General features: G+C 38.6%; 4 protein-coding genes across 9 annotated transcripts; 1 reads left to right on the top strand and 3 right to left on the bottom strand.

The window, feature by feature from the left end:
• Positions 1 to 15296: 15296 nt before the first annotated feature.
• On the bottom strand, positions 15297 to 59396 carry LOC118817061. The gene is made up of 18 exons (XM_036583731.1): positions 59279 to 59396; positions 56000 to 56410; positions 49674 to 50084; positions 47807 to 48137; positions 26450 to 26559; positions 25848 to 26105; positions 25218 to 25472; positions 24800 to 25039; positions 23476 to 23733; positions 22379 to 22669; positions 21982 to 22251; positions 21793 to 21867; positions 20512 to 20751; positions 19478 to 19735; positions 18381 to 18671; positions 17986 to 18255; positions 17797 to 17871; positions 15297 to 16735 (listed from the first exon to the last, which is right to left on the bottom strand). Exons 2-18 carry the CDS (start codon positions 56350 to 56352, stop codon positions 16669 to 16671), a joined length of 4053 nt encoding a protein of 1350 aa, XP_036439624.1. The 5' UTR covers positions 56353 to 56410; positions 59279 to 59396; the 3' UTR covers positions 15297 to 16668.
• Positions 59389 to 83728, bottom strand: LOC118817060. The gene is made up of 10 exons (XM_036583730.1): positions 83624 to 83728; positions 74632 to 75012; positions 72779 to 74435; positions 72395 to 72664; positions 69721 to 70128; positions 68321 to 68731; positions 65200 to 65610; positions 63800 to 64210; positions 60679 to 61089; positions 59389 to 59690 (listed from the first exon to the last, which is right to left on the bottom strand). Exons 2-10 carry the CDS (start codon positions 74960 to 74962, stop codon positions 59423 to 59425), a joined length of 4578 nt encoding a protein of 1525 aa, XP_036439623.1. The 5' UTR covers positions 74963 to 75012; positions 83624 to 83728; the 3' UTR covers positions 59389 to 59422.
• Positions 83729 to 87288: 3560 nt separating this feature from the next.
• Positions 87289 to 103444, bottom strand: primpol (primase and polymerase (DNA-directed)). Of its 6 annotated transcripts, none has more exons than XM_036583452.1 (15): positions 103274 to 103444; positions 101588 to 101655; positions 100826 to 101043; positions 100585 to 100679; positions 99933 to 100071; positions 98849 to 98996; positions 97465 to 97516; positions 96977 to 97125; positions 96262 to 96424; positions 95191 to 95285; positions 94312 to 94398; positions 93578 to 93686; positions 93319 to 93401; positions 93157 to 93203; positions 87289 to 88649 (listed from the first exon to the last, which is right to left on the bottom strand). In XM_036583452.1, exons 2-15 carry the CDS (start codon positions 101643 to 101645, stop codon positions 88386 to 88388), a joined length of 1707 nt encoding a protein of 568 aa, XP_036439345.1. In that variant the 5' UTR covers positions 101646 to 101655; positions 103274 to 103444; the 3' UTR covers positions 87289 to 88385. The 6 variants fall into 6 exon arrangements, with proteins under 6 accessions (XP_036439345.1, XP_036439344.1, XP_036439342.1 ...); XM_036583451.1 differs by having other exon boundaries at positions 101588 to 101652; XM_036583449.1 differs by having other exon boundaries at positions 103323 to 103444.
• Positions 103445 to 103647: 203 nt separating this feature from the next.
• On the top strand, positions 103648 to 132764 carry ncapd3 (non-SMC condensin II complex, subunit D3). Its single transcript, XM_036583447.1, has 35 exons — positions 103648 to 103804; positions 105009 to 105157; positions 105307 to 105469; positions 106510 to 106685; positions 106868 to 107038; positions 107624 to 107685; positions 107780 to 107867; positions 108664 to 108797; positions 109042 to 109114; positions 109437 to 109562; positions 110949 to 111210; positions 112331 to 112369; positions 112558 to 112719; positions 114473 to 114546; positions 114689 to 114823; positions 115862 to 116082; positions 117620 to 117811; positions 117933 to 118030; positions 119081 to 119190; positions 120613 to 120720; positions 121188 to 121296; positions 121540 to 121641; positions 123096 to 123334; positions 124638 to 124717; positions 124983 to 125120; positions 125764 to 125897; positions 126046 to 126233; positions 126661 to 126771; positions 127379 to 127546; positions 128357 to 128475; positions 129186 to 129253; positions 129607 to 129654; positions 130375 to 130437; positions 131181 to 131238; positions 132578 to 132764. The coding sequence occupies exons 1-35, from the start codon at positions 103753 to 103755 to the stop codon at positions 132651 to 132653; spliced, it is 4296 nt and encodes a 1431-aa protein (XP_036439340.1). The 5' UTR covers positions 103648 to 103752; the 3' UTR covers positions 132654 to 132764.
• The last annotated feature ends 1498 nt before the right edge of the window (positions 132765 to 134262 follow it).

Raw genomic sequence — 134262 nt, 5'->3', positions numbered from 1 at the left:
TGAGACTGATTTTATGTTCTTTTATTTGGCAAACATTAAACCTCAACTCAGATGTTATGATTGTGCTTCCATGTTCGCTTCAGTGTTCAGAACTGCTGTCAAAATGACAGGAGAAAAAAAGTGTGTAACGGCTTTATGGAAATAACGCTCAGCCTAAATCTCCAACAAATTCACTTTAATTACAACAAACTAAGTCAAGACAAGTAAGAGCAGCCATAATCTCCAAACTCTAGAGGAAAAGATTATCAACATTAAAGCCTCACCAAGGCCAAAAACAGGGAATAAGAATAAGTTTTTTGCAAAATTGGTGTTTGAATAAAAAATAAGCATTGACTTCTGCATTTGTGTGAGGCTCTAGTAGTAGTAAAGTGCATTTGTATACAAATGATAATGCTAAAAATAAGTCTGACATTTTTGTGAGTTGTGCTTTCAGAACTCGCTTAAAGGAGATACGTACAACATTTTACACGTCAATATAGCAGCAAACAACTATTTTATATGTAAAGACATAGTGGCGTAATGGCGTGATGAGCAGCGAATGAAGTCACACCCCCTCTGTGTGTGCTGTAATTTGAGCTTCTCTGTTTTTTGTTTTTTTCGTAGCTGGTCTGGTTGCACATGCATTTTAGTCTTGCCCTGTGAAAACGTTGGCCATCCCGACGCAGTGACCGCCCACACTGCATTGTGTGTGCACCACTTAAGATTGAACAGGAAAATTCAAACAAGAAGCTGAGGTGCCTGAAAGTAGTCTAGCTGTTGTACCTTTTAAGGTAGAACGGGAAAATCCGAACAAGAAACTGACTTAAGCTTCATTGAGAGTTGAAATGCATGAAAAGGGATGAGGAGGTTGCTCCTGCTTAACTGGGGGGTAACATTAACTTATTTTTGCTGTTTCACAGAATCAATAGGTCAGTATTGTTTTGTCCTGTTTACTAATGTTTGTGATAGCAACTGGTTACCTTCACAGCAGAAATTGTAGCAACTGTTTGCTAACCCGCAACCAAGCTAACGTTAGTTACATTACTTTCTGTGTTGTTGTTTGCTCTAATGGTAAATCATGGTCTCCACAACGTTTGCGAATGGTTTTAAGGATCTAAAAAAGATCTAAAAAAGCGTTGTTTGCCTCAGCAATGCATGTCAATGAATTTGGGAGGCGAAGCTTCTGATGGAGCACTGAAAGGAGGGGTGTTTTGTTTTGCTTTGTTTTGTATCAACAGTCGTTCTCCAGGTTTGTGTACTGCGCCTTTAAAGCCTGAATTTGGCCCAAACGTAACCCTACTTAAAAATGTCAATAGGTGTGATGAGAATGCAAGAACATCCAGTAAGACAAGCTTACAAATGTTGGAAAAGGTGCTTCTCCTGCATGCTGCTGTTGCACTAACAAATCCCATGGGTAATTATGCTGGTGTTTTGTTTCCTGTTTAGTCATCTGATGAGATGAAGGTTAGGTGGTGGTTGCGAGATGATCTGTTTTCAAGAGGCTCATTTGAAAGAAACATAGTCAATCAAGTCGAGATGCTATTTTTAATGTTAGCCCTGTTCATGATGCTGAAATTTGGTACCATAGTGTATACTGTACTAGAATATATATTGCTCTGAGCATGTTACTTTCTCTAATCTTTTTGTTCATTTTCTCAACATTATTTTTTTAGACTGACATTGTTTTTGGCTCTAGATCCACCCGTTTTCCTCATTACTGTCTGTACATGCATGTGCATACAGTATTCCAGTTTCTGTTGGTGCATCTCTGTGTGTGTGTGTGTGTGTGTGTGTGTGTGTTAATAACATTGCATCAGCACTGCTTCAAGACTCAAAGGAGGCAGATTCAGTGGCTTGACTGACAGATTCATATCCCCAGACATATTTAAGTTTTACTGCTGAAAAAAAGAACAGAACCATCAGCTTCAGGCAAACAGAAATGAAAAAATTAGAACAGCTGCAGAGAAGCAGAATACATCAGAGTGAGTGGTGTACAGTGTGTTTTGCACTAGCTGCTGGGTCTTCTTTAAAGATCATAGGTACAGAGCCAAACAGACTTGGGCTGCATTCAGTCTGCAGGTAAATGACTATGTTCACATTACCAGGCTGAAGTGGCACAGATCAGATTTTTTGCCTTAATGTGAAACATAAATGAATTTTTCAGATCTCTGTGGACACACAAATCTGATCATTTCAAAACTGATCTTAACCACTTTCATATGTGGTCCTTGATCAGATGCATAACTGATTCTTGGCTATGCAACCATAATGAGAATAGATTGGAATTCATGTGTCTTTTTTTAGTCCATCATTCAGCGTTAGCATTCAGTGCCAGTAAAAGCTGCAAAAGCAAAGCATCTGACTCTTTTTCACCTTCATCATGCTCTAATAACGAACAGCTGAGTAGTGTTTAGAGCAAGTTACCATGCATTAAAGAGGTCCAAATCAGAATTAGAAGTGTCAGATTCCATGTAATTTTACACAAAAAAAAACAAATTTGGGCCCTTTTACCTGCCGTGTGATTGTAGCTTTGTAGGCCCTGTTCATACCTGGTATTAACATCCGTTTTGAGTGAACTGATCATAAGTGATGATCAGTTGGCATTTCCTCATGTCCTCAGTGTGTCTCCAGTCGCCACATGTGATCGGATTTTGTGACTAGAGGAAGGGAACCACGCCCCTTTCCCACGTCCTTGTTCATGTATCTGTATAGGCTGTTACCTATGTTTAGGTCACATGGATTGCTAATGCAACATACAGAAGAAGAGATGAAGGAAGTAACCTAATCTCTGCATTGATGAGGCCGTTGATTAGGTGGTCCTTCATTGCTGTTGGGACACATCAAGACGCTAAAGCGTTCACACTACAAATATTAGGTGGTTATATCGGTCCCTGAAAACCTCCAAAGGGTGGTTTGAATGATCGGATCACAGTGTGTCTCTAAGTATTGTGTATTGCATATTGGACCCTATTCACACCTCAGTTTACAGCTATCTCCTTAATATTGGATCTACATGTGAACGCCAGGTTTGAAAGGAGCTTAAGTGTCATCATTCTTACAAAGCTCTCAGAAGTTCTCACACACTGCACAGAATGTTAGATGTGCACACACACTTCCACACATTGTGTCTGTACAGTCTGTATAGGTTGCTGTTATTTTGCACTATACGATAACCTCTAAAATCAGCCATACTTCATCTATGAAACCAATGTAGAGTTTCAGCTGCATTGTATAGCCTATACACAAATAAAAGTAAAACACCAGTTCATTTATATATACAAGTAGAAAACACAAAACCAATTAAAAGAGACTCTTTATGTCAGGCCTGTGAAGTATATATAAAGATGTGTACAGCTTGTAGAAAAGTGAAAGGTACTGTTTTTTTTTTTCTTTAAACAGATCAGGACACTGTTTTGTAGTGTTGAAAACAGTACATGTACACAGTTCTTGTATAATACATCTACACTTACTCTGTGGTTAAATGTTGTGATTTTATAAGAGTATAAAAGTAGAAACATAATATTATGAGACTTAACACAGCAGGTGTAAAAATGATTCCGTTGGCGGTGGCGAGTCAGAAATGAACTTTTAATGTACACATCGCTGTTTTTTTATTTAAAGCTACAGTTTACAGTGTTTTTGAGAGCCAGAGTTGTTTCAGTCCATGGCACATTGCCTAGTCCAGCAAGTTTTGGAGCATCACTTTGAACGGTCTCTGGACATTCCATCTCCAACATGCTGGACACTACTTAATGCCCCAGTCGGGTTTTTGTTTTCTGTTTTTGTTGTTTTTTTATGATGTATGCAGAATAAACAGGGTGACACAATTTCTTTTGAATCTAAAATCATCATTATGGGTTATAAGCTTCATCTCATCTCAGTCATATTCGTCCAGGATAAGAGTTTATACAGTTAACTGTGTATATAATTCAAGTATTATTCAATTTATACAGATAAGTTCCACTCATCGGCCCATATTTATTAAAGTAAGAACAATGATCTAAGATCTAGTTTTATCAGTTCATCAGTGAGTATTATATACAAGCTGTGTGCTCCAGATCAGCATTCTTACTCTTTATTAAGTGTAATAAATATGGGCCACTGTGTGGAGAGTTGTATGGGGTAGGGGGGATTTCATGAAGGTGCCTGTCTTCTTTTGTATTATTATTATTATTATTATTATTATTATTATTGTCCTCTTAAATGTTTAATTTCTTTACATTCCATAAATCTGTGTGCTGATGAGCTGTAAATACAATTTTGTATTAAAATATAAAAGATACCCTAGTTTTGTCACACGCCAGTTGTTTATTTGTCTGTCTGTGTGCATGTGTGTCTTTGTCGGTTCATTCATTTAAAAATAAGTACTATAATAACAAATTTAGTTTTATTTGTTTGCACTTAAATTCAGAATGGCTTTTTTCTGTTTAAAATAGGGGGAAAAAAAAGTCTTTGTCCATCTCGGGGAAAACAAAAAACTTAGTTTGCTTGATGACATGCTATTGATATAATAATTGACCCTTAGCAAAATTGTGATAAGTCCTGCCTTCTGTAGTTACTGCTGTGTGTCCATCAAACATTCAGCTCAGGCTACCTGGTAGAATCCATAGCGCTTGTGCTTACAGACTAAAATGTTTGGTAGCACAAAGTGTAGAAGCACTCAGGAGTACATACACCCATACATATACATACAGTTATTCAAAAAATGAACTAGCTTTAATGTTTAGTGCAGCCATGTGGGTTGAAAACTGGCAAAATATTAATATAGGCCAAAAAAGGCTTCTGGAAACCATGTTCACATTAATTAAGCTAGGGGAATCTTTTAGCCACATGAAAGTGTCAGATTTTCACGTCTAATAAGAAGGAGTTTTGGGCTACAGAAGCTGCCCCATCAGATCAGTTAAAGGATGCAGATAAGAAAGGTGATCTTTAGCGTTGTTCTGTAATATTATTTATCATTAAACATGACTTTAAGATGACTGTTAGCAAACACACAAACCTAGATAAAGGTTGCCTTCTAAAACAGATTATTTCAGCTTCAAGAATGAAATACAAAACAACACCCCTATCCAGCTGATCAGGATAGCATGTGTCTGAATTCAGTTTACACCACTAACAACTGTTGACCATCTGTTAGCCTAATAACTCTAATTCACCGCCAGCTCTGTCTCACAGCAGGGTTTTGTTCTGAGGAGGGTTTTTTTTTGCTTAATGGAGTAAGTAGTGCTTAGAGTTGTGATTGGCTAAGAGGCATGTCGATCATTACTTTGCAGAGTCAATTACAGTCAGTTACTGTACAAAATTCAGTGTGATTGAATCAAACATGGCAACCAGGGAAGGGGAATTGAAGTGTGGCTGCTACTTCACACTGGCAAAGCTGTGTTCAAACTCTTGTTTTCCTATCAGCTGGAGATGTTTTGGTCTTTCCTTAGGTCTCTAAGAGGGTTGATGCAAATGAAGGCATTTTACTCTAAACTGCTTGGCAACAGCCGTGTGACAGGATAAATCAGAGCAAAACATGGCTGTTTCACAACGTTTAGGCTGAAAGTCCAATAATACAGAAAAACACCCACAAAATCTTACATTAAAACACAACAAAATAGCAGAACAGTAACTGATAAACTGATACTGCCACAAAAAAATGAAATTCTAAGGACAAATTTAATGGTGTCATGCTGAAGTGAAAATAAAAGTGAAAAATACTAACAGTCATATTTTGCAGAGGAGATGAATGTGAGTGCATGGATGCAGCAGCTCATTGCAGTGGTCAGTGAGCTGGAAGTCCAGTTCTGACAGTTTATAATGTTCCAGAAGCAGCACCAGTGACCTTCAGGCCTGCAGGTCATTTTGGGTAGACTGAGGACCACTGCACACCCTCAGAGGGAGCCCTGTCTCACAGTCCTGCAGAATGAGCTCTGTGTATATGAGCTCTCTAGATGGTTAAACAGACTCTGCAGTGCTCAGAGTCTCAGTGTGTGTGCGTGTGTGCGTGTGTGTGTGTGTGTGTCTGTAAGGTTGGAATGGCAGGAAAAGTCTAGAACTACTGCTGCCCCCTGTTGAAGTTCAGAGATACTGCAGCAGCAGAGCAGCCTCAGCAACAACAGCCTAATCATGAACAGCATAAAGCTGGAGCTTAGTGTATAGAGCAGGGGTCTCAAACTACCAGCCAAGGGGCCACAAGTTGAGAGGCTTCTTTCTTGTGCACAGATTGCTATCATTCTGTGCAAGATGACCAAAGACGAGGCTAAGAGAATTCAGAACAGGTTAGTGTTGGTAGAGAAGCTAACAGAGTGTGACTGAATTTGAGTGCCACATTTTGAAATGCTGGACCCACCAGTGACTCCCTGCACCCACCTGGTGGTTTACTTGTGGCAAATGCCAGGTGCTGCCGACTGAGGTAGGTAAAATGAGGTGCTCCTCATTTTTGTATGTTTCTCATTATTCAGTATGCAATTTCCTATCTATTCCAGTAAACAAACCTGAGGTATTATTGTATTAATGTTGTCTATGCATGAAATTGTGCTAAATTATTTTATTTTTAATCCAGTTTATGTAGCTTATTGACATAATTTGCAGCAAATATATGAAACCCTGTTAACCTAGCTGCTCCAGTGCTAGGTTTTTTTTGGACAACAAACATTTTGGCTGATCAACTGCATTTGGGGTGGAAGTGGAAAATCATGTAAATTTGGCTCGTCGCCAACCTGTTCCATTAACGCGAGAAGATAAAAGCTGCATGTTTTAGTGCCTCCTGACACCATCCCAGATCTAACTGCCATTCTCTCTGTCCTCAAGCCCCATCATTTTTCCTTTAGTCATAGAACCACAAGCTGCAACTATAAACTATCAAAACGACAATATGACTGTCTTTAAATTAAGAAAATGTATTGATAAAATCAGTCTGTGTGCAGATGATGTAATACTGTCTTTGTTTTACAGAACTGAGCGTGCTCACTTAAAAAGGTCTCTAATTTCATGAAGCCCCTTTTTAAAAATATATCTGATTACTCTATAAATTGGAATAACTCCATTATCCTGCTGATATACAGAGTTAAATAGTCGCATTTCTACAGGAAATTCTTCTTCTACAGAAAATATAACATAATTATGTATCATTTTTCCCTCCAGACTATCAGAGCTATTTAAGGCAAAGGGTGGTGATGCTCTTTGATTTTAATATATTATCAGGTGTTTCCATTATTTTCTTCCTCTACATTTTATACCTCAAAGTGTAAACTGTACCATACCTACATTTAACATGGCTTTACAGCGAAACATCTTTTTAGATTAAAAAGTGCTGCTTTTAAATACACCAGTAACTACATTATATGAATTAATCAATGTCATTTGACAGATAAACAGCAATGTGGGCTTAAGCATAAGCTTAATTAATCTCAGTCTAATTATTTTTTTTGGTTGATTTTCTGTCAAAATAAGTGAACATATCCTCTGCAGGGAGCTGAAATATCACATTTTTCTGCACATTTTAGAGCAAATCCATACGTAAATCTGATATTTATAAGGCATTTATAAAGATTTCAAATATATGGCATATAACAACATAAATGGGGTTTCCTTTATATCCAACTTATGATTGTTATTTGTCACATATGGACATTTACGTGACATACACACCAACTTATTCGAAACTGTGTAGCATGTATATTTAAAAAAATAAATAAATAAATAAATAAATAATATATATATATGTATTTTAAAATATACACCTGAGCCTTTATGATATATGCGCATATATGCCTACATATCAGACTTCCATGTGGGCAACGATTTATCTGCTAACATATTGGAAAAAACACACAGTATAAAAGGTGCCATAACTTTTGCACAGGGCTCAGCTGCAGTGCAGTGTGCAGTGGTGTGTTCTCTGTGGAGGATGTGTAATTATCTTCACTGAAAAATCAACAAACCGTGGTTTGTCCAGGCAGCCCAAACTTGTGTCTTCAGCTGTAACACAGTAACTAAATCAACCAACTGGCCCTCTGGTGGACAAAGCATGGAACTGCATTAAATCTGCTCAGACTCTTCATAAAAAACATGCTGTCTGGGTTTTGAAGGAAAACTTCCATAAACAACGCCAGTATTGCTTTAATAATGGAAGATAAAAAGATTTAGTAAACAAGTGGTAGATAAAGATAAATATATGATAAAAAGGCCATTAAACTATTGAGCATTAAAAGATAGTAGGTCATTTGATGAGTGAATAATTAGAAAGTGAAAGTTAAATGAAAAGACTTTAATAAAAATCATCAGATAAATGATGAATCATCGTTTTAAAGTGTTTTATTAATTGACAAAAGAGTTAAAAACATAACTTAAATGATAAAATATGAATTAATAAGCACCCGTTAAAGAATATCAGTTTGAAAGCATCAGTTCAGTTAAATAATAAAACATCTGTTAAAATGTTTCAGTTAAGTAGTAAAAGGTCTGTTTAAAAGTATCAGTTTAATGATAAAACATTTGTATAAAAGCATTAATGATACACCATTTAAGGCGCCGGTTTAATGGTCAAACGCTGTAAGTAGGAATCGTTCAGATTAATCGTTAATGTGGTGAAATGACCAGCAGATGGCGCAGATGAACCGCACAACATTAGACTGAACTTAAAACTCTAATTAAAGAGTTCAAACGCTAGAAATCGTGATTAGAGTCTGTGATGTGAGTTTATATCATCATGACTGTGGAGTTTCTCCTTATATCACTATTATTCAGCTGATTTACTCGCTCACTGGCTGAAGGTGTCTCTGCACACCGTGACCTTCGGGAGCAAAACCAAAGCCGGTTTATGAGGAGCCTGGCCTCTTCCTATTCCCCCGTTATATCAGAAACAGGACTGCTAATCAGCAGAGGGCGCCCGCGAGTGAGTCCTCAATGAATGGGAGTGAATGGAGCTCAACGGCTAAAAACGAACAGTTAAAATAGTTTCTAATCACAGAACCAGAGCGTTTCTTTAGTTTTAGAAAGGAGAAGGACGTATTTCACTAAAAAAAAAGAAATCTCACCTGTATGTTTCCCTTTTTCTACAGCAAACGGGTTTGGGGCAGCAGGAGGCGGGCTTTACTGCTAGAGCGTGATGATTGATTGGCGAGCGGAGCAGTTCATTGGCTGTTCGCGCTCACTGGCTTTTCGCGCTCACTGACGTCATGGACGTACATGAGGCGCCGTTTTAAACTCCTATAACTCGAGTTTAAAAGCTCTTAAAAATATAAGAGCGGTGTTAACATGTTTTATGCTGTTCAGTGTTCAGGAAATGATCGCATTCTTTTACATTAAAAATGTTTAAGCATTTATAAACTATGATCATATAAACCCATTCATGTTGGACTCACTCGGGAGCGCCCTCTAGCGTCTGAGAAACCCTGTAGACACTGCAGAGCGGAAATTCTCCTCTCTACAGGTTCTCTGGCGAAACGCTCCCAGACGCCCGCGCTAACACGGAAACATATTCACACGTTAACGCAGCAGATTATCTACGGGAGGCCTTTGGGCTCAGAACAGCTCTGTGTTAACGCTTGTAACATAATTTCGTGGTAACACGTAAATATTCGGTGTGTTAAAACGTACAATATCTCCGTGTTAACGCGTATAACATAATTCCGTGTTAACATGTGAACATTAGTAGTGTTAACATGTGAACATTAGTGTTAACATGTGGACATTAGTAGTGTTAACATGTGAACATTAGTATTGTTAACGTGAACATTAGTGTTAACATGTGGACATTAGTAGTGTTAACATGTAAACATCAGTAGTGTTAACATGTGAACATTAGTGTTAACATGTGAACATTAGTAGTGTTAACATGTGAACATTAGTAGTGTTAACATGTAAACATTAGTAGTGTTAACATGTGAACATTAGTGTTAACATGTGAACATTAGTAGTGTTAACATGTGAACATTAGTGTTAACATGTGAACATTAGTAGTGTTAACATGTGGACATTAGTAGTGTTAACATGTAAACATTAGTAGTGTTAACATGTGAACATTAGTGTTAACATGTGAACATTAGTAGTGTTAACATGTGAACATTAGTGTTAACATGTAAACATTAGTAGTGTTAACATGTGGACATTAGTGTTAACATGTGAACATTAGTAGTGTTAACATGTGAACATTAGTGTTAACATGTGAACATTAGTAGTGTTAACATGTGGACATTAGTGTTAACATGTGAACATTAGTAGTGTTAACATGTGAACATTAGTAGTGTTAACATGTAAACATTAGTAGTGTTAACATGTGAACATTAGTGTTAACATGTGAACATTAGTAGTGTTAACATGTGAACATTAGTAATGTTAACATGTGAACATTAGTAGTGTTAACACGTGGACATTAGTAGTGTTAACATGTGAACATTAGTGTTAACATGTGAACATTAGTAGTGTTAACGTGTAAACATTAGTAGTGTTAACATGTGGACATTAGTAGTGTTAACATGTGAACATTAGTGTTAACATGTGAACATTAGTAGTGTTAACATGTGAACATTAGTACTGTTAACATGTGAACATTAGTAGTGTTAACGTGTAAACATTAGTAGTGTTAACGTGTGGACATTAGTAGTGTTAACGTGGAAATTAGTAGTGTTAACGTGTAAACATTAGTAGTGTTAACATGTGGACATTAGTAGTGTTAACATGGACATTAGTAGTGTTAACGTGTAAACATTAGTAGTGTTAACATGTGAACATTAGTAGTGTTAACATGTGGACATTAGTAGTGTTAACATGTGAACATTAGTAGTGTTAACATGTAAACATTAGTAGTGTTAACATGTAAACATCAGTAGTGTTAACATGTAAACATTAGTAATGTTAACATGTGAACATTAGTAGTTTTAACATGTAAACATCAGTAATGTTAATATGTGAACATTAGTAGTGTTAACACGTGGACATCAGTAGTGTTAACATGTAAACATCAGTAATGTTAACGTGAACATTAGTAGTGTTAACATGTGGACATTAGTAGTGTTAACATGTGAACATTAGTAATGTTAATATGTGAACATTAGTAGTGTTAACACGTGGACATCAGTAGTGTTAACATGTAAACATCAGTAATGTTAACATGTGAACATCAGTAGTGTTAACATGTGAACATTAGTAGTGTTAACATGTGAACATTAGTAGTGTTAACATGTAAACATCAGTAGTGTTAACATGTGAACATTAGTAGTGTTAACATGTAAACATCAGTAATGTTAACATGTGAACATCAGTAGTGTTAACATGTGGACATTAGTAGTGTTAACATGTGAACATTAGTAGTGTTAACATGTAAACATCAGTAGTGTTAACATGTGAACATTAGTGTTAACATGTGGACATTAGTAGTGTTAACATGTAAACATCAGTAGTGTTAACATGTGGACATCAGTAGTGTTAACATGTGAACATTAGTAGTGTTAACACCTGGACATTAGTAGTGTTAACACGTGGACATTAGTAATGTTAACGTGAACATTAGTAGTGTTAACATGCACAATATCTGCGTGTTAACGCGTTAAAACGTGTTAAGACGCTAATTTATTAGTATTTGGATTTTAGCTGAAACCTTTGTGAATCATGATGCTTGACCGCCACCTACTGGTGTGGCGTTATTGCTTAAACAACACACAGAACCAACAGATCAAATAATCTAAAAAATCCAGTTTTAATTTAATTTATGTAAAATATATTCTGAACAATAAATACACTGCCTTGTTAAGCAGTGTAAAGTGTGAGTAAGTCCTGTGCAGTTCCTAAAAGTATGACGGCAGTTCAAAAGAAAGTTAAGATTACTGGCTCCTCCTTAAAGGGGCTGTTACTCTTTCGTCATTTCCCCCTGTCTGATGAGTTCGAGTCAGCGCAGCTCAGCTCACTGTATCAGGAATAATCCAGATGAAGCGAAGGGGCTTCGTACACATGGGCTTTAAGTGTCGTTATTGTTGTAATGTGTGCAGTAATTCCTATTATGAATATGCATGTGTGTCTGGATTTGAGGCCTCCCATTGGCAGAGACCTTAAAAACGTGTTAACCTGTTTTTGTGTCGTTATCGTGACTAAATTGCTGCTGGTGGACCACCGTCTCTTCTTTAAGGCTGTGCTGCCACCTGCTGGTAAAAAATGGCGTGGCGCTCAAGAAACAGCTAAGAGCAAAAGTTCCGACTGTTTAAATGATTTTTGATCAGGTTTTAAAGAAAATCAGGTGGGAAGTTCAACAGTTAAACATCCATTGAACTGTTGAGCAGATGGGAGCTGGCGAAATCATGGAAACATCAAATGAAAACAGGGTCTGGCGTTGCCATTATTTTGCCCACTCCTCGAACATTTAAATGTTGTTTGAAAAAATCAATGTTTTTCGATTAAGAAATGCTTAACTGATATGTTTGTGTAATATGTCGGTGAGCCGTGTTATACTGTTAATGAGATCCTATTTAAGAGACAAAAGATTGCTTTGATCTCTTAAACAGTAAACGCTTCTGTGGTCTAAAGCCTGATTGGTCACTCAATGGAATCACCAACTCATGACTATCTATTAGGTAAAACAGTGGCTTCCTGTTGTTATGACCTCTTCATGTAGGCCTGTGCATTTTAGCTGTGTTAGAACATCTTCAGTTATAGATACTTAATCCTTTGCTTCCTGAGGGCATTTAGCCACATACACTACTATACCACCACCAGGTTACTGTCACTGCTGTGCTGAGAGTGGTCCACCATCCAAATAATATCTGGTCAGCTGTGGTTCTATGATGGACTGTTTTCACTGAGCAGAGCAGGGGTGTTCTCTCCTGGTCCTGGAGGGCCACAGTCCAGCACAAACACAACTCGTCTGTTTATTGCAAGGTTTTAATTAGATGTCAACTCAGTACAGTGTGACCGTCTCAAAAACCTTCACATAAATTCATTTGTATTGAATTTTGCTCGCTAAGTGATTACAGGAAGTTACTGGAATTATATTTTCACATGAAAGTGGACTATAAGCAAACATTTGCCTGCTTAGGTGCGAAACACAGGGGTTCCTGAGATGTCCAGGATTCCCTAATTAACCTCTTGGACCCCCTGAATGTCTCAAACTCAAAATTCTGGGGGTCCCTGAAAATGAACTTATGATGTTATGCTGTCCTTTAGGGTAAGCTAGAAGGTCAAATACAGATTCAGGTAAAGGTCATAGTTTAGCTGCTTCACCCACAATCAGCACTGGTCTGCCACAGGGTGGCAGACTGGTTCACTCAGTAGGTCATTATAGCCTAACAACTATATCTTTGCCCACAATACATCTTTTCAATGTACCAGAGCATGTTTGTAAATCTGAAAGCCCATTTCAGAACCAGAGCACTGCAGCTGTTACAAGTGCAAAATATCACTTAAAAAGGAGAATTTGTATTTAAGGAAATAGAGAACACAGTCTGGGGGAAATATTGCTGATCTTATTTCTCTTGTGCTAAAACAACTCAAAAACATGTCAAATAGATCAAATAATTCCATGTAAGATTATCTGACCTCATTATTGTTTAAGCAATTTTATGACGGTTCACAACCGACCAGCGTTCCTGTTGAACAAGTCTTTGCAAATAAATGATTAAATCAGACGTGCTTGATCTGAAGCAGGACAGTCACCATTCACTTATACTTTTACTCACTGGTCACTTAATAAGCTTCACTTACCTAATAGAACCTGTGTATAAATACAGCGAACCATTTTCAGCAAAATAGTAACTCTGACGTTGGTTGTTGGTTTGATGTTACTCGGACTGTCCTGTAGCGCACCAGAACAGTACATGTTTCTTTTAGTTCAGTCGGATTGTGAGGATTTCCTGTGCCTTGATAAATAACAGCAAACAGGAAAATGCTGTGTAAAATGTAAACAAGAATAAAATGCAATGATGTGCAAATCATTTAAATCTTATAATTAATTGAAAATAGTACAAAGACAACATATCAGATGTTGAAACTGAGAAACACATTTGCCCATTTTCAATTTGATGCCAGCAACAGGTTTCAAAAAAAGCCGGGACGAGGGCAACAAAAGACTGGTAAAGTTGTGTAATGCTAAAAAAACACCTGGTGGAACATCTCAACTAATTAGGTTAATGGGCAACAGGTCAGTAACATGACTGGACTGCATGCTGATATACCTACTAGGCTACTTCAGTTTGCAGTATATGGCTCTGAATCATGATGCAAGTTGTACATTATGATGTTCAGGACCTTTGCTTGAGGAAATTTTCTCTAACTGGACCTTATTGAATAGTAATTAAATACCCCTTTTCTATACAGTTCACCTGTCTAGAGTTCACCAGCTTTCTAGCTGACATTCAGCTGACTAAGTGCTGGATAACAATTTCACACATTCATAAACCTTATAACTATGTTTCAACAGTTTTCAGATCAGTTCAACTTTAAAATGGCATCACAGCTGAGATGTGTTTAGTCTCACAAATCCAACTTCAACTGCATTTGACCTGCAAACTGAAACATGATTAGATCTGGGTGGTCAATCAAATTTCATGTGTAGCTTCAGCCACCACAGGGCATCCCGGAATCTGCCCACTGAAAAGGTGCCTCTTTATTGCTGGCTATTAGGGCAATATAATCGCACGAGTATCACATACAGTACTTGTGATGTGTACAGTAAAGAATGAAGAGCTCCTCGGTTTCCTCTTTGTAACATCTCTCATCTAACTTCTGAAAGGAGAGGTTTACTTCTAATCAGCTACTAAACATCTGACAATGAATACATGAAGGTCAATGCACAGTTCCTACTTCATCACTCAGTCAAATAAAAAAGGCACAAGTTCTATTAAATGTCTGAAATATTCTCAAGATAAAATCACAGGAACTTAAATTAGAAAAAACACACTGTCTTTAACTGAAGAACAGAATGAGGAATAAATCTGATGTACGGGATGAGGGAGAATCTTTCCACTGAGACTGAGGCAGAGAGTAGACTGGTGGATACTCAGTGGTCAGAACACTGTCTATAGTGCAAGAGTTCATGGGTTTGATCCCACATTTTGGCCAGTTTCAATACTGTAACACTGAACATACATACATCATCTAAACCACTAATCCTTCTGGGTCGCGGTGGGGTGCTGGAGCCTATCCCAGCTGTCATTGGGCGGAAGGCAGGATACACCCTGGACAGGTCGCCAGTCCATGGCAGGGCAGACAGACAGACATACACATTCACACACACTCACACCTAGGGGCAATTCAGCATGTCCAACCAGCCTGACTGCATGTCTTTGGACTGTGGGAGGAAACCGGAGTACCCGGAGGAAACCCACGCAGACACGGGGAGAACATACAAACTCCACACAGAAATGACCCTGGTTGCCCGGCCGGGCCATTCTTGCTGTGAGGCGACAGCACTACCCACTGCGCCACCGTGCCGCCCTGTAACACTGAACATTTAATCCCAAATTACTCCAGCAAAGCTGTCACTGCAGCTGCATAATGTAAATCATACTGTAAAAAAAACAATGAAAGACAAAGCATAAATGACAGTTCCTTGGCGTACCATCAGTGCCTACAACAATAAGAACGGTCATCAAAATATATATGTGACATACATAAAAACAGAAATGAACAATCAAACTAATTTCGAAAAAAAAAAAATTTCCAACAAAGCATCAAAATCTGTGCAGCCAAAATTATTACATACATATTATTAGAACAGGTCAGCATGTCTGTTATAATCTGGATAGACATTAGACAGAAAATTCTGATTTTAAAATCATCTAATCTGCTACCTACCACACCATTTGAACACAACCCACTTCATTCATATTGAAGTGACTGAAGCAGACTGATTTAACTTTGCTGAACTTATCTTTAAAATCACGTACCTGCATACTTGATTCAGTTCTTATAAAATATATGCCATCAGGAATAATCAAACCTTTAACATGAGTTATTCAAGAGAAATCCGCAGCTCAGCACCTTAGTTTGAGTTGCATTAGAATCCGTAAATTAAATATTCATTTAGGATTTAGGCCTATGGAAACGATTAAGGTACATGGAAAGCATTCCTGAAGACAGTAGATGATTTGTTGCTGTCCTCCATCTCTATCTTTGTGCTACTTGATCTCTGTGCAGCATCTGACAGGGTAGACAGTGTAGTTAAGTCATCCATTCAGATCCTGACTGACTGCTGAATATAAACAGTGAATGTCCTGTACATAAGACACATGGTGTCCTACAAGACTCTGTTCTCCTATTTTTCACACACTGTCACTAATCCCACAATATGAGTGAATTCACAGAAAATTATGATCCACCACGGCTGCTTTGATCACAAGCCGCATAATTCAGTACCTGGTATAAAGATATTACTGGAGGGGAGAAGATCTGTTCATACAAAGCCCCTGAGCCATGGAAAAGCCTTCCTCTCAGTGTTTGGAACTCAGGACACGATCTCAGTCTTTAAGCCTAGGCTGTAAACCTGCTGTTTGCAGAAGTGCTTCTTTACCTGAAGAGAAAAACTATTTAAGAGGTTTCAGTCTAGACTGAAACATTTTGAATGAACTGAGTTCTGAACACCACCAGAAGTCAGGAAAAAGTAAAGATATTTAGCAGTAAATTAATAAGATGTGCATTAAGAACCCGGAGTCAGAATCTGGACCTGAGTGAACAAACAGCAGATTAATAAAGAGTCTCTCATTATGACCATCAGCTTCACCAGATCTCAAAGCGTCGGTCTGACATAAAGAGCTTCTTCTGTGTAATTCTGTTGTTGAAGAGCCTGTGGAGACAAAACACACTCATCATTACACAGAAATGTAAGTAGACAGTATTTGAGGAAAAGAGTTTCATTTTTACCTCTTCAGTGGCCTGAATAACTACAGTGTAACCCCCACTGATTACAGCAAACATACAAGAAAGAAAAGTTATTTAAAGAGCAAAGTTAGTATTTGCAGTAAGTGTTCAATAAACACAATAATGTTACTGTGTTTGTTTCTCTGTCCCAGACATACTGAATATGATAATGTAATGAAAATAATAATATTTATCTATCATTTCAAAACTTAAAATATTTATTTATATAGCACTTTTTATGCTGACAGCAGCTCAACATGCTTTACAGGCAGGTGATGAAGCTTACTATTTCAAAATTAAATAAGAAAAAGACACAGATCAAATTAAAAAGATAAATACCAAGAGATGTAGAGTTTTAATTAAATGCTAAGTTAATTGAGTTTATAAGTTTAGAAGCGTAATAACTGAAAGATGAATCTCCATGCTTTCTGAATTTTATTTATTTGCAGAAGTTCAGTATCTGCAGATCTAACATCACATGCTGGAACATAAACAGACAGACACTGTGTGATGTAAGCGGTGCTTTAAGGTCATTTAGAGCCTTAAAACTAGTAGCAGAACTTTAAAATCTATCCTGAAAGATACAGGCAGTCAGTGCAGTTCTTTAAAACAGGAGTGATGTGATCTCTGGTTTTTGTTTTTGTTAGGATTTATGTTGCTGCATTTTATATGAGTTGTATGCAGCTGTATTATTTTCTTAGGGAGCTCAGTAAGAAGAGCATTGACCCCATCACCCCGAGATCGTGACTTTGGTCGTGATCCCTGGTGATGCTGCAGCCATCCGTGGCTGGGAGTCCAAGAGAGCACAATTGGCCTTGCTCTTTCTGTGGGTGGATAGTATGGCCCCCTCCTCTCCCCCTATTACTCAATGCGATGCGATGCTAGCCAGCGCAGGTGTCTGTTAGCTGACACAACAGAACTGGAATTGGATTTGTATCCAACATACAACGTTTTGAACTTTTCAGGCTCTCACACACACAGACCCACCTTATAGTCTTCACATTGCTGTTTAAAGAGAGAATGTTCATGGCTCCCCAGTCAGTGATGTCATTATTGTGTAAACTGGAAAAAAAATAAACAATAATTAGAACCAGATATTTGTATTATGGCCTAAATATCTTATATAGCTACAACATGTCACATTTAACGGTGCTCTCATTGCTCCTAATAACTCACTCCAGGATGTGGGTTTTGTGCAGGTGTGGAAGCAGCAGTTCCAGGCAATGGTCAGTGAGCTGGCAGTGGCTGAGGTCCAGTTCTGAAAGTCCTTCAGAATGTTCCAGAACCAGCGCCAGTGACCTACAGGACTGTAAGTCCAGCTTTGTCTGACTGAGGTCCACTTCCTCACCCAGAGCCTGAGAGAGAGCCACAGCACGCCTCACACAGTCCAGCTCAGTCCCCACACAGACAAGAGACAGAAACTGAAGCAGCAGAGCTTTACTGCAGCTGAGAGAGAGAGAGAGAGAGAGAGAGAGATCAAGACAAATGCTGTCATAAACGTGTGGTTTGGTTTCTAGATTAAAAGCATTGTATAAAAGCCTATAGTTTGGTCTTGGTCTTCTAGTCCTTACTTTAGTCTGACTGAGTGTAAAATGGTGAAGAGCTGCTCCACTCCAGCCTCCTCCATCTCACAGTCCTGCAGAATGAGCTCTGTGTTCGTCTGAGCTCCCTGGATGGTCATGGAGACGACTCTGCAGTCCTCAGTGCTCAGAGTCAGTGTGTTTGTGGGTGCTGTAAGGTCCAGAGTGGAGCTGCAGGAGAAGTCCAGTCTGTGCTGCAGAGCAGAGAGCAGAACTGCTGCTGTTTCCCCCTCAGAAACACTGCAGCAGTGGAGCAGCTTCAGCAACAACAGCCTGTCAACACTGAGAACATACACAACAACACAAATGTGCTTTACTGTATTTTGACACTCAAGACAAACAGTCAAAAAAGCAACAAAGGCATGTTTTCAGAGGGTTGAGATTTTTGAAAAGTTTAAAATGCTTTCACTTTTTTTCAGAAACCGTGTTCCTCTTAAAGGCTGAACTGTAGTAAAGCTCTAGAACATGTGTCCAAAAACCAACTCACTTTACACTGAAGCTCTGTATCAGTGCTTGGTTTATTTTCTAAAAACACACATGATCAATGACGTCTTCGTTCCGCACACAAGCACATGACTGCTTTGGAAGCAAGCCTATGCATACCAAACATTTATGTCTTATTTTAGATTTCATATAGAAGTGCACACCTTGACTATGAAAGAATATGTGGAAGACCAGCGCAAAGTTATAGATGAATAGGGTTATGCATGAGTTTGTCAGGAAATTTGCTGTACACCAGCTGTAAAGTATCTTGAGCCTCTAAAGGTGATTATGTATATGGCAATTATCTATCATGTAACACACCCAGCATCATGTTCAAGTTACTAATTACTTTTATTACTTTAGGAACAAATTACATGCTTTTTATTTGGTAGAAGAAAAACTTTTACCTTCAAACATCCCCCAGGACTGAGTACATTCATAGCTGCTGTTCATGCTTTTAACCACCAGGTGTCAGTAATGTGCACTGTTTTTAAACACTTCAAGTAATGAACACTTTTCTGATGCAGTTTAAAGAAAAGCTTCACTGATTCAGGAAAGTTGTTTCTGCCATCACTACTAAACTGACTCATCCTGTAATGAGGCACCTGAGATTGGAGACATGGTTGAGTAGAGGCACAATGCTTTCTAGCTCCTCCTCTGGTATGGAGGTCCACAGCAGGCTGAGAGAGACTGCAGTGCAGTGCTGCAGTGTGAAGCGAAGGGCAGCACAGTGGACAGAGTCCAGCTCTCTGCTGTTCAGGTTGATGAGGTTCTCTGCTGAACTCAACAGGCTGGACACACAGTGGGCAGAGCCAGATTCATAGATCTCTCTGATGATGGACAGTACAAAGCTGGAGCTCAGGCTGTGAAGAAAGCACACAAACATGTATAAAAATCCTAGACATGGGTATTTAAACCATTTGACAATGCAATTAAAACATTAATTGCAGCCAGTATAAGGAGTGATAACAGATGATGGAGATTATGGAGTTAATTTTGTGCCAAAAGTTTCAAATAAAATAATGTTACACACAATCAAAATGTTAAGAATCAAAATGCCCAACATGTTGCAAATACAAATAATGAGAGTTAAATCAAATCAAAAGATTAATACTCATTTCTATATAAATGTATTTACCATTTGCCTGTCTTTGCTGATTTTGTTTTAATTTGATATACATTTTTTTTCTAGAATTTCTCTTGTTTTTGACTCTTTACATTTCCATGGGGGGAGGGTCTTAGAAGAGGCACTCTCACCTGCACTCTCTAAAGGTCAACTGATTTGGAGTGACAGGTCTTTTAAACATGTAGCCACTCAGCATGAATCACCCCCAACATGGCAGAACACGCATTTGTAACCCCCAGAACAGAACGGCCAACCATGACAAGTTCTTCCCTTTGTAGTGGTTAAACATGACCATTACCAGCTATCTTGTGGCATCTTTACATATGCACAGAAAACCATGACTCAAACCATGACTCTGAGTCCCCTTCAGACGCTGAAACAGTCCAAATATGAAAACGACTGAGACTTGTAATCTGCATTTATGTAAGTACATAACTACCAGAGTCCAATTCTATATGTGATTAATCTTAATAAATTCTGTGTCGCTCTACATGTTGCTGGGTTTTCTCTCACCGTCTGAGCTGAACTCTGTCCAGTACAGACAGAAGTTCTCTGATGTTCTGCTGTTCAATGTTGCTCTTCCTAAAGTCCACACTGACAGTGTGAAACTGCAGGAAATAGTGAATCATTTCCCAGTTCAGAGAGCAGGAAGTCAGATCTCCACCCACTTTCTGCAGAAAACAGTGAGTAAACTCCTCCTCCTGAGTCTCATACACCACAACAACCAGCTGCTGGAGAGTCTCTTTAGACAGCCTACACACACACACACACACACACACACACACATATACACACACACACACACACACACACACACACACACATACACACACACACACATACACACACACACACACAGTACATACAAGAAAGAAAAGTTATTTAAAGAGCAAAGTTAGTATTTGCAGTAAGTGTTCAATAAACACAATAATGTTACTGTGTTTGTTTCTCTGTCCCAGACATACTGAATATGATAATGTAATGAAAATAATAATATTTATCTATCATTTCAAAACTTAAAATATTTATTTATATAGCACTTTTTATGCTGACAGCAGCTCAACATGCTTTACAGGCAGGTGATGAAGCTTACTATTTCAAAATTAAATAAGAAAAAGACACAGATCAAATTAAAAAGATAAATACCAAGAGATGTAGAGTTTTAATTAAATGCTAAGTTAATTGAGTTTATAAGTTTAGAAGCGTAATAACTGAAAGATGAATCTCCATGCTTTCTGAATTTTATTTATTTGCAGAAGTTCAGTATCTGCAGATCTAACATCACATGCTGGAACATAAACAGACAGACACTGTGTGATGTAAGCGGTGCTTTAAGGTCATTTAGAGCCTTAAAACTAGTAGCAGAACTTTAAAATCTATCCTGAAAGATACAGGCAGTCAGTGCAGTTCTTTAAAACAGGAGTGATGTGATCTCTGGTTTTTGTTTTTGTTAGGATTTATGTTGCTGCATTTTATATGAGTTGTATGCAGCTGTATTATTTTCTTAGGGAGCTCAGTAAGAAGAGCATTGACCCCATCACCCCGAGATCGTGACTTTGGTCGTGATCCCTGGTGATGCTGCAGCCATCCGTGGCTGGGAGTCCAAGAGAGCACAATTGGCCTTGCTCTTTCTGTGGGTGGATAGTATGGCCCCCTCCTCTCCCCCTATTACTCAATGCGATGCGATGCTAGCCAGCGCAGGTGTCTGTTAGCTGACACAACAGAACTGGAATTGGATTTGTATCCAACATACAACGTTTTGAACTTTTCAGGCTCTCACACACACAGACCCACCTTATAGTCTTCACATTGCTGTTTAAAGAGAGAATGTTCATGGCTCCCCAGTCAGTGATGTCATTATTGTGTAAACTGGAAAAAAAATAAACAATAATTAGAACCAGATATTTGTATTATGGCCTAAATATCTTATATAGCTACAACATGTCACATATAACGGTGCTCTCATTGCTCCTAATAACTCACTCCAGGATGTGGGTTTTGTGCAGGTGTGGAAGCAGCAGTTCCAGGCAATGGTCAGTGAGCTGGCAGTGGCTGAGGTCCAGTTCTGAAAGTCCTTCAGAATGTTCCAGAACCAGCGCCAGTGACCTACAGGACTGTAAGTCCAGCTTTGTCTGACTGAGGTCCACTTCCTCACCCAGAGCCTGAGAGAGAGCCACAGCATGCCTCACACAGTCCAGCTCAGTCCCCACACGGACAAGAGACAGAAACTGAAGCAGCAGAGCTTTACTGCAGCTGAGAGAGAGAGAGAGAGAGAGAGAGAGAGATCAAGACAAATGCTGTCATAAATGTGTGGTTTGGTTTCTAGATAAAAAGCATTGTATAAAAGCCTATAGTTTGGTCTTGGTCTTCTAGTCCTTACTTTAGTCTGACTGAGTGTAAAATGGTGAAGAGCTGCTCCACTCCAGCCTCCTCCATCTCACAGTCCTGCAGAATGAGCTCTGTGTTCGTCTGAGCTCCCTGGATGGCCATGGAGACGACTCTGCAGTCCTCAGTGCTCAGAGTCAGTGTGTTTGTGGGTGCTGTAAGGTCCAGAGTGGAGCTGCAGGAGAAGTCCAGTCTGTGCTGCAGAGCAGAGAGCAGAACTGCTGCTGTTTCCCCCTCAGAAACACTGCAGCAGTGGAGCAGCTTCAGCAACAACAGCCTGTCAACACTGAGAACATACACAACAACACAAATGTGCTTTACTGTATTTTGACACTCAAGACAAACAGTCAAAAAAGCAACAAAGGCATGTTTTCAGAGGGTTGAGATTTTTGAAAAGTTTAAAATGCTTTCACTTTTTTTCAGAAACCGTGTTCCTCTTAAAGGCTGAACTGTAGTAAAGCTCTAGAACGTGTGTCCAAAAACCAACTCACTTTACACTGAAGCTCTGTATCAGTGCTTGGTTTATTTTCTAAAAACACACATGATCAATGACGTCTTCGTTCCGCACACAAGCACATGACTGCTTTGGAAGCAAGCCTATGCATACCAAACATTTATGTCTTATTTTAGATTTCATATAGAAGTGCACACCTTGACTATGAAAGAATATGTGGAAGACCAGCGCAAAGTTATAGATGAATAGGGTTATGCATGAGTTTGTCAGGAAATTTGCTGTACACCAGCTGTAAAGTATCTTGAGCCTCTAAAGGTGATTATGTATATGACAATTATCTATCATGTAACACACCCAGCATCATGTTCAAGTTACTAATTACTTTTATTACTTTAGGAACAAATTACATGCTTTTTATTTGGTAGAAGAAAAACTTTTACCTTCAAACATCCCCCAGGACTGAGTACATTCATAGCTGCTGTTCATGCTTTTAACCACCAGGTGTCAGTAATGTGCACTGTTTTTAAACACTTCAAGTAATGAACACTTTTCTGATGCAGTTTAAAGAAAAGCTTCACTGATTCAGGAAAGTTGTTTCTGCCATCACTACTAAACTGACTCATCCTGTAATGAGGCACCTGAGATTGGAGACATGGTTGAGTAGAGGCACAATGCTTTCTAGCTCCTCCTCTGGTATGGAGGTCCACAGCAGGCTGAGAGAGACTGCAGTGCAGTGCTGCAGTGTGAAGCGAAGGGCAGCACAGTGGACAGAGTCCAGCTCTCTGCTGTTCAGGTTGATGAGGTTCTCTGCTGAACTCAACAGGCTGGACACACAGTGGGCAGAGCCAGATTCATAGATCTCTCTGATGATGGACAGTACAAAGCTGGAGCTCAGGCTGTGAAGAAAGCACACAAACATGTATAAAAATCCTAGACATGGGTATTTAAACCATTTGACAATGCAATTAAAACATTAATTGCAGCCAGTATAAGGAGTGATAACAGATGATGGAGATTATGGAGTTAATTTTGTGCCAAAAGTTTCAAATAAAATAATGTTACACACAATCAAAATGTTAAGAATCAAAATGCCCAACATGTTGCAAATACAAATAATGAGAGTTAAATCAAATCAAAAGATTAATACTCATTTCTATATAAATGTATTTACCATTTGCCTGTCTTTGCTGATTTTGTTTTAATTTGATATACATTTTTTTTCTAGAATTTCTCTTGTTTTTGACTCTTTACATTTCCATGGGGGGAGGGTCTTAGAAGAGGCACTCTCACCTGCACTCTCTAAAGGTCAACTGATTTGGAGTGACAGGTCTTTTAAACATGTAGCCACTCAGCATGAATCACCCCCAACATGGCAGAACACGCATTTGTAACCCCCAGAACAGAACGGCCAACCATGACAAGTTCTTCCCTTTGCAGTGGTTAAACATGACCATTACCATCTTGTGGCAGCAGTAACTCATAGCTGGGAGTAATCAGAGGTATTTTACTCTTTTTTTACTATGTTTAGCCAGGGGACGCTATCATTATATCCTTCGAATTATTTCCCAGTTCAGAGAGCAAATTAAAAATATAGGAAGCAAAAAAGCAAAAAATATATCAGCAAAATCAGCAAACAGAAAAGACTTTTAATCATTAAGCAAAACATAAGTGGACCGTCTTGTTTTCACAATGTACACTCAGGAAGTGATCTGAGTCTGGGTTCTGTTTTGGGGCTGATTGGAGGGGTCTGAGTTCACTTGGCATCTTTACATATGCACAGAAAACCATGACTCAAACCATGACTCTGAGTCCCCTTCAGACGCTGAAACAGTCCAAATATGAAAACGACTGAGACTTGTAATCTGCATTTATGTAAGTATATAACTACCAGAGTCCAATTCTATATGTGATTAATCTTAATAAATTCTGTGTCGCTCTACATGTTGCTGGGTTTTCTCTCACCGTCTGAGCTGAACTCTGTCCAGTACAGACAGAAGTTCTCTGATGTTCTGCTGTTCAATGTTGCTCTTCCTAAAGTCCACACTGACAGTGTGAAACTGCAGGAAATAGTGAATCATTTCCCAGTTCAGAGAGCAGGAAGTCAGATCTCCACCCACTTTCTGCAGAAAACAGTGAGTTAACTCCTCCTCCTGAGTCTCATACACCACAACAACCAGCTGCTGGAGAGTCTCTTTAGACAGCCTACACACACACACACACACACACACACACACACACACACACACACACACACACACAAACACACACATACACACACACACACACAGTATTTAACCGTTTAATGAACTTTAATACATTTATTAACATTATTAAAATATTAATTTAAAAAACAAATGCTTCACTAGATGTCCACACAGACCTGATGGTCAGAGAGCCCTGGTGACACAGTATTACAGTGAGAGACTGAACCTCCATTGTGTGTTCAGTCAGGTTCACACACTGGACATTCCAGAGTCTCAGGAGAGAAGCCAAGCTGCTCAGGACCCTGGACAGCTCCCCCTCTGACCGCTGTGTTCTGTTCAGCATGAGTGAAAGCTCCTCTACGGTCACTGGAGCAGGAGCTCTCACTGCTCTCAGCGCTCGTACCATTTTCACCATCATAGCACCATCCAGCCTGAAACAGCACAGTGTAGAATAACACAAAACAAAACACTAGACAATTAACATCTGGATTTCATCTTAAACAGATGAGACAATGATGCCATAATAAACAGAAAACCATGAACCATTACTCAAAAATGTCTACTAAGAAAAAATGCATGTCAAAACATGAGTCCGCAGTGTTTCAGTCCACTTTAAATCACAAGATAAACATTAACTACCCTTATTCTGACCACACGTTTAATAAAGCAGCCTACTATAACTTAGAAGACATACTCAAGTGTATGTGGGAGTTATTTATAAACTATGGCACCAGAATTTGAAATGAAGCCTGAAGTCCAGATACAGTTTTCCATGAATCAAAAAGAGTTCAGTCTTCTGTTCATACCTGAGAGTGTGTAGGTGTGAGATGTGTCTGAAGAGAAGTCTGGATCCTCTCAGAGAGATGGATTGTGGGTTTAGAGTGAGGTTGAGGCTGGAGGATGAGAGGCCCAGCACTCTGCCCACAGACCTGCAGCTGGAGGTGGATAACTTTCCACCCAGAGAGACGGTGAAGTCCAGAGCCTGGAGCAGAAGAGCCACCTGCTCTGCCTCCTGTCTGGAACCCATCACTTTACACAGAGACTGGACACACAGCTCAGCCCCTCTGAAACAGTGAAAACAGAAATGTAATGAAAAAATAAATTCAGAAATTGAGCTGGAAACCTTAAAGTCTAGGACTGCTGTTTTTACAGAGGTGTCAGTGAGCTTGTCTTCATTTATGGATCATGAACTATAAAGTGCACATTTGGGAGGAAAACCTGCAGAAGTCTGCAAACAAATTTCTCAAATGATAAGAATCTGTTTTAAATAAACACTTAGTTGTTTGACATTTTGTTTCCTTTTGTTTAGAACACATCAGTGGCAAATTCACTGCTTTACTGAAAATATAAACACACCAACCAAACACACAGTCTCACATTGTGATACACAATAAACATGAACACTCACCTCAGCTGGGAGATGTAGGGCAGACACTGAAGGAAACTCCTCACTCCACTCTCTTCATCTGACCAGCCTGTCAGCTCTACTGGTTTCTTCTCTGTTTGGAGTTTCAGCACTTCTAGGAAGAGGGAGCTCTTTCTCTCTGAGAGATACTGATTAATTTTATACAGCTGTAGCAAAGATCAATCAGACATGATCATCACTGTAAACCTTTTTATGTAAATTATTTATCAGATTGTTGATTATCCATTAATACAGCAGCAGTGTTCCTGTTATCCACTACACTGTCCATTTAAGCGAGTTCTAAAGCTGAGAAATCAAATCACTAGTGACTACATGAGTGTCAGTGTGTGTGAAACCTAAAAGTCAGACACTAAATCATTGATACTTATTATCCTCTGTAACTGCAATATCAGAATGATACATTTTCTCTTTCATTTCAAAAAAAGATATCAGTCAGTAAAATGTTTCACACTCCTAAAAATTCTTCACGATTTTCATGTCATGTAACTGACTTAGTACTGACTCAGGACTTCACTTGGACATGAGATTGAGTCTTGGATTTTATCGTGAAAGATCTGACTGAATTTTACATGCTCCAATATGTGTAAACATGTGCACATTTTCAGTCATTCATATCTATTAGCTGTTCAAAAAGAGACCTTTAAAAGTACTGGATTAATAAAGGGTCAGGAACAGACAGAAAATGATTCAGAAAGACTAGACAGAAACCAGCAGCAGTGAAGTCTCTCCTGTAGCTGTATCACTCTTCTACTGCTGTAACACTAACATTCAGAAGAATCTCAGTAGCTCAGCTTCTTATGGTTTCATGGTTAGTCACTGAGTCAGAGGACACCCAGGCCGCCATTGTAAAGAAATGTTCTTAGTAGCCTGCCTGGTTAAATTAAAGGTTACAAACGTCCCATCACTGACTTTTTAAAAAATCCGGATTAAAATCCATTTCTGTCTATGCATTATTTTTCCTTTATGTTCCTTAAATCAATTGTTTTCTATCTATTTGAGTAGTGTCCTCTTCCTTTTCAACTCACTACAGCAACTACAGCAGCCTTCTTCCACATCCTCTGTGTGGACGGGGAAGACTGACTCAGTCCTCTTAGTCCATCCACTGCACTTCATTTCTTTTATAAACACATGCTACCTCTGCCACTCCTCTGTATGTTCAGGAGTCACTAACATTATCACACACAACAGTGTTTCTGACAGGTTTGGAAATTAGCACCCGCCACTGACCAAATACGGGTGATTTTGTGTAGTGGCAGTGAATTTACTCAACCTACCAGCCACAGGGACGGGTAAATAAAAACAGCAAACACAAACAAATAATGCAATCGTAACAGAGCAATTTGTCACGTTCCACAGTGCAGAGTGAATCACGAGTTTGCCTGGCCTCTTTTCCACTGCAGGGTCAAAAGGGTTCTGAACATGGAGGGTAACCTTTCCAGTGGTGTTTACAAACGGATACGGTTCAGCATGGAACGCTTGAAAAGCCAGGCTCAGCCCATTTTTTCGGCATGGCTAGCTAAACGTACTCGGAGCCACAGAACCATTTGGTGGGAAGATGTAACTATGCAGCTATTCACTGATTGGTTGTACGTTTATGATATTGTGTCACAGCATCCTGCTGCGCTATTTCAAACCCGAAAACAATCAAATAAGTTCAGTTTGCTCACACGGACACCAAATAAATGAAAGCAGTGCACGATTTTAAACCCACCATTCAACGACCGTCAAAGCTTTAATCTGACACCAATTTTTAAATGTTAAACGGTGCTGCAAACCAGGAGAGAGTAGCAGGTGTTAGCACATAATAGATCATCATTTTAACCCCTGTCTTCATCCATTAGAATTAAGCCTGCTGTTTGTGTTACTCCTCCTTTTAGAGTGAGATATGTAAATGATCTACATTCTGATTGGCTGCCCTGTTTTGTGCCTCATTCACAAAGAAGTCTGGAATCAAACTCTCCTTATAACGTCAGTGTAAATGGGTTGGGGCAGAATAAAGGCAGAATGAAGAGGATAAATGTGTTGGTTTCGTGACATCATTAAAACAGTTACTTTAATGAGCTGTTTCTGCAGCTTAACTTCCATATACAGACTGTATGGAGTGGGACGTAAAAGACCCACTTGAAACTATGAGTTTACATTAAAATAAAGAAAAAACAGAAAAAATGAAAAGAAAACAACTGATAAATACTCTCATCTCAAATATAAATAATGTCACATATCGATGATGCTTTGTGTCACTACTACAAAAACAAGTGTCCACAGATAAAATTAAGTTCTATAACAACGTAACAGAATATTAGTCTATAATAGTCTGTGTTTTGGCTGGTTTTAGGGATACAAATGAAATATTAAATAGATGAAACAGTCTGACACCAATAACTGATCACTTCACCTTTACAACCTTTACATTTTTAATTATTGATCAGATTATTGATTATATCCTATTAATACAGCAGTGGTGTTCCTGTTTAGAACTGAACTCTGCTCTCCTGCGTGCAGGACAGTGTTGTTATCCACCACACTGTTCATTTACATGAAGAGAAATAAAACCACTGATTTCTAATACAAATACACCAGTTGCACACATTTTATATTCTCCATTTTAAGAAGAGTCAAGACAAACATGACATTTTACATAAATGATGGTGATTTCACTATTAATTATTAGAACAACAACCTCGGCAAGGCTATGCATTTCAATTCTGAGCTGGCAGACAACAAAATAGTCCTATGAGAATGAGAGAAAATCCTTGAAACAGATTTTATTTACAAACTCCTTTACTGGGAAAAGCTGGGACATTTTGTAAAATGCACTAAAACATGAATCTGTGATTTGTTATTTCTTTTGAACCTGTATTTAACTTTATCACTGCCAAACATAATAGTATTTTATAAATGTAAACAAAATTAGAGTTTTTTCCCTTTAAAAGACAGAAGAACGTTGGGACAGAGGCATATTTACCACTGTGTTACATTTCTAATTCAATTCATGAAACATGGAGTTTTTATTCACATATATGCAAAAATAAGTTACTGAACATTCTCAGGGAACATATTTAGATATGGCAAATAAACAGTATTTGTGCATTAAAAATGTGCAGAAGTGTTTTCTCTGTAGAGGATGTGTAACTTATTTTCACTTAGAAAAACAATAAAACATGACCACTTTGACCGGGGGTGCAAAAACTTTTGAACATGACTGTATATTTCACAGCATAACTTCAACAGTGATGATCTTTAACAGACATTACAGAAAGACTTCACACTCACCTCAGCTGGGAGATGTAGGGCAGACACTGAAGGAAACTCCTCACTTCACTCTCTTCATCTGACCAGCCTGTCAGCTCTACTGGTTTCTTCACTGTTTGGAGTTTCAGCACTTCTAGGAAGAGGGAGCTCTTTCTCTCTGAGAGGTCTATGATCCACTCTGCAGGAGCTGACTGGTAAACTGGCTGTAATGCTGGAAGAAAACTCCTGCCTGTTTTAGTCTCATAGTCCTTCACATGTGAGAACAGATCCAGCAGAAAATCACTCTGATCAGAGTCGTCAGTATCTCCATAAGGAAAAGAGCTGTAAGTGCACACTGATGATAACAGCTCCAGTGTCTTCTCTCCTGTCTGTCTCTCACTCTCTGCTGCTTTAATCAACAAACGCAGAAACATATGGATGTCGTTGCTCATGTCAGACCGATAAGAAATTCTACAAGAAAAAGAGTAAATGGTACTTAGTGTAGAAAACATCAATCATAAAACACGACTTTAGAAACACCTTTTATACCAAACCACTCAGATATTAAAGAGCTCATATCCTCATTTTTATTGTATTGTATTTTTCTCACTGATGTTCATTTAGAACATTTGTGGGATTTTATGTACCAAAAACAGCTGTAATTCATTTTTGTATCATCATTTAAACCTCTCTTCATCCATTAGAATTAAGCCTGCTGTTTGTGTTACTCCTCCTTTTAGAGTGAGATATGTAAATGATCTACATTCTGATTGGCTGCCCTGTTTTGTGCCTCATTCAAAAAGAAGTCTGGAATCAAACTCTCCTTATAACGTCAGTGTAAATGGGTTGGGGCAGAATAAAGGCAGAATGAAGAGGATAAATGTGTTGGTTTCGTGACATCATTAAAACAGTTACTTTAATGAGCTGTTTCTGCAGCTTAATTTCCATATACAGACTGTATGGAGTGGGACGTGAAAGACAGCTTTTGAAACAAAGTTTACATTTAAAAAAAGAAAAAACAGTAAAAATAGAAAACAACTGATAAATACTCCCATCTCAAATATAAATAATGCCACATATCAATGATGCTTTGTGTCACTACTACAAAAACAAGTGTCCACAGATAAAATTAAGTTCTATAACAATGTAACAGAATATTAGTCTATAATAGTCTGTGTTTTGGCTGGTTTTAGGGATACAAATGAAATATTAAATAGATGAAACAGTCTGACACCAATAACTGATCACTTCACCTTTACAACCTTTACATTTTTAATTATTTATCAGATTATTGATTATATCCTATTAATACAGCAGTGGTGTTCCTGTTTAGAACTGAACTCTGCTCTCCTGCGTGCAGGACAGTGTTGTTATCCACCACACTGTTCATTTACGTGAAGAGAAATAAAACCACTGATTTCTAATACAAATACACCAGTTGCACACATTTTATATTCTCCATTTTAAGAAGAGTCAAGACAAACATGACATTTTACATAAATGATGGTGATTTCACTATTAATTATTAGAACAACAACCTTGGCAAGGCTATGCATTTCAATTCTGAGCTGGCAGACAACAAAATAGTCCTATTAGAATGAGAGAAAATCCTTGAAACAGATTTTATTTACAAACTCCTTTACTGGGAAAAGCTGGGACATTTTGTAAAATGCACTAAAACATGAATCTGTGATTTGTTATTTCTTTTGAACCTGTATTTAACTTTATCACTGCCAAACATAATAGTATTTTATAAATGTAAACAAAATTAGAGTTTTTTCCCTTTAAAAGACAGAAGAACGTTGGGACAGAGGCATATTTACCACTGTGTTACATTTCTAATTCAATTCATGAAACATGGAGTTTTTATTCACATATATGCAAAAATAAGTTACTGAACATTCTCAGGGAACATATTTAGATATGGCAAATAAACAGTATTTGTGCATTAAAAATGTGCAGAAGTGTTTTCTCTGTAGAGGATGTGTAACTTATTTTCACTTAGAAAAACAATAAAACATGACCACTTTGACCGGGGGTGCAAAAACTTTTGAACATGACTGTATATTTCACAGCATAACTTCAACAGTGATGATCTTTGACAGACATTACAGAAAGACTTCACACTCACCTCAGCTGGGAGATGTAGGGCAGACACTGAAGGAAACTCCTCACTTCACTCTCTTCATCTGACCAGCCTGTCAGCTCTACTGGTTTCTTCACTGTTTGGAGTTTCAGCACTTCTAGGAAGAGGGAGCTCTTTCTCTCTGAGAGGTTTATGATCCACTCTTCAGGAGCTGACTGGTAAACTGGCTGTAATGCTGGAAGAAAACTCCTGCCTGTTTTAGTCTCATAGTCCTTCACATGTGAGAACAGATCCAGCAGGAAATCACTCTGTTTAGATCTCTGAGGAAAATAGCTGTGAGTATCTCCATAAGGAAAGGAGCTGTAAGTGCACACTGATGAAAACAGCTCCAGTGTCTTCTCTCCTGTCTGTCTCTCACTCTCTGCTGCTTTAATCAACACATGCAGAAATATCTGGACATTTTGGTTTCCAGGCCAAACACTGCACCTACGTGAAAAAGATTAAAAGGATGTTTAGTTTAGAGTGACAATGACATCTTTTATAAAACAGCACTTGTCCATCAGATACTAACATATAAGCAGCAAAAACCCTCAAGTCAAATATGAATTTCTAACAATGTCACATATCAATGATATTTTGTATCACTACAATAAAAACAATCATCCAAAGACACAATTAGGTTCTACAACAACATAACAGAACATTAGACTGTTATAGTTTTAGGGTAAAAATTAAATAGATGAAAAAGTCAGATAAAAAAACAACAATTACATGTCTTATTGTGGCTGATACTGATACCAATAACTGATCATTTCACTTTTTATGTCTTAAAAGAAGTTCACACTGTACTGCATATAAGAAGTACAGTGAGAGTAAGACAGGTTAAAACTCTTCAGAGAGATTACTGATTAATTTTATACAGCTGTAGCAAAGATCAATCAGACATGATCATCACTGTAAACCTTTTTATGTAAATTATTTATCAGATTGTTGATTATCCATTAATACAGCAGCAGTGTTCCTGTTATCCACTACACTGTCCATTTAAGCGAGTTCTAAAGCTGAGAAATCAAATCACTAGTGACTACATGAGTGTCAGTGTGTGTGAAACCTAAAAGTCAGACACTAAATCATTGATACTTATTATCCTCTGTAACTGCAATATCAGAATGATACATTTTCTCTTTCATTTCAAAAAAAGATATCAGTCAGTAAAATGTTTCACACTCCTAAAAATTCTTCACGATTTTCATGTCATGTAACTTGACTTAGTACTGACTCAGGACTTCACTTGGACATGAGATTGAGTCTTGGATTTTATCGTGAAAGATCTGACTGAATTTTACATGCTCCAATATGTGTAAACATGTGCACATTTTCAGTCATTCATATCTATTAGCTGTTCAAAAAGAGACCTTTAAAAGTACTGGATTAATAAAAGGGTCAGGAACAGACAGAAAATGATTCAGAAAGACTAGACAGAAACCAGCAGCAGTGAAAGTCTCTCCTGTAGCTGTATCACTCTTCTACTGCTGTAACACTAACATTCAGAAGAATCTCAGTAGCTCAGCTTCTTATGGTTTCATGGTTAGTCACTGAGTCAGAGGACACCCAGGCCGCCATTGTAAAGAAATGTTCTTAGTAGCCTGCCTGGTTAAATTAAAGGTTACAAACGTCCCATCACTGACTTTTTAAAAAATCCGGATTAAAATCCATTTCTGTCTATGCATTATTTTTCCTTTATGTTCCTTAAATCAATTGTTTTCTATCTATTTGAGTAGTGTCCTCTTCCTTTTCAACTCACTACAGCAACTACAGCAGCCTTCTTCCACAATCCTCTGTGTGGACGGGGAAGACTGACTCAGTCCTCTTAGTCCATCCACTGCACTTCATTTCTTTTATAAACACATGCTACCTCTGCCACTCCTCTGTATGTTCAGGAGTCACTAACATTATCACACACAACAGTGTTTCTGACAGGTTTGGAAATTAGCACCCGCCACTGACCAAATACGGGTGATTTTGTGTAGTGGCAGTGAATTTACTCAACCTACCAGCCACAGGGACGGGTAAATAAAAACAGCAAACACAAACAAATAATGCAATCGTAACAGAGCAATTTGTCACGTTCCACAGTGCAGAGTGAATCACGAGTTTGCCTGGCCTCTTTTCCACTGCAGGGTCAAAAGGGTTCTGAACATGGAGGGTAACCTTTCCAGTGGTGTTTACAAACGGATACGGTTCAGCATGGAACGCTTGAAAAGCCAGGCTCAGCCCATTTTTTCGGCATGGCTAGCTAAACGTACTCGGAGCCACAGAACCATTTGGTGGGAAGATGTAACTATGCAGCTATTCACTGATTGGTTGTACGTTTATGATATTGTGTCACAGCATCCTGCTGCGCTATTTCAAACCCGAAAACAATCAAATAAGTTCAGTTTGCTCACACGGACACCAAATAAATGAAAGCAGTGCACGATTTTAAACCCACCATTCAACGACCGTCAAAGCTTTAATCTGACACCAATTTTTAAATGTTAAACGGTGCTGCAAACCAGGAGAGAGTAGCAGGTGTTAGCACATAATAGATCATCATTTTAACCCCTGTCTTCATCCATTAGAATTAAGCCTGCTGTTTTTGTTGCTCCTCCTTTTAGAGTGAGATATGTAAATGATCTACATTCTGATTGGCTGCCCTGTTTTGTGCCTCATTCAAAAAGAAGTCTGCAATGAAACACGCCTTATAACGTCAGTGTAAATGGGTTGGGGCAGAATAAAGGCAGAATGAAGAGGATAAATTTGTTGGTTTCGTGACATCATTAAAACAGTTACTTTAATGAGCTGTTTCTGCGGCTTAACTTCCATATACAGACTGTATGGAGTGGGACGTGAAAGACAGCTTTTGAAACAAAGTTTACATTTAAAAAAAGAAAAAACAGTAAAAAAAGAAAACAACTGATAAATACTCCCATCTCAAATATAAATAATGCCACATATCAATGATGCTTTGTGTCACTACTACAAAAACAAGCAACAGACAGAATTAAGTTCTATAACAACGTAACAGAATATTAGTCTATAATCGTGTGTTTTGGCTGGTTTTAGGGGTACAAATGAAATATTAAATAGATAAAAAAGTCTGACACCAATAACTGATCACTTCACCTTTACAACCTTTACATTTTTAATTATCAGATTATGGATTATATCCTATTAATACAGCAGTGGTGTTCCTGTTTAGAACTGAACTCTGCTCTCCTGTGTGCAGGACAGTGTTGTTATCCACCACACTGTTCATTTACGTGAAGAGAAATAAAACCACTGATTTCTAATACAAATACACCAGTTGCACACATTTTATATTCTCCATTTTAAGAAGAGCCTCGACAAACATGACATTTTACATAAATGATGGTGATTTCAGGATTAATTATTATAACAACAACCTTTGCAAGGCTATGCATTTCAATTCTGCACTGACAGACAACAAAACAGTCCTATGAGAATGAGAGAAAATCCTTGAAACAGATTTTATTTACAAACTCCTTTTCTGGGAAAAGCTGGGACATTTTGTAAAATGCACTAAAACATGAATCTGTGATTTGTTAATTCTCTTGAACCTGTATTTAACTTTATCACTGCCAAACTTAATAGTATTTTATAAATGTAAACAAAATTAGAGTTTGTTTCTTGTAACAGACAGAAAAACGTTGGGACAGAGGCATATTTACCACTGTGTTTCATCACCTGTCTTGTAATTAGACTACGCGTCTATGAAGCCACACTGCTGTAGCACTTGCAGAATGAGGCCTGGCATTGTCTTGCTGAAATGAACACGAGCTTCTCAGGAAAAATGTCGTCCTGATGGCAGCACGTCTCTCTAAAATCCCAATATATGCCTCTGCGTCAAAGGTACCTTCACGCATATTCAAGTCACCCATGCCACGGGTACTGATGCCCCCCATTACCACGACAGATACTGGCATTTGTGTGTTTTTACTGAAAGAAGTCTGGACTGTCCCTTGGAACATCTGAGATGAGCTCAGACCCAGAGAACTCAGTGGCGTTTTTGCACAGAATTGATGTACGGCTATCTCCTTGTGTAACAGAGTTACAAGTTGTATTTCTTGACATAGTGGCAGACTGTGTGAAGGTTCAGGAGAATTAACAAATCACAGATTCATGTTTTAGTGCATTTTACAAAATGTCCCAGCTTTTCCCAGAAAAGGAGTTTGTAAATTTATCTCTTTATTTCAATAATCCAGCTGTCCAGGAATGCTTAACAGACTAAACAATTAAACTCACTTTGTTAATACTTTATCTTGACCTACATCTGTCTCAGAAAGCATTAATATTAGCATCGCTGCCTCTTATTGAAATGTAGTGACTTCTGGCTGCCTCAGTGTTTTTGTCCCTGGCAGTGTGTAATGTTAAGCTGTATGAAGTGCAGGATACTTAAGAAGATACAGGACAGTCTAACTCTGCTACAAGCTGAAAGTACAGTGAGAATATTCTCAGGTCTAATGTACAAACTGTAGAATGTGGACTGAAAATAAACATGGTGTTACATCACCAGACAACAGTGTTACATCATCCATTTGAAAAATATGGTCAACTCATAATTATAATAAATTCCTAATACTGTAATTCTGTATTACAAACGACCAAACCGGAAATACAATAGTAACACTTTGATAATCTACTGAATGTATTCAGACACTTCACTGCTGCTACATCACTGATATGTTGTTAATTTGTTACTGAGAGTCTTTTGAGTGTTTATTTCATCTAAGATATAAATAAATAAACACCATACCCATATAATAAATTCCCAGTAATGTAATATGGTATTACAAATGATTAACCTGAGAATGTAATACATTCCCAATAATGTATTATGGTATTACATTACTGGTAAAAGCGTTATTAAAATAATGGTTAAGATATTATATTACATTATTAGGCACTTTATTACATTATATGGTTTTATTACGTTTTATTACATAGTCAAGAACCAATTTTTGTTACATATCTGGGATTATTACATTATTGGGTAATTATTACAATATCAAGTGCTACACGCATCAACCAAACACAGTGTCACTCTGTGATTAGAGGTGGCAGAATTACACAAGATCCTTATTTAAGCAAAAGTAAAAGGACTGAGGCACACTGAAAAGCTGAAATATGGTTTAGATTTTTTACTCAGGAAAAACAGTACATGCTCCTAGATATACTTATAGTAAAAAAAGTAAAAGTACTCATTTAAAAAGCATTTCTAATTCAATTTTTGAAACATGGAGTTTTTAATCACATATATGCAAAAATAAGTTACTGAACATTCTTAGGGAACATATTTAGATCTGACATTTCATGCAAATTTTAGCATTACATATATTTACTGAGGTTAACATACTGTAGTAAAATATAAAATATAAAATCTGCCATAACTTTTGCACAGGCCATGTGTTATGTTTTTTTAATATTTTAAATTCAGCAAATAAACAGTAATTGTGCATTAAAATGTGTAGAAGCCTGTTCTCTGTAGAGGATGTGTAACTTATTTTCACTTAGAAAAACAATAAAACATGACCACTTTGACTGGGGGTGCGAAAACTTTTGAACATGACTGTATATTTCACAGCATAACATCAACAGTGACACTCTTTAACAGACATTACCGAAAGACTTCACACTCACCTCAGCTGGGAGATGTAGGGCAGACACTGAAGGAAACTCCTCACTTCACTCTCTTCATCTGACCAGCCTGTCAGCTCTACTGGTTTCTTCACTGTTTGGAGTTTCAGTACTTCTAGGAAGAGGGAGCTCTTTCTCTCTGAGAGGTTTATGACCCACTCTGCAGGAGCTGACTGGTAAACTGGCTGTAATGCTGGAAGAAAACTCCTGCCTGTTTTAGTCTCATAGTTCTTCACATGAGAGAACAGATCCAGGAGAAAATCACTCTGTTTAGATCTCTGAGGAAAAGAGCTGTGAGTATCTCCATAAGGAAAAGAGCTGTAAGTGCACACTGATGAAAACAGCTCCAGTGTCTTCTCTCCTGTCTGTCTCTCACACTCTGCTGCTTTAATCAACACATGCAGAAACATCCAGACATTTTGGTTTCCAGGCCAAACACTGCACCTACGTGAAAAAGATTAAAAGGATGTTTAGTTTAAAAAAAAAAAAAACAGAGTGACAATGACATCTTTTATAAAACAGCACTTGTCCATCAGATACTAACATATAAGCAGCAAAAACCCTCAAGTCAAATATGAATTTCTAACAATGTCACATATCAATGATATTTTGTATCACTACAATAAAAACAATCATCCAAAGACACAATTAGGTTCTACAACAACATAACAGAACATTAGACTGTTATAGTTTTAGGGTAAAAATTAAATAGATGAAAAAGTCAGATAAAAAAACAACAATTACATGTCTTATTGTGGCTGATACTGATACCAATAACTGATCATTTCACTTTTTATGTCTTAAAAAAGTTCACACTGTACTGCATATAAGAAGTACAGTGAGAGTAAGACAGGTTAAAACTCTTCAGAGAGATTACTGATTAATTTTATACAGCTGTAGCAAAGATCAATCAGACATGATCATCACTGTAAACCTTTTTATGTAAATTATTTATCAGATTGTTGATTATCCATTAATACAGCAGCGGTGTTCCAGTTATCCACTACACTGTCCATTTAAGCGAGTTCTAAAGCTGAGAAATCAAATCACTAGTGACTACATGAGTGTCAGTGTGTGTGAAACCTAAAAGTCAGACACTAAATCATTGATACTTATTATCCTCTGTAATTGCAATATCAGAATGATACATTTTCTCTTTCATTTCAAAAAAAGATATCAGTCAGTAAAATGTTTCACACGATATGGCCAAAAATGTTATCACGATAAACAAAATTCATATCGTTCGATATCGATACATATCACAATAAATGTCAAATCATGATTTCTTTCACGTTTGAAGGCTGATTTTGCTCCTGGGTGGTTAACTGTGGTTTTAAACTCACTTAATCACTTATGGTCCGATCATGACAAACACTCGGCAAACAGTGGAACATTTCACTAATCTGTCATGGGAGAGTGGGAGAGAGTTTCTGAGCTGTTTTTATCAGCTGGAAAAGCACAGCTGCAATTTTTGTAATAGTCATAATTTAAGAAAGAAAACAGATTATTTTTAGCTGTCTGGTGACGAGCGCTCGGCTACCCCGTTACAAATGCTAAACAAGTGGCCAACAACAGCGCTAAACTCTTTAGTTTCTCAACAACGTCAACTCGGTTCGGTAGGTCACTGCGGTCACTCCTACCACATCCATGTCAGAGCAGATCGCAGTATTCAGACACCAGCTAGACGGCTGGGTTTCTCTATGCTACCGTAGTAGTTTAAGGGTGAACCGCAGTATATCTGACGTTCGCTGTGTAAAAGCATTATCTGCAGTGTGAATCTCTCACACCAGACAAACGGAGTCCTCCTTTTAGGCATGTTTAAACTGAAAGCGGTGATTTTGTGTCGTTTGATCTACCGTATCATCAATTCACCGTGTTGTGCCAGAGCGCTGCTTCAAGTTAGCCAGCAGCTAAAAACAGCTAGCCTGGAAAGACAGCGCTCTCCCGCTCTCCAATGCCTCACAGCTTCCTCAGTTTACTTTCGAACATGAACCCACTTCTTTCTTTCACTTTCGTTGCTCGAGAATGCACTAATACTAAAATATGACGGTTTGGCGCTGTAACACGGCACTGCAGACGTGATTTAACACCGCTAAAGCTGTTACGATGTTAGTAAAGAGGTGAGTTCACTGTAGGACAGTACAGTTACACCACTGACCTCGTCACTCGGTCACAGGAGAGCAGGTCACCGACAACATCCACTCAAACAGGGACTGTATAACTCCGCGTTTCAGCCATTGCTAAAGTATATTTGGCGACCCTTTTTTACTCGTGGCCCCCTCCCTCTCTAATCAAGTCAAAAAACTCGGAAGTGCGCCCTCTCCTGGCGACAGCAGAGTAGTGTCGCTTTCCTTGCAGTAGAAAATACCACCAGGGCTTTCGCTAAAATGTGGAAGTGTGAGAATGGTGTATTATATCGAACATTTATCAAACCTGTCTTATCGCTCTATCGAGGAAAAGTTATATCGCGATGCTTATCGTTATCGTTTTATCGCCCAGCCCTACCTCTGCTGCTACTCTGTATGTTCAGGAGTCAGTAACATTATGCTTGGCCTGTTTTCTGAATTGTTCTGAACATGGAGGGTACACAGACACCAAATAAATGAAAGCAGTTAATGGTTTTAAACCCACCATTCAATAACCGTCAAAGCTTTAATCTGACACCAATGTCTAAACGTTAAACAGCGCTGCTAACCAGGACAGAGTAGCTGGTGAATGTTAGCTTAGCTAACACACTGCCAGCTCTGCTTACCACATAATAGGTTCGATTCTGACTAACAAAAGCTTTATTAACACAAATTTAGATGATAATGACTCGGCTCTGAGAAAGCGAAGTCAAGTGGCTGAAGTCAGAGGGACAGGAACCCGAAATTAACCTGGTTCTCTGGTGTCTGGACCTGGAGCCTCCTAGTTAAGCTAATGCTACCTGGGTCTTCTCTCCTAGCTAACTTAATTTATTTAAAAAGATCTAAAAAACCCAGTGCAGGTTTTAATTCAACTAACCAGAGCTCTGCTATCACAAGTATTGATGATAAAAACTTATAACAGTGAGGGCAGAGTCGACTGATTGGCGGTGGAGTGACAGAAAGCTGAAATCTGTCCTGCTCTGTAGTGTTTTGTTCTGTAGTTTTGTGGTGGGTGGTGTTAAATATTATTTTACTTCTTTTTTTTTTTTAATGATTCATTTTTTATTATTTCCCATTTAAAGAACAACACCCCCATTCCAGCCCCGACACACACACACATGGGAGTTACAAGAGGTGGGGAAAAAAAGAAGAAAAAAAAAACAACAAAAAAACACAAACAAAACATAGGACACGGGAGAATTACATCATTCACAACTTAAACGCAGCATATAGTTAAGCAAGCACAAGGGTCCTGACTTTAGAAATTCCGTGAATCCATGTATTAAGAGTTCCAGGGCCAGCATTGCCAATTCTTGCAGATGACAGTTCCAGATATAGAATGTCCAGTAAGGTATGGAGCCAATGATGTATAGACAAGTTATGGGGGGGTAGCCAATGCTGGACAATGACTTTTTTCGCTGCCGTCAAGCCAGCTAGCCATATCTTCTGGGAACTTTCCATAATGGGGAACTTAGTGTTGTCATTCAGTAAATGAAGTTCATTTTACTCTATTTTATTTTATTTTTTATTGTAACTTCTCTTAAATCTTTTCCTTGTTTTTCCCCTTGCCCTTTTGTATTAATCTCATTTGCATTTGCATGTCTCTCTTGGGTGATGTGTGGGGGCTGTGGAGAGCAGTCCTTTGTAATTTAACGACCTCCAATGGTTAGCCTATCTCACATCTGGTTATCTATAGCTCCTCAATCTAGCAATGCCATTTGCTGATGGTGATATCTCTGAGACATCCTGGTTCCTAGGGTGGGCCTCAACACCTCTATTTTAATTACAATTGTAGAGGCAGTTGTCCATTCCGTGGGGTGTTCCGGGGTTCGTTGAGACAAAGTGACAACTGAGGGTGCATTTCGTGACTATAAGTTTATCAGTGTGTAAGCATTGGACTTGTTTGGTTGAGAAGAGGCGCGTTCATTAAACTTCATTTTCCTCAAGTCTCCACTCCTGTTTGCTTCAAAAAACCAACGCTTGCCAGCAGAAGTCAACAGTGGTGTATGTGTAGCTATTAACCTGTTATTAGCCATTTGTGTGTGTAGTTCTCTTCAGTTTTTCCTGGTTCTGATTTAGTGGTACAACAGATGGAAAAAGAAACTGTGACCAGTCCGGACCAGCACAGAACGACCCAGTACAGCCCTGATAACCACTTGGCTCAAGATTGGAAAAGAGGCCCTTGTTTCACTCAGACACTGTAACAAATAGTCACAGGCAGTTACGGAGGCAACTTGAGCCAGAGACATTATACATGAGGAGACACTCACTGGTTGAAATTAGAGCTGGGCCAAATTGCAAAACAGTAAAATCTTGATTATTTTCAAATTTATTAACAATTCTCGATTTCGATTTTTTTTTTTTTGGTTCTTGCATAATGCCATTGGAAAAAGACAATTTCTTTTTTGCACTTTAATTTAAAAGACTGCAAAAGTGCAAAAAATAATAACAGCACCACCTACAATTATTAAATTGTGCAAATAGTTGTTACTTTTAAATATCCTTTCAAGGGACTCAAACTGTGCAAGCACAACAAAATTTGTAACAAAATTTTTTTTTTTTTAATTAGTGATATTCTTTGAAGAATAGCAAGCAGCTTCCTTAAAGCTCACAAGCAATTCTCACTTTAAATAATGTGCAAGCATGACCTCCTTACATTAAGAAAAGTACAAACCACAAAGTTCTTTACAGGTTTCTTGAAAGGAACACAAGCCTATCTACTGTTTAAGGCTTGAGAGACGCCATTTGAAAGGTAAAGGCTTCAGCAGATTTCTTGCAGAGACAAAGTTTGCCTGGATTCAGCGGACAATGTGCCATAATTGCGGAGAAAATGAACAACCACAGACATCGCACGGAGGCTTCTTTCGCTGTGTCGCGCACATGGCAGCTGGGCGAACTCCCCAGAAGAAGACGCTATGCGATAGAGCCTCTGATTGGTCAGTAAAAAAAAGAGGCCTGCCATGAAACAAAGATGGATGACTTTGAGGAACTTCGGTTTTGGCGGACACACTAATATTTCACTGTGAAACGCATATTTGTTAAATAAACAATGAATATCTCCTAAATGTAAGATACTACATCTGTTATTCATCTGTTATACATTTTACATGAATTTGTTCAACATCTGACTTTTCAAATCCGTACCACATCCTGTCTATTAAAACAAGAACCCACCGCAGGGACCAAATTATCTCTGAAAATTGAGGGAGATCTTCAGGCTATTTCGCACTCTGATTCAGCCCTGTTGTTGGGCCCTGGGTTACCATCCTCTCTCCCCGCCTTTATTTACTTTCTTCCAGATTTGCTGGTCAGAGGTATCTGGTAACTGCCTCTCTTTTACTGTTGACTTATGAGGATGCCAGGGGTGTGTGGGAGCGATTCAACATGGCCCCGCTTCCCCCCGCACGCCTCATACATTAGTAATGTTCTCCACCGAGGAAAAAGGCCTGTCGCAACTCTCTCTCTCTCTCCCTCCCCAAAAAACCTCTGAGCCAGGTAGGTTGCACCAAGGCCTTCGCACATGGCCCCTTTTAGTCTTTCACAGCACCTTTAAGTTTGCCCGGCCTGGCCACGACTGGTGGGAGGATAGTGAAGACCAGTGCGTTGACACATCAATGACATATACACAAATCTATATCGCTCCATACATATATCATGGGCAGAAAGGTGAATGTAGAAGATAAAACTAAATAGGGCCCATATGTGAGTTCCCACTACAATTCTTCATTCTTATTACTACTTATTATGTATTAAGATTAAACAGGTTGGCCACCAAACTTAAATTTTACAACCTTTAAGATACAACAAACATCAAATTCCATGTTAAACTAGAGAAGTTAAACTGAACTCTTGGACAGTGTGACTTATACTGTGTTACATTTTGTTCATCCCTCTGAAATTCCAGGGATAACCATACATTACATATATGGATGTACCAACATGTTTCCACTTTGCTTTGGTACGAGCTCACTCCTCTGCGAAGCGCCGCTGGCCTCCATCTCGAAGTGTTTGTGTTTTTTTTTTCAGTGCACAGACCTGTGAGAGGCGGCGTTTTTTTCATTTAAGATGCGTTTTTCGTACGTCTTGAAAATTTGAATAGTTTTTGTTGGGATTTCAATTAAAGTACAAGCAATGTAAACATGTACAAACTCAACTGTCACATTTCTAACATTGTGTGAAAATGTTAATTCAAATTAACCGAATTAATCGTGAAAATCGTCCAGCACTAGTTAAAATATAAATGGGAAAGCTTGTATTGCTCAATATGGCGTCTGAACCCAGAATGCGAACTAGCGACCACCGGTTAATAACCTCAGGTCAACCGCCTTGGCCAGCAGTTCCTAAACTGTGGTACGTGACAAAATATTCTGAAATTAATCTTCTTTTAGTTTCAAGCCGACCGCAAATTAGACAGGTACTTCCCTGATATGGGCTACATAAACAGCTTTCAGCACAGGGCTCGAGCTCTAACAGATCAGTATGTTACTCTCTAATCATAAAAGCTTGTGTTGGAGAAGAAAGTGTTTCACTCCGGACTCTTCTGAGTGTAGGACAAACTAACGACAGTAGCTCGAGTTAATTCAGGTTAACGTGAGCTACTGTGTGTGTGAACTGCTGTTAAGGCCTGTATGATGTTTGTTATTCATGTATTCGAGTTAGTTTGACTTTCACAAAGGCAGTTTAGTTCACAGTTGTAGTGAGGTACTACTTAGCTACTGTGATCAGTGCTTAGCCGTTAGCATTTTTGTTAACCGGTAATAAAACTGCTCCCTGTTTGTAGCTGTTAAATGTGAGTGGCTGATGTTACTGTGATAAACGATCTGTGGCTCCAGTTACTGAACATTTTGGTACTTGCTGTTAATAAGAGAATAGTTTCCTTATTAGGACTACAAACCTGAAAGTGAAAGTCCTTAAAAAACCCCGCAAAACACCCAAATGCCACTTCCAGGTGAGGAATACAGTACAAGGAACATCAGAATTCATGGAGGAAAAGAGGAATGATGAGCGGGAATGCTGACAAGCGGAATGTCATTAAACTGGGATTGGGGATGAGGATATGAGAGGAATAATTCTGTTTTTAATTTGTACAATTCAACAAACATATCTTCCATCAGGCTACGCTATGTGTGTGTGTGTGTGTGTACACAGTGTTGTGAAAAACTATTTGTCCCTTCCCAATTTCTTCTATTTTTCCATATTTGTCACACTTGAATATTTCAAATCATTAGACTACTTTTAATAGTAGACAAAGATAATTCATGTAAATAAAAAATGGTTCATTTTTAAATGGTAATTTCATTTATTAAGGGAAAAATGCTGTTCAGCCTTACTTGGCCCTATGTGAAAAAGAAAGAGATGACGATACAAATAAAACTGAACGTACTAGATATACACTACATCCATGGCAGGAACTCAGCATGGTGAAGTACTATTATCTTATTAAAACTACAATAGTTTAGCAGAGAGAATAAGCAGCGCTGAGATGAGCTGCAGATTGAAACTGTTGCTCTAAAGGCTCGACTAAACTACAAGAGTATTAGAGCTGCTTATATAATTTGTTTAATGAAATATTATAGTCAGACTAATATCAGGTTTTCATTTCCCTACTAATCGATTAATTGAAGTCATAACTGATTGATTATGAAAATAGTCATTAGTTGTAGCTGTAGTGTGTTCTGGCTGCCGTTTTACATTTATTGTTTGTTTGTTTGAGATAGTTTAGGGCATGTTTGTGATTTGTTTGAACTTTTTCCATTACTGACAGAGAACTGGCTGAGAGACATGGGGACTGCACTACTGTGGCGGAGTTTGAATGAGCTGTGAGACAAGTGGACTTCACACCACCATTGAAGATTCTAGAGAAATTACTTTCTGTCTTCTCATTATTTTTTCTTTAAGTTGAAGGGATTTAGATCATCTCTCATAAGCAAATTAAAATCTTTTGAATATAGAATATTTACCATAAGAATATATTTCTTACACCTAGAAATAACGGGCCTCATTCAACAATATTTTTCTTACATTTGTTCTTGAGAAAGGTCCTAAGAAAAAGTCTATGTCACATTCATATCATGTTTATAAACCGCAGAACTATTCACACCTTTGTGCTCTTGGGTGTAGATTCAGTTCTTACCGAAGAACAAATCCCAAATAAGAAAACATTCAGAATCTTCATAAACACTGCAAAAGTGGGTTTCAAGAAGAAATTTCTTAAGAACGGTTGGTGAATGAGGCTCATTGTTTTTTGGCTTCTGTTCTTCTGTTCTTGTGTTACGTTCCTTGAGAGAGACGCTCTGACATGAGATTAGAACCTGTTACGCTCATCTATCAGCTATTTTAGTAGATGTGCTGGAACCACTCAGGGTCATGAAGCAAATCAGAAGTCACATTTTTGGTTAAGTTTGTAAAACATGTAAAATGCACTTAAATTTAACATGAGAGTACGCTTCTACATAAAAATATACTTTTTTCTACAGCAAACACAGACGATAGAGAGTGTTTTCACCCTCAGCAGCCCAAACAGTGTCCACCCCCCGTGTCTAGGTTACGTACCAGTGATAGAGAGACACACGAAAAGTACAAAACATTCTAAGATGACCGAGGAGAATCAGACCCCTCCAGACAATATGACTACTCTGATAGACAGAATAAGCATAAAGAAGAAGTTTTAATATTAACCACCTTCCAACACTGTAAACAACATAGTGGCCCACAAACATCTCATAAAAACACTAAATAATGAGGCTACTGAACAAGATTTAGAACTATAGAAGATTTACAGATACTATGATACAATGCCAATGTAATATGTTACATTAAATGCATGTGAGAGGTGATTAGAGGTAATTTAGAACATTTGTTTTCCAAAACTTTATTCATACAGCGTCTGTTACAGAGTGCACTACTGATGAAAATTCAATTATGTTAAAAATAGCATTTTACTGAGTAAATCTCAGTAACTCATGCACTCTGTCAGTGTGTCCCGTGTCTGTCTGTCTGTCACGGCCAGTGTAAGAACACAGTGCATTTCAGGGCTGCAACAACTAATCAACATTATCAATGACGTCGATAATAATAACTGTTGCCAAAAAATAAAGTTATTGATTAGTCATGATTAAACACGAGTGTGAAAGAGAATATACACTACATCCAAGGCAGAAACTCAGCATGGTGAGGTACTATTATCTTATTAAATCTACAGTAGTTTAGCAGAGAGAATAAGCAGCGCTGAGATGAGCCGTCCAAGTCCGAGTTTATAGCCGTGTTACGTGTGACGAGCTACTTCAGGTCTCCATGTCTGATACGGCTGATCAGACAGAGTGCAGTGATCTGTACTAGCAAATTTCATTATATGATGACCACATAGAAACTACTTAATTTATTTCTGCTTTATCATTAGAGAAGAAATACACCAAAGCAGCAGATCCTGGATGACCATGTAAGTTAATATCTATCTGTACTGTTCCTTTATTGCTTCTGCACCTTCCAAAAGAGATTTCAGGAGCAATGCAGAAAATCTGTTGCTGTGTGCTTGATATAAACCCCTTGTTTATAGACAGAGTAGACGTTCTATGTACTTTTATAGAGGAAAAATAACCTTGTGTTTTAATTAGTTTAATGAAACATTATTGTCGGACTAATATCAGGTTTTTATTTCCCAACAAATTGATTAATAGAGGTCATATTGGACCAACTGATTGATTATGAAAATAGTCATTAGTTGTAGCTGTAGTGTGTTCTGGCTGCCGTTTTACATTTATTGTTTGTTTGTTTAAGATTATTTTGGTATGTTTGTGATTTGTTTTGAACTTTGTCCATCACCGACTGAGAACTGGCTGACAGACATGGAGACTGCACTACTGTGGTGGAGACTGAATGAGCTGTGAGAAGAGAGAATTGAGAATGGTGCTACAGAAATTAAACTATTATTACTATTATTATTATTATTATTATTATTATTATTGTTGTTAAAACCTACTGTAACACCAACACTGGACTCCTTGTGAGATGCTGAAAAAACATTCTAATAAAATTAATTTACCATCAAAACATGTTTTTGACTGACATTACAGAAATACTTCTCACTCACCTCAGCTGGGAGATGTGGGGCAGACACTGAAGGAAACTCCTCACTTCACTCTCTTCATCTGACCAGCCTCTCAGCCCTACTGGTTTCTTCACTGTTTGGAGTTTCAGCACTTCTAGGAAGAGGGAGCTCTTTCTCTCTGAGAGGTCTATGATCCAGACTGCAGGAGCTGATTGGTAAACTGGCTGTAATGCTGGAAGAAAACTCCTGCCTGTCTGAGTCTCATAGTTCTTCACACGTGAGAACAGATCAAGCAGAAAAACGCTCTGATCAGCAGTATTAGAGTAAGAATAATGTGTTTTATCAAAAGGGAAGGCTGTGTAGCTGCACACAGATGTCAGCAGTTTAGTGAAACTCTGTCCTGTAGCTGCGTCACACTCTGCTGCTGCAACAATCAGCTCCACCAGGAACTGGAAACCTTCACTTTGTTTTTTAAAATGAAGCCTGAGAAAAAAGAGACACAAGACATTCCCCAAGAGGTCAGTTATTAAATCTAAAATAAATTACAATTTCTCTTTTTGAAGAAGTGATATTTTCGTCAAACTGATAATCAGTTCAGCATATTTTCTTCAAATGCACAAGCACACCATAAATCTAGGAGGGAGAAAGCTGGGACATGTGCTCTCCAAAGCATATTCTGTCTTTAATAACATCTTCTAGAACCACCAAACACACAGCACTCTGAAGCTCAGTAATCTGTCTGAGAAACTAAACACTCAGCTGTGACTGACAGGCTGCTTCATTAATCAGCACAGAGGAACAGATGGAGTCTGATTTAAACTCACTGTTTACAATAGAAAAACAGGAAATGACTTTGTTGGGGGTCCACAGTCACATATTGTGTTGCAGCAGACAAAGAAATATTCATATATTAAAGCATAATGTAATTTACGTACAGTCAAATGCGTATATGGAGTGTTTTATAATGACTTCATACATGCCTCTACTTTGTTTTAAGCTGAAATTATCTATTCTATAATTACCGATTCAGAGCTTATGAAGAGACGATAAAAACACATGAATGTGTCAAAACAGCATCAGAAACTCTTTTTCATTAACCAAAAACGTTCTCTCGAGAGAAGATGACAGGTTATTCTGTCTCTGGTCCGTTTAGACATCTATGGTCTGTACTGCATTCATACTTCAATTGAATCACACCAGAATTTGCTTTCAAGTGAACAGAGACCGACCTGCTCAGGGGGTCTCAGTCTGCTTATTTGGTGCACAGAGTTTGGGTGGCAGCGTTCTCACTTGTTGTAATGAACCACATTACAGAGCACTCGCACCAGGGTATGATTCAATTGAATCAAACCCACCAAGACTGAATGCACCCTCACTCAAGTAAAAGTACAAGTACTCTGGCAAAAAAAAAAAAAGTTGAAGCACGGTTTACATTGTTTTATTCAAGTGTAACAGTACAGGCTCCTAGATGTATTCAAAGTAAAAAAGTAAAATTATTTCTTTAAAATAGCATTTTTAATTCAATTTTTGAAACAAAGTTCTTAATTGCTTGTTAATTAGACATACGCAAAAATAAGTAAATACCTCCTCTACAGGAAACAAACTTAAATATGGTATTTTTCCTGCAAATTTTAGTGAACTATTTCTATTTGTTTGCTAAGTTTAACATATTTAAAAAAGTGAAACATGAAATATAAAATGTGCCGTAACTTTTGCAGAAGCCATACTTATTTTCTTTTCTGCAAATAAACAGTAACGGTGTATTAAAATGTGCTCTGTGTAGAGTACGCGTTAATTTATTTTCACTTAGAAAATCAACAAAATGTAATTTGATCAAAGGCACCCAAACTTTTACATGACTGTATTTTTGAGACAAATCACACAGTATAACACACCAAGAGTGAGCTCACTGTCAGACGCTGAATATTAAACACACTCTTATTAAAATTAATTATAATAATCATCATAATAATATTAATTACCACGTCAGCAGTGATCACAGAAAGACTTCTCACTCACCTCAGCTGGGAGACGTAGGGCAGACACTGAAGGAAACTCCTCACTTCACTCTCTTCATCTGACCTGCCTGTCAGCACTACTGGTTTCTTCACTGTTTGGAGTTTCAGCACTTCTAGGAAGAGGGAGCTCTTTCTCTCTGAGAGGTCTATGATCCACTCTGCAGGAGCTGACTGGTAAACTGGCTGTAATGCTGGAAGAAAACTCCTGCCTGTCTGAGTCTCACAGTTCTTCACATGTGAGAACAGATCCAGCAGAAAATCACCTTCTTCACCATAGGCGTACGACATCAGCTTCTGTACAGTTGTGTGAATATCCTCTTTCTGATGTAGAGCTGCTTGCAGACACAGATCCAGCAGGAATGATTTCACTCTCTTTCTCCACTCATCACTCTCACTCTGTGGAGATCTGAATCTGCAGAGACAGAAAATGATTCAGAAACACAAGAGAGAGAAACCAGCAGCAGTGAAAGTCTCTACTGTAGCTGTATCACTTCTGCTGCTGTAACACTAACATTCAGAAGAATCTCAGCAGCTCAGCTTGTTATGGTTTCATGGTTAGTCACTGTATATGACTGAGAGGAAACCCAGACTGCCACAGTAAATAATATGTTCTTAATGGTCTGCCTGGTTAAATAAAGTACAGCTCTGCCAGTTGTCACCTGCAAAAGTTCTCTGACGACTCTGCTATCGTCGGCCTCATCACAGACGGAGATGACAGGAAGTACAGAGAACTGATGCAGGACTTTGTGGAATGGTGCCAGAGGAACTGCCTGCAGATCAACGCAGGAAAAACCAAGGAGCTGGTGGTGGACTTCCGCAAGTCCAAACATTCTCCTCCAGTGCCTGTGAACATCCAGGGAATGGACATTGAGATTGTGAAGTCCTATAAGTACCTGGGTGTTCACCTCAACAACAAGCTGGACTGGACTGACAACACAGCTGCCCTCTACAGGAAAGGCCAGAGCAGGCTACATCTCCTGAGGAGACTCAGGTCCTTTGGCGTGCAAGGGGCACTTCTCAGGACCTTCTTCGACGCTGTGGTGGCATCAGCCATTTTTTTATGGAGTGGTGTGCTGGGGTAGCAGCATCTCCATTGCTGACAGGAAGAGACTGAATAAGATCATCAGGAAGTCCAGCTCTGTCCTGGGATGTCCTCTTGACCCAGTGGAGGTGGTGGGGGACAGGAGAATGAGGACTAAACTAACAAACATGCTGAAGAACCTGTCCCACCCCATGCACCGCTCTCTGACAGCACTGAGCAGCTCCTTCAGTTCCCGGCTGCGGCACCCGCGGTGCGTGAAGGAGAGATACCGCAGGTCCTTCCTCCCAGCCGCTGTCAGACTCTATAACAGTCACGGCACTCAGTAGACAGTAGTTTACAATTACTTTCCATGTGCAAGAACTCTCAACATCACTGCCACAGCACTTTACTGTGTGCAATATCTCAATCCACCATGCATAGTATATTCACTGCGGATCACTGTCAATATGTTTACCACCATTATGTGCAATTATGTCAAGTGCAGTATTTCTCCATTTATTACTGTTTATTTATTTGTTATTTTATTCACTGTGCAATACTCACTACAATACATACATTTCTACATTTCTACATTACTAAATTTAAATTTAATATAGTATATTTTTCTTGTAATTTTTGTACATATACATATATCTTTATATTTTTATTGTTTATTCTATTTTATATATTGTTTGTATATTTCCTGCTGCTCTGTCTTCTGTGCTGCTGTAACACCGCAAATTTCCCCATTGTGGGATTAATAAAGGATTATCTTATCTTATCTTATAAAGGTTAAAAAATGCCCACTGTTGAGACCATTGAAGATTCTAGAGAAATTACTTTCTGTCTTCTCATTATTTTTTCTTTAAGTTGAAGGGATTTAGATCATCTCTCATAAGCAAATTAAAATCTTTTGAATATAGAATATTTACCATAAGAATATATTTCTTACACCTAGAAATAACGGGCCTCATTCAACAATATTTTTCTTACATTTGTTCTTGAGAAAGGTCCTAAGAAAAAGTCTATGTCACATTCATATCATTTTTATAAACCGCAGAACTATTCACACCTTTGTGCTCTTGGGTGTAGATTCAGTTCTTACCGAAGAACAAATCCCAAATAAGAAAACATTCAGAATCTTCATAAACACTGCAAAAGTGGGTTTCAAGAAGAAATTTCTTAAGAACGGTTGGTGAATGAGGCTCATTGTTTTTTGGCTTCTGTTCTTCTGTTCTTGTGTTACGTTCCTTGAGAGAGACGCTCTGACATGAGATTAGAACCTGTTACGCTCATCTATCAGCTATTTTGGTAGATGTGCTGGAACCACTCAGGGTCATGAAGCAAATCAGAAGTCACATTTTTGGTTAAGTTTGTAAAACATGTAAAATGCACTCAAATTTAACATGAGAGTACGCTTCTACATAAAAATATCATTTTTTCTACAGCAAACACAGACGATAGAGAGTGTTTTCACCCTCAGCAGCCCAGACAGTGTCCATACCCCGTGTCTAGGTTACGTACCAGTGATAGAGAGACACACGAAAAGTACAGAACATTCTAAGATGACCGAGGAGAATTAGACCCCTCCAGACAATATGACTACTCTGATAGACAGAATAAGCATAAAGAAGAAGTTTTAATATTAACCACCTTCCAACACTGTAAACAACATAGTGGCCCACAAACATCTCATAAAAACACTAAATAATGAGGCTACTGAACAAGATTTAGAACTATAGAAGATTTACAGATACTATGATACAATGCCAATGTAATATGTTACATTAAATGCATGTGAGAGGTGATTAGAGGTAATTTAGAACATTTGTTTTCCAAAACTTTATTCATACAGCGTCTGTTACAGAGTGCACTACTGATGAAAATTCAATTATGTTAAAAATAGCATTTTACTGAGTAAATCTCAGTAACTCATGCACTCTGTCAGTGTGTCCCGTGTCTGTCTGTCTGTCACGGCCAGTGTAAGAAATGCACACTGTGCATTTTAGGGCTGAAGTCCAAGTTTATAGCCGTGTTACGTGTGACGAGCTACTTCAGGTCTCCATGTCTGATACAGCTGATGACCAGACAGAGTGCAGTGATCTGTACTAGCAAATTAGAACCTGTTACGCTCATCTATCAGCTATTTTAGTAGACGTGCTGGAACCACTCAGGGTCATGAAGCAAATCAGAAGTCACATGTTTGGTTAGGTTTGTTGAATTTTATATGTAAAATGCATTTAAACGTCACGTTTAACATGAGAGTACGCTTTAACATAAAAATAACACAAAATAAAAAAATAGGATTCATAAATTAGAAAAATAAAAGTCAATTAACAGAAACCAATAAAACTTCTAAGAATGCTGGGAAGCTTTTTGGAGCACAAGACGCTTTAGTCTGTAGGACTGATCCAGTTTAACTGATCTTAACTACATTTACCTCAGTAACTCAGGATTATACAAGAAATATTGAACAGCATTACCCAAAATACAGAACTATGTACTTTTCACAATCATCTAGTAACCCCACTAAAATGAACCTCTGCTTGAGAATCACTGCTGCTGTTGACTTGGAGCCACTGAAGGACCCAAATTATTGAAGATATTGAGAATAAACTAGAGTCGTGCACTCATGAGGAGAAAGTTGGGTTTACTGAAAGACGTCTTCGTACAGAGACGTTAACAGGTCACCATTTTCTTCTCTTCACCCACCACAGAGCATCAAGGTTACGCAGCAGTGATAGAGAGACACAGGAAAAGTACAGAACATTCTATAATGACTAAAGAGAATCAGACCCCTCCAGACAATATGACCACTCTGATAGACAGAATAAGCATAAAGAAGTTATAACATTAACCACCTTCCAACACTGTAAACATAGTGGCCTACAAACATCTCATAAAAACACTAAATAATTGAGGCGACTGTAGAAGATTTAGAACTATAGAAGATTTACAGAAGATATGATATGATATGTACATGTGCTCTCCAAAGCATATTCTGTCTTTAATAACATCTTCTAGAACCACTAACCACATAGCACTGTGAAGCTCAGTAATCTGTCTCAGAAACTAAAGCTGTGACTGACAGGCTGCTTCATTAATCAGCACAGAGGAACAGATGGAGTCTGATTTAAACTCACTGTTTACAACAGACAACAGGAAATGACTTTGTTGGGGGTCCACAGTCACATATTGTGTTGCAGCAGACAAAGAAATATTCAGTTTGGAATTTTCACTGAAAGTACTGAGGAGTTCAACTTCACAGCTGTTCCAGAGTGAACTGCTCAGCAGAAAACACGTCTGTTTCAAACACAAATGTCTAATTACTTTATGCGTTTATATACAGTCAAATGCAAAAGTTTGATTTTATCAGCACTGGACCAGTGAAAGGGTCAGGAATGAGGGAGAGTAAAGTATCACATTTCAAAGGGTTTAACATCAAAGGTTTCCTTTAAACTACACCTGTCGCATTATACATACATAATTATGACTTTTGACTAAATACTCATCAAAATTTTTTTGACCACAAAACTCTATTTTCTCTATGAGACTCGAAAAGTGACTTTTTTACTTTATTTTTCTGAGAACTAAAGAATTATTCTGCTGTGAATATTATTTGTTACACTTTTTTACAACAATCTGAACTTGAGAACTCATTTTATGACCACAGTACTTAATTACAAATACAGAGTGCAGAAGAAACACCACATCAGTGGCAGATTCACTGCTATACTACAAAACTAAGCTCATCAACCAAACACAGTGTCACACTGTGATCAGAGGTGGCAGAAATACACAGGTGTCTCAGGGTGCATTTATACTTGTAGTTCGGTTCCCTGGGTCTGGACCAAAGCAGAAAATGATACATTACTGCATTTTAGTTCTGATTTGCTTAAGGTTTACACTGACTTATTTAACATTGAATCATCAGATGAAAACAAAAGTCATATAAGTAAAAGATCACAACTGATTGGACAGATTTTATTATGTACAATAACTGTTATAATGTTCACTGAACTTTCTGTATCATGCTGTTCTCTGTTCTGTCTGCGCTCGTTGGTTTTGTGTATGTCTTGTTTTATTTGTCTTGTGGTATTAAAGCAATAAGCCACTGCATTATTGTGGTTTTGCATGAAGCAGAGTGAAATCTCTAACAGCCTCGAGTGGCTCACTGCTTTTATAAAATGGAGAAATTTTGCGTATATGGAGTGTTCTATAATGACCTCATACATGCCTCTGCTTTGTTTTAAACTGAAACTATGTATTCTATCCGATTTAGAGCTTATGAAGAGACGATAAAAACACATGAATGTGTCAAAACAGCATCAGAAACTCATCTTTTCCATTAACCAAAGTGAAACATATCACAGAGCAATCGCACCAAACCTGCCAAGACTTAATGCACCCTCACTCAAATAAAAGAACAAGTAATCTGGTAAAAAATAAATAAATATATAAACTTGAAGCATGGTTTACATTTTTTTATTCAACAGTACAGGTTCATAGATGTACTTAAAGTAAAAAAGTATTTATTTATTATTTAGTATCTATTTATTTGCTAGGTTTAACATCATTAAAAAAAGTGAAACATGAAATATAAAATGTGCCATTAATTTTGCACAGGCCACACATATTTTCTTTCCTGCAAATAAACAGTAATAGTGTATTAAAATGTGCTCTGTGTAGAGGATGTGTTAATTTTCTTTGACTTAGAAAACACACAAAATGTAGTTTGATCAAAGAAACCCAAACTTTTACATATGACTGTATTTTTTTTCCTTTAAGGATTTTTACCCAATTTTTGCGCCAATTTAGTCGTCTCCAATTCCACCCGCTAGTTAGGACTCCCCCAATCACACGACGCTACCAACGCTAGGAGGGTGAAGGCTAACACAGGCTTCCTCCGAGACCTGTGAAGCCAACCACCGCTTCTTTTCGAGCTGCCGCTCACGCAACGTCACTGGACAGCTGAACGCGCTCGGAGGAAAGCGCCAACCGCCAGATCAGTTATGTCAGCTAACAGACGCCTGCGCTGACTAGCATCGCGCTGAGTGATGGGAGGAGAAGGGGGGGCCATCCTACCCACCCAGAGAGAGCGAGGCCAATTGTGCTTTCTTGGACTCCGCCACTCAGGAGCCCATATGACTGAATTACACAGTATAACACACCAAGAGTGAGCTCACTGTCAGACGCTGAATAAAAATCTGAAATCTGAAATCACTCATATAAAAATATTTATAATAATCATAATAACAATGTTAATTACTATGTCAGCAGTGATTACAGAAAGACTTTCCACTCACCTCAGCTGGGAGATGTAGGGCAGACACTGAAGGAAACTCCTCACTTCACTCTCTTCACCTGACCAGCCTGTCAGCTCTACTGGTTTCTTCTCTGATTGGAGTTTCAGCACTTCTAGGAAGAGGGAGCTCTTTCTCTCTGAGAGGTCTATGATCCACTCTGCAGGAGCTGACTGGTAAACTGGCTGTAATGCTGGAAGAAAACTCCTGCCTGTCTGAGTCTCACAGTTCTTCACATGTGAGAACAGATCCAGAAGAAACTCTCCTTCTTCACCATAGGCGTACGACATCAGCTCCTCTACAGTTGCGTGAATATCCTCTTTCTGATATAGAGCTGCTTGCAGACACAGATCCATCAGGAATGAATTCACTCTCTTTATCCACTCATCACTCTCACTCTGTGGAGATATAAAACTGTAGAGACAAGAAACGATTCAGAAACACGAGAGAGAGAAACCAGCAGCAGTGAAAGTCTCTACTGTAGCTGTATCACTTCTGCTGCTGTAACACTAACATTCAGAAGAATCTCAGTAGCTCAGCTTGTTATGGTTTCATGGTCAGTGTATGATCAGAGAGCTACCACACTGACTTTTTCAAAACACTGATTAAAATCAGTTTCTGGATTTTTCCTTCACGTTTCTTAAATCAGAATTTTACATTATTACACATCAAAGTAACTGTTCAAAATTAATTGTTTAATATACCAATAAATTTACTTCCAGCGCATACATCCTCTTTAAATTTACACAAAAATGTCTTTTGGCTTTCTACTCATAAACATTTTTAAAAACTGGTTTAAAAAACTGAATTTTAAAATTTATAGGGCAAATTAGTTTAGTCCAGATAGGGTTGCGGTTGCGGTTGTGAAAGTGGAGAATCATAGACGACCCTGTCCCCATTCCGGGGGGACCCTGGGTCTCGTCCCAGTAGGCTGTGCCTGGTAAATCCCCACCGGGAGCCATCCAAGGAGCATCCTGATCAGATGCCTGACCCACCTCCACTGACTCCTCTCAAAATGGAGGAGTAGCGGCTCTACTCCGAGCTCCTCCCGGATGACTGAGCTCCTCACCCTATCAAGTAGAGTGTAGCCTGCCACCCTGCGAAGAAAGCTCATTTCCACCGCTTGCATTCGTGATCTCATTCTTTCGGTCATCACCCACAGCTCATGACAATGGGTGAGGGTTGGGACATAGACTGAGTGGTAAACAGAGAGCTTTGCCCTAATGGCTCAGCTCCCTCTTCACCACTACAGTCAGGTACAGTGACAGCATTATTGCTGCCTCCCTTTCTCAGCCTGTGGCTGATCTTACGATCCCTTATCCCATCACTCGTGAACAAGACCCTAAAATACTTAAACACCTCCACCTGGGGCAGGTCCTTTCCCCACACGTGGAGTGGGCATGCCATCCTTTTCCGGGCTAGAATCATTAATGCTATTTAATGCTGCAAATATGTTAATGCTGCAAAAATAATAAAAAAAAACTGTTCTTGTGCAAATTACATATGGTTTATAAAAGGCATTGCTTTTGATCCCAAGAGCACCATACCCACAGTGAAGTACGACAGTGGGAGCATCATGATATGGGGCTGCTTCTCTGTAAACAGTGCTGGGGAATTACACGTCATCAAAGGGAACATAAGACTTTACAGAAGATTTTACAGAATTTCATCTCACTGGCCAAGAAAGGAGGAGATGGACATCTCAACAGGACGACAACCCCAACATACAGCTAAAACTACGGAGCCCTGGAGAGGACGGAGGTAAAACAAAAAGATTCATTTGAAGTTTTGCAGTTCGTACGCACATTTTCTTTTATTCGTGGTTACGATTTCATAATTATTTCCCTGGATTAACAATTCGTTCTCTCGTTTCTTTTAATTGTGCACACGTTTTCTTTACTTCCTGGGTGATTTTTTTAATTCGTTATCACAATTTTCTGATTCGTTCACTCGTTCACTCTCGGCTCATGTGCTCGCGCTGCCTTAATGAGAGCCAGCTGATGCTGATCTGGCTGGCAGCGCGAGCGCCTGAGCCGAGAGGGAACGAGAGCTCGCTGCTCCGCCTCCTCGTCACCGCCCCCAGCTGGCGGCTCAGCCGCCAGGGTCGAAGGTGAGGTGTAGTGGAGCGGCCTCGCTGCGTAACAGGGGGCGGGGCCCAGGCGGCGGAGCTCGAGACTCGCTTCTTCCCCTGGTGCCTCTCGTTCCCGGCACCGTCGTCGTCTTCCTCCTCCCGCCGTCACTCGCGCCACTCCGAAATACTCGGGCTTTTCGCTCCGCCCCCTCCACACTCGCGGCTCTCTTCCTGCCGTCCTGGCCGAGGTTCGTCGCCGCTGGGTGTTCGGGCCCCGCCTTCCTGCCGACTCTCACGGCCGTCATCGTCGGGGCCCGGGGGGCGGGCGCATGCCACAGTCTGTTTATCATGTATTTACTTGTGTAAATCTCAGTGATCTACGCAATCTGTATGTGTGTCTCGTGTCTGTCTGTCTGTCATGTCTGGTGTAAAACTGAAGTGCGCGTTTTATGCTGCCATTTTGCGTCTTTTTTGTTTGTTTGCTTGTTTAGTATTGTTTGTGGTATGTTCTGATTTGTTTTGGAACTTTCCACACTGGCCTTGGACTTTTTCTATCATTAAGCAAGCAGCGTCTGAGAGATATTACCGCAGTGACGAGTAGACTATACACCACCATCAAGAGAGTTTTCTCCCACTACCTGGGGAACTGTGAGTGTGTGTGTTCTTTGCTGTTGTACTGTAGTGTTTTTGTTAAGTGTTCTTGGGATTGAGAAAGGTGCTATAGAAATGAAACTGGATCTCCACTCACAATAATGGTTGCTTAAAATGTGCAGAACAGCATCATAAATGCATAAAGGAGAATATTAGCATATAAGCCCTTTAAACGTATACAGATTGTCACCACATCTTCTTGAACTGCTAAACAGAAAAACATGGCTCTGATGCTAATACAAAATCGAAACAACTAATTTATTTAATACGCTATGCATATGTGAGTGGTGAGGCTCATATTTCAGAATTGTTAATGTTCATTTTCACTTCTACTGGGATACTTTTAGCTGTAATTGCATGTACTACTCAGGAGAAAGCAACTCCATATCAAACCAAATCTCAGTGAGTTAAAACACACAGTAAAACATCATCAGTGAGCTCATCATGAGAGGCTGAATTCATAAAATACATCCAAACACATGAGCTTATAAAATTCTTTTTATCGTTGAAATTCTTTAGCCATGAAAATGACATGAATTACAGAAAGACTTTCCACTCACCTCAGCTGGGAGATGTAGGGCAGACACTGAAGGAAACTCCTCACTTCACTCTCTTCATCTGACCAGCCTGTCAGCACTACTGGTTTCTTCTCTGTTTGGAGTTTCAGCACTTCTAGGAAGAGGGAGCTCTTTCTCTCTGAGAGGTTAATGATCCAGACTGCAGGAGCTGACTGGTAAACTGGCTGTAATGCTGGAAGAAACACTCCTGCCTGTTTGAGTCTCACAGTTCTTCACATGTGAGAACAGATCCAGAAGAAACTCTCCTTTTTCAGCATAGGCGTACCACATCAGCTCCTCTACAGTTGTGTGAATCTCCTCTTTCTGATATAGAGCTGCTTGCAGACACAGATCCAGCAGGAATGAATTCACTCTCTTTCTCCTCTCATCACTCTCACTCTGTGGAGATCTGAATCTGCAGAGACAGAAAACGATTCAGAAACACAAGTAAGAACAGGCCGTTTCTCCTGATTTGAAACAAACAGGAACATTCAGAAAAGCACTCAACTTTTCATTCACTCTTTAGAAGGATTTGTCCTGCACTGTCCAAGACCTTAAGGACTACCAGAACATTAGGAACGATCATTTTCAAATCACTGAGTATTTGTTATGCTCTTTTCTTGCAGTTTCTTTCATTTTGTCTGTTTCTCTCTTTTACTGAATTAACACTAAGGAGCAGATTTACTAACGTTTTGAGCTGCCACAAACTTTTGTTGTTAAAAAACGTCTGTCATGATTTACTAAATAGGCGCAATGGCACTTCAGTGCCTATAAAAAGACCAAAGGGGTGGTTGCTGCTCTTTTGCCTTCCCCTCCCAAACTGCAAAACACCGGGAAGAAAATTATAAATCATGAAGCACTTATTTTGATTTACCAAAACTGATAAAAAGAGCAGGTCTCCCCTAAATAATGACCTGACTGTTTTCTTTTCCAGTTAACTTTCTTTTCCTGCACACTGTGGCTTCTGTATGTGCTATGATTTATTTGTGTTCATGGCAGAAATGCCACAGCCTTTGTTTGTACTGGACGTGACTAAGAGATTATGCTCAAAATCATACAGTTCTTAAATGACCCGGTGCACTCAGGGAAATTAAACCAGGATTTTACAATTTTACCAGTTTACAAATGCTGCTCATCAAGTTTAGCTCATCCCACAAGCCAAACCAAATTTTGGTTTGCATTTTTAAAACATGAAGAAGGAAATGCAAGCATTCTGCTCACACTGTGCAACCCAGTTTAGGTATGTTTTGTAAATGTCACTACCTCTGAAAATAAAACAGAAATGGAAGTTTTACTGTGATGCACCAATACAATACAAATTACTCCATCATTAAAACATACTGGCTCATAAAATCTCTATCATTAACTCTGTGCATGATTTTTAATCATAATAAAACACTCACCTCAGCTGGGAGATGTAGGGCAGACACTGAAGGAAACTCCTCACTTCACTCTCTTCATCTGACCAACCTGTCAGCTCTACTGGTTTCTTCACTCTTTGGAGTTTCAGCACTTCTAGGAAGAAGGAGCTCTTTCTCTCTGAGAGGTCTATGATCCACTCTGCAGGAGCTGACTGGTAAACTGGCTGTAATGCTGGAAGAAAACTCCTGCCTGTCTGAGTCTCACAGTTCTTCACATGTGAGAACAGATCCAGCAGAAACTCTCCTTCTTCACCATAGGCGTACGACATCAGCTTCTCTACAGTTGCGTGAATATCCTCTTTCTTATATAGAGCTGCTTGCAGACACAGATCCATCAGGAATGAATTCACTCTCTTTATCCACTCATCACTCTCACTCTGTGGAGATATAAAACTGTAGAGACAGGAAACGATTCAGAAACACGAGAGAGAGAAACCAGCAGCAGTGAAAGTCTCTACTGTAGCTGTATCACTTCTGCTGCTGTAACACTAACATTCAGAAGAATCTCAGTAGCTCAGCTTGTTATGGTTTCATGGTCAGTGTATGATCAGAGAGCTACCACACTGACTTTTTCAAAACACTGATTAAAATCCATTTCTGGATTTTTCCTTCACGTTTCTTAAATCAGAATTTTACATTATTACACATGAAAGTAATTGTTCAAAATTAATTGTTTAATATACCAATAAATTTACTTCCAGCGCATACATCCTCTTTAAATTTACACAAAATGTCTTTTGGCTTTCTACTCATAAACATTTTTAAAAACTGGTTTAAAAAACTGAATTTTAAAATTTATAGGGCAAATTAGTTTAGTCCAGATAGGGTTGCGGTTGCGGTTGTGAAAGTGGAGAATCATAGACGACCCTGTCCCCATTCCGGGGGGACCCCGGGTCTCGTCCCAGTAGGCTGTGCCTGGTAAATCCCCACCGGGAGCCATCCAAGGAGCATCCTGATCAGATGCCTGACCCACCTCCACTGACTCCTCTCAAAATGGAGGAGTAGCGGCTCTACTCCGAGCTCCTTACCCTATCAAGTAGAGTGTAGCCTGCCACCCTGCGAAGAAAGCTCATTTCCACTGCTTGCATTCGTGATCTCATTCTTTCGGTCATCACCCACAGCTCATGACAATGGGTGAGGGGTTGGGACATAGACTGACTGGTAAACAGAGAGCTTTGCCCTAATGGCTCAGCTCCCTCTTTACCACTACAGTCAGGTACAGTGACAGCATTATTTCTGCCTCCCTTTCTCAGCCTGTGGCTGATCTTACGATCCCTTATCCCATCACTCGTGAACAAGACCCTGAGATACTTAAACACCTCCACCTGGGGCAGGTCCTTTCCCCACACGTGGAGTGGGCATGCCGTCCTTTTCCGGGCTAGAATCATTAATGCTATTTAATGCTGCAAATATGTTAATGCTGCAAAAATAATAAAAAAAAACTGTTCTTGTGCAAATTACATATGGTTTATAAAAGGCATTGCTTTTGATCCCAAGAGCACCATACCCACAGTGAAGTACGACAGTGGGAGCATCATGATATGGGGCTGCTTCTCTGTAAACAGTGCTGGGGAATTACACGTCATCAAAGGGAACATAAGACTTTACAGAAGATTTTACAGAATTTCATCTCACTGGCCAAGAAAGGAGGAGATGGACATCTCAACAGGACGACAACCCCAAACATACAGCCAAAACTACGGAGCCCTGGAGAGGACGGAGGTAAAACAAAAAGATTCATTTGAAGTTTTGCAGTTCGTACGCACATTTTCTTTTATTCGTGGTTACGATTTCATAATTATTTCCCTGGATTAACAATTCGTTCTCTCGTTTCTTTTAATTGTGCACACATTTTCTTTACTTCCTGGGTGATTTTTTTTATTTGTTATCACAATTTTCTGATTCGTTCACTCTTTTTCTTTTAATCAGGCTTTTTTTTGTTGAACGCGCATTGTTTGTTTTTTTATTTGAGCACAAACAAAATAAATGTAGCTGATACAGACCGCTAACAGCTCCCTGAGACTGTCTAACGGGTTTTGATGTGTTAGATTGAGCAAGTACAAAGTGAAAAGACATTACATATGTGAATCTGAAGTGGACATATGCACGGGACATATATTAAACAGCAAAAACAAAAGTGTCTGAATATATTTCTTGTTTTATTATCACAAACGTTCTCCATAACACACCATAGCAATACTGAGAAGAAAACAAATCAAAATGTCTGTTTATCATGTATTTACTTGTGTAAATCTCAGTGATCTACGCAATCTGTATGTGTGTGTCGTGCCTGTCTGTCTGTCATGTCTGGTGTAAAACTGAAGTGCGCGTTTTATGCTGCCATTTTGCGTCTGTTTTGTTTGTTTGCTTGTTTAGTATTGTTTGTGGTATGTTCTGATTTGTTTTGGAACTTTCCACACTGGCCTTGGACTTCTTCTATCATCAAGCAAGAAGCGTCTGAGAGATATTACCGCAGTGACGAGTAGACTATACACCACCATCAAGAGAGTTTTCTCCCACTAGCTGGGGAACTGTGAGTGTGTGTGTGTGTGTTCTTTGCTGTTGTACTGTAGTGTTTTTGTTAAGTGTTCTTGGGATTGAGAAAGGTGCTATAGAAATGAAACTGGATCTCCACTCACAATAATGGTTGCTTAAAATGTGCAGAACAGCATCATAAATGCATAAAGGAGAATATTAGCATATAAGCCCTTTAAACGTATACAGATTGTCACCACATCTTATTGAACTGCTAAACAGAAAAACATGGCTCTGATGCTAATACAAAATCGAAACAACTAATTTATTTAATACGCTATGCATATGTGAGTGGTGAGGCTCATATTTCAGAATTGTTAATGTTCATTTTCACTTCTACTGGGATACTTTTAGCTGTAATTGCATGTACTACTCAGGAGAAAGCAACTCCATATCAAACCAAATCTCAGTGAGTTAAAACACACAGTAAAACATCATCAGTGAGCTCATCATGAGAGGCTGAATTCATAAAATACATCCAAAACACATGAGCTTATAAAATTCTTTTTATCGTTGAAATTCTTTAGCCATGAAAATGACATGAATTACAGAAAGACTTTCCACTCACCTCAGCTGGGAGATGTAGGGCAGACACTGAAGGAAACTCCTCACTTCACTCTCTTCATCTGACCAGCCTGTCAGCACTACTGGTTTCTTCTCTGTTTGGAGTTTCAGCACTTCTAGGAAGAGGGAGCTCTTTCTCTCTGAGAGGTTAATGATCCACTCTGCAGGAGCTGACTGGTAAACTGGCTGTAATGCTGGAAGAACACTCCTGCCTGTTTGAGTCTCATAGTTCTTCACATGTGAGAACAGATCCAGAAGAAACTCTCCTTTTTCAGCATAGGCGTACCACATCAGCTCCTCTACAGTTGTGTGAATCTCCTCTTTCTGATATAGAGCTGCTTGCAGACACAGATCCAGCAGGAATGAATTCACTCTCTTTCTCCACTCATCACTCTCACTCTGTGGAGATCTGAATCTGCAGAGACAGAAAACGATTCAGAAACACAAGTAAGAACAGGCCGTTTCTCCTGATTTGAAATAAACAGGAACATTCAGAAAAGCACTCAACTTTTCATTCACTCTTTAGAAGGATTTGTCCTGCACTGTCCAAGACCTTAAGGACTACCAGAACATTAGGAACGATCATTTTCAAATCACTGAGTATTTGTTATGCTCTTTTCTTGCAGTTTCTTTCATTTTGTCTGTTTCTCTCTTTTACTGAATTAACACTAAGGAGCAGATTTACTAACGTTTTGAGCTGCCACAAACTTTTGTTGTTAAAAAACGTCTGTCATGATTTACTAAATAGGCGCAATGGCACTTCAGTGCCTATAAAAAGACCAAAGGGGTGGTTGCTGCTCTTTTGCCTTCCCCTCCCAAACTGCAAAACACCGGGAAGAAAATTATAAATCATGAAGCACTTATTTTGATTTACCAAAACTGATAAAAAGAGCAGGTCTCCCCTAAATAATGACCTGACTGTTTTCTTTTCCAGTTAACTTTCTTTTCCTGCACACTGTGGCTTCTGTATGTGCTATGATTTATTTGTGTTCATGGCAGAAATGCCACAGCCTTTGTTTGTACTGGACGTGACTAAGAGATTATGCTCAAAATCATACAGTTCTTAAATGACCCGGGTGCACTCAGGGAAATTAAACCAGGATTTTACAATTTTACCAGTTTACAAATGCTGCTCATCAAGTTTAGCTCATCCCACAAGCCAAACCAAATTTTGGTTTGCATTTTTAAAACATGAAGAAGGAAATGCAAGCATTCTGCTCACACTGTGCAACCCAGTTTAGGTATGTTTTGTAAATGTCACTACCTCTGAAAATAAAACAGAAATGGAAGTTTTACTGTGATGCACCAATACAATACAAATTACTCCATCATTAAAACATACTGGCTCATAAAATCTCTATCATTAACTCTGTGCATGATTTTTAATCATAATAAAACACTCACCTCAGCTGGGAGATGTAGGGCAGACACTGAAGGAAACTCCTCACTTCACTCTCTTCATCTGACCAACCTGTCAGCTCTACTGGTTTCTTCACTCTTTGGAGTTTCAGCACTTCTAGGAAGAAGGAGCTCTTTCTCTCTGAGAGGTCTATGATCCACTCTGCAGGAGCTGACTGGTAAACTGGCTGTAATGCTGGAAGAAAACTCCTGCCTGTCTGAGTCTCACAGTTCTTCACATGTGAGAACAGATCCAGCAGAAACTCTCCTTCTTCACCATAGGCGTACGACATCAGCTTCTCTACAGTTGCGTGAATATCCTCTTTCTTATATAGAGCTGCTTGCAGACACAGATCCATCAGGAATGAATTCACTCTCTTTATCCACTCATCACTCTCACTCTGTGGAGATATAAAACTGTAGAGACAGGAAACGATTCAGAAACACGAGAGAGAGAAACCAGCAGCAGTGAAAGTCTCTACTGTAGCTGTATCACTTCTGCTGCTGTAACACTAACATTCAGAAGAATCTCAGTAGCTCAGCTTGTTATGGTTTCATGGTCAGTGTATGATCAGAGAGCTACCACACTGACTTTTTCAAAACACTGATTAAAATCCATTTCTGGATTTTTCCTTCACGTTTCTTAAATCAGAATTTTACATTATTACACATGAAAGTAATTGTTCAAAATTAATTGTTTAATATACCAATAAATTTACTTCCAGCGCATACATCCTCTTTAAATTTACACAAAAATGTCTTTTGGCTTTCTACTCATAAACATTTTTAAAAACTGGTTTAAAAAACTGAATTTTAAAATTTATAGGGCAAATTAGTTTAGTCCAGATAGGGTTGCGGTTGCGGTTGTGAAAGTGGAGAATCATAGACGACCCTGTCCCCATTCCGGGGGGACCCCGGGTCTCGTCCCAGTAGGCTGTGCCTGGTAAATCCCCACCGGGAGCCATCCAAGGAGCATCCTGATCAGATGCCTGACCCACCTCCACTGACTCCTCTCAAAATGGAGGAGTAGCGGCTCTACTCCGAGCTCCTTACCCTATCAAGTAGAGTGTAGCCTGCCACCCTGCGAAGAAAGCTCATTTCCACTGCTTGCATTCGTGATCTCATTCTTTCGGTCATCACCCACAGCTCATGACAATGGGTGAGGGGTTGGGACATAGACTGACTGGTAAACAGAGAGCTTTGCCCTAATGGCTCAGCTCCCTCTTTACCACTACAGTCAGGTACAGTGACAGCATTATTTCTGCCTCCCTTTCTCAGCCTGTGGCTGATCTTACGATCCCTTATCCCATCACTCGTGAACAAGACCCTGAGATACTTAAACACCTCCACCTGGGGCAGGTCCTTTCCCCACACGTGGAGTGGGCATGCCGTCCTTTTCCGGGCTAGAATCATTAATGCTATTTAATGCTGCAAATATGTTAATGCTGCAAAAATAATAAAAAAAAACTGTTCTTGTGCAAATTACATATGGTTTATAAAAGGCATTGCTTTTGATCCCAAGAGCACCATACCCACAGTGAAGTACGACAGTGGGAGCATCATGATATGGGGCTGCTTCTCTGTAAACAGTGCTGGGGAATTACACGTCATCAAAGGGAACATAAGACTTTACAGAAGATTTTACAGAATTTCATCTCACTGGCCAAGAAAGGAGGAGATGGACATCTCAACAGGACGACAACCCCAAACATACAGCTAAAACTACGGAGCCCTGGAGAGGACGGAGGTAAAACAAAAAGATTCATTTGAAGTTTTGCAGTTCGTACGCACATTTTCTTTTATTCGTGGTTACGATTTCATAATTATTTCCCTGGATTAACAATTCGTTCTCTCGTTTCTTTTAATTGTGCACACATTTTCTTTACTTCCTGGGTGATTTTTTTTATTTGTTATCACAATTTTCTGATTCGTTCACTCTTTTTCTTTTAATCAGGCTTTTTTTTGTTGAACGCGCATTGTTTGTTTTTTTATTTGAGCACAAACAAAATAAATGTAGCTGATACAGACCGCTAACAGCTCCCTGAGACTGTCTAACGGGTTTTGATGTGTTAGATTGAGCAAGTACAAAGTGAAAAGACATTACATATGTGAATCTGAAGTGGACATATGCACGGGACATATATTAAACAGCAAAAACAAAAGTGTCTGAATATATTTCTTGTTTTATTATCACAAACGTTCTCCATAACACACCATAGCAATACTGAGAAGAAAACAAATCAAAATGTCTGTTTATCATGTATTTACTTGTGTAAATCTCAGTGATCTACGCAATCTGTATGTGTGTGTCGTGCCTGTCTGTCTGTCATGTCTGGTGTAAAACTGAAGTGCGCGTTTTATGCTGCCATTTTGCGTCTGTTTTGTTTGTTTGCTTGTTTAGTATTGTTTGTGGTATGTTCTGATTTGTTTTGGAACTTTCCACACTGGCCTTGGACTTCTTCTATCATCAAGCAAGAAGCGTCTGAGAGATATTACCGCAGTGACGAGTAGACTATACACCACCATCAAGAGAGTTTTCTCCCACTAGCTGGGGAACTGTGAGTGTGTGTGTGTGTGTTCTTTGCTGTTGTACTGTAGTGTTTTTGTTAAGTGTTCTTGGGATTGAGAAAGGTGCTATAGAAATGAAACTGGATCTCCACTCACAATAATGGTTGCTTAAAATGTGCAGAACAGCATCATAAATGCATAAAGGAGAATATTAGCATATAAGCCCTTTAAACGTATACAGATTGTCACCACATCTTATTGAACTGCTAAACAGAAAAACATGGCTCTGATGCTAATACAAAATCGAAACAACTAATTTATTTAATACGCTATGCATATGTGAGTGGTGAGGCTCATATTTCAGAATTGTTAATGTTCATTTTCACTTCTACTGGGATACTTTTAGCTGTAATTGCATGTACTACTCAGGAGAAAGCAACTCCATATCAAACCAAATCTCAGTGAGTTAAAACACACAGTAAAACATCATCAGTGAGCTCATCATGAGAGGCTGAATTCATAAAATACATCCAAACACATGAGCTTATAAAATTCTTTTTATCGTTGAAATTCTTTAGCCATGAAAATGACATGAATTACAGAAAGACTTTCCACTCACCTCAGCTGGGAGATGTAGGGCAGACACTGAAGGAAACTCCTCACTTCACTCTCTTCATCTGACCAGCCTGTCAGCACTACTGGTTTCTTCTCTGTTTGGAGTTTCAGCACTTCTAGGAAGAGGGAGCTCTTTCTCTCTGAGAGGTTAATGATCCACTCTGCAGGAGCTGACTGGTAAACTGGCTGTAATGCTGGAAGAACACTCCTGCCTGTTTGAGTCTCATAGTTCTTCACATGTGAGAACAGATCCAGAAGAAACTCTCCTTTTTCAGCATAGGCGTACCACATCAGCTCCTCTACAGTTGTGTGAATCTCCTCTTTCTGATATAGAGCTGCTTGCAGACACAGATCCAGCAGGAATGAATTCACTCTCTTGCTCCACTCATCACTCTCACTCTGTGGAGATCTGAATCTGCAGAGACAGAAAACGATTCAGAAACACAAGTAAGAACAGGCAGTTTCTCCTGATTTGAAATAAACAGGAACATTCAGAAAAGCACTCAACTTTTCATTCACTCTTTAGAAGGATTTGTCCTGCACTGTCCAAGACCTTAAGGACTACCAGAACATTAGGAACGATCATTTTCAAATCACTGAGTATTTGTTATGCTCTTTTCTTGCAGTTTCTTTCATTTTGTCTGTTTCTCTCTTTTACTGAATTAACACTAAGGAGCAGATTTACTAACGTTTTGAGCTGCCACAAACTTTTGTTGTTAAAAAACGTCTGTCATGATTTACTAAATAGGCGCAATGGCACTTCAGTGCCTATAAAAAGACCAAAGGGGTGGTTGCTGCTCTTTTGCCTTCCCCTCCCAAACTGCAAAACACCGGGAAGAAAATTATAAATCATGAAGCACTTATTTTGATTTACCAAAACTGATAAAAAGAGCAGGTCTCCCCTAAATAATGACCTGACTGTTTTCTTTTCCAGTTAACTTTCTTTTCCTGCACACTGTGGCTTCTGTATGTGCTATGATTTATTTGTGTTCATGGCAGAAATGCCACAGCCTTTGTTTGTACTGGACGTGACTAAGAGATTATGCTCAAAATCATACAGTTCTTAAATGACCCGGGTGCACTCAGGGAAATTAAACCAGGATTTTACAATTTTACCAGTTTACAAATGCTGCTCATCAAGTTTAGCTCATCCCACAAGCCAAACCAAATTTTGGTTTGCATTTTTAAAACATGAAGAAGGAAATGCAAGCATTCTGCTCACACTGTGCAACCCAGTTTAGGTATGTTTTGTAAATGTCACTACCTCTGAAAATAAAACAGAAATGGAAGTTTTACTGTGATGCACCAATACAATACAAATTACTCCATCATTAAAACATACTGGCTCATAAAATCTCTATCATTAACTTTGTGCATGATTTTTAATCATAATAAAACACTCACCTCAGCTGGGAGATGTAGGGCAGACACTGAAGGAAACTCCTCACTTCACTCTCTTCATCTGACCAACCTGTCAGCTCTACTGGTTTCTTCACTCTTTGGAGTTTCAGCACTTCTAGGAAGAAGGAGCTCTTTCTCTCTGAGAGGTTTATGATCCAGACTGGTGGAATGAACTCATATGCAATTTTTAAGGTGTCAAATTCTTCCATGCTTTTGACGAGGAAACGTAGCTTTATCAAAAAATCACAAACATCAAACGGATCCTCATAGAAGAGCCTCAACACTGATGACAAAGTGTCTTTTTGCTGCATTTCAAAAATGGCCCCTCGTAGCACAAGATCACACTGAATAGACTCGATTATCTGTGATCTGCGCTCAGTCAGCATCGGAGAATTATCAGGAAACTCAAACCTGCAGATTTAATCAAAAATGTTAACTTCAAGGATTGTTTTAAACAAACAGAATTTAACCTTGAATGACAAGAGCCTGTATGTGGGTTACCATTTCAGTTCCTCAATTATAAGTACATAACTTACACAGCTTATTTTTATAGGACATTTAGTCTTAAGATTAATAATAAGCCTGGGGTTCAAGTAGTTAATGGTACACTCATACACAGGCAGACAAAAAATGGTATCATGCACATACACTATAAAATAATCTGTAAAATTACAGTAATTAACTGGCAGCAGTTTCTCCAGTATAGTGCTCTTTATTTATAGTAGTGACAATTTAGTTATTACTATACATGTTTTACAGAAGTGTAGTGTAGTGCTTTTACAGTAAGGTTCTGTTTATATACATCATTGCACCTTACTGTAATTCTTATTTTGAAAGTAAAACTGTAATTACATTATACAACAGTCCACTTTCGACACCTTGTCAACTGTGAAAATATTTCAAATTGTTGAATTTCAGCTAAAAAGTCTATTTAAAGCCAACAGTATGATCACACTATTAATTACCACAGTGTTAAACAGTTTACAAAACAGACCTTACAAACAAGACATTGACAATTCAAACATGACAGTGCAAGACAACACATCTGTTTAGGTGAAATTCAGACAAGATTTAAATTTAGATCTGGTGAGGCTATGCTGAAGCTTTTTTGCTGCTTCAGAAAAGTATTACGAAGCAGTGTGAGGTTGTTGTCATGACTAAAGAAGCTAAAGAAAAGCGATAAACACTGTACTGTCAAGAGGAACTGCTTAAAGGTTGTTTTTGTAAAGGTCACCAACATACAAAAAATTCCAAAAAATAGTTAACAGTAAATAACAGTTTAGTACATAACAGTTTACAGTGTTTATATTTTGTAGATCATCTAGTTTTGAGGACATTAAGTTTGTGTAATCTTACTGGAATAGCCATTATTTGTTGTAGTTTTCCATCTTTTAGTGAACAAACAGGATAAACACCACAAAAATAGTTGCTAAACATAATGTATGACACAAGTGACAGCCAATATAGTTTGTTAAAGCCGTTTTAAAATGTTCTTATAATAATATTGTGTGAATCTATAGTGTTATGAAAATGTAAGTAGATCCCATTAAAAGGTGTGTTTTCATTATATTTGTATGGGTGAATATTTGATTGTTATTATGATACTGATGTCTTTTTAAAAATAACACATATTCAGCACCCATTTATAGTATTGACAAGAACAGAAATTCAGTTTTCTTGGGCAGAAAACTACTGCTACACGAAATGATTACACAAAATGGCTAAAACTAGAATCATGTACACCAAAACAGAGGCAAATGATATAAAAGAGAAAATAACTTGGAGGGCACTGCCTTAAATAAACATACAGTGAGAAACCTGTTCAGTGGTTTGGTCTCAGAAACTGAGGTGTCTTACATAATGCCAAGATAAAAAAAAAAACCTGAGGCCTTCAGAAAAAAGACTGCAGATGCCTTTTTGAGTTTAGGAAGGGTTTTAAGGCTATATACAACGTATGTTACTGCAATCTGTAAGATTATCTACAGAATGAGAAAACCTTAAATTGCTGGCAATTAATCCAGGCCAGGCCTTCACACTAAATACAATCCAAGAACTGACCAGAAGATGCTGCACACAGTCTCCAAGAACCATGATAAGGCAAGTTTAGACACTTGAAACTTGGAAAAGTGCATGAATAGATCAGACAGCTTTGCCCTTCACCATTGTTCTCAAGAACAGCAGAAAATACCCCACAATACTCAGGTATCAAGTGAATTTACACAAAAATGAATAAAGAAAAAATAGTAGGTATGGAAAGGTCAAGTTATCTTAACCTCATAGAAATGCTGTGGGGTAGGTAGTACACAAAATAAAGCCCTCAAACATCACACAAATTAAGAACTTTTGTAAAGACGAGTAGGCGGAAATTTCTCCGAGCTGATATAGGAGACTGTTAGACAATTACAAGAAACGTTAAAAGAGGTTTTCTCTACCAAACAGGGAACCATCAACTATTAGAACTTGCAGGTTCACTAACAACTTTGTGACTTTTTAAATTATTCCAAAGAACAATTTTTCATGATACTTAATAAGATCAACTTTAGTTGTTATTTAAATCAAGAACACATATACACATGCAAATGTGTTGAAAATACACCTCATGGGATGTCCTTACTTTTGTGGCTGTGTGAACTAAATATACTGGTATGTGATATTTATGTAGTGCTGCATTATTCACCTTAGTGAGCTTATCTGTGGAAGTGTCTCGATAATCATGCTGCAGTGGGCATCACTGAGCTGCTGTGAGTCTTCTTCAAAGTGTAGATGGAGGCTGATTTTCTCTGAGCTTTCTCTTATGATCTTTCCAGCCTTTCTAAACATGGATGTTTCACCAAGAACAGGAAGGTGCATCTGCTTCCCACAGACATCCAGTAAAGCTGTGAAATCTCTGGGTCTCTCACAACCCAGCACTGACATCCATATATGACAGAGAGTTAAAGACTTACACCTGCAAAAATCACCACAGCTTTACTGGTTATTAAATTCTTGTTAAGTATTGATTAAAACACAGAAATTGAAAAAAATGCAATATCGTACAAACTCCACATAGAAACATATATACCTAAGATGTGGTGCGATTCTGAGAATCATCTGGATCCCAGTGTCAGATATACTGCAGTCCTCCAAGCTCAGGTGAACCTGTCTTTCATTGGACTGGCTGATCACATAAGACACAGTACAGCACTGATGGGGATCAAGATCATTTCCACTCAAGTCTAGATGATAGTTCACTTTCTCCAGGAACAGCAAGCAAGCATCAGGTGACTGAGACTCATACAGGCACTGACACACAAAGACAGCATCAACATCTTCATCCATAAGCTCTCCATTTGACTGAGGCTGAAAAAACGTGTTCATGAGTTTTATGAAGAATTTGTCAGAGGCTCTTTTGATTTGATCCTCCAGAAAGAGATTCTTCAGGAGTTTATGATTCTGTTTTGACAAAAGTCCACAGAGGAAAGGAATCATGTATTTCAGGTGCTTTTGATCTTCAGTCAGACAAACTTGGAGAACCCTGTCAATCTCAGCTGGATTCACAAGCAGCCACATTGCAGAGAAGAACTCCTGGACTGTACTGTGAGGAAATGCATGGTATTGTTCAACAGAGGTGGGAGAGTCTTCAATGGTGACTGTTTTCAGCACAACTTTACTAATTTCAGGATCAGCACTGTGAATATTTGGCAGGTTCACAGTTTTCTGCAATGTTGCACTGAAGGCACTTTCCATCAGGGGAAAAAGTTGATCCCTAATTTCTTTTATGTACTTATCGACTTGGCTGGAGGTTTTGTTTCCAGCTTTTTTCAAGTCTTGACGGAGGATTTGGACATACATTTCTGTAACGGTCAGTGGACACTTGGGAGATGTTGGGTTTCTGAAAGACATGCAGGCTGCCACCATGAATGCATACACTGGTACATGACAAAGACTGACCAGTTCTTGATTGTTCAACACTAAACTCAGACGATCTGAATCAGAACCCATCATCTGTTCAAAGTATTTACAGACAGACTCCTTACTGAACCCCTGAACATAGACTTTACACAGAGACCTGATCGTCAAAAAGGAATCATCTTCCGACTCTGATCTGCATGTCAGGACAATCTTCGCTTCAGGAAGGTCACGATTCATGATCTTCTGTAAGGATGGGTTGTTCTGTAAAGTACTGATGCCATCAAACACAATGATAACACTCTCTGCGTTTTCCTCAATATCCTGCAAGACTTCCTCTCTATCTTTTTTTTTTTGTGGTTTGCAGTACAGATCAAATAGAAGAGATTCCAATGAAATAGGGTTCGAGATCTGGCTTAGTGTAGCCTCATCAAAGTAAAACATGTAGTCTAATTCTCTTTTGTCTTTTTGGGACCAGTGGGAGAGCATTTCCAGGACGACTGATGTTTTCCCTATTCCAGGTTTTCCTATAAGCAGGATTGTCTTTTCATGGCTGTTCAGAAGGTCTTCAGGTGTGAGTTTCTGTTTCTGCTCAGGAATGTAGCTCCTTAGTTTTTTGTGACGCAGTTTCTTGCACTTCCTGTTTTTCATTTTAATTTTATTTTGTGCAGAGTTCACCTCTGTGTCTGTGTCCAGGACTACAGGTATGTAAGTGAAGTCTTCTTCTGTTTTGTAGTTCAGGTATTTATAGTGCTGCTCCCACTGTCTCTTAAGAATGTTTTTAGCTTGCTCTTTAAGCACTCTCTGGTAGTTCCGACAGGGCTCCGTACCTGAAATTCATTACATAGTCAGCACAGTGTAGTATGTGTTACTATTAAACGTATTTCAGTGTTTTGCAGGTCAGACATGTGCACATATTTAACTGTAGATACTGAAATCCAAATGAACCATTAAAACCTATGTGTGACATAAACCATAGTATGTTATCCATATTTTTCTTTCAGTCATCAAAAGACCATCACTCACCAACACTGTAGTTGGTCTCAGCATCTTCCCTGAAGGAGAAACAGCTGATCCAGATGTGTAAACCTTGATGTAATGTCCTTTTCCTGGTGACATCGAGGATCCTGAGTAACTCATAACTGGCTTTCTCCCCTTGTTTAGTGACAAAGCTCAATATAAATCTTGCTTTGTCAAAATCTGTTTTCTCTGCTTCGAGAGCATCAAGTTGATGGACACCGAATACCTTGCGCTGACGGAGATTATCAACGATGAGAGGAAGGTTTTGTAGATGTGTCACCAGATCTGCCCATTTATTTTCAAGGTATTTAACGGCACAATGTTTTGCGCAAGCCATGATACATCTTCAACATCATCACAGTAACTGTTCAGTCCTGCACCATCCACCTGAGATATGAGAAGCAAGTTTAGCTCATTCAGTAATCACACTACCTGAACAGCTCTGTTGTGTGAACATGTTAACTCATTATAAACACATAATAGAGCAGTAGTCTAATGTCGACATGCATTTATTTGAAAATGTGCTTGATATCTTAATATCCTCAAGGAAGGACTGTTTTATGGGAGGCAGAAGCTGTTTGGTTATGCAAAAGATTGTGGCTTTCAAGAAGTAATAATAAATAAAAAATAAGTGCATACGTTATTGGAAAAAAAATGCCAGTCGATGTATAATTCAAGGACGTAAGAGCGGACACAAATCGGACAATGTGAGCATACATGCTAATTACATTACAGTCAGCTTTAGCTAACATTAGTTTACTCTTTACAAAGTGATCATTCTAAAAATATCGGCACATTCTAGCTTTGGAGTAATCAGTGTTCGTGTAATAGTGTTCAACAGTTTTATCCTCTGAAAGAGCTGAAGGAATAAACATTGAACCCAGTCTGATGGTTTCTCAGTAACATTTATTTCAAAAGCAGAAAGAGATCTTCTAACTAGGGACGGACAGATCGATACCTAAATATCCATTTATATATACCTAAATACTTCCACTCCTGATGTTTACTTTTAAGAATAGATTCTGGCTCAAAAATATCGACATTGTTTGTTTATTTATGGATATGTATCCCATCTCTCAATGAAACTTCTAAAAAGTGAAATGCTGCCAGAAATTATGGTGTAGCACTGGAACTACTTTTTTTTTCCACCTTTTTCCTCTGCTCTCAAACACAGAGGCACACTGAAAAAGTAGTGCAAGCAGCCAGTCACTGATTCACTCCAAGATTCACCAGAGGACAGAAAAAGAAGCGTGGTTTGGACTTATTTCATTCCAATATCCAACAACACCAAATGCGATGAACATCAAAAGTCAAATACTGTGCCAATACCACAAACCTGATTAAACACCTGAAAATAAGCCACACAGCAGAACACAACAAGCTATCGCAGAGGTGGGTAGTAGAGAGTTAGATACCACAGAAGCGGAGCTCCCTGACCGAAGCCGTTGAGAGAGGCAGGTAGTATCCAAATGTCAACAATGTTATTTTTTAACAGAATGCAGGAACTGTACTTTGTAAAAGTGGTTTCTGAAAAGCATGTTAGTAGCCTGTTTGTAAACAACTAGCTTTTTAACTAAAACTTTTGTTATTTGAGATTATATGACTTTGCTAATATTTTCATCCTGTTTTTAAGTGACAAAGAACAAAAGATGAAGCCCAGTTGGCTTCTTATTTGCTTTGTTTTTATCCAAATTTTCCTTAAATGGTACAACAGTTACATTAAGGCAGAACACAAATTTGATCAAAAAACTGATGAATAAGAAGCCAATTTAAACTTTATGTCTAAAAGTGACACTAATCACTGTTAGCAAAAGACTCACAAACTGGCAAAAAAAGATTTAACATTACTCTTATAAATAACGTGGTACACGTGGCATTCACTACCAGGCTTCTCCTTGAAAACAGTAACACTTTACCCTTACAGGTCTGGGTACTTGTTACATCTCCTATGGGTAAGACGCACAAAGAGGAAGCAAGACTGCCTGCTCAGACGCCAGACCAGAACAAAGAAAAATGTCTGATTAATAACTAATAATAATAATAAACGAGTCAATTGCAGATTTGACAATTTATGGGATGCTCTGCACTTTCATGCAGCCAACAAACTTTGTTTCAACATGCAAGTGAAGCAAAGAAAACAAAAAAGGAAACATAACTTCAGGGAGGCCCAAGGCCCAAAATAACAAAAAAAAAACAAAAACAAACAAACAAAAAAAACATCAACTCGCTAAACTTCCAAAAAAATAAATAATAATAAAAAAAAACTACCCTCACTACACTACCAATAAACAAAGTCCAACAGATCAAACAAAAAGGGCAGGCCACCCCTACATTTCCTTTGTTAAAAAAAAAGAACCAAATTTACAAAAAGTGCTTTCACATTTACCTGTAGGCCAGCACATCATAATTAACAAAAAAAGGTCTGTCGACTGGCAGGCAGCCAGGGCAGCAGAACAGTGTGAGCCAGAATAAAATTTAAAAAAAAAAGAAAAAGCTCTGCATTGCTAAACACCAAAGGCCTTTTATAGCCGGTGCCAACCAGAACAGCCAATCACATGCCAGGAAGAGCAGGACGTTAGTTATGCAGCAATGCCAACCTGAAAACACTTAAACAGAGAGAGAGAGAGAAAAGAAACAACCAGACACAGGATGTAACACTCCCATCACCAAAAACAACTTCTCATGTTGTTTAAAACAGTGATTACTTTAGTGTATACGAGACAGGGCATCCACTACCACATTCTCTCCTCCCTTCTTATAGCGAATTTCAAGGTTGAACTCCTGGACTATCAAAGCCCATCTCATGATGCGCTGATTTGCATTTCACATCCGAGAAAGAAAAATGAGGGGGTTATAGTCTGTGTATACAATGACTGGTACTGGGCTACCACAAACATATACTTCAAAATGCTGCAGAGCCAACAACAATGCTAGGTTCTCCTTCTCAATAGTTGTGTTGTTAAGTTGATATTTTAAAAACATGTTCGAATAAAAAGCCACTGAATGGTCAATTCCATTCTGGTCATCCTGTAACAGAACCGCACCAGCATCAGTAGCACTAGCATCCACATCTGATTAAAAAAGGTGTAGTGAAATCTGGGGCAGACAGTACAGGAGCATTACAAAGCAACAACTTTAAACAGTCAAAAGCATTCTGACATACATCAGATCAAACAAAGTCACAGGAGGAGCGAAGCAAATTTGTAATTTGTAATTTGGCAAAACCCACGATAAAATCCTGTCATACCAAGGAAATGCTTTAACTCGCGCTTAGTACGAGGCTCCATAATTGCCTGCACTTTCGCCGCAACCAGGTGAACTTGTCCTTGTCCTACCTGCTTACCAAGGTAAATAACAGTAGCTTTGCCAAACTCACATTTTGCCAGGTTTAAAGTTAACGAAGCTTCTTGTAATCGACCAAACACAACATGGTGGATTTTCACATGGTCAGCCCAATGGGAGGAATATACAATAATATCGTCTAGGTATACCTCACAATTAGAAACGCCCATCAACACATGATTCATCAAATGTTGGAGCATGGCCGGAGCATTTCAAAGACCGAAAGCCATAACAGAATACTCCAAGAAGTTATCTGGTGTAACAAAGACACTTCAGCTGCAAGGGGAGCTAAGGGCACCTGCCAGAATCCCTTAGACAAATCTAATTTTGACACATACTTAGCTGAACCCACTTTATCTACACAATCCTCCATGAGTGGTAAAGGAAACGAATCAGGTTTTGTTACTGCATTAACTTTCCCGTAGTCACTACAAAAACGCACTGTACCATCTGGCTTTGATACCAAAAAGCAGGGCGAACTCCATGCATTAGTACTCAGTACTGTTAAGCCATTTTTATTTAAATAATCAACCTTGTTGTTGCTTATGCATGCTGCTTAATGGGTAGATGATCACCCACATCAATATCATGAGACACAAGCTGGGTGGCTGAAGGGACATCTGAAAACAGATCACAGTGAGACTGGATCAGCCGAACAATATCATTGCGGGGACCATCAGATAAATAATACAAAAAAGAACTCAAGTCTTCCAAAATAGATTATAAAGAATGCAATGGCACAGCCTCTGGAAAATGTGTTGCAGCACACATAATGGTTAATAGGTATTTGTAGCCAGTCTTAGTGTGCAGAAGTGGTCCTACACAATCAAGAATAACGCACTCAAAAGGTTCACCCACGACAGGAATGGGCTAGAGAGGAGTGGGAGGAATAACTTTACTTGTCTTACCATTGAGTTGACATGTATCTCATGACCTACAATACTACTGCAGACACTCTGCAGCGAACAAGGGATGGATCATTTTGCTGCTCCATTCTTTCTCAATGGACAGTGGCTGTACTGATTCAGCACCACAAACAATGGACATGGACTCGGACTGTGTAGCCCAAGAAATGAGAAAAACATCTGGAGAAAGGTCGGGGCCATCACTTAGAGACAAAAAACTATTAGATAGATCCACAGTATCGATAAATTTATGAGACTGCACTCGCATTACTACGCAGGCAGGAAAAACAGAAGGAAATTCAGACGCCATATCTACTGCTTACTGAGACCCTTGTAATTCAGACAATGGATCATCAATTACCTCTGGAAAGGCCAACACCTTTCCACCAGCCAAATCGTTCCCAAGAATAATGTCAAACCCCTCCACAGGTAGCTGAGGACGAACAGCAACCTTAACCAATCCTGAAACCAGTTGAGACCGAATATATAAATTGTGTAATGGAACTCACACTACCCCCAATTAAGCCCAACAGAGTCAGAGCAACATGCACAAAAGCAAAACCTTATGGCGCTTGTCCCTTGGATTGGTTTTTACTTCAATTCTGGACAACAAGCGACAAGATGATCAAATTCACACTCATTGTTTTCATCTTGGGACGATGGTTTAGATGCTCTTGAATTCCTAGAATATTTCTCTGTATTATACTGAGATGTTTCCCAACACAAAGGCGAAGCGAAAGTACTTTTATGAGTTAATGCGAACTCGTCAGCACACACCGCAGCCTGCGCCACAGCAGCAACTTTTCGTTCGTTTAAATGCACCACCATTTTCTCGAATTTTCACAAATTTTTAAAATCTAATGAATAACGAATTTTTAAAATCTAGTAAAATAATTTCACGGAGTTGCTAAAAATTAGTCACTGGCAACATTTATCAAAGTGTACCCTTCTCATGGGTAAACTCTACAAACATCTGATTGGCAGTTTTCAAATGACTACAGTTTTTTTGGCGATAAGCCTCAAGAGCCAATTCATAAGCCCTTAATGGCTTTTAGTGAATCATAATTAAAGCTATCTTCAAGAGATAAAGCAGACCAAAGTTCTTGGGCTTTCCCAGTCAATGTACACTGCAACAAAAGCAGCCAAACCTCTCAAGTCCAGCAAAAAGCATCTATATGTTCAAATGTGCCAAAGTACGAATCAATCTCAGTCTCCCTAAAAGTGGGAACCAAACGAATTTGCTTGCTAAAATCGAATTCACTAAAGCTTACAAGGGAGGGCAATGCAGGGGACGAAGAAGGGGCATTTAGAACAAGCATAGGTGTGGTGGGAACCGGATTCACTGGAGACGTGGAAGCCTGCGGTGCAGAAGGCATAGCTTCGACACAACGTGCACACCCACATTCAAGTTCATGCTGTCTTGCATGCAAAAGCTCCTGACGTTTAGTTTCAAGATCAAGCTCCTTTAATTGAATAGCTAACCTAAGAGTTTCCAAACTCTGACCAATTAACGAATGCAAAATAGGTTTCTCACCTATAACAGGAACTTTAGCTGAAGCCTCACCCCCAACTAGTGACTTCTTACTGGAAGTAACTGCATCTACACTCCTTAACCCTGAACTAGAATCTTCTGTGGGCTATATACCAGCTGCAACTAAATTCTCCAAAAGCAGCCCCCCTTATCCCCAGTGCAAATTTGCACAAAGTGCTTTCACTGGCCCACATGTACAGTATCTCATAAAAGTGAGTACACCCCTCACATTTCTGCAAATATTTTATTATATCTTTTCATGGGACAACACTATAGAAGTGAAACTTGGATATAACTTAAATTAGTCAGTGTACAGCTTGTATAGCAGTATAGATTTACTGTCCTCTGAAAATAACTCAACACACAGCCATTAATGTCTAAATAGCTGGCAACACAAGTGAGTACACGTCACAGTAAACATGTCCAAACTGTGCCGGCAGCACTTATGTAGCCCCAGACCATGATGCTACCACCACTATGCTTGTCTGTAGGTAAGAGACAGTTGTCTTGGTACTCCTCACCAGGGCTCCGCACCACATGCTGGACACCATCTGAGCCAAACAAGTTTGTCTTGGTCTTATCAGATCACAGGACATGGTTCCAGTAATCCATATTCTTGGACTGCTTGTCTTCAGCAAACTGTTTGCGGGCTTTCTTGTGATTCAGCTTTAGAAGAGGCTTCCTTCTGGGACGATGGCCATGCAGACCGAGTTGATGCATTGTGTGGCGTATATTCTAAGCACTGACAGGCTGACCTCCCACTTCTTCAACCTCTGCAGCAATGCTGGCAGCACTCATGCATCTATTTTTTTGAAGCCAACCTCTGGATATGACGCTGAACACATGGACTCAACTTCTTTGGTCGACCTTGGCAAGGCCTGTTCCGAGTGGAACCTGTCCTGGAAAACCACTGTATGACCTTGGCCACCATACTATAGCTCAGTTTCAGGGTGTTAGCATCTTCTTATAGCCTAGGTCATCTTTGTGGAGAGCAACAATTCTATTTCTCACAACCTCAGAGAGTTATTTGCCATGAGGTGCCATGTTGAATATCCAGTGGCCAGTATGAGCAGATTGTACCCAAAACACCAAATTTAACAGCCCTGCTCCCCATTCACACCTGGAACCTTGTAACTCTAACGAGCCACATGACACCAGGGAGGGACAACGACACAATTGGGCAAATTTGGACATGTTCACTGTGACGTGTACTCACTTGTGTTGCCAGCTATTTAGACATTAATGGCTGTGTGTTGAATTATTTTCAGAGGACAGTAAATCTATACTGCTATACAAGCTGTACACTGACTACTTTAAGTTATATCCAAGTTTCATTTCTATAGTGTTGTCCCATGAAAAGATATAATAAAATATTTGCAGAAATGTGAGGGGTGTACTCACTTTTGTGAGATACTGTACCTGTACGCCAGCACATCACAATTAACAAAAAAAGGTCTGTCGACTGGCGGGCAGCCAGGGGAGCGGAATCGTGCAAGGCCGAAAAAATAAATAAATAAAACACTCCTTATTGCTAAACACCAAAGGCCTTTTATAGCTTTAACAGCCAATCACATACCGGGAAGAGTGGGACATCAGTCATGCAGCAACGGGAGCCTGAAAACACTCAGACACAGAAAGAGAAAGAAACAACCAGACACAGGACGTAACAGTACTAAAAAAGTTTTATCTCTTGTAATTTTTCACCTCTAATTAATTACCTCTACTGAGTTTTCAGTTGATATGTAAAGTACTAGTTTAATTGAACATACAACATACAATCTGAACATTACTTAACACTGAATTGAATGTTATTAAGTAATGTTATTAAAAAAGAAGAAAAGGGAAACTCTGATTTTTTAAATTATATTTAATATTAACGTTAGACTTTCTGCTATAATTTTGATCAAATTTGCCATTTTGTCAAAAATCACAAAGTATCAGAACTGGGATATTAGCCTTGGTATCAGATCAAAATATAAATCAGTGGTATTGTCCATTTCTACTTCTAACTGAAGAACAAAGCTCGAACAAATCTTGAGCTCAAAACACTCATTCACTGCTGCCCTCTAAAGGTCTCAGCAGATATTACTGCACCCGTTAGACACTCAACCAGAGAACTTGTAGAAATGAGAATTCCCACTCTGCAATGTATTCAGGGTTTCTCAAACGCTAGATGGCGCTCCCGATTCCAAAATGAATGGGTTGATATGGAGCATTTGAGCAAAATCATAGTTTATAAATGCTGAAACATTTTTAATGTAAAAGAATTCGATCATTTCCTGAACACTGAATATCATAATACATTTTAACACCGCTGTTATGTTTTTAAGAGCTTTTAAACTCGAGTTATAGGAGTTTAAAACAGCGCCTTATGTAGGTCCATGACGTCAGTGAGCGCGAACAGCCAATGAGCTGCTCCGCTCGCCAATCAATCATCACGCTGTAGCAGTAGTGCCCGCCTCCTGCTGCCCAAAATTCGTTTACTGTAGAAAAAAGGAAACACACAGCTGAGTTTTCTCTGTTTTTTTAGTGAAATACATCCTTCTACTTTCTAAAATTAAAGAAACGTTCTGGGCGAGTGATTAGAAACTATTTTAACTGTTCGTTTTTAGCCGCTTCATTCACTCTCATTCATTGAGGACTCACTCGCGGGCGCCCTCTGCTGTTTAGCCGTCCTGTTTCTGATATAACGGGGGAATAAGAAGTGGCCAGGCTCCTCATAAACCGGTTCTGACTCAACCATTACTTTCCTTTAAAACACTTATGATGTCACTCGCTGACTGTTTCGTTGTTTATATGTTAACCTTATTTCACAGAGATTTTACAAACAGCTCTGAAAGAGAAATGAACTAAACACTAAAAAAATCTTCCTGTAGCGACTCATAAGAATCCAGGAAACTCAAACCGAAAGTGAAACTAACCAGCTCGGTGTATGTGCCTAAAAAAAGACTTGACTTTTCCACACACAGCCAGCGAAGACTAATTCGAGGTTATAATGAAGGCGCTGTTCATCTGTTATCAGTGTCGGTTATAATATGTAGGACTCGATCTTTAACTCAGCTTCAGAAAGAAGATCAACAGGAAACTGCAGCGTCTTCAACATGTTCATGTTCAGAGGGAATAAACCATCAGACTGACATCCGACTGCTTTCATTCCTAACCAAATACAGCTTCAGACAGAGGATAAAATCAGCTGGAGAGATTAAATCGCAGTACTCACTGTTCTTCTAGACCTGTTTAAACTCACACTGAGCTGACTGACTGCAGCCGCCTTCCAACAGAACTCTATGGCGAACCAAGATGCGCCGCCAGGCGTCTTAGAGCGCCTCCCTATGGCAAGCCAAGTGGGTCAGAACTCGTCAGGGTTTTGACGGCGTATAAAGCGCGCGCTATGTTTAAAAATGTCGTCCAGAGCGGCGTTTAAGGGTTTTCTTTTCGCCGTCAGGTAAACGCGAGGCAGCAGGTTCAGCCCTGGCTTCAGGGGGAGGGTTATACGGAGAGTCGGTTTGCCCAGTTCAAAACTCAGTGATGGCCTGGAGAATTTTTATTGCTTCCACTGACTCGATTCCTCACGTGGAGCTACTGCAGTCCACACTAACGAACCAAGGGGATATGTCTGTCAAAATAGAAACAACATCAAGTTAAAAAGCGCGGATTTAGTTTAAGGAGGCTCGTGATTTCGTATCCACTGTACAACCTGCAACCACTATGCCTGTAATTGTTTCACACGAATAAGCAGTCAGAAGATAATTAAAGCTGACAGTCCGAGCAAAGTAAACACATTCACTTTTCACAAGTTCTGCTTTTGTCCATCTTGGGGAAGGAAAGTGAACAACCTTAAAGCAGAGCTGTTCACAGGCCCACATGTCGGCTACATAGCCTGCTTGCTGCATGCATGTAACCTCGGAAGCAGACCGATTAGGAGTGCGCAACACCCAGCATTGCAATCAGTGGAACCAATAAAAATTCTCCTGGCTATCACTGAGTTTTGAACTGGTCAGACCGACTCTCCGCATAACCCTCCCCCTGCCAGGGCCGAACCTGTTGGGGAAGGAGGGGATCTGTAAATTCAGGCATTTCTGCTTATGAGACGCGTGGTGGCGCTAACTAAGCGCCTGCTGCCGGCAGACATTCTAAAACACCTGGCGGCGCCTCGCGTTTACCTGACGGCGAAAAGAAAACCCTTAAACGCCGCTCTGGACGACATTTTTAAACATAGCGCGCGCTTTATACGCCGTCAAAACCCTGACGAGTTCTGACCCACTTGGCTTGCCATACCTCCCGGCAACAGGCGCTTAGTTAGAGCCACCACGCGTCTCATAAGCAGAAATGACCTGAATTTACAGATCCCCTCCTTCCCCAACAGGTTCAGCCCTGGCTTTAGTTTGGTTTGCCTAGTTCGAAACTCAGTGATAGCCAAGAGAATTTTTTATTGCTTCCACTGACTCGATTCCTCACGTGAGGCTGCTGCAGTCCACTGACGGCGAAAAGAAAACCTTTAAACGCCGCTCTGGACGGGAGTTTTTAAACATAGCGCGCGCTTTATACGCCGTCAAAACCCTGACGAGTTCTGACCCACTTGGCTTGCCATAATTTCACACTTAGCGGTAAAGAGTCACAGCGCGTTCATGAGCACTTTGCTCCAATATAAAAAGAAAAAACACTGAAAAAAAAAAAACACTGAAAACGTTAAAAAAATATTTTATGTTCTAAAACACCACGCAGACAAGAAAACGAAATGATTGTTGTGTAGCATTTTAACGTAAAGGCCAAACAAAGCCATGAAATTAGCCAATCAAACTGGCAGGTCAACGTTGACACATCAAATATTCATAGCATTCCAGTTAGTCCAAAAAACATCAGTTTATAGTTTACCATATTAAACACATTGCAAATGTGAACACAGCATCTAAAATGCTCACATTCATCAATGTAATTGCATCATAAGTCAACTGCAACACTTGATAAAACAGTCATTTTTAAAATATGTAGTGTAAAAAGATAAAGATAAGCCAATCCATAATAGAAATCCATAGAGTCCATAATGCTACGTATATACCAAATATACATTTTTACAGATTTTAAAATAATCTAAAGCAAACAATAACAAATCAGTCAATAGAGTTTTATCAAATTTCAAGTCAAACATTAATCAAAGTCAAACATTTTAATATGTTCACTTTAAACAAGTAGTCCAGAAAAACAAGAGATATCATTTCAGAGTCTATCATACTGTGTATGTAGAGTTGGGTGACAAAAGGAAAAACATGACTGAAAGAGTGGAGCAACACAGATGCTTCCAGTCAGGTGTACTGCATGATAAAATCAACCAGTTAACAGCCTGCCATACTCTGCGGCATCTAAAATTACTGATTGGTTTAATCCAAGCAAAGCGTGACTGATGTGTGACTTATATTTCATGATTTGTTTTTACAAAATGGTTGTCTGTGACACAAATTTAATTAAAATCAATGTATTTTTGGCTTTGCTAGATCTTTACATATCAAAAATATGTAATGACAGAGAAATCATGTTTTTATCAGAGAAGAAATAGACATTTTTTTTATCTGCCTCAAAGGGTTAATGAATGTTCAAAACACTATCATTGTTTACAGCAGGCATGTTTCTCTTAAAGTCAAAACTGACTCATCCTGTAATGAGGCACCTGAGATTTGAGTAGAGGCACAATGCTCTCTAGCTCCCCCTCTGGGATGGAGGTCCACAGCAGGCTGAGAGTGACTCCATCGCAGTGCAGAAGGACGAAGCAAATGGCGGCACAGTGGACAAAACTCAGCTCTCTGCTGTTCAGGTTGATGAGGTTCTCTGCTAAACTCAACAGGCTGGACACACAGTGAGCAGAGACAGACTCATAGATCTCTCTGATGATGGACAGCACAAAACTGGAGCTCAGCTTGTGGAGAATACACTCACTCACACTCACACACACACACACACACACACACACACACAAGTAACTGGAATTTTAACTTGCACTTAACATTTAGAATCATAATGTATGACGAGTATACAAATTATCTTTGTGCATTTTTCTATACACACCTGTCCTTAGGCCAAAAATAGGAATGTTGGCTTGTTTAAAGCAGCCCTATCTTTTAGTTATTGGGCATTAAAGTATTAGGTTTTCATGCAGGATGAGGAAGAGGCTTGTGTGACAGAAACTGCTCCTGTGGGCTCTTTCAGAAGGTCTGCTAGCATAGCTGAAAGATAATAAACCATTTCATGCACAGTATATTTTTCATCTGATCACTATGCACACCCCTGCCCTGTAATCTAGAGGAATGTGTTATTAAAAATAAACAAGCAAAATTACTGAGAAATATTGCATGAGACTACACCAGGTCCAAACCTCAGATATTATCACTTTAAAGCATCATTTCACTGAAATTATTCAGTTTTATATATGATAGAGCAAACTTTCTCAAATGTTTCCCCCATTAAAAATACAATAAATGCATTTCAAAAACTTTCTATTTCCTCTCTATTTTACAAGCTTTAAACAGTGCACAGTCAGTACTCACTAGTGATGGGAATTTCGGCTTTTTAGAGAGCCGGTTCTTTTGGTTCGGCTCACTAAAAAGAGCCGGCTCTTTCTCCTCCCACGTGGCTCCTCAGATTTTTTGTTGCTTAAATTAATTTATTAACAAATTATATGTAAAATGAATTACTAATGTAAAAACATTATATCAAATGTTTATTATTTATATGGCTTTATATATATATATATATATATATATATAACATGGAACAGAGTGCTACAAAAATAAATTTAAAATACAAAAATCAAAGACCCATCTAAATTAGACAAAAAGTTCTAATCTGATTGTGTATATGCTTTTTCTCTTCTTATTGCATTGATGGATGAAGAGTTTGCATTTTAACTTTGCACAGTCTACACTCTGCCTTTGAACTGTCTATCACATTAAAATGTGTCCAAACTTTACTACGTTTCCTGTCACTCGTTTTCCTTTCCAGCAAGTCTGTCTATGTAAAGCGCGAAGTTCACTCGCTTTCTCTTGCCTTCCGAGAGAACTAGTATCACATCACTAGTACTCACTATCAGCCTTGGTAAATCTGAGAAGGTACTTCACTATTATAATCTCCTCCAAGTATTTTATGCATTGAGAGGGAAACTCCTACAAATGCATTTACAGTGTGTTAAAAGAGCAGCAACTGCCCTTTCAGTTTTATTGTGGGCACTTAAAAGCCATTGCACCTATTTAGAAAATTGCAACAGACACTTTTTAATGCCAAACAAGAATTTGCAACAGTGCATTAGTGAAAAATGTCCACAGATGTCCCCTCTACTATACAAACATATTGATGCCTCACCGGTGTGGTGTAAATTTATGCAAAGCAAGACAAAAAGACCGCTCTGTTGTGGGGGTTTTTTTGGATACTGAGTCAATTTCTGTTAGTAATTACACTTCATACTTTTTTGTCATGTATTCTACAACCATGACCTGAGTAAAATAATAAGAAACTCAATTTACCCAATTATCTCACTGAACAGGCATATTTATACTTCAAACTGTGTCTAATTAATTTACTACACGCATCAAACAACAATACTTCTCATAAATTATGAGCATGCATTGCATGGAACTCTTGCCCAGAGTTATAGATAAACTCTAAACACATTTAGAATAACTCAGTCTGCCATGAAGTCTGAATGGTTTGGCTGTTTTTTTGTTTGTTTTTTTTTACAGCAGAAACACACAGTTTTATTCAGAAATTCACGCTTTGACCTTTGGTAAAGATACAACTTCATTCAACACGTTCAAAAATAGAACTATAGAACTTTTTTCTAAAGCAATAAATGGAAAGCTGGAGTAAAACTACACCTGTAAAAGCAGAAATACCCAAAACCAGCTGTGAAAGCAGCAGTATTTCTCATACAGCAATAATTTAACTTACTGTCAGGTTATCATTTTTTACAGTGATTAATTATAATAAACTCTCTCTCAGACTACTGTAGCCTCACACTCAGTCACTGCCTGAATCATAAGCTCATCTGGAATTTCCTCCTTTTCTGCAGTGATCTTCTCCACTTCATCCAGGGCCTCCAGGCAGGAGTGGTCATCAGGCCAGTTAACCCAAGCCTGTGTGTGCTCTGTCAGAGAACAAAACGAGGCCGACTGCTCGTCCCCCTCCACTGCTGGAACAAAACTCTGACTCAGCTCAATGTTACCCAGCTCATCCATCAGGTACTCCTGATCCTCCTCATCCTGCAGAGACACACAAATTACACAAATGTTACAGGAGGGCTGTGATGATAACTGTATTGCCACAATACTGAGGTCATGTGATGCCTACCACGGAGTTACCATCACTACCACTATTTACTTATTTATTTATTTAGCTAGTGAAAGTTGATTCACCATCACTGATCATGCTTGGCATCAGTTTATAACTTTAATAACTGTTTTCTGTTAGAGATCTATTTATCTAAAATACCGACTGCCTTTCTCTGTGTAAATTTTAATCTGTCTATAGTTATCTACTGTGGCTTTCTGTGGTCTTGTTGTGGCTTTAATTTAACATAGTGACAAAAAAATGCTGAATGGTGATCTGTGACGCGCTGAGAAATTAAGCAATGCTCAGAGATGCATAGCGGCAGCGCTGATGTACAAACATTCGTTAAAAACAACGTTTTTTAATGTTTGGACGTTTCAGCGACAGCTACAGCCCACAGAACACATGTGATTTCTGACTTAGTCCCTCAACTTTTTCAGACATCCTCTAAATGGACACCATTTCAGCATCAACTAGCTTAACCCAGGCCTGTGCTGTATAGCATGTTTGGCCTGCTAACTTAAATGCTACAGTACCAAACACCAACAGCTTTGTTTTTGGCTTTCTGCTACTCACTTGACTTTTGCTCCCTCTGAAATTAGTTTTTAACATCTAAACCTGGTATAGCAGAGGATTGCTTAGAATAACCTGTACGGTGGTGACTGCACTGTTTGATTCAGCAGCCTGCTTGCTGAGCTAACGTTAAGCTAGCCGATCCAGCTGCAGATCCAAACACCAATAAACAGGTTTAATTTCGCCTTTCTGTCCCTTCAGCACCCGCTGTGCAACTTTACTCCCTCAGAATTGAGTCATTATCATCTAAAATTGTGTCGGTGCTTTAGTTAGCCAGAATTGAACGTGTTCTGTGGTGGGCAGAGCTGTTATCATGCTAGCTATGCTAACAGCTAATGCTAACCAGCGCCACTCTCCTATTGTGCATCACTGTATTGTATTTATCAATTATTAGATAGATGGTTTGACATTTTTTTAAAGGGGTGGGTTAGGGGGGTGGTTTTGGGACTTGGGACTGAATCGCTAAATGGAGTTACATTGTTTTTTCACCACGGTAAGAAAACATCCACAGTCACAGCCCTATGTTATAGGCTTTATATCCCAGTAGTGAGCCATACCTATGCAATATGATAACATCATACAGCACAATCATAATTTTAAAATGTGATGCTTGTATGTAGATTAATGATAAAGGAATTGCAAAACATAAATTTTAGAAAATTTAAACTTAAAAAATATTAAAAACACTACAATGTGCATTTATGCATGTGCAATTTGCTGATATTTGTTTAATTAAAAATACTATACTTCAAAAGTTTTTTTATGACTACTGAAAATGTGTCTATAGACTAGTCTTTGTCCTTTGTCCAACAACAGGTAAGTGCTGACTACATAAAAATGATTAAGCATTTGCAAACTAACATTTTCCACAAACGCTCCATAGGACCCCATGCATTTTGGACTTGCTCAGAAGTTCCCATCTGACAAGTCCAGAAGACACTACTGAGTGGCAGTTCTCCTCACTACACATTCTCTGGCAACACCCTGCCCACTCTTTCTTAAAAGCATGTCAGAACAAGTCTTTTTTGTCACTTGTGAAATTAGTTGTAGAATAACTGATGATATATGACGTGATATGACATATTTAGTAATTTACTCAAAAAATAAATAAATAAATAAAAACTTTGTTAAAAAAGCATCTAATATCACTGACTCGCAAGCTGGAAATGTCCATATGTTCTCTGAGCTTGCCCTAGCACAAATCCGAACTTTTAACTGGATCAAACCATACTGGCTAATAAGTAAGTTTTTATGATTTAATATATTATAATTGAGTCTTTTAGCCACATTAAATTATTACTTTTTAACAAAACAACAGAAAATCAAAATTTCATTGTCAATAAATGTATAAAATTTCTTCCAATCAAAAAATTTAAATGACCACTGTTACATGTTTATCCAAGGTATGATTATAAAATATTTCTTTAGACAAATCAGAATAAATTCTGTTGCTTTTTTTCGTCAAAAACAAAGTTTAGCTGTTGGGTTATGAGTGGGTTAACCTGACTCACAAGCCACCATAAGGTGAGAACCAGTAGGCTTGAGTATAGTTGTTTGAAACTCCATGTTACTGAAAAAGTGTTTTTTTCTGACAGGTTCTTGCGTTTCTATGGTACAAAACCCACAAGCTTTGTTACCTCTCAATCAGATACAGGAGCTTTCCGTCACGCTATGGTGCGAACTGTATTTTTGCTCATTAGAAAGTCGTACTCGTTAGTTGTCACTTTTACTGGTTTCCTATCTAGAGGCTGATTTGACCCGTATCAGAAAGAGAAAACTCACCACATATCTGGCCATATCTACAGCTTGCTTGAAGGACAGCTGTCCACTACACAGTCCAGCTACCAGGGTCTGTCAGGCTCAGTTAGAGGGGCAGCGGTATAATCTGCAGATCGCTCTGAGCTGGAGATTCAGGACTGAACCAGCGGTTTTACTCACCATAACTGTACCTGACACAAGCTAACGCTACCATGCTAACTCCGCTTAGCTAGCTAGGTTAGCTCTTACTGGGCAAAGATAAATTACCAGCTAGCCAACTTATCACTCTAATTATCGGAGACTTGACTGATATTATATCCCCGCTTCAAAACACTCAAACAAAAGAACAACTTACCACCGTCGTTAGCCTGGCTGGCTAAATTTACAAGCAAGTACGTCACGTATATGTACCAATGTCGCTATAAATCGCTTATAAATTTAGTTTATGTAATTCTCAGCTCATTTTAAAATACAGAAAGTGCTTTAATAAAAGTCTGTTAACATATCGCTGGACTGAGCTTTCCTCAGAGCCGGTTTGAGAAACCGTTGGTCTGCAAGGTTTCCGTTGGAGTTTGAATTTTGAATGAGAGCGCGCGGGCTGCAGTCAGGGCACTTAAACCATAATACTATTTAATACAACATTTAAACCGATATATGATGAAGCTACGTGAGCCGCTTAAGGTCTTGTCTCGGAAAAACTGGACATAAGCATTTACATAGTCGGTAGTTGGCACTGTCAGCCTTTTGTGGCATGAAGAGCCAAAAAGATTCCCTGTCAAGTGTCATCTGAGAAACTAATAGGAAAAAAAGCATAAATAATGTAAATAAAATAATTAAATACATTTATTTGATTTATATATGTATCTCACTCCCACTATACGCAGATGTTTGCTTTTGTGGCACAAAACCTTTTTTTTTCCCCCCAAAGTATTGACATATTTTAATTTAACTGTGCTGTTGACGATGGGACCCATGATCCCATGCATTAAACACAGATTATCTAGGCCTTTTATCCTCCTGGGTCGTGGGGGTGATGGGGTGGTGCTGTAGCCTATCCCAGCATTCAATGGAGAAGGCAGGAAACACTCTGGACAGGCCACCAGTCCATCACACAGCAGACACACAGACAAACACATTCACACACTCACACCTATAGGCAATTTAGCTTCTCCAATTGGCCTGACTGCATGTCTGAGAAGTATGGGAGGGAACGGGAACCCACCCAGATAGGGGAAGAACATGTAAACTCCATACAGAAAGGACCCTTTGTGATTGCTGGGCCCTTCTGGATGTGAGGCACAGCCCTACCCACTGTGCCACTGTGCTGCGCCCCATGCAATAAATAATGATATTGCAAGCAAAGGAAGAGGCATAACTAATTCTTATGCGCAGTTATAAAATTGCTTGCCATACATGCTATGCCAGTAGTCTAGATCGCTGGTTCCCACCCCTAGTCCTGGAGGACCTCCAGCCCTGCACATTTTTGTGTTTTCCTGCCAAAACAATCTCAACTCAGGGAGGACTTGTTAATCACTGGACTAGTTGGAGAAGGTGTGTTGGGAACAGGGCACACACTAAAATGTGCAGGGCAGGGGGACCTCAATGACCGCAGGTGGGAACCAGTGGTCTATACCAGTGGTCTATATCAGTGGTCTCAAAACCTGGTCTTGGAAAGCTGCCTTCCTGCAATGTCTAGTTTCAGCCACAATCTGCCACACCTGCTCCATCTAATTGACTTCCCTCAGACGTTCCTGATTGGTTGGATCAAATGCATTAGTGCTAGCTAAGGGGAGGGACAGCATGTTAAATGCAGGTTGGAACTACACTCTGAAGAAAGTAGCTATCCAGAACCATGGTTGTAGACCAGTGGTCTAGATCATGAGACATTTTTTGACATAATTTGAAAATGTCTGTTGCCCTTTACGTCTTGTGTAAATTTCATGATGATTGGCCCAAAATTACTTGGAAAAAAGTCTGATTCCAGTCACCTACCTTAAAGATAAATTATGTTTTTTTCCTTCTCCTGTAAAGTTACCATTTTGGAAATACAAGTTTATTTTCTACTATATATATATATATATATATATATATATATATAGACTGACTGACCTCCTTCAGCATGTAGCTCATGCAGACCTCTTGTGGTAGTGGGAAACCTGCAGAAAATTAAAGTAGAAAGGTATTTTTGGTCATTTTTGTGTGATGCAAAAAGGGAGTTTGATGTGATTGGTGTAAAGTCCAATAACAATGTTAAATAACTGGTGGACTCACTAGAGGATCTGTAATTCTGACTCCTGCACTCAGGGTCATGACACCTCTGATACCACACCTCATCTTTTAGATCCACTACAATTCTGAAAAAGACAGTTAGAAATAGTTTAAAGACAGTTTAAAGACAAACACACCTCCTGATACTGAGTAGTCTGTATTTGCATCATCAGTGTCATAACTTGAACAGAGGAGTATTATATAGCATAACAGGATTAAGTACGGTTAATTAAGCATAATAAGATTAAATAAGAAGACTCACATGATGTTGTTGCTCTTGTGGAAGCGACCCACATTATAACACCAGCGGTACTTGGCAATGTCATACACCAGCAGCTGCTCAGATACAAAGTAGGTCCAGCGTCTAATGCCTGTTATTTAAAGAAAAATTCCACAGAATTTCTCAATAATTCAGCTGTTGAGATGTAAACAAAGTCATTCCTGAGTAGTGTGATGTGAAATGGTGCATGGTAGAGAAAGTTGCCAATACAGATTTCTTTACAGTGGTGGCAATAGGACCGGGGTCACAATGTCAACACACAAATAGCCATTTTATTTAGAATCTAAAAATTTGCACTGACCTACATGTGTTTTCTGTATTTCTGTATGTAATGGTTATAAGGGAAAAATAAATCTAAAATCTTCTCTTTGGGTACTATCTTATTAAGGTTTTAATGTACATAATCTCCGGGATAATACAATAACTCCAGTTACCCTTTGCACACTGTTAAAATTTTATGATTGTCCAAAATAACTTGCAGAAGTGTTGATACACAAACTTCCATTAGAAGTTAAGGATGTTTTTCCTTCTCCTGCAAAGTTACCATTTTGGAGACATGGTTTTGTTCCAACAGATATATAAACACACACATATATACGTAAGTATATATAAACTTTGTATACTTCTTACATGATAAATATGAAATATAGCTCAACTGAAGTTATACCACTAAAGTGGAAACTTTAACATGTGGGGTCTTTTAATTATGTCCTTACTTCCTTGAATGTTGTCCTTGTACACCAGCCTCTGCACAAATTCATCTACTTCCTTGTATGGGGAAAGCTGCTGTTCACCTGCAAATTCTTTAAAAAGCAAGAATAAAAAAAGTATGTAATAAGTTATCTACTGTTAAGAGAGAAATGTTTCATAAAACCTCTAGTAGCATGGATTCTTCATCGATTCCTTTGGGTGTGGAAGGGTTTACATTTATACATTCCAGTCATACAGCACACAACCTGATTCGCTCTGCATTAAAACATCCAACTGAGACACTAAAGTCTATACATTTCATAGCTCAACAATGTTAAACGATTTATCACGGGCATGATTTTAACCTCTGATATTTAGATTTTGCAGATTTAAACCCTTAAGTTGGGTAAACCTTACATTTACTCCAACTTAGAATAGTTAGAATGAAATGAGGTAACTTGATTTACTTAAACATTTACTAAAGGTTTTGTACTTTATTATTATTGCTATTATTATTATTATTATTATTATTACTATTATTATATAAAGTGATATGCTGGAGTCAAGCTAGCTAACATTACACTGGCACGTAACTTTAAAAAGTGGTAACAGTAAAATCTTGTATTATAGACACTTGCAACTGATTGCAGTCCAGTAAAACTAAGATTGGCTAGTAGTCACGTACAATTTGACTTAACTTCAGAGGGGATTGTACTGCTGGCCACTTTTACTGAAACTCTTCCCTTTTGGTTAAATACTCATAGGAGTAATGAAACTGACGTGCAGTGATGATTATGGCTATGACTGTATAGTTTTGGACAGATACCATCACATACTCTTGCCCATTTTGAATATTAGTTATTATTATATACTAATACAAAGGCTTTGGTCAGAGATGTGAGTACCTGTGCTTTGAGGGCCTTTGTCTTGAGGTGAACAGTGAGATACTGCTGGATTCCTTTCTGGAACATCACACGTCAGAATCCTCTGACCAGTGAAACTAGAGAGAAAATACCACTGTCTGAGCATGCATATAATAGAATGCTTACTAATGCCTTAACATACCAGTGTTTACATTTGTCCTATAACAATGTAACAATACACTGCAAGTGCACATAAAAATATCTTTTCTAATAAAATAAACTGTGGTACATGTCAACAGAGTAAAGAAATTAGCTATTTCTTACCTACACATGTGACTTTCGAGTATAACTGGGTCACAACAGGGCAACTTTCCACAAGTTTCGCATAATTAGATTTATAAGATGTGAGCAAAGTCATTCAGAATCGTTTGATGTTACATTCTAGAGAAACTTACTGAGTCAGAATTGTTCACAGTGGTGGTGACAGGAACCAGACATCTGAAGAGTTTAATGCCTCTAAAAGCAACCTCGCCAAAAGTTATTATGTAAAGTGCAAAAATATTGCCTGACACATTGTTTTACAATAGTTTTGAGAAGAATGTGACACAAAACATCTATTGATCTATTCATGGTGGAGAGCTACAAGCAAAACTAGGATTGGCTAGCTGTCATGCACGACTTGACTTAACTTCACAGGGGACTATACTGCTGGCCAGGGCACTGTAAGGCAAAATAGCCCCCAAAAAACATATTTCTCTGATTTCCCACTATTCAACCAATAGCAATGTTTCATATAAAAACTCAAGAGACATGTAGATGCACTGATCATTTTGGATTGTAAATTAAATGGCTATACTGGACTCACAGTGTGACCCCTGGTTCCTATCACCACCACTGTAAAGAAACCTGAATCAGTTACGTTTCTCTACAAAGCATTTCTTTCAAACCACTCTGAGTGACTTTTTCACATCTCTACATGATTTTAATTATTGTGAACATGGTACTATTGTAGATTTTATTATTACTATAAACATATATTATGCACACATACAATAAGAGCCCAGAACTGCTTTAGATGCTTTAAATACCACTGCTATACTTTGCGATGATCACCTGACATTAGTAACTAGGGAAGCCAGGAATATGCGCTCCTCTTCTGTGCTCTGCTTGTCAGACTTCGGAACATACATGTTATCTTCAGCCACTGTGAAGGCAGCGTTCTTTCCCAGTTTGGAGGACTTGTAGAGACGGAAATTTCGGTTTTTGGTGTAGACACCTTTGGTTGACGGCAACAAATACTGTTATTCATAAGACTGAAAACTATTATGCTCAATGAATTCCTTAACAATAAGCATTTTAGTGAGTGATTTCCACTATGCTGCCGTTAGATTGAACGATTTGGGGAAAATATTTATTGTAATTTTTCTGACCAATATTGCAATTGCAATTTAAATGTGATTATATTTCCCCAAATTAAGACTGATATGTGTAGACAACCTCTGTTTTAGCTGAGTACTGTATTAAGCCTCATTCAAAAAGCTGGCTGGGCTAAAACACTTGTTACAACTTTAGTGTGAGTGGGCAGGGCTAAACTGCTGTAGGCTGAATGGATGGATATATTTAAATACATAATGTGTTTGATTTCACAACAGTGAATTCAAAACTAATTGCTTCCATATATGGACTCGGGGGGGAGGGGGGGGTGAATAGTATGTCTTTAAACTTTTCTTTAAACAGAATTTTCAATGTAAAATTACTGCTGGTCTAAAACTAAAGACAAAGCTAACCTACGTCAGACAAAACCAGCTACCCCAGGAAGTAAACTTACCTAGATCCACGAAGAGCTGCTTTTGGCCATCTCTGGACTTCACTATTAGAAAGCTCAAGTCCTTCTCTTCTTTCGCTTCATGCTTTCTTTTCTTTGACTGAGGCTCCTCACTGAGATCGCCATCAACTTCTGAAGTGAGTGTTTCTGAGCTGTGTTTAAAAAAAAAAGAACAAAATTAGACCAACACAAAAATGAAATGTCTATGGAAAGTGAATACACAATAAAGTAAACTGTGTTAATAGTACTCATTAATTATTTTTTTTTATTCAAGTATAGCCCAAACAAACATTGAGACTGCATTAAAAAACATTTCTGTGCACACAAATAACAATACGATCATACTTTTACAAACTTTAACAAATTCTGTCTTACTGAACAAAGTTTGACAAACATGCACTAAGATATAGAAGAAAAAAATAAACAAAATAAGACCGTAAGCAACAAAAAAGCATGTATTTATAATCAGTGCAAACTAAAGCTTGTCTTACCCTTTTTGAATGCTTTTCATGGCAGGTTTAAGTATGTCATGGATAAACCGACCTATTATGGAAATACACCAAATACAATCAGTGTCACAATATGACTTCAATAATTCACATGTTAATTCACTAATATTTAAAAAAAATAGCATTACAGAGAAAACGCAAATGATTACAAATATGAAGTAGGAAGGTCATGAATGAACTTGAAATTGGCTTAACAAAGCCAGCTAAGAATATTTTTAAAGTTGCAAATGTTGATTGGTTTTGATGACTTTATTAAGTTTATACAGTAATTATTGCTTGAAGGTGGTGGGTTGTTTACCCTCTGAGAAGCTTAAATGTTTTTTTAGTTTTTGAGTTATCTAAAGTTAAAAAGGTTCATTGCTTGGTTATTTAAACATTGAAAATGCTATAAATGCTATGACATTGCTAGGTGGTTACTATGGTATTCTGGGTAGTTGTTAGGGTGTTACTAAGTGGCTGCTAAGGTATCCTAAATGATTGCTTTGATTGTTACTAGTTAGTTGCTACTATGTTTAACATGACTGGCAGTGTGTGGCTGCTAAGTTGTTGCTATTGTATACCAGGTCATTGCTAAAGTGTTGCCATGCCATTGCTATGCTATCCCATGTGGTTGCTAGGGTGCTGCTATGTTGTTGCTATGTTATCCCAAGACGTTGCTAGGACATGGTTCTGGTATCCATAGCGGGCGCCATTAGCGGTGGCAGAATTTTCTGTCATGGTTCCATTGAAAACTATGGAATATGCAGTCAGCTGTCTACGGCCAACAGAATGGAATTTTTAGCAGTTAGATTTCTGTCATTCATTTCCAATGGCAAAAATATATATTTGAAAGAACATTCTTAAAAAACTCCAAGCAGTTAAAAAATTACAAGCATATTATTTGGGTATAGACGCTACAGTCCTATACATTTTGGTGGTTCTAGCTCGAATGCTGTAGGATGAGTAGTTTTTGACCACAGACAAAAAAAAATAAACAAAGTAAGTTGACTTTGTCAAGCCAACATACTAATAGACATTTAAGACAGTTAGACATTTAGACAGTTAAGATGAAAATATAATGAGACTTTAAAAAACAACCATCAGGTCTTTACATTATTATACTTATTATTACTATATTATAACATTATTATACTTAAAATTAGTTTCTAGTTAAGTAAGCCTAAGCCTGGACTAAAAGGCACTTGCAATGGAGATTGTTCATTGGCACTGCTAGCCTGAATCTTTGTCTGCCGCTTACGGCTTAGACCACTGATCTTCAGCTTGAGGGCTACAAGTCTCTAATTAAGTGAGGCACTAAACTCAGTAATAACAAACTGAAAACAATGTTTGTAGATGCTGTGTCCTCCTAAATGAAACTTAGACTCACCAACGTGGCTGTTGTCCTTGAACGCTGAATTAGGGAGCAGAAAGATAAGATGGCGGCTGAATTTCTCAGCAGTGCTGGAGTCCAGATTCAGCACATCTTTTGAGGAGCACTGCAGATCATACACCTCTTTCAGCTTCTCACACACATACTGGTTTTAAAGAGGATTAAACAGAGGAACAAATGGGTGTCAGACACAGAATGAAAGTCAAAGAAATAACATTAGCCCACATTTATTAAGCATCTCAGAGAAAGAGCACTGATCTATGACCAGCTCTCATCAGGTAACGGAATTTTATTCAGTGTCATATAAAATGCCTACGATAATGCTAGATCAGTATTATCACACTACGAAATTTGATAAATACGGGACATGTGAAAAACAGACGTTAATTTGATACAATTATGATTCTTCATAATTGAATTGTGAGGCATTCATCTACATTATTTTAGATCAAAACTCTTGATCTGAATTAATGCAGAGGAATGCCTCACAATTCATAAATGCTTTAAAGTTTGAATGCATTCTTAGACCTGCCATGTTCATAACATTTTATCTGATGAATAATTGGCATATAAATAATTGTGATTAACTATTTAATTGTCTCTTCTTGATCATTATATGTAATTATTAAAGTACTGGTATAAAGTGGCCAAACTGGCTGATAATCTATCTTGTTTCTTAGGTATTTTTACTAAATAGCTAACAATTGTTGTACTGAAGTTATATACTACTATTTTTCTGGTGAGTGAAAATATAAGCAACAACTAATAATTATGCTAGCAATCATGGTAAATGAAATGGTCCTTCTTCTATAGTCTACATTTATGTTGACTTAGAATTGTTTAACAATTTCAATCCAACAGAAACTTTGGCTTAAATCAAACACAGCGCTGCTAATAAAAGGCTGTTTCCTGAAAAACAATTTCAGGTTTATAACACCTCTCCTACCTGATGCTGCTTTTAAAAGGAAGCAAATATGACCATGGCAGATACTGTTAATGAACTTCTCAGCTAGCAGACCTTTAATACTGGCAATGTGAATTAGCTTAAATGGTGTTTGTGGGTATTTATCTTTGTTTTCACCTGAATCAGGTCTCGCACCATCTTTTTGCCATCCAGGTGTGCATTAGAGGGAATGTGAAATTCCAGGTCAAAGTACGGTTTGCAGACAGCGCCCTCTGGGATCACCTCATAGCAGTGCATCAGGGACTGTCTATGAGAACTAGAGGGACACAACAAAAATGTGGCTTTGATCAACAGTCTTCAGATGCACTTGTTATGTGAACTCCTGCTTTGGATTATGTGTTCAAGTGGTGCCCCCTACACACAGAACAATGCATATCACTGCCTTTGCTTGAATAATACTCAGGTTTCTAAGCTTTTCTCTATTTGTCACATCTGTAGCTTATGGTTGATGACCATGGACTATAATTTCAATGCTTTTCCTTGTACTTGTTGACATATATTTGACATATAATCAGTGCCTATGAGCAGCTGCTGAAAGGTGTATTTTACTATCCGCTACAGATGCAGCAAATAGAGAAATTATAGAGAATATTTTTTAAAGCCCTTTTCCACTTCAGCCCTCTCTGCCTTACACACCCTTCTGTATGACTTATGCATTTGAGTGCCTCAAATGACTACTGCTACATAGTTACTATTTCTGTAACTTAACCAAGAAGTGATAATTGGTAAGTCATCCTCTGGACAATCTGTATTGCATGCACACAGATACCTGTAGTAATGCCAGAGTTCACTGTAACTGGTCACTAAGTAAATCCTCTGTCCTGCATCTGTGCTCTCTTTCTCCAGAGCAAATACATGCACATCCTGAAACAGACAATGACATTTAACTTGCTTATATTAGCACATACTTTATCTAACCTTACATCCATGCTTTAAAGCATTAGCATGTCCTAATCCTAATCTTGATTCAGGTGATTCAATAACTGAAAGTAGGAGGTCTTTTTTTCCACCTCTTTGCAGGTTTGGCTAAAAGCAATGGCCGCACTTTGGCGTGGAAAAAGCCTCCAGACGGAAGAGGGCTGCCACGGACGGGACAGACGTGGTTTATATGGGCAGCAAATGGGAGCAGCTTGAAAGGACTGTGCCCTGTGCTCCAACGACTTCAGTCTGTCCTGCCATTTTCTCCTCATCATTCTCACTGCACTGTTTGGAGTCCAAGTAGAGTCACCTGTCAAAACACAAAGAAAAAAAAACACATATTTGTTTTTGTCCAACATTTATAGCTGTCATTCATAATGGCAAAGCACAAAGGAGGGATAGCACAAGAAATAAAATAAATGTATTGTTATTGTATTGTTGTTGATACTTTGCTAGTTACTGGTTCATATTTTACCGTTAGGCTACAAACAGCTACAGTTATCAAACAGTCTACTTTGCTTTATATTATATTGCACAGTTCTGTGATATTTCAGGCTAGATTTGTTACAGAATTGGTTGCATTACAGAATTTCCTACTGGTATCGGCCCAATAACGATACTGGGTATCTAATCAGTGCCATGTCCAGCACAAATGTTGTAACTTGGTTATACAAATCCAGCTAGGTAGTTGCATAGCACAGGCTTATTTAGGTGACTTGTAATGCATCTTTATCATTCATTTGACTAAGAGTCTACATTAGAAATGGGTAGCAACTAATTCTATTTACTCAGCTGTGCTTAAGGACTATTTTTATGGATTTGTATTTCTGAGAGTACTTTAAAATAATACTTACTTCTATCCAAGTATATATGATAGGGATGCACAATGATATCGGACAATACTGCTACCATCAGACATCTGCTTTAAAAAGAAAACAGACATTGGACAGATGTTTAGAATTCACTAATATTTTAAACTGAAATTTGATGTAATATTTGTTGCACACCACAAATACGGAATGTTTATGTGATGCATTTTATTCACTTTACTGCAATTTTAACGCTGTATAAGTGTTACGTTTCTCTTTAATGCTAATAACAGTGGCTCTAGTTCAAATTTCTATATTTTATAAATGTTTATGTTTCTGCATCGGCAGATATGTACATGAAAAATATTGGCTATCATCAAACCACAATTCCCATATCAGTACATGCCTAATATTAATGAATAAATCTACTTTTTTCTCAGTTTCATTTTAGTGCTTCACTTTTACTTGCTAATTCCTTTTAGGATTTAATTTAATTGTTAGTCCAGCTCTGTTAGTCCGGTTTTGCTGGTGCTCACAGCTCTCCATCATTTTTTTTTACAAGAAACGTATTCAAAAAAGAGAAGAATATACTCTAATAAACTTAAGTTCCCATTAGGGCTAAAAGATCAATCATTTTTATATCAAAATCACAGTTTGAAAGGGTGCACTTTTCAAATCACAAGCGCTGCAATTTTAATTACAGCCTCTATTATTAACACTGTTGCCTTAAGCTTTGGAAACATAGAGCTTTTGATCTGCCTGTAAATGAGCTAAGCCATAAAAAGCAACCAAAGACCTACGTAGAGGTGAACAATATGATGATATTTTATCATTATCGTGATAAACTAGATCGCAGTCTGGTGTGCTACCTTCTGCTTTCAAGCCTTAAGCTAGAAAAAAATGTATATTCTTCTTGGACAAAGTAACAGGCCTGGACCTTTGTGGAAAATAATTGCAATTTAAACTGCAGGTAGATATTTTCCCCAAATCGTCCTGCTGTAGTTCCTCTGTTGACAGATGCTGGATGTGATTTCCACTGCAGTTCTCAACAGCTGGAGGAGGTTTTGTAGCTACTTCTGCGTCTTCTTGAGCTGAGTTTATATGACAAGGCTGAAGGTGTCTTCTTATTAACCTGCTTATTGCTCGAATTTTCCTGTTCCACCTTAAATGATGCAGCCAGCAGTTAAATTCCGAATGTAATTGCTGCACCATTTAAGGTGGAACGAGAAAATTCTGAATGTAACTGCCGCACCATTTAAGGTGGAACGGGAAAATTCTGAATGTAACTGCCGCACCATTTAAAGTGGAACGAGAAAATTCTGACTGTAACTGCCGCACTATTTAAGGTGGAACAGGAAAATTCCGAATGTAATTGCTGCACCATTTAAGGTGGAACGAGAAAATTCTACATGTAACTGCCGCACCATTTAAGGTGGAACGAGAAAATTCTGAATGTAACTGCCTCACCATTTAAGGTGGAAAGGGAAAATTCTGAATATAACTGCCGCACCATTTAAGGTGGAACGGGAAAATTCTGAATATAACTGCTGCACCATTTAAGGTGGAACGGGAAAATTCTGAACATAACTGCTGCACCATTTAAGGTGGAACGGGAAAATTCGAACGAGAAGCTGGCGAAGTTGACATCAGCTTCGTGTTCATATGACAGCTTGTCTGCTAGCGTTAGCGTTAGCTAAACCAAGCGACCTACATGTCAATAAACAACTCTACCGAGAGAAGATAAAACCACGTTGTCTACTTCCCCTTTCCTCGCACCGACCTTCGCAGTTTGTCACATCTGCTTGTCAGTCGTTTTAAACGCTATGAAGACATTTTCCCAGCGACGGAGACTTTCCGTTTTTCTGAAACTGTCAAACGCCACTTTGTTTTGATCTTCGCGGGCTGCAGTGCATGCCGGGAAAAAGTCAGCTGGACGGGAGTTTTGGCTGTGTTCCGATTTGCGGACAGGAGCTCTGTATACACTATCTAGCGTAAACCTGCAAGTCTGCCGGCACTCCGTGCAGCTAAAACAGTGTTATCAGCGCTGACTAGTTCTAGTAAGAAGATTAGTCGTCATTTAATTGTTCTTATAGATTTCCTCACTAGTTTGGCGCTTCGGTTAAAAAGCGGGTTTGCCCTAGATAAGTGCCCTAGTAAACAGATTGGAGCGCGGCCGTGCTCTGCCGTTGGCGCGTTGTTTCAAAGGAAAGATGGAGTTCATGAACGCAGTTCAGCGGCTGAAACTAAACGCTGTTTCTACAGGTGCGTTTACACTTCGATAAAGAGAAAACGCCAACGCTGATGTTTTAGGATATTTAGTATCACCTGCTCCGAACAGGAACGGAAAATAGCTTGTAGTTTAGCAAGAGGTTTGTTCGGAAATCAGGCTGTCTGTGATGCTAAGCTAACATCGTTACCCACAACATTAGGTTAATCTCAGTTCAGCTCAGTGACCGATCAGCAGCTATGAGTTTGTGGTTGTGTGTTGTTGTTATACTTTAACTTAACCTACATTCCTACCATTAAACGTTTCCAGGGTTTTCTGTGATTCTTCCTTTACAACCTTTTTGTCCCATCACAGACAGACAGTAACGAGTTTAGTTATTCACTGTAAGCTGATCTAGCAACACAATTACAAAAACAAGGCCAACACCTTGGAGAATCGTACACATAGACTACATTAGTATTTGTAGTGTTGTTGGTAACAGCAGGTTAGCTGTTTAACTGAACCTGTTCATGTTCAACAACTAAATTTAAGATTCAAAAAAATCCACAGACGTTTTTCTGAGTGATGACATTTTGTTTAGATTTAATTTTCATACCTGTGTTCACAATCAAATCTAGATTTTCTGTTGTTTTGTTCAGAAATATCTGACCAAAAGATTTTTCAGTGTGGTCTAATTTAATTTAATGTAGTACATTTGGGGTCAGTTTTCTAGATATGGATTAAGCCTAGTCTTGAATTAAACTGCACTGTCAGTGGTGTTTAATAATTAGAAATCTCACTTAGTCTTGGTTGAGATCTGGGTTTGAAAAAGTAGCCTATACTGTTTAAAACGTCAGCTTTGAGCCACATGGTTTGCTCGGTTTTAAAAAATGTTTTCAGGTTTGTGCTCAAGCAAGCTCAGACAATATAAGGACCAAAGGAAAGTTAACATTCAGTAATACTTAGGTTAACATCACTACCAAAAATATGAACTCAAACAAGCTTACTGGGGTGACCAGTTCATTAAAACACTGAAAGTTGTTTTTTGGAAAATTACAGTTACAGTACACACATAGTGGGTTAGTTCACTTGGGCGCACTTGGTTACTCATAACTCGGCCCATGTAGATACAGATTTATTAGATATGATGATATGATTTATCTGACACTGTATTTTATGACTTGTTTAGCTGGCTTACTACGTACCTTAGTTGCATAGCTAAAGCCAAAGTCTTCTGTTTGTTATGTGTCCTCTTTTCAGCTTGGGTGGACACAGTCTGGGATTGTGAGTTCACTGATATAGAGCCCCTCGACTCTGCCATCGAAGAGGAGATAAAAGAAGACCCCGAGGTTTTTAAGAAAGTGTACAAGCAGTTACTGCCCTTCTCCACTGACGATGACAGCACACAGGTCGGGTGGTTACAAAGTGCCTCACTTGGCATTTTAAGCATATTTTTCCAAATGTTAACTATATGTCCAGATGTTTGTAGACATCTGCTGAATATTTGTTGTCTGTTCTTGCTGACTGCTGTGCAATTTTCTGTTGTTTGGTTTTATAGAGTATCTGGACAGTGCTGGGAGAGAATGAAGTGTCTGTGAAGTCGCTGGTGGCTGTACTGGCCTGCTTCGTCCTTGGCGCAAAAGCCAAATCTCCCAGTGTTGAGCAGAGATGCTACAGTCTGCAGGCAGCCTCCCTTTACCTGCTGCTTCTTAAAATCCCAGGTCAGTCACTTCAGTATCTGACAGCAACTTACCTTAGTTTATGCTGCTAAAATTTCCAAGGATTTTCACAGTATAAAACAGATTTTTTTTTATGGTGTCATGTTAATGCAAGTTAATAATAACTATTAGAATGGTTATTTCAGCATATATCTTAAATGTGCGTATAGCTTAAATGTTTATATTTTTCTCAAACTGAGGGCTTCACTTCAGTAGCTACAGCTGAGCTGATCAGTTAGAATGTTTTTGAAACCTCCACAATCTTTACAACTCCAAAATGAGTCAATCTGACAGCTAATGCTAACACATACAAAAAGGTTTTTCCCACTCAGAGGATGAATTAGACTTAGTGAGCTGCGATAAAGAACAGGATGTTGCCTGGCGTGCCACCTTAACTTGGCTGTGAATTAAGAGGCTATGCTACCTGACAAAGTAACCATTAAACCACACAGCTTGCTCACACATTATAGTAATGTCTTTTTATTATTATTTATTTTATTTATATATTGTTTGTTTGTTTGTTTGTTTCTGGACTAACATTAATTTTATATAAAGTTAAGAAGCAGGCTTCCCCATCTGGTCACTTAACTAGACAAGTGATTTTGAACTTATATACTATAAATATAAATACTAAGCTATATAAGGATAAATACTTGTGGAGTCTTCAAGAACGCCGTTATGTGTGGTTTTATGTACCTAAAACAATCATAATTAATTTGTACTTAGACATTTTCCAGCCCCTCTTTTTCCCTCAGAAGTAAACAGGCAGTTTTTGTTACTGTGTCTTCAAGTCTTCTGTATATATAAATGAGGTCTTCTGATTGTCTGCCCAATCAGAGTGCAGTCAAAACTCAGTCAGACTGAACGCTCTGTATAATGTCAGTATGTACTTTACATAACGTTAGGTATGTAATTTATTTTGTAATGAGACACCAAACATGCCTTGGCTGATTGATGCCATTAGGGAAAATGGGAAAAATCTGTATGTAATATTTGTCTCTGTGGTCAGATGCTTTCATTTTTATTTAATGTCTATTTTTCAGGCAGTGTCGCCAACAAAGTGTTCCATCAGATTCTCTTTGATACATGCCTGGACATCATACTGAAATGCTGGCCCCAGAGCTCTGGGAAGAAGCGTAAGAAGGATTCTCTGAAGAGCTCTCAGGGCGACCCCAAGAGTGGAAAACGATCCAAATCTCAGAAGAAGGCTTCGGAAGAGGTATATGACTGTCCTCTTCTGTATACAGATTGGTATCAGTACTGATACTGATAACCGTTAGTTTTATAGTTCATTTTTCCCATTTAGCACATCAGCTGATTATGTACCCCTAGTTGTGAGACAACCTCTTGATGATCGTGGCTGCTGGCAGTGACAGTAATTATGCATTATTTCCCCTCCAGATGGAGATTGATGAGGATGAAGAGGAAGATGAGGAGGAGGAGGTGTATTTCTCAGCTCAGGATCTGCTGAGAATGAGGGAGGACGTGGTGGCTCTGGTCCGAACGCTGCTCAGACTGCTGGAGAGGTTTTCACTGAGGGACAAGCCGCAGAGTGCTGATAGCTGCGTGCGGGTCAGTGTCCGTCCATCTCGATGATGATGTTGATTATTATTGCAGACATACATTTCATTTGTGTGCCACCACCTCAAGTCTGAGACTGTGTAGTAGAGGAGATCAGTATTTTTGTAACAAAATTCAAAATTAGTCGAAAGTAGCCACAACTATTAATGGATAGATTAGATAGAGTATCTACCTGCTTCCTTCAGATCAGATGTATAGGAATCTTTTATTTGGCCTGTCATTTACTTCAGTGACAGATGGAGCTGCAGCATATAACTGACTAACTCAGACAGTAATTTCTCTCTACTTGTTAAAACAGAAAAACTGTTCAGCACGTGCCCGTTGGCTTCTTTTAAGTGAGTTTCAAGTTGCCAGTTTTTCATATTTCGTATTCGTAGTTTTGACAGGTTTCCCTGTTTTACTAAGTACAGGGAAACATGCCAAACTCCAGTGTATACAAGGCAAGGGACGTATCTGCACAGTGTTGTATTGTAGCTGATTGGACTAGTTCTGCTGCTTGTCTGCGAAGATTCCTTAAACTGCAGTGGTTTAGTCTGTGTGATCTAGTCTGGTGTTGACGTTCCTGTCTTTCTGCAGATATTCACTGAACTCACTAACTTTGAGCCAGTAGTTGGAGAGCTGTCCTTCACTGAGAAACGGCAAGTGTCCCCAGACAGAATGCACATATACTCTTCAGCACCTGTTGGTTCCACTTTTTCTGCCGTTCAAACACTTTATTTTCTGTCTTATCAGAGATGTTGACCGGCTGGAGAGCCTTCCTGAGCTAGCCTATCGTGGCCTTTGGCTGCTCTGTTCCTCCAGTCACGGTGAAGGAAATGAGGTGGGTCGTATGTGCACTAGTGTGTGTATTTTCATATTCGTCCTACAGTAACTAGCAGCTTTTCTTTAGTGCTACTCCCAGAATATTACTTTCTTTATACTCGTATCAGATTTATACTCATATCAAATTAAGGCAGTGTGATGACATTGCTACAGGGCTTCATAAAAATCATAATGAGCATGAATAAGCATAATAATCATTTATAAGCATAAATATGATACTCACTTAAGGGGCAGAGATAATATACGTAGTTATGTCATGATGGCATCAGTTTCAGACTCACTTATGAATTTGTATTGTAGGCTAATCAGTGTTATGTTAGACAAACCCAAAGTCAGTTGTAATAACGTGTCATAACATCCAATGTCAGCACAAACCTGTCAATTAATATAGGTGATTAATCAACCTGACAATGACAAGAGCAGCGTTTATGACAACTGTTGCTTATTGGAACAAGCCTTTAGAAATGCTTATGGAGGTTTATATTAGTAGTCATGCAGGGCTTATGTAGGTGTTATGTAGCCTTACAAACGTTGGCCTACAATAAAGTGTTCCCCCATATTTTTTTTGCCGTTCTTCAGTGAATATACCAGGTGTATCAGTGGTTTGTTTTTACTGGGACTCAAACCCACAACCTGCTGCATTGTATTGCTTTACTGCACAGTGAGGGAGGGAGAGTTATTGTTACTGGGACAGCCTATACTGTCTTCACTGTGTCAAGTAAACCTCTTAATGTCTACAGTAGGATGCTATTGAATGAGTGTGACATTTCAGAATGCTCTCTGGTGCTTTGCAGTGCCGCCGTCGTGTCTTCCACCGGCTGCTATACGTGATTCTGATGATGAGGAAAGAGGAGAGAGCCAAGCCGTGCCTACTAGCGTCCTCACAGACTGTCTTTAAAGCCAGAGACCAGGCTGTTCTCTTTATAAGGTTAACTTGGTTTTTTAACTTGTCTTTTTCATATTTTATCGTATTGTTAAGATTCTGTTTCCTGTAAGGTTCAGTAAAGGAATGCTGTATTTTGTAGTTCCATCCAACTGACTGAAGTAGTTAACTAGAACAATTTTTGAATCTTATTTGTATTGGATGAAGGAAACCGTAAGGTCAAAATGTGTAAATGTAGCTTGTGTAATATGTTAAATGCTCTCAATGTTTTTCTGTATGCGTTCTGCAGTCAAATTGTGGATGAGCAGACGGAAGCCACGTTGCCACTGCTCAGGATCCTTTTGCAGCATATCTGCCACCAGGTATGTTAGAACAGATTAAGTTTCTATAAAGCAATAAAGCAAAATTTGATGGGTGACTGTGTAATATTAAAGAATGTATGTTACAGCATATAAGAATGGATTGTGTTTCTCACATTGGAATGCCTAGAGGACACTTTAAACTGCATTTTTTTTTGTTTGTTAAAATTGAAAGAAGTAACAAGCCAGGAAGACTTTTTTTTTGTTTTTTGGTAGATCAGTTCTGTGATTGGTTGATTGCTTTATATTATATAGATCAGTTAGAGCAAAATCGATCTTATTATTCCAACAAAGAGCATTGTTTTGAGTGTTTTGTTTGTTACAGATGGTGGAAAAAGCTGAATATCGTGCCAGCGGAGCTCAAGCTGTTGGGAAGCTGATGACGAAGATGCCGAGTCAGGACTATGCCGTTTTTGTCAAGTGGCTATATAACTACTCTCAGAACACCAGGGTGAGTCGCTCACAAAGACTTTAGAGACTCTCTGACCAAAATACAAAACTTAATCATCACTACAGCTGTTGTAAACTTGCCTACTTGCTTCTGACAGTAGTGCCACAGTAGTCTCTAAAACCAGATTTCACTGTTTAAAAACGAGAAAACTACCCTCTGATGTTGTCTTGAAAGTAGAGATAAATTTTCTTTGTCAAAAGAAAAAAAAATGTTTTGCTCGATGACTGTTTGAGCTTAAAGGGCCCTTATTTAAAAAAAAAAAACAAAAAACTGAATGTTCCTCCCTTGTGTGAAGTAAGAGTTTTATGTGATGTAAGTACACATTGCTAATGTTTCAAAACCTAGCATTCATTTCTCAGCCTGTTTGTTTGTTTGTTAGTTTTTAGTTTTTTATTATTATATTATTTTTTTTTCCACTTCGATGTTACAAAAAACGACACATTCAAAATGTCAACCAATTTGGCCCAGTGGCCTACAGCAGTTTAGCCCTGCCCATTCATGCAATTTAGTGAATTTTGAAGTCCATAGTGCCTTTTGAATGAGGCACAATACAGGGCAGCCAATCAGAACAGAGATTCTTTACATACATCAGTCTTAAAGGCACAGTTACAAAAGCAGCCTGTTTAAATCTAATGGATTTAGAGTGGTTTGAGATTCAGATAAAAATCCACACAAATGCTGTGTCAATAAAATGCAAGAAATATGCAGGATGTGGGCCCTTTAATACTATTTTGCTAATGCTAGCAAGCACCACAGATGTGTGTCAGCCTTTATGTTAGTAGCTGGGCTAGAATTCAGGATTTGTTGACTGGAGGACTGTAGGGGTTTCCGATGGTTGTGTGATGTATTTGCACAATGAGATACAGAAAATGATGATGCTGGGGTTGCAGTGCTACACTACAGAAGACTGCATAACAACGTATTAAATCCTATTTTTAGGCTGGAATGCCCTCTTACAGTTCTGACTGAGTAGCTCTGAAGAAGCACCATATTAGAACTAAAAGAATAAACAACACCACCTCCACCTCTGTAGCCTAGCAGTTCAGTCATGAACCCTAAAACAAAAGCATGTTGTAATTTTATATTAATAATTTTCTCACTTGAAGCTTGGTTGAAATATAACTGAAAGCTGCTGAAAGTACAGATTCTGAACTTTCAGTTAGAGGTGGGTGAAATCCAACCCAACACCTCTGACTTTTAAATTATTATTTCAGGGCTTTGCAGGCAGACCCACAGAAGTGCACACACCATATTTTAGCATTGTGTTTTTCTCCTTACTCAGTTATGAGTTTTAACAAAAACAAATCATATAAAGTTCAGCTTTATATAAACTAAATAATGAAGTCATGGAGGTTTCACTCCACGCTCTGTGTTTTGTGCCTGCAGGTGGTCTTCCGGATGTTTGCTCTGGACGTGGCTATGGTGCTGCTGGGGCTGGACGAGCGAGAAGCAGATGAGTCTCTGGGCCCTGAGCTGGCCGTCTACCTGTCCCACCGTTTCCTGGTGCGCAACATAGTCTTCGGCCGCCGTTCTGATGTCTCGCCCACCGTCAGAGGCCACGCCCTGCACTGTCTTGCACAGTGCCTGGAGCTGCCCTCCCACAACGCCACCAAGTGGATCCACGAGCTCTTCTCTTCATCTTCTACCAGTACATAATTCCACTCTTTTGTTACTGTTATTTCGGTCACTATACGTGTAAATATCCCCCTTAGACAATGATTCTGTGGTCACTTTCTTACAAAACAAAACCTAATAGTTCGCTGGTCAGTGTTTGGCACTTTGACCTGCTGTTGTCAAGTGGAAATTGAACCACATGTCCACATCCCTCAGTACTTCTGGATATGCATGTGCATTTATTGGTTATTCATAAGGTTCCTGTGAGCACGTATAAGTGCAAGAGGGATCATAACAAACGCTTCTCAAACCAGCCTATGAGCGAGTGTATGACTGTTTGATTGAAATACGACTTCCTTGCCTCCAGACACTTTCTGCCTAGAGCTTTACAGTGCCCCCAAGTGGTCAAAAATATAAGTTACAAAGAAAGCAATCATGTAAATGCCTCATACAGATTTAGTGCTTCATGAAATCTTAAATTTCACCACATTTTGATTCAATTTTATTATCTTGGTATCAGCCGGGTGAAATCAATTACACAACTATTGATTATAATTGATTCTAACATTCGGAAATTATTGCAGATGAATTGCCAACTTCAGATCAATGCATCACAGTGCACTGATGCATGTATACACCTCTACTACTGCTGTTGCTGTTAGTACTATTAATAGTAAAACAAATACCAGGGCTATCATGATCATGACATTTTAACTGACAATTATAATGCAGCTTTTAAAGCACAAGACTAAAGTCAAATTAGCTGATTAGTCATCTTGCTTATTAGCTATGTTCACTTAGTAGCTACCCTGCCTGTACTGTTAAAATGATACACTGCACTGTTGTGCACGTACGCTCGCACAAAAATTCTGTCAAACACACAGATCATAAATGATATTACTAATACTACTACTGCTACACCTATTTTATGAATGACTCTACTAGTACTGATTCTCTTATTACTACTTTTATGCTTCTCTTTCTACTCCCAGTGCTATACTATTACTAGTCATTTTTTTTAATGTAAATCTTATTTGGGTGGCCTAGGTATCCATATTTACTCACATATGCTGTCTGTGATTGAGTGTGTTTTTCTTTTGTTTTGTTTTTTTTAAAATGATGACTGATTTTGTTTGGTGTTTTTACTTTCCCAGCTGGCGCACAGACTCTGCTGGAAACTGGCCGTTCAGAACGTAAGCATAATAACAATTATTAATACAACACATTGACTGTAGTACAAATGTTCTATTACAGCTTAGACAAGGTTTCTCATACGTTGTATGTTTGTTAATTATTTTGTCCTCTTTAGTCATAGAAGGGTTTTTATTTATTTATGTATTAGTGTATGTATTTATTCTTTTTTGTTTGTTTGTTTTCTCAGAAACTCTGAAAAGGACAGAGATGGCTCAGAAAACGGCCCTGACGTTCCGCACAATTGAGCTGAGCAAACACAAGAGCCTTGCAGGGGCCAGCCGCCGCAGCGGTGACGGCAGTGGTGATGGCAGCGCTGACGGCGTCAGCCACAACACTACGTCCTTAGAATGTCAGTTTAAACACCCATCACAACTAGAAGTGCTGTTTATACTGTTCACACTAACTTACACACCAATACATGTTTAAAAGAATCCAAGTACCTTCTCTTACAAACATTTCTGCAAGGGTGATAATTAGAATTTGGGCTCCATATTGCAAAAGCAGCAGCCAATACTCTTCTGAAAGGCTTTTCACTAAAATGTTGGAACATTGCAGTGAGGATTTGATTGCATTCAGCCACAAGAACATTAATGAGGGCAGGTACTGATGTTCAATGATTGAATTTGGATCACAGATGTCACTTCAGCTCATTCCAAAGGTACTCAGTGGAGCTCCATCACAGAACACAGTTCCGCTGCTCCCCAGCCCAGTGCTGGGACGGCTTTATACCCACACTTGGCATTGCGTATGAGCATCGCATTGCTTTTCTATTGAGGTTCTATGACTGTGAAAGCAATATAACACATGCCAGCAACTGATTTGTCTTTAAAGAGAATGCCACTGATTTTTCAGAATTCCAGAGAAATTCAATAGTTGAGATATAAACAATTCAGTCGGAGTAGTTTGATATGAAATGAGCCATTATAGAGAAATTTACTGACTCAGATTTCAGATTTTACAGTGTCTCTGTTTACATGCAAAGATTTTTGCCAATCTGATTGAATTAATTTTGATTATAGATTAAAACTGAGGTGTTTTTATGCAGACTCTATTCAATAGTCTGATGAAAATCTCTGTTTACATTTACACTACAAGTAATCGGATCCAAAATGACGTGCATGCGTAGAGTACCACTTAGAGTAGACGTTACCGTGACAACGAGCGTCTCATGAGGTCCAGTAAGAGTGGCAAGCTTGTTTTTGTAATTGCTTTAAAATTATGACCGACTCAAAAATGTACTTCACATGTCCTTATTAAAGAAGGGCGAGAGGAAGACGTCGTGTTCTGAGACACATAAGCTGGACGTCCGTCCCACCGCCGTCTTTTAAATATCAGAGCATAAACTTCGTCTCCTCTGCAGACCAGTTTCTGCTCCCGCCATGTTGAACGTTATAACCTTTCGCTACGATGTGAACGAACATGCGCAGAACGTACTTTAACTTTCCGACTGGTAATGTAATCAGATACAGATGTTTACATGGCTATTATTCTTCTATTTAACAGATTATTTATAGGATTACCCGCCTCGTTCAATCGGAGAGAAATTTTATTCCGAATGGCCTCAATTGGACTAGACTATTCTGATTGAGGTGTTTACATGGACATGTATTCTATTCCGATTGAGCTATTAGTCAGATTATTCATTAGGCTGCATGTAAACATGGCTAGTGTTTATATATTGCTGTTGTATTTGCTATCAGAAATAACCAGTGAAATTGCATTTTTACATGTAGTTTTCTGTGTAGTTTTGCTGGTTAAAAAAATTAAACAAAAATGCTGCCTCACAGCACTTTGTGTGTACCTCTCCACTATTAGTGAGTAAAGAAAATACATTTTAGGGCAAAAACTTAAACCTTAAACCTTTCAGTAAGCTTTTTTTTTTTTAAACGGCTCATTTTAATACTTCATATCATTTCGTATCAAACCACTCTAAATGACTTTGTTTGCCTCTTCTCCTTTCAATAATGCAGAACGTTTGAAGGAACAGTGGAATTCCCCTTTAAAATGCCCAGTTCTTTAGCAAGGGGATGTCTGGATACTTAAGATATGTTGTATATGTTTTTAATCTGTTTGTTTAATGAACTCTTTATTTTTCCCTTTAGATCAAGAAACCATGGCACTGTTCAAACAGCGTGTCAGTGATCCTAAGACCAATGTCAGAAAATGTGCGCTTGAGGTATGTTTACAAACACACATATGATTTGGAAATCTTATATGATGAGAGTTCTTCACTCAAAAGTAAATTAAGATTTCTGTTACTGGACTCTGGCTGTCTACAGAATAGTTATTCATTTGTTTTTGTGTCCTTGTGCATGTAGACTATCATGAGTCTGCTGAAGCACGGTGTGATCCCATGCAGTCTGGAGAATCTGGCCATTCTTTCAGAGCGCTGTCGAGACCCTGCAGTGTCTGTGAAGAAGAAAGCGATGCAGTGTCTCATGGACCTGCTCACTGTGAGCTCATTTATTTTATACTTTCAGTAATTACCAGTGCACCATATTCCTTTTTCATAGCAACGTCTTATCAAGAAATGTCCCTAGTGTGTCTAGAATCAGTGTAAAGTAGGGCTGAGTGATAAAACAGTGTTACTGAATATCTGTGTGATTGAATTAATGCGGCTTTGATCTTTAACAGCGAATAATCCTGCTTGATGGGAAACATACTTGATAGTCTGTTTAGTTTGTGAATAATTATTAGGTAAGTTATGATCAAGCAGGTTTTTCAGATCAACCTATCAATAAACATTTTCAGGTGATATAACTGCTTCAAGAGTGAGAGCGTTGCTTATATACATTAAATTTGGGTTTGCATAATGATTAGGTAACACTGAAGTTGCCATACTGTTGGAGCACAACCTTCACAAAGTCAAGCAATTTGTTAATAAAAGTCAGAAGATTGGCAAAAATGTGTTGAAGAAAAGCTGCGACAGACTTTAATCCACCCAAATAAAATAAGAATTAAACATGAAGCCTCCAGGAGTCCTAGAATCTCTCAAAATACAAGGTGTCTAGTGCTCAGAGGCATTGCTAAGGTCAGCAAGGCGAAAAAAACACTTAAGAATCAGTCTGAAATTTCAAGATTCAAGTAATGGTGGCTTTATTGGTAACTGAATATTTTGAAAGTCTAAAATGTTTTGTTAAATTTTGTTAGTTGTATTTATGTTAGTTATATTTATCATTTGATAAGCATATTTAATTTCCTCAATTTAGTTATTTGTATTGTGCACTCTAATATTTGAATATTGCTGCATTTCCCCTTCACAAAGGCCAATGTCACTTTTTCTTTGTTAAACATTAAGATTTAACACAAAAAATGTCTGTACCTGTTGAAAGCTTCACATCTGTTAAAGAGCAAAATAATCCTGAGTTACAGTAATTACAGTAAGTGTGCACACGTTGTAATAACTTGTAAAATAATATTAAGTAATGTTCACATCTTACTGTCTTTTAATGTTTAAGCTCTTATTTTGTGTATGTATGCATGTGTAACAGGTGCTGTCAGACAGCTCTGAGGTGCAGGAGGCGTGGCTGCGAGGGGTGGTTCCCGCAGTGATTGACTCTGAGAGCTCAGTGCAGGAGAAGGCTCTTGAATGCCTTGATGACATCATTCTTACTCACATCAAGAGCCACAGCAGCTATCGCCATGACAACACCTCCCAGAAACTGGCCTGGGACTTGCTGGGACTGATATGTGACAAGTGTCAGGACCTTGGGTCAGTCTCTCAGTCTCTCTCTCTCTGTCTGTCTCTCTCCCTGTCTCTCTCTCTCTCTCTGTCTCTCTCTCTCTCTCTGTCTCTGTCTGTCTCTCTGTCTGTTTCTCTGTCTGTCTGTGTCTCTCTCTCTCTCTCTCTCTCTCTCTCTCTGTTTCTCTGTCTGTCTATCTCTCTCTCTCTCTATCTGTTTCTGTTTGTCTCTCCCTCTCTCTCACTTTTTTTGGCTGGCAAACACTGACTATCAAGAGTTTGGGTACTCTAGTCTTTCCTGTCTTTCTTCAAATTCAGTTCTGATTAGCAATATTAAACTGTAAACACTGTTAACTGGCTAGCTAGGTGCAAAACTGTGCATTTGAGTACATTTAGCAACAGTCAGCAAAAGGGTAGACTAAACATCATATTTACACAAGGCTATGTTTGGGCAATATGACAGTAATTTATTGTTATCATGATAAATTATGTCACGTTTCGCTTTTCTGAACATATTGGATATCCTCAGTGTTTAAAGAACACAGAATAACACAAATCTTGGAAAATGTAAATATTGTGAATTGTTTTGTGTATTGTGAAAATTTCTTGAAGTATCGTGATACATTTTTGCCGTATCGCCCAGCTCTACACAAGGATGTCAGTTTTAGTAAAAACCTATTCTTGTGGAATAGGCTTGCTTACTGTGTGAACACATGAACACATTTTAATTTTTTACATACCTCAGCATATCTGGTCTTGCAGTCTCAGCTGGACATATAACAAAATGCTTACCGAAACATTCCTTATAACTTTCCAGGAAGTACTGGCAAGAAAGTTTATTTGCTCTGTCCTTGAAGCTAGTTTTTGGGAAAAGCTCCCCTGAGTCGGTGCGACCACGGCCTGCAGGCAGAAATCAGGCAAAGTCAGCAGCGGTCATTTCTAGAGATGCATCTGTCCAGTCCGAAGTATCAGTATCAAGGCTGATCCTGGCACATTTTAGTGAATCAGATATAGACAATTTTGAGCCCAATCTATTATTGGACCCTGTTACAATCTGTTTATGCTGCTGTCTTGTTTGGTTTTCACATGCTGCCACACCAGAGCCCTACTATAACATCTCTGACCACCTGCAAGATTACCTTGAAGTGACTGCAGTCAGCTTTCCTGCTGACATTTGGAGTTCAGATGTTTGACCAATATAACATTGCTTAGCTTTGCTGCACACTGGATCGTTTTTAATTCAAAAGTGTGGTATTGCATGTTAATCGCTTTCGCGTTCTCCCATAGCCAAGCTAAACTTTTTAAGCACCTGCTCAAAAAGCCCTGCTTGATTTGAAGAACAGATTTTGTTTGAGTAGTGATTTTGATCCAAACTATTGTTAAAAACTTTGGCTCATGTTACTTTGTCTCTCTCTCTCTCTCTCTCTCTCTCTCTCTCTCTCTCTCTCTCTCTCTCCCCCCCTCTCTCTCCTTCTCTCTCTCTCTCTCTCTCTCTCTCTCTCTCCCTCTCTCCCTCTCTCCTTCTCTCTCTCTCTCTCTCTCTCTCTCTCTCTCTCTCTCTCTGCAGACGTTACTTCAGTAAGGCCTTCAGTGTGTGGGCGAGGCAGCAGAAGTTCTCCGCTGCATTTGTGAACAGTCTGATCTGGCACACTGAGGGTGAGCGTGCTCCAGGGGCGTGGCTCCTGCTGGCTAAAGTGGCCCGCTGCTCCTCCAAACTCAACTACAGCACCATCCTGGAGGCGTGGGACCGCACCGTCAGGTTGGAGCTCACAGACATCCAGCAGTGTAGACAGTGAATATTTGTGTTATATCGTGTGAGTGAATAAACAAATTAATGAGTGATTTATTGTATTTTATTTATTTATTTAAATGTCTGTCAGGTCTCCTGTGATCTCCGTGGCAACAACCTGCCATATCCTCACTGTCATTGGTGACATTGCGTCTGGTATTAATGATGATACCAAAAGCAGGATTTTTGGTGAGTCGCACCTGTGTTTAAATGTGTATATAATCAGATACAGTATTGTTTTGTGGTATTGTCGCTGTCGGGACAATCTCTTATGTCTCTTATCCCTTTTTTTGTCATTTATTTTTGTACATTTGTAAAGTCGAGCTGCTTTTTTTTACATGATGAATGAACCAATAAAATGCTTCAAAATTAATTGGAAAAAATCTTTTTACATTAACTTTTAATAACCATTATAAATTAGGAGTGTTTTTCGTTCTCACAGAAAGTTGAAAATTTTGGAGAGGGAGGGTTTTAATCCAACAGAGACTTTTGTGTATGTATGTTTTCATAGATTTGCAGGACAAATTGTTCTGTAACTTCTCGTTGTTTGTTGTTGTTATTGCATATAGATGCTTATGTATAGAGAACTGTGAATGCCAGAGACCACCCTTTAATTTATTTAATTTCCAGGTAAATTCTGAAGAGTTTTATGTGGAGATGAGATGTAAGATGATCCAAAAAGTAAAACAAGTTAAAAGCAAGAGATCCTCTAAATATTTTAATGATTCTGAAAACTATTAAAAGTTAAATAGGACTCCTAACAACCATGCAAGACCTGGTAGACCACTAAAACTGTCCCAATCAGGTAAATAGTGCTTAAAAAAAGCTTTCATTTCTGAGAGAGAGGAGAAAGTCAAGCTCCACTCTCATCTGTCCACTGCTTGGATCACGAGAAGCAGAAAATGTAACTAACTTCTAAGACTCAACTTTAGAGGTGTGGGAAAATATGCCTGCAGCCTTCTGTGTAATTTTCTGTTAAATATTTTCTACTTTTTTCTGACACTAAAAATGAATAACTTGTTAGAGCATAAAGAACAAGAGGGAAAGCAAGCCTTCACCAGATCACAGAGATGCACTGGAGCTGTTCCATGAACCGCTTTGTATGTAAAATCAGTATGAGCATGGACAGGAAGCTAGTGTAGCTCAACAAGTGCAGGAGGTATTTGACCTCAAGGGGTGGTCTCTAATACATATACCCACATCCTGACATTGTATAAGAATATGTGTGTTTGTGTGCAGATGATCTGATGGGTTGGCTGAAGGGTTTCAGTCTGCCTCTGGAGGTGATCAGCTCAAGTGTAGAAACCCTCTTCCGTCTCGGCCAATCAGAGAACACCAAGGACACCATGGTAACATTTAAATATTAATCTTTATATACCTGAGTCACAATCTAGCCTGTTTACAATTCACATTAATTTGCGTCCTGTATCCGGATGATGTCCTTATGTACATTTGAAAGACTTGCATGCGTTTTAAAGACTTTTAGTGCAGTGCTAAAACCAGTTACATGCTTGATGAAATGTTTTAGGGTGTGTTCACACTTGGCAGATTTGGTTTGATTCTGTTCTGCCATTTCTGTGTTTGTGCGGGACATTAGAACAAACCACACAAACCCTTGTGTGACCCAAGTAAGCGGTCCAAGACTCCCTGACTAGGACTGTCTTGTCCGCTGCTGAACAGACTCTGGTGCAATTTTGAATTTGAGTATGAGTTTGAATACAAAAATGTCTCTCCTCACCAAACTGAATGAACAGTCATCTCCTCTCTACATACCTTTTTTGCTGCATTCAGCAGACCCATTTCTGATGCCAGTTAAACACGCAAATGTGTGATACAACGTGATTCAGGAAGTTCAGGAGATGTCATTCTAGTTATTGTTGCCAAATGTATGTCAAAATCTGTCTAATCAGTGGTGTGTGTTTGTTTGTTAATGAACGAATGACTTTAAGTTTGCATTGTTGAGGTTAAAGTTAAATTTGTTAGTATGAACTTGTAGAGAACCAGAACTAAAATGCAACCTTGTATGATTTTCTGATTTGGTTTGGACAAAGAGAACCAAGCTACAAATCTAAAATGTTCCGATGAATAGGGCTTATATCCTACACTTTTCTTGAGCCATGTTAAACTCCAGGTCCACTTCTAACACTTGTGCTTTTACGTACCAAAAACAGTCTATATTAATTTTACATTAACATTTTCTAACTTATCTTTAGCCCTTAGAATTAAACAGGCTGTTTTTGCCTTTAAGCCTGATACAAGTAAATGACCTCTGTACTGATTGGCTGCCCTGTTTTGTATCTCATTCAAAAAAGCAACCTTGACTGAAACACTCATTATAACTGAAGAGTTGGAGCTAAACTGCAGTGGGTTGAGTTAGCGATTATATGTAAATGTGACAGCACAAACGGGTGATTTAAAAATGGGCTGTTTTTGCAGCATTGTTTCCACTTATGACCCTAAAAAGTGAGGTGAAGTCCATGATATTGACTCTTTAAACATAACATAGCTGCCTGCTCTGCTCCAGCTCTGTACCAGTCTCATTTAAAAGGTACATGTTGCATGGAGAAAATAGATCTGGTCAGTATCTAAATGGAGAAAGAAAACAATCTGCATCTAAGCATGAATATTGCAAGTGCTGTGTATTTACTAAGCTGGTGATCAGATGTTAATTGCAAGCGTTAACAGAGCCTCTGTAAACCTTCTACATTTCTTTCATGCTGCATTCTGAATGATTCTGACTGTGTGGTTGTGAATGTGTTTGTTTTTGTCAGGCCTTCTTGAATCAGTTCTGTGGAGAGCTTGTCTCGCTCTGTGAGGAATATCTGTCCAGCGTCCTCTTGAACGAGAGAGGAGCAGAGAACCTGAATGAAGAGCTGCTGGTAAGACCTGAGCACCGACCTGAGATCAGCTCCTGCTCAGTAATTGTTTCACTACCAGTTCACATGAAACTACAGAAACTGATCTTAGATCTGTCGAGAGAGCAGTTTGTTTCAACACCACACAAACTGGTACTTGGCTGAAGACATGAAAGGGCAAATGAGCACAGAACGTCTGAGTTATTCAAACTCTCTGCTCTTCTGTCACACACACACCTTTTGTTTTTATTAGGGTGGTCACTATTGTAAATATTTATAGTTAAATGTACTGCTAATATTTCACACATCACAAAATGGATAATTAATTAGCCTTTAGAAACGAATTTCTATTGAAAATAAAGTATGAGAATCAAAGTATGAAACAAGTAGGTACATTTTCAAAAAGCCCCCCTCCCCACCCATAACGTGTAATAGATTAATCGTGGTAGCCATTGAGTCTCTCTCTCTCTTTCTCTCTCCCTCTCTCTCAGGTTAAATATCTGTACACTTTGGGTGTAGCCTCCCTACACTGTCCTGCCAAAGTGCAGAAGAGAGTTTTCCTTCTCGTTCAGTCCATTCTTACTTCCTCTGAGCAGCCAGGTGTGTTTATTTCCATTTGTCTATCCATTTACCATAAGAAGTTCTCATTGTAACATTTTGACTGAATGTGTTACCAGCATAGAGACAGTTGTAGTGAGTTGCTCCACTTTCAGTTCAGTTCAGACAGTTTTAGATTTTAATTAGACTGAGCTACTGCATGTGTCTCAATGACTTGTTCAGAGACCATGAACAATTATAGTGGTTGTGTTTGTAATGGGTATGTATTCTGTGTGTCACCCACAGGTTCTGAAGAAGGAGCGGAGCTGCCAGCGAGTCAGCCTCTGTCTCAGTTCAAGTCGTCCTCTATGCCTACTGTGGTCCGAGCTCATGCAGTCATTACTCTAGGTATGATACACAATAGCACAAATCTATCTTGCTACACACGTATAGCCATTATGTTGATACTGATAGGGTTACTATTTAAAGCTGTTTGAAAGGCAAAACTTTTATCTGTAAAGCTTCACCATAATATGCATATCTTAAGTGGGGCTGCACAATATATTCTTTATTAATTGTTATGATACAGTTTCTGTCTTTGAAATACTGATATTACAGAAGACTACAATATGTATTGTACATATTTTTTACATGACCGCTGTGTTTTGTCAAAGCCAAGTCAAAAATCGTGTGCTTACTTTTTAAATTATCATTTTGCCCCATTAAATGTCTCTGAGGCATTCTTGGACAACGTCCAGTTTGCAGCTGTCAGTACAGCCTAGTGAAGATGAAAGTATGGCAGTAGCAGCAGTTTTATGAGAATAAAAGTGTAGAGCTTCAGCAGAGAAGTGAATGTGGCTTCATGATGATTCTTGAAAAAGCCCAGTTGTTAGTGTTGAAATCTGGGCCCATAAAATGCAACCAGATGATGAACTGACAGTTAAACATCACTAATCAACTCTCTTTAACTGGATTACACTTTATATTCTCTTTATAACTGAATATATTCTGCCCTCACTAGAGTAGACTGAGCAGATCAACAGAAAGCTAACAGGCTAACACTACAATAATAAAAGATTTCAAGGTCCTTTTAAAGGAGCTACTTAGAAACTCAAACATACAAAGAAAATTATGTTTGTCAAAGCATTTGTGTAAAAAAAATATATATATTTCTACGTTAGACGTTACTATGCGATGACATTGCTCTATGGTTTTCTACATGTATCTGACTCTGTGTAAACACTATTACATAGTTGAAATGACTTTATTAGTGTGAGAAATTATTTTATGTTATAGGTATGTTATAGGTAGGATCCTCTGACTAAAGCATTTCTCTCACACAGGTTCCGATTTCTGTTGACAGATCAGTTTCAAACATGAGCTCACAAGTATTCCAACAGAAAGATTATTTTTATTTCTATTTATTTTTACATTTCTATCATGTTAGGATGTTTTGTTTACTCTTTGCCAAAAATTCTGTCCATAAGTTATAATTGGACGCAGGAATGAGGCGGATGCCAGTTACCTTTTGCTATTTTTTTGTCAGGCATCAAAACAGAGCATTTACAATAATGCAGTCCAGTGTTATCACCTCATATCAAGGGGTTGCCCAGTGTGCTTTTAATACATTGTAATGCATTTTAATATGTTTCACAGTGTGCGTATAGCTATCTTAACTAAGATTTTTGTAGTGTGTGTATATATAGTATACTATATGTGTTCTATATGTTTTGACTTCTTAAATGCCCACTGACGGGTCCAGACTGTAAGAGTTAGTACACTGTAATTCAGCTTTTATGGTGCTTATGAACTCTCTCACACTCCCTCTTTTCCTCCTTCCTTCTCTCCTTGTCTCTCCCCAGGGAAGCTGTGTTTGCAGCATGAGGAACTGATGGTGCGGTACCTGCCTGCGTTTGCCCGGGAGTTGGAGGTGGGCAGGGAGCTGGCCGTGCGCAGTAACGTGGTGGTGGTGCTGTGTGACCTGTGCGTGCGCTACCCGAACACGCTGACCCGATACATCCCCAACATCTCAGCCTGCCTCAAAGACGCAGAGCCCCTCATCAGAGAGCAGACCCTCATCATGCTCACCAACCTGCTGCAGGTGCAAAGAACACACATTTAGAACATCCAAACATTTGGAAACAAGAATAACAAGAATTTTTTTTAAAAGGAATAATGGTCTGTATTTAGAGCTGGATGATCATCTGTACCAATATACTGTGATATTGACTTACTATGATGATTTTTTCCATTATATAATACCCATAACATATTCCATTCCCTGCTGCCAAGTGGTTCATTGTTAGCTTTACAATTGTATTTTTATTTTACTTAACTTTACTCATGATTGTTTTGACCAACAAATCCATGAAAAAAATCACATAACAAATTAATATATTTAAAAATTAAATAATACGTGTTTTTTGGAAATGTGCTTTCTGTCTGGTCAACATTCACAATACTATGTAAGATATCCTTTAGTATCATTTTAAGAGGAAAAAATATGTTAATGGCAACTTAACCTAATGGCATACTGTAATGCTGTGAAAATATCATGATATTACATTTGGTCAATATTACCCAGCACTAACAGTAACGATTGTTATTTAACATGGCACAAAATAGTTTGAGCTAATGCGTACACTAACATTGTACAACTAACTGATTCTTCATTTGTTTTGCTCCTGGGGATTACTGCTCTTGCACAATGATAGTCATTTGCAAAAGTTTGAGCTCCCCAGTCAAATTACATGTTTTGTTGATTTTCTAACTGAAAATAAATTAACACATCATTTACAGAGAACACACTTTACTTAAAGAACGTTTTAGTGAACAATTTCTCAATTTAACATATTTGGAAAAAATTAAACCTAAAATGTGCCATAAATTTTGCACAGCCCACATTTATTTGCTTATTTGTTTTCAAAATGTTAAATTTAGCAAACTAACTAAAATAAATAAATTATGCATTAAAATGAACAGAAGTGTGTTCTGTATAGAGGATGTATAATCAGCAGAATGTGCTTTGATTAGAGTCACCCAACCTGTAGATGTTATTTCTTCATAATGCTAATTCAGATGAATGTAGTCATATACACTCATTAATGCTAATGTATCGGTAGATGAAAAAGATTGGATGCCAGCATCGACCCACAATACCTGTATTCGTGCATCCCATCTTTTTTTCTGTTTATTCAGACTTTTCACATACTTTCATCCTGTAGTGTACATATTTATGTTCTCTGTCCCGCTGCTGGTGAAGATACCACATATACTTTCACCTTCAACATGCTGACCAAGCTGCTCTTTTTAGTCCCTCGCTGTGCAGTAGTTGAGAGCAGGCTGTGGATGGTGAAGCGAAGCTAAGGATGTGATTTAAACTGTCCGTATCTGTGCTGTTTCAGGAAGAGTTTGTCAAATGGAAGGGTTCCCTGTTCTATCGGTTTGCTGCTGCGCTAGTGGACCCTGATCCATCAATTGCAGAGTAAGTCTTCAGATTATGAAGTGAGAACACACATAGACAAACATGCAACGTGACTGATGCAAAATTCTTTTTGTAGTTGTCACAAAATGTTACCTTTTACAGATTCCACTTTTACTGTTGCTTATTTTTAAATGGAGTTATTAAAGCTATTTATTCTATAGAGCAGTTATTCTATCCTTTTAATACCAAGACTTAGGCATATGGATACCTGATAGCACTGTCTAATTCAATTGTACTGAGTAGTATGTTTGCTGTTGCTGTTTAGTCTCTGTGAGTACTGCTTAGTGGACCTCCTCCTGAAGAAGAACCCTCTGATGTTCTCTCAGCACTTCATCGAGTGTATCTTCTATTTCAACTCTTATGAGAAGCATAAGAAATACAACAAATTCCCTGAGACAGAGAGGTAGGCTCTTAACCATTTTAAGTGTATGGTTGTAAATGCATACCATGCAACATTGGACCTTTATTATATCTAGAATGGAATTCCTTATGATTATAATGTATCGTCATGCAGCACTGTTTTTTTTATTTTTGTTTTTTTTTGTTTTTTTGTCTGATGTATATGTGAAAGTAAGCGTGGGCAATATCACAAAAATGATACTGAAATGAAAATATTTTGAGACACAACACACTAGAGAGTATAGCACCACATTTAAAACTGCCAAGATTAATCTCTTTATAATGAAATATGCAGTTTCTCAATATTTTAAATACAGAAAAGCATGTTATTTATCAAGACAAAATGTATCACCATGATGAAATATCATCATGTGAAAGAATTTGTGGGAATTTAATTAGACGTCCAGAAGCACTATTGCACCAAGAAATTTCAAATCAGTGCAAAATCAATGAATATGTTCTGATAATTTATGGTTCCTGCATGGTATAGATGTTGTACAACACGGAAAGTGTAGTTTTTTCCCCTTTCAGAAATTCATTTACAAGATTTCCTGTGAATTTAAAGTAACAAGGCATTGTTGTGTCTTAGACTATATTGTTCACTGTTAAAGTATTTCAATCCTGACAGTAAGCATGTTGTCTGACAGTCAGAAGAACAAGTTTTCCCTCAAAGGGCAGATGAACCAGGGCAAGCGTTTCAGGATCTACAGATTTCTACTGAAGAACTTCACTGATGAACAGCGCTTTAATATCACTACCAGAATCAGTCAAGATATCCTCGGTAAGTGTGCATATTAAGGGTGTAGAAAATGCTTGAATGTTAGAATTGTTATAATCAGTTAGAATAAAATGTAATACAATATGTATGTTTTTGTTGAGCTAATTTCAATTTTTAAAAATCCACCTTTTTTCTCCAATGTCCTCCACAGCCTGCTTTGTGGACTCAGAATTGCCTCTGGACGCAGAGGGGGCCGAGCTGCTGGCCGATGTGTTCGACGTTCTGTCTTTGAAAGAGATAAAGCTGACCGCTATGAGCGGCCCTGCCCCCGGTGACGAGCCCCCTGAGGATGAAATGGCTGCAGCCAAAGCAGTCCTGCAGAAGAAGCTTGTCTCACAGGTCAGATTGTATAGCCCATATACACACATCAACACACACAAAGTACACAATAGGCAAGAAATCTATCTTAGGTTTTCCTCAAACTCATACTCTCTGTAACTTCAACACTAAAAATAGCTAGCTAGCTAATAATGCTAACTGTCATGCTGGTTTATGCTGTTGTGAGTGAACGGCTAGACTGCACCCTCCACATATATAGAATAAACTGGGCATGTCACCATCCAGTGTACTGAATCTTGTAGCCACTGATAATCCTGGATAATCAGTATAGTCATTTAATTGAAAATAGTAAGTAAATATTAATTTGACTGTTATGTCTGTTGTACTGGTAATGTTCATGTATATTGTTTTTTATTAATGCTTTGTGTGAGTTTGTCCATATCTACTGTGAGTTTTGTGTAAAGCTGCATGTGTTCTCTGTGAGCAGGTGCAGAAAAAGAACTTTGTGGAGAATGTGATTCCCATGGTCATCGCTCTGAAGAACATGCTGGAGGAGCACCGCTCACCTGTCCTCAAACATCTCATGGCTTACCTGCAGGTATGACTTGTCACAGGTTAACAGGACAGATGACTTTTCAACAAAGATACATAAAGTAGCACTAATGTGTCAAGCGACCTATGAAACTGCACAGAAGTTCAAACAAGATTCATGACTGAAGATACTAATACTAATGTTTTTAGCTAAGGAACATAAAATGTGACTTGTGCCAAAGTTAAGACACATTATTAGTTGACTTTTTCACATGTCAGGCTAAGCTAATGAATAGAAATTGTGCACTAAAATGTGCAGGAAAAATGCAATGTTTAAGTCTAAACCCTGCAATGGATGTGTTATAATTTTTTCTTACTTGAAAAATCAATAAAACATTTAATTTGTCAGGGGTGGTCTCACATCCCACAAAGCAGAGCTGGCATTAAGCCATGGGTTTTGTACTTCACTGTGCAGTTGTATTGCTCAGCAAAGTATTCTGCTGTTAACTTGTATTCCTGGGTGCTTGTATTGTCACAGGATTTCACAAAAGCTCCTGTTTTGAGTATGTTTGATCAAAAATGTACCCATGGCAAAATGAATAGATTCTAAATGTTTTCACTGCAGCCAGCAGATGGAGTAGTGAGTTTACAAATCTGCGTTTTTTGTGTTGTAGGTGACCATGCAGGACTATCGCACAGAGGTGAAGGAGCTGTTTGCCGCAGACGAGCAGCTGGCCGCAGAGGTGGAGTTCAACCTGAAGATGTTTGAGAAGCAGAAAGAGCAGGAGCAGCAGGAGTTAGCACAGCAACTCGGCAACTTTACTCTGTCACCCAGACCTAAAGTGAGTATGACATGTATATCTTTATAGCAGTAACATAGCTGATTTTCATTTTAGGGGAGGGTGCTGGTTACAACTTGGGGGGACCAACTAGAAAGCATTATATCCCAGAAGAATAGCTGTAATGTGGTTGATAACTACTGGCCACTGACTCTGTAAAAACAACATGAGTGCTGGCCCTGCATTTACCTGCCTAGTTAGGATAACAACTTCCAGCATACTACAGTAAGAAAAGACCAATTAATCAGGGTCTTACCATGTACAGCACTAGACGTAGATGTCTGAGGTGGAATAACTAAAAACTGGAGATTTTCTTGTCATAGTATTCAACCATTTCTTTACCACAGTCACCTGTACAGCTTACCTCCCTCACTACAACTATAGTCATATGTAAAGTTCAACCCCTGCTTAAAATGACATGTTTTTTTGATTGTCTACGTGAAAATAATAACAGATAAGAAAATATCAGATGTGGCACTTTTCCATGGGCCTTAGTTTGTTTTTTGTTTTTTGCCCTAAGATTAAATTGGCAAAAAATATCTAAATTAACAAGTAAACAATAATTGTGCATTAAATTGTATAGAATTGTGTTTTCTGTAGAGGATGTGCTTTTTTTTTCCAAATTTTTGCAAACTTCTTGCATAATTCAGCGATTTAGGGTTCATCCTATATCATAAGTGGGCAAAACAAATAACACTTTTTAATATTGTCATTGGCATTTTTTTGGCGGGGGGGGGGATCTTCTAAGTGAGGTAGCCTAGGCCCCCTTAGACAGTCGCTGATACAGTAACTGGTGTGCTTGCTTGTGTTCAGGGCAGTGCTGCTGCCTCTCCAGCTGCTGGTGTTGGCGGCAGGCCAGGCTTTGCCACTCCTCTCGCCCCTCGCTCTGCTCAGAGACCCTCAAACAACTGCAAGTCTGCCGACATGCTCAGGTAACGCCACCCTCTGTCCCTGTACACTGACCCTAGTGGGTTTGTTCTTAGCGTGGAAGATTAATCATTAGACCTTTGCGGTTTTGAGGTTTCACGTTATTTTGTAGTCAACAGCATGCCTAAGTAAGGGCTCCAGATCTAAGCCATTTTTGTGGAATTAATGTAATACAAACACCCTGCATGATACATGTGATACAAGTATGAACGTTCACACATTGAAAATGATTGCAAAATGGCTTTAACAAAAATACTTTTATGGTCAAATAATTGAGGTTAATCATGATTTACTACACAAAGTAATGCTAATTAAACCAGTTAATAATTTGAACTGTTTGATATGTTATTGTATTTTATATTACAACACCAGCTTCTGGGATTGTGGGCTACTACTGCTACTTGATTTGTGCAGGATGTTTGGTGAATGTTATTTCTGTTTGACCACAGAACAGCCTTGTTGTTCAAATGATGGTGCTATTTTGGGGAGAAATGTATGTAGGACAAAACATTTTAGGCTTTATAACTCAGTGGTTAAACAGAGTCCGAGAGTGATTGTCAGCTCAGACCCAAAGCTCTCCTGGATTCTTACAGCAAGCATGACAAAATGATGACGGGTCAGGATTCAATGCTCTTGTCACTATGTTCCTTCAAATACATATATGACACAGTTTCTCTCCCTCACTCTCTCTCCCTCTCTGCACCCCTCCGCTCAGGCGTCGTACGTTTGCTGGTATGCTGACTCCTGTGGGAAGACGAGGTTCGCAGAGCATGATCTGTTCAGGTAAAACACACACCAACAGTATTTTTCTGCTGAAAATATAAATGAATTTAAAAGTGAAGTATTCATGCAATGGGTGGTTCATTTATTCCCACTCCTGACTCCAGTCTGTGTTTTCTCTCTTTGTCTACAATATTGTATCAGTGCTGTTGTCACAAAGATTTAAAGGAATAGTTTTGTGTGTTTTCTCGTTTTCTCATGGCTCAAAATGGACAAAATTCATGAATTCAGAATGACTGTTACTGTTTATAGCTATGCAACATTTGTCTCCGCTATTTATTAGCTACCTTGACCATTTTGACTGTGCACTACTTCTGAAGATCTGAAGCTCTTTTACGTTGTGATTGCTCCAACAGGATCTTCAAAGGGGGGTTTTGATGGCAGAGCTATCAGCACACCACAAGGTAGGACATGATGAGATCTTCAGCTCAGCCGCAAATGTGTAAATCTGCTCTTCATACCTGAAGATGGATGCAATTAATCTTTAGGATTTCTGAAATTAAAATTTAAATTTGATTTAATTAATTAACAGTACAATTTTTGTGAATTGTCATTATCTGTACAATGAACCTGCCTAAAAAATGTCTAATGATATTGTATGTGTGATTTGTACTTAAGCAGATGATCTGAATCAAAGTGAATTGCATTTCATATTTCTCTTGTAAATTTAGAAGAATTAGCAAAACATGGGTAAGAGAAAATGCAGTGCCTTATGGTTCTTTTGAGGATTTTGAGGAACTCCAGATTTAGCTTTAGATATTTGCACATTTTTGCACTGCTGTGACACGCTATTGCATTTTCATTTTTTACATATATATATTGCTTGTTAGCTACATTAGCCTTATATCCAGTACAAAACTAAACAAGCATTCAGATACCAAACATGTCTGTTCATAGACTGCATTTACGATGAGAGAAAGTTCTGTAAATTTGATTTTGTTAAATTTTAGCTTTAACATGTCCACAATAGTAGATAATTTGCTTTATTTCTGTAGGAATTACATTAGTTTGCTGATAAAACCAGCTCAGCACTGCTGAATTGCATTCAGAAACTCATTTGTCTAGCTCTTTTGGATAAAAATGGTCATGTCTTCATGTAACACTGATTGTGTGCTTCCGTGCAGAGAGCATCAATGAAGTGACGTTTGGAGAGCAAGTCAGTGCCATTCACTATGATGGAGCTTCAGGTATTTTTTTCTACACTATCAGTCATGTCTATATTAAAGCAAAGCTATTAAATGTGTAGATCAGGGCTGAACAAATGCACCCCACGGGGAGAAGTTGGCCTTCAAGGACATCTGATTTGGACTGCAAACATGTTACCTTAAGCTCACTCCTTCACCCAATAAAAGAACATAATTTCACTTGATCATTTTATCAAGTATTTTAGTAACAATGTACTGTTTTTGTTTTTTTTTGTTGTTGTTTGTTTTTTGGCACTTTGGGCCTCTGAGTCAATATGTTTGTGCACTCCTGCTAGAGGTGGATGATATCTGAAAAATATATCATGATACTTGAGAATTTTTCATGATACAATATATGTCGCAATATTTATTTTTTCAGATATCTGATCAGTTAGAATGAAGAAAATAGAACTAATAGTGCTACATTTAAAAACACTATGAAAAACTGTGAATACAGTGATTTATTTTTTTTCCAATAGCTGTCATACTGTGTTGCACTGAATCCAGTTAAATGGGTCTAATTTTGCTCTCTTTATAATGAAACATGCAGTTGGTCTACAAGTACTGACGCTATACATGAAATGTTCAGAAAAGCATGGTGTATTGTACTCTGACATCATTTCACGACATAATTTTAATGATATTATAATATTGGCCAGCCCTAATCCCTGCTCCAGAAACAATAATTTAACTATAATTGTATTTACCACTAGATTGACTATTGTAATGTTTGTTTTTGGCTACAGGCAGACATAACATACCTGGAGATGATAGCGTTTTACATCTTATGTCACCTGAACATCAGTAAGTGCTCTTTTGGACAGCTCTTCTCTGTGTAGTAGCTACATTTTGTTTTAGAAATGGCTTTTTGCCTCTTTTTCTTTTCTGAAACTGAAACTGAATTTTTCACCACGGTCTTATTTTAAGTAAAGCACTGTACTTAAGATGACCATTTAATAGAACCACGCTGAAACTGCATACTATGAAAAAATCTACTACCACACAGGAAAAAGTGCCTAGCCAAGAACACAGTGTATATATACAGGTTTGCAAACTTAGACTTTAAAATTAAGCACTATATTAAGGTTTCAAAGGTGTTTTGATTTCAATACAGTACCAGCAAATTAATGAAGCTCCACTTACTATATAGGTGCACTTTGTAGTTCTACAATTACAGACTGTAGTACATCTGTTTCTCTGCATACTTTATCCCACTTTTCACCCTGTTCTTCAGTGGCCAGGATCCCCACAGGACCACCACAGAGCAGGTATTATTTAGGTGGTGGATCATTCTCAGCACTGCAATGGTGGTGTGTGTTGTGCTGGTACATGTGGTTCAGAAACCTCAGTGTCACTGCTGCTGAGAATACCATAGACCAACCAAAAATATATCAGCCAACAGCGTCCTGTGACCACTGATAAAGCACTAGATGATGACTCACACAGAGTGGGACTGTAAGTGGACACAGTGTTTAAAAACTCCAGCAGCACTGCTGTGTCTGATCCACTCAGACCAGGACAACACACACTAACACACCACCACCACATCAGTATCACTGCAGTGCTGAGAATGATCCACCAGCCAAATGATTACTGCTCTGTGGTGGTCCTGTGGGGGTCCTGACCATTGAAGAACAGGGTAAAAGGGGGCTAACCAAGTATGCAGAGAAACAGATGGACTACAGTCTGTAATCGTAGAACAACAAAGTGCTCCTGTATGATAAGTGAAGCTGATGAAATGGACGGAGTGTAGATTCAAGGAGGTGCACTTAATGAAGAGTCCGGTTGGTGTATATAATGTCATAAAATGTTAAATACAGGCGTTTGCTAATGGTTGGATGCTCCTGGTAAAATGAAACAAATGACATCTTTTGATTTTCTAAGTGAAAATAAGTTAACACACTTAAATATTGCACTTTCTACAGATTTTTGAGATCAGCTGCCGACTGAAAAGCTGCTCAGTGGTGATGACAGTTTGGGAATTTAGTGTAGTCAAATGTGTCAAATGTGTTCTTAAAAGTTTGTGGGATGCAGATCAACATCGTCTTTACTTTGTTCCTAAATGTGCAAACGTGTTTTTGCACCTGTGATGTGTCCCCACTTATATTTGTGTACAGATATAAACATTAATTTTCTTTTTCAGAGCACCAGCGCCCAGACAGTGGAACGTGGAGTCTCCCATTGTGAGAAAAAGCAGAAGCAAGAAAAGGCAGTTGTGAACATGCATTTATGTGTCCTATAATGATATTACCTTTTCCGAACCTTTACTGTGTCTAAACTTTTGTATTACTGTCCTTTTAAAACTCTATAAGAATGCCTTTCACCTTTTCTAAAATATACTCATTTTTCTTTTGTAAATAAATAAAATAATCAAACTTTGTTTTTTATTTTTCTTATGATTAATTGCTTTCTTATACAGACTTCAAATCAAAAGACTGTTCAATTTAATTGAGTAATGAGGGTCATGTTGAGTGGTAACCCTAGCTTTCATTCCCACATTCACACTATTGCTTGATCTCTTTAGCGGCCAGCAGCGTTTGTAAAAGGGTCAACACTGAGTTTGTAAAATGTAGCATTTACTCCCCAGTCAATTCGGTCCTTGTATGGATACTAAGCTAAATCAACATATGCAGGTGTCTTCCTATTCAGCCTAAAGCAGTTTAGCCCCACTTGTTCATGCTGAAGTTATAAGAAGTGTTCCAGCCTTGACTGCTTGGTGAATGAGACACAATACAAGGCAGCCAATCAGAACTCATTTACTGTTTTTGGTCCATAGAACAACATGAAGCAGTGTTTTTCTGGAGTTAGCTCCTCAGCAGATGGAGCTGCAGTTTGATGTTTGGAGCTGGGTTCCATAAAGGCCTGCAGCGATTTGTTAAAGGGGAATTCCACCCTTTTTTTAAAGTTTCTGTTTAATTCAGTTGAAGAGATGTAAACAAGTTATTCAGAGTGGTTTGATGTGAAATGATTCATTGTAGAGAAGTTTACAGACTGATTCCTTTACCATGGTGGTGATGTCTACAACACAAATATAGCCATTTTATTTACTATCCAAAACCATCAGTGAACCTACACAAGTCTTCTGAGCGTTTATATGTAACACTGATAATGGTAAAGTAGTGGTACCTATTTTTTTTGGGAGGATTTGTCTTGCACCGCCCTGCAGGTCCCTCTCCCCCATGAATAGATTTTTAAAAATATATACATTTTAGTTAAACAGTGACTCAGACATCAGGCAGTGTGTTCATAACCGTTACTCACAAAAACTTTCTGTGAAGGAGCTTTTAGAGGCATTAAACTCTTCAGACGTCTGGTTCCTATCACTACTACTGTGAACAATTCTGACTCACAACAAACCACTGAGTTATGCAAAAATGTTTAAACATCGATGAAATTCCCCTTTAAAGGATCAATTAACATTGGCTGGTGAAAAAGCTTCACAGTGAGTGGAGATGCTTTGTGTTCTGCAGTAGCTTTGGGTTCACTTTCTGCACTGAACATAAAAGTACCATCAGTATATATTTCCATTTTGAGTGCAGTTAAACACCGTAATCCACTCAGCCGGTAATGAAAATGACATCAGTACATGTGTAAGTGTCTCACTGCTGTGTTGAGAAAGATCTACCAATTTAAAGCCCCAAAAAATGGTCAGAAACCGACTAATGACCAGTTGTACAGTGTAAGGTAGGTGTACTTCATAAGGTGGCTTTTTCTAATAATGTACTGGGTAAAAGTCAAAGATCCCTCTTCAGTTATTTTAATTATCTGTCAAAACAGACATTCAGTTAAAGTTATTCATGTCAATGGCCAAAACATTTAACAGAACAT

The sequence above is a fragment of the Colossoma macropomum genome, unplaced genomic scaffold (assembly GCF_904425465.1).
Source record: "Colossoma macropomum unplaced genomic scaffold, Colossoma_macropomum, whole genome shotgun sequence".
NCBI lineage: Eukaryota > Metazoa > Chordata > Actinopteri > Characiformes > Serrasalmidae > Colossoma > Colossoma macropomum.
The sequence above is the reverse complement of the archived record's forward strand: the minus strand, read 5'-3'. Positions and strand labels throughout refer to the sequence as shown.

Bases quoted from the DNA above. Each gene is read 5' to 3' on its own strand.
- LOC118817061 (XM_036583731.1), bottom strand. From the start codon at position 56,352: ATGGATCTGTGTCTGCAAGCAGCTCTATATCAGAAAGAGGATATTCAC. The intron at 26,560-47,806 runs GTGCTGAAACTC...CTCTTCCTAGAA, and splicing joins AGAGCTCCCTCTTCCTAGAA to GTGCTGAAACTCCAAACAGA. The intron at 18,256-18,380 runs GTAAGGACTAGA...TCTCTCTCTCAG, and splicing joins TTACACTCAGTCAGACTAAA to CTGCAGTAAAGCTCTGCTGC.
- LOC118817060 (XM_036583730.1), bottom strand. From the start codon at position 74,962: ATGGCTTGCGCAAAACATTGTGCCGTTAAATACCTTGAAAATAAATGG. The intron at 74,436-74,631 runs GTGAGTGATGGT...AATGAATTTCAG, and splicing joins TGAGACCAACTACAGTGTTG to GTACGGAGCCCTGTCGGAAC. The intron at 61,090-63,799 runs GTGAGTGGAAAG...CTGTCTCTACAG, and splicing joins CCCTACATCTCCCAGCTGAG to TTTTATATCTCCACAGAGTG.
- primpol (XM_036583452.1), bottom strand. From the start codon at position 101,645: ATGGTAGCAGTATTGTCCGATATCATTGTGCATCCCTATCATATATAC. The intron at 101,044-101,587 runs GTAAGTATTATT...GTGTTTTGACAG, and splicing joins TCATATATACTTGGATAGAA to GTGACTCTACTTGGACTCCA. The intron at 88,650-93,156 runs GTCAGTCAGTCT...GTGTCTCTGCAG, and splicing joins TGAGCTACATGCTGAAGGAG to GATGAGGAGGATCAGGAGTA.
- ncapd3 (XM_036583447.1), top strand. From the start codon at position 103,753: ATGGAGTTCATGAACGCAGTTCAGCGGCTGAAACTAAACGCTGTTTCT. The intron at 105,158-105,306 runs GTCGGGTGGTTA...TTGGTTTTATAG, and splicing joins CTGACGATGACAGCACACAG to AGTATCTGGACAGTGCTGGG. The intron at 107,868-108,663 runs GTGGGTCGTATG...GGTGCTTTGCAG, and splicing joins GTCACGGTGAAGGAAATGAG to TGCCGCCGTCGTGTCTTCCA.